Source organism: Eschrichtius robustus, chromosome 2 (genome assembly GCF_028021215.1).
Source record: "Eschrichtius robustus isolate mEscRob2 chromosome 2, mEscRob2.pri, whole genome shotgun sequence".
Taxonomy (NCBI): domain Eukaryota; kingdom Metazoa; phylum Chordata; class Mammalia; order Artiodactyla; family Eschrichtiidae; genus Eschrichtius; species Eschrichtius robustus.
The window spans coordinates 150,335,411-150,452,391 of record NC_090825.1 but is presented as its reverse complement, the minus strand read 5'-3'; the positions used below and the strand labels follow the sequence as shown (position 1 = coordinate 150,452,391).

Genomic DNA, 116,981 nt, shown 5'->3' with positions numbered 1-116,981 from the left:
CCAAGGTCCTTGAGGCATGGAAATTAAGGGACGGTTAGTGGTTTGGTTTGAATGGAGAGTAAGGCTGGTGTAAGGGATGAGAGATGGGAAATGAGTCTGGAATTCAGTTTGGACTTGGCTGTATGCCTTTATCCTACAGGCAGTGGAGAACAACTGAAAGGCAAGAGCTCTGCTTTAACAACATCACCTTGATCATCTCACAAGAGCAACACTGGATAAGTCCTTTACAATTTGCAAAGTGCTTTCTACTAACAGAAATATGGCTCTAGAGTGATGTGAACCTGACGCTCCGTGAGGGCACCGTATTTTTGGGCTTTTCTTACTGTTCCCTAGCACCTAGCAGAGAAGCTGGTACAATGTAGGAGCTCAGTAAGTATGTGTTGAAGAGGAAGAAATTGGAGGAATCTAGTTTAGAGGTTGCTGCAATAATTCAAGTAAAAGAGAAGTGATGAGAAGCATCACTTAATCCAAGACTGCAGAACTCTTTGAACTACTGACTCTGGAAAGTAAAAACCTATGGCCCCCTACCCCTGAGCACCTTCAAAAGGCTGGACTTTAGTTATCCAAAATGGTTGCTGAAATAATTGCAACAATTTCCCTCTCCAACATACAGAAAAGCACACTGGCATCTAGGCGACCAGCACACAGCCAAGCCAGGATTTCCTCTGTTGTATGCACTTTATGTCTTTTGGCTCCTGAATTTTGGTCCTGATGGTCTCTATTATGTGGCAATAACATTACGTGCCATCATTGGTTTCAGTGTTTTAAAGGGCAATCACCATGCTAATGAAAGTCAGTCTTGGCTCAAGAACTAAAATCTATTTACCTTCTGTTTCTCCACCCCTCTGGGAAGTCCACATGGACCCTGATAATGGCTAACTTACAGACCACTGACATATATTAGGTCCCTTTATAGCCCTTGACATATATTAACCCTGTGAGGTAGGTATGACTCATCCCCACTTTACAGATGAAGAAAAAAGAAGTCAAGGGTTTTGCCTGACAGAGGCAGACTTCAAACCCTGGCTGTTTGGCTTGAGTCTGCAGGCTCCAACATTATACCTGACTGCCTCCCATTCTGTTTCCTCCCAGACCTGTGTAAGCCTGGCAAATAATTTTAATCTCTGAGACCCCCAGTTTCCTCTTCTGTAAATTGGGGCTAAAAATAGCTACTAAGGAAGGTTGGTGGGGAAATAAATGAGGTAATATATGACGACATCTAAATGGTGCTGTTTCCTCTCCTGGTCTTCCTCATCTGGACCAGGGGTTCCACACCTGCCCAGCTGCTTGGGTCACTGGCCATTGTTGAATTCTTCCTTTTCCTCAGCATCCAATTCATCAGCAAATGATTTAAGCTCTGCCACCAAAATACATCCTAAATTAGTCTACTTCTTTCCCTCTCCACCACATCGCATCTCATCCACACCATCATCATCTTCTGCCTGGGCTACTACAACAGCCTCTTAACTGATCTCCCTGGTTCCACTCTTGCTCCCCAAAGTGATTTTGAAAACATATATCCCATACAGAAAAGAACACAAATGATGAAAGCAGTTTGATTAATTACCACAAAGTGATCACAACCCTGCAGCCAGCGCCCAGATAGTGAAATGGAACGTTATAAGTCCCCTTCATGGCATCCCAGTTATTTCTCCTTACTCTGCCTCATAGGTAACCACAATTCTGACTTCTGACACTACAGATGAGTGTTGCTGACTTATAAAAAAATCATACGCCATGTGTTTTGTGTTTGGCGTCTTTTGCTCAATATCATGTTTGTGAAATTCATTCACGTCGTTGCCTTTGTCAGCAACGTGCTGCTTTTCGTCACTGTGTAGTATTCCACTATGTGACTATATCTCAATTTGTTGATGGATTTTTGAGTGGTTTTCAAATTTTGTGTAGATCTTTTGATACATATAAGTTTTTTTTTTAATAGTCCCATGAATGAAATAAATGGGTGAGGTGTGTATATATTCAACTTTAGTAGATATTGCCATACAGTTCTCCAAAGTTGGGATACAAATTTATACCTTATAAGCTGTGTATGAGAGTTCTGGTTGGTCCACATCTTCACCAACCCTTGGCATTGTCAATCTACTTTTGCTTTTATCCATTCTATGTACGTAATGAGTATGTATTGGTTTTAGTTTGAATTTATCTGATGGCTAATGAAGTACTTATCCCCATGTTTAATGACTACTTAGAAAACTTCTTTTGTGAAGTGCTTGTTCATATCTTTTATCGATTTTTCTATCGTGATATCTGTTTTTTCCTTATTGATTTGTAGGAATTCTTTATATATTCTGGGTAAGAATCCTTTAAGGCTAGATATATTGCCAATATCTTCTCCCAGCCTGTGGCTTGCCCTTTTCCTCTCTTGATGGTATCTTTCGGCAAACAAAAGTTGCTAACTTTATTGTAGTTCAATTTATCAGTTATTCCTTTACAGTTAGTGCTTTTTGTGTTCTGTTTAAGAAATTTTTGTCTATCCGAGGTCATGAAAACATTCTCCTTGTTATCTTTTAGAATCTTTATTGCTTTAGCTTTTATATTTAGATTTACAATCCACATAGGATTGATTTTAGTGCATGGTAGGAAGTAGGGTTTAAGATTAATTTTTTTTTTTTTTTGACTGTATGGCTACCCTATTGACACAACACCATTTATTGAAAGAAAGATCATTTTCCCTTGCACTGCTCTGCATGCTGTCTTTGTTATAAATCAAGTGTTCATATTTGTTTGGGCCCAACGTGGCTTTTAAAAGTATGAAACAGATCAAGTTATTAGCCTCCTACACGTCTAATACATCTTTCCTGTTGAACTCAGAATAAAACCCAAACTTCCTATCATAGGCTTTAAGGTTTCACATTGTCTGGCCCCACTTATCTTTCAGATCCTGTTATTCCACCACTTATCCTCTTGCCCTTGAGTATTCCTCAATATTCAGGCATTTGTACAAATGTCTTCTCTGGGAAGTTTTAGCTGCCTACATTCTCTAAAATAGCCCCTCTTATCCCAAGTTACACTCTATATGATTATCTTGTTTTGCTTTTGATAACACTTATTGCTCTTAGAAACATTTATTTTTTTTCTGTTTCTCTCACCAGAATGTAATCTCCATGAGAGCAAGTCAATTACTTTTATCTCTGAGCCCACAGTGCTGGAGAAACTGGCTCAATGGATGTCTGTTGATTCCGTGAGAATGACACCTTCTCCACTCTGTTTCTCATGTCATCCAACTCTTGTGTCAGTGCGGTGCACAACATCTCAAAAGTTGTAGCATTGAGTGACACACTGAATAGATAGGCTGAAAATGTCCAACATTATCAATTTTACACCTTACTTATTTTCCTATTTTTATTGATGTTCTTAAAATCCCAGGCGTCATTATTTCATCAAGTCAATTTATATTAATTTTTGAGGGGAAAAGAAGGAACATTGATATTTCTTGAACACTTATTATATCTCATTCAATCCAAAACAGCCATTTGAAGGGAAGTGTTATCACCCCCACTTTACAGATGAAGAAACAGGGACTCAGAGAGGCAAGTATAGTTAAGTGCTCATAAAAATAGTTTAATCAGATTGCATAAAAGTTACTCTAATGAAGCCACTTCAAGCGCATATCAGAATATTCCACAGACTTCATGGCACATGCAAATGAGGCATTTAGCAGAGGATTTAAATTTGGTTTTGGGGAACAGAACTTGGGTTCTAGGCCTGGTCTTACCCCTCACCAAATTTGTGACATTGGACAAGCCACATAAACCAAATTTCCTCATATGTAAAGAGACAATAAAATAGAATCTATTTTTTAGGATTATTGAGAGGATTAAATGGTAATATGCCTGTAAAGTGCTTGCATATAAAACAGCTCAGTAAATGTTGGCTGCTATTATTATTGTTGTTTTGAATAGTAATTCAGTTTGCTCTTTCAAGATGTTGCTGAGGAGTTGCAACAGGAGGTAAGATGCTTAGAAGTAATTCATGTAGAATTAAAATGTATGTAAAATCCTTCAAACCAGAACTTTGAGAGTAATCTTCCTCTGGTGGGGAAGAACATTCCGAGCATGTCTCCGCTTGCTCCTACAGAGAAAGGTAATAGGCTCAGAGAGGTGAATTGACTTGTCCAAGGTCACAGAGCTTGGATCCAAACCCAAACCCATTTGACCCTCAAGCTTTGGTACAATTCAAGTCACAAAGGTACTTGGTCCCCTCCCCTGGCTTCTGAAATCACAGCCCCTCCCCTCTCCATTGTGTCTGCCGTAAGGATAGAGAAAATCCAGAGATAACCCCAAGCCTCATTTGAGCTAATAATCACATCCATTTATCTCCCCACCAAGCTACTTATTGCAGCGGTAGACAACGGTCCAGCTGATCAGGGTCAGCGACTTCTCTGGCACTGCCTGGTTGGGGGTAGAGAATGTTCTAATGACTGGGTGGGAGTCAGAGTCCTACAGAGAAAACAGCAGATAATCAGACCCCGACTCACTGGATAGGGGTGGCATCCAGGGGCTGAGGACAGCATTATCCATAGCTCTCTGGGGCAACTGAGAGACTACTTCATGAGCATTTACTCAGTCTCAGAGACCAGAGAGGGAGGACTCTCGGAGCTTCATTTTCCCTATCTGCAAAATGGAGATAAAGTCATCTATGTTGCAGGGTCCTTGTGAAAATTCAATGATATATTGTATGTGTTAAAATGGCCTGTTTCCAGCTCAACGTCAGCTGAGGCTACAAAGTCCAGAAATAAAATATAGGTGACAAGCACCTCCAGGCGACGTGAGGTCCCAGTCCACCCACGAAAGATATACTAATCGATTCTGAAGCAAGTTTGGCCATTCTTACGGGCATAAAAAGGTTGAAGTTAAAAGGGAGGAAGAGAGAGGGTTTCTTCAGAGTTAGTGGTGTCCTGGGTACTACCCCATCCTCCCACTGCCATGGGGGAGAAAGAGGAGCACCTTAAGAGTAAGAAGGGCTCTGCGGAGATTCCCCTGGAGAGTCTCATCTGGGTCTTCTGACAGCGGAAGGCACGTAGGCTGGTATCATCCATGTCTGGAAAACCCTAAAGGCAAAAGAGTATGGCTAGATGGCTGTACTGATGGCATTCATTATTTCAACAAATATTTACTGAGCACCGACCATGTGCCAAGAATAGTTCCAGCTTCTTAAAACTCATCAGTGAACAAAACAGATATAATCCCTGCCTTTGAAGTGCTCACCTTCTCAAGGGCAGGGAGATACACAATAAACATATAAATGAGTAAGACATTTGTTGTGAACATTGTTATGGAAACATTTTAAGCAGAGATGGAACTGGGGAGAGCTGGGGATGTTAATATTTTTTCTGGTGGGTCAGAGAAGGCCTCACTGGTAAGATGCTATTTAAGCAACAGCTTGAAGAAAGCAAGGGAACAAGCCACGTGGGCATAGAACAGGGACTGCAAAGGCCCTGGGGTGGGAGCGTGCCTGGCATATCTGAGGAATCGGAATCCAGTTGGAGATCCAGTTGGCTAGATTGTGGTGAGCAAGGGGAAAGTGGTTGGAGGGGAGGTAAGAGTAATAGAGGTGGGGGAGCTTGATTGTTATGGTGAGGACTTTGGGTTTAAGTAGACATTTGATAAACATTGGATGAAGAAAGGCAAGAACAGAAGAAAGGACTTGGAGTCCAATGGAGTATCCAAAGAAGCAGGGAATCTGAAACAGTAATGCTGTCAGGGAGCCTTAGGGCGGGACACATCATCCCCTAGACTCACAGATGGTGGAATTCAGAGTTTTCAGAATCATGAACATAAAACTGGCTGTCCTAGTGGATATATTTGTGTACTGAGTGGGGGACCAAAAACTTAGGCCTGGACCATGTTTTGCCATTTTGGGGGCAGGTTTGAATTTGGTTTTCTAGAAACTTATCTTGTAAGAAGTCAGTGGCATTATCATGAAAAAATATAATTTAAGAGTCCAAGTCACATCTCCACTGCTGACCTGTCATGTGTTCTTGGCCTGAATGTCAGTTTGCGCACATGGACAACAGGGTTACTAGTATTTACCTTTCAGAGGAAGAGGAAGTGTGAGTCTCCAAGGAGGTAACGGATGAAATGTGAAAAGGTGTGCAGACACAAATTGTTATCACCGCCTTGGGGGCAGTTAAGTACCTTTAACACACCCTCCATCCGGGAAGTATGTGGGACTTGTGGTCTGGAGTCAATTTTAAGCCTTCCAACATCCATTTCCCCCTTCATAAGAGTAGCTTTCATTTCTCATCTCTTCTCTCATCAGTGTCTTTCATCTCCCTGGTCACAGAAATTACACAAGGGTCAGCCAGTGAAATAATCGAAGTCAGCCAACCAGGGCCAATAAGACTCAATATTTTTTCTCTTGTTCAGCAAACTCTACCCCCCTGCCCACCCCACCTCCACCCCCCCCCCCCACCACCTTTTATTTATTCCTGGAATATTTTAAACAAGTCCTAGAATCTTATCATTTGACTTAGTATGCACCTCTTACCAATAAGAATTTTTTCTTCCTTTTAAGTATAACCATAATGCCATTATCAAGACTAATAAAATTAACAATAATTTTATAAAGTTTTTTGACAAAAGCAGACTGAGGCATTGGCTAGGGATTCCAAATAAAAACACTGGTGGGTAGGAAGCCTGTAAAGAAGTGCTGATACAAGGGACGGAATTAGATGGTACCCTTAGAAATTATATTGTAAAAGAATATTAATATGAGGAAAAGTTCAAAATGAGTATATATAGTAAACATTTTGTTAAGTATAAACTATGTATAACATTTTTGTTGTGTACAAACATATATGTGTGTATATATATATATATATATATATATATATATATAAAATCTATATCTCTTTCTACCTAGCATATATATATATATTTTTTTTTTTAAAGGTGAAAAAGCATACACTAATATGTCCAGGATTCTCTGAGAGGTGGGAAAAGTGTTTATTTTTTGCTTTACATCCCTTTATGCTTTTCATTGTGTGTGTGTGTACATGTATGTATTGGGGACCGGGGGCAGGAAGGATGTTGGGGGAAGGATTATGGTCTCTCCCATGGGGCTGAATTAATATAATAATAAAGACTCATTTCTGAGACTTGTATAGAGCTGTTGGTGAGTGAATTAAGTAATGTTTGGAGATACTGACAGATGTCCTCTGACAAGAGAGGAGCCAGATTTAGGATGAAGATACTGTTGCAGAAGGCAGAGAGGAGAGATGGAATGAAATTAGATTCTTTGTGGCGTCACCTGAGAGTCTGAACCAAGCCTTACCTGAAGCTAGGCCAACCTCTGCCCTTTTTGGTTATGTGAGACAAAAAATTTTCTTTATGGTTTAAACCAGTTTGAGTTGGATGTTCTGATAGTTTCAACATAAGGAATTCTAACCACTGTGTAGTGGGTTATGAGCCCCCAGTGTCTGATGAAAAAAGGTTGGTTTTGGAATTTCCTAATGTGAAGTCCCATTCACAAGATTCCTGTCCCAAGATGTAGCCCCAAGGCAGAGTCGTTTGTCAATCTCAATTTTCCTTGAGAACGCATGGTTAACTGCTACCTCTTTCTCTTGGTGATAAGTGGGGCCAATCTGGCAGAAACGTCAGCATTGTGAACTGGCACTGGGGACTGGATGGAATTGGTCTGGGTTATTCCCTGGAAGAGGCTGGTATAATCCAAGTAGACACCTGGAATGAAGAGGAGAGCTTAGGACAGAACAGAGAAGAGGGTGAAGAAAGACAAAGAACTAAAGAGGTGGAGACAAATGGAAAAGCAGAGTGGGAGGCAGGGTATGAGATAGTGCAGGGCATGGTGGGGTTGTGGAAAGAGACAGCTGTCCCTGATGTCCTTTCTCAGTGGGTACAAGGAGGTGGGCATATACTGAAGGGTGGGCAGGCTGGAAGCGGGAGGACATCCTGGAAGATTGGGGTCTTCTGGTGCTAAGGAAAATGCAAGTCTGGTAGCCAAAGGGCACAACAATAACATGGTATGGTCAAGGCAGTTGAAGAGGATCTTGCTTTCCCAAGAATAATTGGGGACCGGAAAAAAAATATCCCATTCAACATGAACCACTTCAAGGAGGGACTACCATTTTGTAGTAAATACAGGTTAATAGGTTTGATTTGGAATTTGTCAAGAGTTTAAAAATGAAATAAAATTAACAAGAGCTTATATTTAGAAAAACACAGGTCATAATGGAAGCTATGTGTTGATTTTAAGGACAAACAAGCATTGAATCAAGTGTTGAATTTAAGGGTGTTTTTTTTTCAGTAAAACTGGACAGCTCATTACAACCTTCTTTATTTTTCACTTGACTTTTGCAGTACATTTATCAAGAGGCTTATTTTTGAACAAATATTCATGGATTAAAAAAATATTCCCAAGGGTGTCTCTTAATACTTTGATATCAAAATTATTCTCTTTTGAGGTGCCTTTGCATCCATTTGCATGGTGTTCCAGTTACTTTTGCTACATAATAAACCACTTCAAAACTTAGTGGTTTGATAGGAAACAATCATCTATTTAGGTCACTAATCTGCAATTTGGGCAGGGTTTGTGGGGAAGGCTGGTCTCTGCTCCATGTGGCATCAGCTGGGGATACTTGACTGGGGCTGGTGACTTCACCCCCGGGATTGCTCACTCACATGGCTGGCAAGTTGGTGCTGATGGTCAGTTGGGAGCTCAGCTGGGATTGAGAACTCTTGGTGCCCCAATATCTCTCTACTTGACCCTGCCACAGGCTGGTCAGCCTTCCTCTGGTCTAGATTCCAAAAGTGAGCATCTCAAGAGAACCAGGCAGAAGCTGCATGCCTTTTCTAATCTAGCTTCAAATGTCAAATATTGTCACTTTTGCCGTACTCTCTTGGTCAACCAATTACTAAGTTTGGCCTTGATTCAAGGGGACTGGACATAGACCCAACTCTTGATGGGAGGAATGTCAGAGAATTTTGGGGCCATGTTTTAAAACCACCTGGTCTGCTCCCTAATCAAAAGCTATTTATGTTTTTCCCATATGCCAATTACATTCATTCCTACTAGTACTTTCCCTAAATCTCATCAATTATGTTGTCAGGTACAGGCTCAAGGTTTAGAATCATGTCATCTAAATCAGGTTCAGGTGTGGATGAGCTCCAGTGGCATCACTTGAGAATGGGGCTGGGGTTCTTTCAAACTTCCTGATTCGTCCAGAATTGGAACAGAACTGGGTCCGTAGAGTGGTGGTCAGTGGGCCTCAGCTATGAGGATATGAGGAGAGTAAAAGCTGGTATCTGATGCTGGGTGAGAGCAGAGACCACATCCGGGGCAGATCCATCTCAGAACACGGAGAAAGATGAAGGCAGGGGCTGGACAGTTTCAGGGGGCAGGCAAGCAGGGGAGTCTTGCGTTCTCAGAAACCCTGTCTGAGTGCCAAGAGCCTTCTTCTAGGTACAGAATAGTTGTAGAAGGGGCTACATGGGGAGCAGTGGCTCACAGGAACACACAGGTATGATTTATTATGTGCCTGTGAGGATGACAGTGATGACAAAAATGTTAATAATGACAGTGATAATGATGATGATGTTGATGAGGATGAAAATTAACCCCATTTGGTGAAAATTAACGAAGCCTACACATGTTTATTGGTCTGTTGTTTTGACATGTCCAGTATCATTCCACCTTTTATCTATAGTAGCATCTTGATTTTCCTTTGGATACTTTTTTTTTCTCCATGATCAGTCCTTGTTAACTGGGTGGCGTTGAGCCAACCTGGAACCCAGGGTTTCAAACCTGGACACACTGCTTAAACTTGGCTGATGGGAATATGGTATTTCCCTGGCTACAGTGATTGGTTGAGGAGTAGACATTTAACCTAAAATGTGCCAAGCAAAGCCCAAAGAGGCCAATCTTAAGACTATTGGTAAAGAAACACTCTCTTTCTGCTGGTAGAATATAAGTCTAGAGCTGCTTCAAGAGAAAGTTTATCTGAAAATAAAGCAATCGTGGAGGACAGTAGACGAGAGGGACAGAGACAGAGAGACAGAGAGGGATAGAAACATGAGAGAGACAGAGACAGAGACAGAGAGAGATTTCTGATGATGTCATTTGAGAACCTGGCTTCTCAAGTTAGATGTACTCTTAAACTTTTCAGTTACACCTTGAACCAATAAATGCCTCCTTGTTTTTTCCCCTTAAGTTGGAATTCAATGAATGTCTGTCATTTCCAATCAAGAGTTCTAATCGTGTATCTCCTACACAGTCTGTACAATAACTCTATGAGGTAGATATATTAATATATGTGAGACATAATATTGTCCCTTTTACAGATAAGGAAATAAGCTCAAAGTGAAAAGTGTCTGCCTCCACCTGCAGAGCTTGTAGAGGGCCAAGTTCACTGAAAATCAAACGTTTTTCTGGCTCCAGGTTTAGTGAGATGCACATTCCATGCCCTGGATGATTTCCACGTTCCTTCCCAGCTCTCAGATTCTATTTCTCTGTCCTCACTGCCTCAGAGTTGGACAGGTGCCTGGTCAGGGGCAGCAGGTAGTGGACCAGCTGCTGCCTGGGTCAGGAGCCCAGCATGTTCTCAAGGACACAGATGGGCTGGAAGCCTTGTGCATGGGCAGGGAGCCTGAGGCGGGGGTGGACACGGGTTCCTGGAGAAGAAGCTCATTCAAGACTCACTGATGCCCAGCATTGGGCTCTAAGCCCGCAGGGTACCGGCTTGGTACGACTATTCTCTACGTGCCCAGTGCCCAGCGTGCAATGTCTGTTTAACTCAGCCCTTGAGAGCTCTTATGCAACTGGGGGGAGACCTCCTTGGTGATCGTGACTGTCTCCTTGGATGTGTGTGTGTAGCAGGGAGAAACATGGCAAACTCTGGAAGCTCATCCTAAATTTTTAGCACGCAGGGGAGCCCTGGAAAATCTTGTTGAACTGAGATGAATAAATACCTTAAACTCCTTGGAGTCACTAGACCCACCACTCTAGAATTACAACTCTTTGATTTCTATAGGATTAATAAAATAATGGATGCCATTTTCTAGATTACAATTAAAATACCACTACTAATTACTAGTTAGCACCATTTATTGAACAACTACTATGTGCTAGGTACTAGCTTGGGGCTTTACGTTCGTGATCTCATTTGATTCTCGATATAGTCCATGAAGATGTATTTTTATTTATTTCCACTTGATAGATGAAGAAATAGAGGCTCAGAGACAGGAAATCACACATATGCAGAGCCTCATGGAATGCATATCAACAGAGCTAGGAATTTCTACCCAGATCAGGATGATCTCACAACCATGGCCTTCCCACTGTGCCTGTTCTGCTACCAGTTATTGAACTGAGCCAGAGCAATCAAATATCCTCAAGGAAGAGCGTGGCTTTCACCTGATTTAAGCAGCTAGAACAGATCCGTTTCTAAGATGCCATCTCTCCCGTAGGCCTGAATGTCTCTGGAAATCTTCTGGCTGCCTCTCAAGCTTATTAAATGGTCAGCACAGAAGCGTTCATCTTTCTGACTGCAACCCTGCTCCTGCTCCTGTCTTCCTCATCTTACTGGGGGCAGGGTGGTGACAGCTGGTCAAGACAGAAACCTGGATATCATCAGAGACTTTTTCTGTTTCATTCCTCATGTCTAATCCATTGTTAGGTCTGGTATGGTCCCCCCATCCCCACCTTCCTCCCCGTGTTAGTTTAAGCCTCATCATCTCTTGCCCAGGTGACTGCAGCAGCCTCTTCCGTGGTCTCCCTGCCTCCTTTCTTCTCCGATTCCCCGTTCTCCATGTCAACTGCTCAAGTGACCATCCTTTAGCACAGATTCAACCTCAATCAATCCTCATTGCCTGGAAGATAAAGTCCAAATGCCTTAGCCTGGTATCCAAGACCTTCACAGACTGACGCCTGCCCACTTCCCAGACTCCTCTTCTACCAGGTCCTCTTCTCTCTCCATCCTCTCACAACATATGCTCTTACAACTTCCCGTCACCAGTGTGAGACAGGAGACAAGAGAGGAGAGCCCTGAAAGTGAGAGAAGAAGAGATGGCTGTGACAACGAGCTGTCTATTTCTGGCACAGTGGCCCTACCCAGTAGTAAAAATAGGCTGTTCAGTGTTTGTAGGGTCTTGCTAGTTCTTTCCTTCCTTTTGGGAGGAGAAGGGGGACGAGGAGCAGGCCAGAGCATGGGCAGGTCCCCACCCTACATGGACACTGTGGGAAGGGGCTCAGAAGTATAAAATAGTCTCCATCTGGCCTCCACTTAACCGTCTGCCTCGATAAATGACTCTTCCCTATTCCTTGAAGCTGGTGGCGGGCGAAAGCCAAGGCCAATAGCTTACTCTCCAGTTGAGTTGACACAAGTCTTTATGCTCTGCCAGTTGAGCTGCAGTGTAGCGGGAATCATTTGTATTTGCTACCTTGAAATGACTCATTTTTATAGAGTGTTTCCAAAGCATTCAACTTCGCTTTCATAGGAATGACCACTTTCTCTTTTGTGCACTCATACTTTGTCAGTTCACATCATATTTTAACTAAATAACATAGTTCCAATAAGGACTTCAATACAAGTAAAATATAGGGAAGAAAGTTCTATTTCTATGAGAAGTAAGTTGAATGAAGTTGAATAACTCCATAAAGGTCAGTTGCTAAAAAAATTTTTTGTCCAGTTATGTGCGGGTGAGAGACCTGTAAAGTATCAAGAAAATAGGCAGAAAAATCCAGAAGGTTTCAGCACTCGGGTTGCTTTTTCTTCTTTCATTTTGAGGGTGCCTGAAGTATAAATGTTAGACATATTATGGCTATGGTTTATGGAGAAAGAGATGCAGAATTCCGTCAACAGACTATTCTTAAAGGCCTCAGGCTTCCATCTAAATATGTTCAGATACCTGTACATTTATATGCTTTAGGTTAGAATAAGATGTTTAGGCAGTAGTATGGGTCTGAGTATTTGAGTCCTGAGCCCCTCCATTCATATGTTGAAATTCTAAGGCCCAGTGTGATGGTATTAGAAAGTGGGGTCTTTCGACGGTGATTAGGTCATGAGGGTGGAGCCCTCATGAATGGAATTAGTGTTCTTGTAAAAGAGATGCCAGAGAGCTCCCAGCCCCTTCTACCATGTAAGGAAACACGCTGCTGTGATCCAGGAAAGGAGCCTTCACCAGAACATGGCTATGCTGACACCATGATCTCGGACTTCCCAGCCTCCAGAACTGTGAGAGATAAACTTCTGTTGTTTATAAGCTATCCGATGAGGTATTGTGTTATACCAACCTGAACACACTAAGACAGGCAGCAGCTATTTTGTTGTTTAAATTATTTCCTGCTTTAATGGGCTTTTTTGATTAACCAGTCAACTCCCAGCCCCAGCTGTGTGAATTCAGTTATAATCACCATACACAGTGCAGGGAGCTTAGAAGTTGGGAGACCAGATAATAGATAGACATAGATACAGAGATAGAAAAGTAGAAATATAGACACAGATATAGAGCGATACATACACAATCACCATTCTTCCATACCCAGCTCGTGAGAATGCTCTGTGTGGTGCTTCCTGCCCCCTCCCCAGGCAAAGTCATTCACTGTGTCATTTGTGCTCTGTTTCACTTTCCGCATTGCATGGCAACTATTTCTTTTGTGTTTTGGATAGTCAGAGATAAACTTGATGAAGTAGAAGGAGCCCAAGTTTTGAGACCAGACAGAGCTTGGGTTTGAATTTCCATTCTATCCCTTCCTGGCTGTGTGACCTGGGGCAATACTCACAACCCCTCTGAACCTGAGCTGTGACCTTCAACAGGGGCACATATAAAGAGCCGAATAAATAAATGGCCATCGTTGTAATTCTTATTTGTTATGGGACAGCCTCCTGTTTTGTACACTTCCGTTGATGCATCATTTTTCTCTGGAGCTCCCCAAGCGCATGACAGTGTCCTATTCAACTTTGTATTCTTAGTGTCCCTCGATCAGAGTAAGAATCCACAGAGTTTGTAGAATTAAATCATCTTATACTTCTTTGATGTTAATAATTTTTGAATCATCATCAGAGGCCTTAGGGTGCTTCCTTGAAAGTTTCAAGGGGGATGAGGGGAAGGAAAGAGGAGTCAGAGTTGGGAGGAAGACAGAGGGAGAGAAAGAGAGATGCAGGACCTGGGGGGTCTGGACTGGCCTCTCCCACCCCCACCCCCCCCCTTGTGGCCTTATTAGCTGCCAGTGACCAGGTGGAAGGACACTGCTGTGGCAGGTTCCTGGGATGCTGGAGCAGGCTGATGGAGATAAAGCTGCTCTGTCAGCCAGAATATCAGGTTCTGTCAGTCACTCAGGTCCCTCTGGCTGGGAATGAAGCTGGTGCCAGGAGCCCCAGGGGAGGCAATAACAGATGCACTGATGGGGGCAGGGAGGGAATGATGGCATTTTCTGAGGCCTCGCTGTGTCTTTGGCACGGTGCTGGGCACTTTTACACCCATCCTCATTTCCTGCTCATGTTGACCCCAAGGAGTGAGGCACTAATTATATTGCCAAGTTAAAAAAGAAAAAAATGAAGCCCAGAGAAGCTAAGTGTACCAGCCACGGTCACACAGCTATGAAGAGGGTTTGAAACCAGATCAGCCTGAAGCTGGGTACTAGGCATTTTTTTTCTTTTTTTTAAACAAGGTGACCTCCAGTCCATTCTGCTTGGGCTGAGTTGACCAAGAACACAGGATCCTGTGGACTAAACAACCTTAGGGTTCTTGTCAGGATCTCACTGACGTAGAGTCAGGACCCCAATGCAGAGGTCCCAGCCCTGCCATTTCACGGCTTATTGACCTGGTCAAGCTTTTTCACCTCCCTGAGCCGCACTTCCATCACCTGCAAAAAGGGCCAATAATACATATCCTGACTACCAAGTGGACATGTTGGGAAGATGGAAAATATGAATGACAGTTATGGTGTACTTGTCCTGTGTCAGGTACCGTGACAAGCCCCTGCATGTGTTATCGCATTTAAACTTTTTGCAGGCCTAGGCGTAGAGGTTACTGTTAGCCGCATCTAAAGAACGTGGAAAATGAGACTTTGAAATGTTCTATAACCTCCCCAATCATGCAGTTAGAGTTGGAGCCAGGCTGCATTGCGGACCGCCTGCTGCAGAGCCTGAATGCTTGCCCTTCCCTAAAATGTGTGTAAAATAGCTTTTTAGAATGTAAAAGAAGAACAGAAATCTATTACTTATTAAAGCTATAATGTAGCAGGTCTTCTGCTCATGGCTTCACCTACGTCTTTTCACATACTCCCCAACTGCCCTGGAAATCAAGGCCCAGCACACTGTGGCTCAGAGAGGCTAATTCACCTGTCCAAGGTCACACAGCCAAAACAGGGATGAAAACCAGGTGTGCCTGACCCCAAAACTCTAGGGATGAGGCTACTGCTGTACATGATGATGGCGGTTGACCTGGTGCTGGGGTGACTGGAATCCAGAAGGAGGACCCAAGGTGAAGCCTTCAGCTCCTTGAGCGCCTGGGATGAGGTCATGTCCTCAGCGGCACTCCTGTGCTTCCGCCCGGAGACATCCCTGTTGATGCTGCTGTTTTGTTTTCCTTTTAATAGTTTCACTCATGTTTCAGCTCGGCTTTTCTGTCGCTAGGCGCTTTAATCACCAAGGGCCCTGTTCCAAACGTGCCGTGCATAACTAATGAAGGAAATAAAGAAGGCCTGCTGCTTCCACAACAGAGCTGAGCCGGGGCCAGGTGCAGTGGGGGATGCAGGGTGCTGGGAAGTTGCAGAGATCTCTGGGGTTAGAGCCCGGCTCTGCCTCTGTCCTGCTGCGTGACCTCTGACAGGCCTCTTAAGCTCTCTGTATTTCAATTTCCTAATTTGCCGAATGGGGAGGAAGGCTTCTTGGCAATCCTCACAGAGATGGCCACATCAAACAGTTCTGCAGAAACGTTTGGGGAAATGTGAGCAGGTGAACAAGGCAGGCTGAGGGAGTGATGATGATGGCTCTTTACTACCTGTGCAGTTTAGCTGGATCACCTTCCATCTGTTCCTCACCGTAGTCCAGCCAGAAAGCACCAGGAGTCCTGGTTTACCGAGGCTCAGAGGGGAAGGTCCAGCGCAACACCCCAGAGCTGGGATCACCGAGCACACCTCGTGTCTCCTAAGCCGGTGCTTTTTACCTCTAGGATGAAACTCACCTCTAGCATGAGCAGGTGCCCCAGGCTGTTCTTCATAAGCCCAGCAATTCCCCGGCGAGGAGGTTTTTCCTTTGAGCAGAAACCCAAAGACCTGTAAAGCTCCTGCCTGCTCAAGGGATAAACAAGGGCTTGCCAGCTGGAGTGGAAGGGACCTGGTGCCTCTCTGGGCTCCACACGTGCAAACCAGACATCCTCAGAGACACTCAGGGTAGACGGAAGTAGGGAGTGGTCTTGGAGGGAAGCGTGCTGAAGCTAGGCCCACTGTGAAAAGAGCAAGGGCCACCCAGGGCCTGGAGGTGGGGGGACAGGCGTGGGGGGTCCTTCAGTCACCCAGCAACATCCCCATGTTGTCAGGATTGCAGGCTCTGGTGGCTGGCGGGATTGAATCCTAGTCTTGTCACTTCCCAGCTTGGTCACTTCTTGAGCAAGTGACCTAACCCTTCCTAGCTTCTCTTTCCTCATGATGATACTCTTGCCTCATAGGCTGGTCATAGAGGTAGAGTGAACATATATAAAAGGCTTGGTGCCATGCCTGACAAGCTGTGAGCACTCAAGGAATTTCAGCTGATATTAATGTTTGCAAAAGTAGAGTCTGAATGTCCTCCCATCCATACACTGGTCCATCTACTCATTTGTCCTTCCATCCATCGGTAAGTCCATCCATCCATCTATTCTTCATTCTTTCATCCATTTATTCAGTGAGCTTTCACTGAGCCCTGCCCATGTTCTAGGTCTTATCGCTGCCAACCACTGGGGTTCTGAGATTAAAAACAAAATCAAACAGAATGAAATCACACAGTTCTTGTGTCCCGGGAGCTCATAGTTGAGTTTCGGGGATGCATATGTGTGTCAGATCAGGGCCTCGTCAGGAACATTTCGAGAACTGTTGAGGGCTCCGTGAAGGGAGGATTCACAGGGTGGGGACCAGGTTAAGGTGCTAACAAGAGATGGTGTAGAACCAGGGAAGTCGTTACCACCCTCAGGGGACAGAGGATGAGAGGAAGGAGTGGTTACTGGAGCCCTTGCAGAGCTGTGTCCCTAGGAAAAGAAACTCAGGCACTGCCAAGGCGGGGGGCGGGGGGGGGGGGGGGGAGGCCAGCAGGGAGGAAGCCGGAGACTCCACACCCACCTCACTCTCCTCCCTACTCCATCCTTAGCTGGTGCCTCATATTTGCTGAACCAACCAGACTCAGAGGGCGAAGGAACCCAGCTGAGAGCAAGGTGGAAAGGGGTGGATGGGGAGGGGCAGTCAATTTGGAATATCCACCATGCTCTGTAAACAGCCAGGTATGGTGTGTGCGTCTTGCATGGAGGGATGGTTCTGTGGCGTCACAGCAGAGAGCCCTTTAAATGCTGGTGGGAGGTGATGAGGGCTTCCTGGAGGACAGGACACTGGAGTTTAGGTATAAGTAAGAGTTTTCCAGGCAGAGGAGAGGCAGATGGCATCCTGATAGAGAGCTGCCTGAGCATGGAGGTTTGGACGCAAAGCATGGAGAATGGAGGGCACGGTGAAAAGGGTCAGCATGGGGGTGCGTGTGCAAGAGGAGAGGGGGGGAAAACAGAGGCTCTCTGGGGACAGGGGGTGCTTGCTGGTGGTCCTAGAGCAGGGAGGGGAAGGGCTGGGATTAGATCCAAATCCCAAGGGCTGCCCAGGTCTCTTCTCCTCTCTAGGACTGCATTTCCCAGCCGGAGCAATTTTTGAAAAATTAATTTTTAATGACACAAGTAAGCCCTGAATATATTCTCTTGGTCAAAAATGAAAGCACTAAGGATCCCTCACTACTGCTGCACTGTGTGCCCCACGGCCAGGGTTTGATCTGTGACTTCCAGTCCTTTGTCTAGTAGTTCTCAACCGGGGGCAATTTTGCCTTCCAGGGACATTTGGCAACGTCTGGAGACATTCTTGATTGTCACAACTGGGTGTTGGTGCTACTGGCATCTAGTGGGTAGAGGCCAGGGATGCCACTAAACATCCTACAATGACAGGACAGCCTTACACAGTGAAGAGTTATCTAGCACAAAATGTCAGTAGTGCTGAGGTTGAGAAATGCTGGTCTAGGCTAGTTCTTAACTTGTTCTTTCACTATTGTCCCCCTAAAGAGTTTCTCTCTCTCTTTTTTTTCCCTAAACATTAAAAAAAATATTAAACACATCTCCCCTCCCCCATGAAGTATTTTAATACTGTAGATATATTGTTTATCTGCTATGTACTCTATGCATATCTGTGCTTTATATACAAGAAGGGTAAAATTTCTTAGCCTCCCCCAAATTAATTTTCGACCCCTCCTTGGTAATATTACCATCATTGAGAATGCAGGGTGCGGGTATTTACACAGCAACCACACTCTTTGTGTGTGTGCATATTATTTCATCTTATATTATTTTATTTGTGTGTGTGTGCATTTTAATATAAATGGTACCGTGCTATATAAAGAGTTCTGCAACATAGCTTTTCAGGTCAGAGAGAATTTTTTTCTTTTTCCTTTAAGTTCTGCATAATATTCCATTTTATGGAGCTGACATTATAGACAACCATCCCCCTTCTTAAGAACATGAAGGCTGTTTCCAGTTTTTCCCCGAGAATACAAGCAATGCAATGCTGCAAACAATTATTTTTAAATTAAACTGTTTATCTTGAGAGAATTGTGGATTGACATACACTTGTAAGAAATGATACAGAGAGATCCCATGTACCCTTTATCCAGTTTCCCCCATGGGAACATCTTGCAAAATTATAGTACAATATCAAAACCAGTTTATTAATGATGATACAACTGAGATACAGAACATTCCATTACCATAGGGTGATGTGTATGTATATTATATTATATTAAATGGTATATATAATGGTGTTATATATAATTTACATACTCTCAGAACTTCTCAAATATATATATATATAATATATGTGTGTATATATATAATACGTATGTACTTTTCTTCGCTAGATACTAGTCCTTATTGGATACATAGTTTACAATATTTTATCCTAGTGTGTAGCTTGTCTTTCATCCTATTGACAGGGTCTTCCACAGAGAAACATTTTTTTTTAAATTTTAATAAGATCCATCCAATTTATCAATCTTTTCTTTTATGGATTAGATTTTTGGCATCAAATCTAAGAACCCTTTGCTGGGCTCTAGACCCTGAAGATTTTCTCCTATTTTTTTTTTCAAAAAGTTTTACATTTAGTATTTAAATCCATGATCTGTTTTGAGCTAATTTTTATATAAGATGTGACATTTAGGCTGAGTTTTTTTCCCTATGGATGTCCAATTGCTTTAGTATCATTTGTTGAAATCAACTGAAGTGCTTTTGCACCTCTGTCAAAAATCAATTGACTGGGGCTTCCACGGTGGCGCAGTGGCTGAGAATCTGCCTGCCAATGCAGGGGACACGGGTTCGAGCCCTGGTCTGGGAAGATCCCACATGCTGCGGAGCAACTAGGCCCGTGAGCCACAACTACTGAGCCTGCGCGTCTGGAGCCTGTGCTCCTCAACAAGAGAGGCCGTGATAGTGAGGGGCCCGCGCACCGCGATGAAGAGTGGCCCCCGCTTGCCGCAACTAGAGAAAGCCCTCGCACAGAAACAAAGACCCAACACAGCCAAAAATAAATAAATTGATTAATTAATTTTAAAAAAAAGTTATCCCCTTGCTACTTTATTAAAAAAAAAAAAAATCAATTGACTATATTTGTGTGGGTCTATTTCTGGGTTCTCTATTCTGCTCCGTTGATCTATGTGTCTATACCTCCACCAATACCATATGGTCTTGATTACTGTAGTTATATAATAAGTCTTCAAATCAGGTAGAATGATTTCTCCCACTTTATTCTCCTTTTAAAAAATTGCATTAGCTACTTCAATTCCTTTGCTTTTACACATAAATTTAAAATAATCTAATCTATAGCCACAAGAAACATTGCTTGGATTTTTATAGTAATTTTGTTAAACCTGTATATTAATTTGGGGGAAAATTGACCTATTATGTTAAGTCTTCCAATCCATGAACAGAGTATGTCTTTCCATTTATTTAGATCTTTTATTTATTTCATCAACATCTTATAGTTTTCAGCATACATTTTATAGTTTTCCCATACATGTTTTGTTAGATTTATACCTAAATATTTCTCTGTTTTGAGTGTTTCTAAATGGCACTGTTTTTAACTTTTGCTTCCATGTGTGCATTGCTAGTATATAAAAATACAACTGATTTTTGTATGTTTACCTTGTATCCTGTGATCTTGCTGAATTCACTTCTACTTACTAAGGTTTAGGTTTGATTTTTGAGGTTTTTTTGTTTGTTTGTTTGTTAGTATGTTTTAGATTCCTTGGAATTTTTTTAAATATAAAATCACAATCATGTCATCTGCAAATACTGACAGTATTATATATTACTTTCTGGACTGTATGTCTTTTATTTCCTTATCTTGCCTTACCACACTGGCTAAAACTTCCAGCACAGTGCTGAATAAAAGGGAAGAGATCAGACATCCTTGTCTTGTTTTTAATCTTAGGGGGAAAACATACACTGGGCTTTCACCTTTAAGTATAGTGTTAGCTGTTGATTACGTGTAGATCCTTTTATCAAGTTGAGGGTGTTCTCCCCTTTCCTATTTTTCTGGGAGTTCTCAACATGAATGGGTGTTGAATTTTGTCAAACACCTTTTTTGCATCAATTGGTATATCCTGTGATTTTTCTTCTTTGGGCTGTTAAAATAGGTTTCAATAATTGTTTTTCAAATATTGACCAATATTTGGTTATGGTGAATAATTCTTTTCATATACCACAAATTCTATTTGCTAATATTTTGTTAAGCTTTTTGTGTCTATATTTTTAAAACTTTTTGGTACTATCTTTATCTGATTTTGGTGTAAGGGTAATAGCAGATTCATAAAATGAGTTCAGGACTTTTTCCTCCTTTTCTATTTTCCGGAAGAGATTGTGGAGAATTGATGTTAATTCTTTAAACGTTTGGTAGAATTCTCCAGTGATCCAGGCCTGTAGATTCCATTTTTGGACATTCTAAAATTAGATTATGAATTTAATAACCTTAGTAGTTTTAGGACTATTCAAATGATCTATTTAATATTTGGTGAGTTGGGGGTAGTGTGTGCTTTTCAAGGAATTAATCCATTTTATGGGAGTTGTCAATTTATGTGTGTAGAGTTGTTGTGGTATTCTCTTATTATCCTTTTGATGTCTGCAAGGTCTGTAGTGATATCCCTGGCTTCATTCCTCATTCTCTCTTCTTCCCTTTGTTAGTTGTGCCAGAAGTTGGTCAATTTTATTGATCTTTTCAAGGAGCCAGCTCTTTCTTTCATTGATTTTTCTCCATTGTTTTACTGTTTTCAATTATAGTTATTTCTCCTCTTCGCTTTATTATTTCCTTCTATCTACACGCTTTGGATTTATTTTGCTCTCCTTTTTCTAAGTTCTTGAGGTGGGAGCTTTGATTATTGATCTGAGACTTTTCTTCTTTTCCAATGTATGCATTTAGTGCTATAAATTCCTGTCTTAGCACTGCCTTAGTTTTGCCACAAATTTTGATATACCCTATTTCCATTTTCACTTAGCTCAATGTACTTTTTGATACCACTTGAGACTATCTCTTTGACTCATGAATTATTTGGAAGCATGTTTTTTAGTTTCCAAATATTTAGAGATTTTTCTGTTATCTTTCTGTTATTGATCTCTAGTTTTACTTCGTTGTGTTTGACGAACATACTCTGTGTGATTTCAGTTGTTTTAAATCTGTTGAGATTGGTTTTATTGTCTGTTTGCTTTTTTTTTTTTTTTGGTCTTTAATGGCCCAGAATGTGGTTTATCTGTGTATATCCTGTGGGCACTTGAAAAGAATGTGTATTCTGCTGTTGTTGAGTAGAGTGTTCTATAAATGTCAATTAGATCCAGTTTGTTGTTTTTGTTAAGCTCTTTAATATTCTTGCTGATTTTCTGTCTAATTGTTATGTCTAATAGCTTTCTCAATTATTGAAAGAGGGTGTTAAAGTCTCCAAATATATATTTGGATTTTTTTTTTTTTTTCCTTTCAGTTCTATCAGGTTTTGCTTCATCTATTTTGCAGCTGTGTTTTTTGGTGCATGCACATTTAAAATTGCTATCTTCTTGGTGGACTGACTTTTTTATCACTATATAATGTCCTTCTCTGTTTCTGGTAATTTTCTTTGTTCTGAAGCCACTTTATCTGATATTACTATCACCACTCCCAATTAATTTAGAAAACTTTTTTCTGGGACTCCAGTGATGTAAATGTTAGATATTTGTTATAGTCCCATATGTCCCCAAGTTTCCTTTAATTATATTTTCAATCTATTTTCTCTCCGTTGTTCACATTGGGTAATTTCTATTGCCCTATATTCAGGTTCTCTGATTGTTTCTTTTGTTCTCTAATTCTACTGCTGAACACATTCACAGGCTTTTTTAATTTTAATTTTAGTTATTGTATTTTTCAGTTCTGAAATTTCCATTTGATTCTTTTTTCATGCTTATCTACCCTTTGCTGAGCCTCTCTATTTCTCTTCTCAACTTTCTATTTTTTAATTTGCTTCAAGCATATTCATGATTCCTTGTTGAAGCATATTTAGGATGGCTGTTTTAAGATCCTTGTCATACATCTCTAACATCTTTGTCATGTCAGTGTTAGCATCTGTTGACGCCTTTTCTTGTTCAGTTTGAGATCTTCCTAGTTCTTGGTATGATAAATGATTTGATTGAAACCTAGACATTTTGGGTATTATGTTACGAGACTCTGCATCTTATTTAAGCCTTCTATTTTAGCTGGCTTCTTTTGAGACTTCTCTGGCAAGGGAAGGTGGGTGCTATTCTGTTGTTGCCAGATGGGGATGGAAGTCCAGATTTCCCATCTGGCCCCCTTTGATACCCAAGGTGGTGGGAACTCCTCATTACTGCTGGCTGGGTATAGGAGTTCCAGCTCCCCATGTGGCCTCCACTGACACCTCCCTGGTTGGGAGGGGTAGGAGTGCCTTATTACCACTCCCAGTGTGGCCTCCATGACACCATGGGTGGAGGGTGGGCTCATTTCTGCTCTCTGCTTGGCTTTCTTAGACATCAACTGGGGTTGATGGGGTGGGGGATTAGGGCACATTCTTAGAGCCTGATGAGGATGTAGTTCTAGGCTCCCTGACTGGTCTTTGCTGGTACGGGTGAGGGTGGGACGATGGTGTTTCTGGAATAGAGTGGTTATTGTCTAAAAGTTTTGTGTCTTTCTTGGTTGCCCCTTTCCCAGTCCATTGGCTAGAGAAAGCAGGCTTTTGTTGAGAGTTTTTGTCTATGCCTGTTGGCATTTCTTGGTTGCTGGCTTCTTCGGCTCTAATTCTGGGATGAATGAGGCAAACAACAGCAACTACAACAACAAAACCCCAAACCAAACCAAAACAAAGCCAAAAACCCCAGGGAACTCACCATTGTGTTGTTCCTTGGATTCTGAGGTCCCCAGCTATTTGCCTTCTCTCACCTTTCGGATTCTTTTAATATTTGTTTTATATATTACATCCAGGGTTTTTAGTTGTACTTAGCAGGAGGAATAGGGAAAGTACATCTACTCCATCTTCCTAGAAGCAGGGGTCCTCTTTTGTTGATTTATTTCTTAACATTCCTCTTTATGCAGACATAAGGATTTTTTTGTGTGTGTATGTGTGGGTAGCTACTAAGGAGTGAAATTGCTTGGTCAGGGGTTGTGTGTGTTTTAAGTTTAGAATCATCCTCTAAGATGCTGTGCTCATTCACATTCCCACTAGCAGGGTATGTGGGTACCCCTTTCCTCCCATACCCTTGCAATATATACCATTGTCAAACTTTAGAAATTTTACCAACTTGGGTGAAAAAATAACATCTCACTACTTTACTCTGCAATTTCTTTGATTACTAATGAGGGTAAATATCCTTTTCATAGACTTATTGACTGATTGACAGTGGATTTTACATTCTAAGAAGGGAGAGAGACAAAAAGCAAGCAAGCAAAGTAACCAGGTAATTTCAGAGAGTGATAAGTATTACAAAGAAAATAAAACAGGGTAGTGGATAAGAGTATAGGAGGTTCAAGAAACTTGGGCCTCTCAAGGAAAAAGATGTGACCCTGAGAGGTAGTAACATGGTGCTTGGACAGGGCTGCATACTGGGGGGGTCTCTCATAGCAGGAGTCTATCCAGAGGCTTATGGCAAGGAGGCCACATCCAGAAGGGGACTCCTGGGGGGCCAGAGATGAGGTTTTATGTCTAGGTGGTGTCACTCAGCATCATGGTGGGGAGCCCCTGGGTCAGAGGCCTCTGAAGAACAATAGTAGCTTAGGGTTTTTTGTTTGTGTTTTGTTTTTGGCCGCACCATGCTGACATGCGGGATCTCAGTTCCCCGACCAGGGCTGGAACCCGCGCCCCCTTCTGTGGAAGCGTCCCCTTCCGTGGAAGCGCGGAGTTTTAACCACTGGACCGCCAGGGAAGTCCCACCAGCTTATGTCTTAGTAAACACAAGCTCTATCTTGTCAATGGCCAGCAGATGTTGGGTGTAGTTTTGTGGAGTAGGCAAAGCAGGAAGGCTCTAAATGACTAAAAATCCGCTTGTCGGTATTTAAAAATAAGTAGATGTATGAAAATTTGAGTTTGGTGGGCTTTCAAGCTAACAGGGGTCTCGAAGAAATAACGTAGGAGCCAGTAATACAGTAGCCATCTTTGGCTCATTTAAATAACACAGAGTTATGGGGGTCAGAGGACTACTTTAGATGGGGCAGTCAGGGGAAGCTTTTCTGAAGAGGGGACATTTGAGCTGACACCTGAGGAAGGAGAAGGAGGCAGCTGTAAGAAGATACAAAGGCCTTGGAAGTAGGAAAAAGCTTAGCATCTGTGTTCAGAAGACAGGACAAAGCCAGAGGGGCTGGAGCTGCGTGAACAAAGATGGGCCCATGATCAATGAGACGAGGTGGGAGGACAGAACAGGGGATCGGAGACTCTGGTATGAGTGGATTTCTATTTTAAGCCTAGTACAAAGCCTTTGGCGGACTTTGATTAATATTTTAAACATTCTGGTTTATATTTGGAAAAAAACTCAGGCTGTCATGTGGAGGGAGGAAGGGGCGGGGGCGGGGGCAAGGGCAGCAGGGAGACCAATGAGGAAGCTCTAGACAATAGAAGATGGCGGCCTGAATTGGGAGGTGGTGTGGAAATGGAGCGAAGTGAGCAGATGTCGGGGGGCGGGATGAAGCCAGAAGCCTTGGGGATAGGTGGGATGAGGAGATGTGAGGAATGGAGATAACCAAGGATGATTGGGGGTGCGGGGATAGGGTTCCATTTCCTGAGATGGAGTAGTCCAGGAGAGGAGCGAGTTTGGAGGAAATCAAGAGTTGTCAGTGTGAGTTCCATCCTCCTTGCTGTGTGGATGCTGGAGGGCAAGATGATTCTTAACTGGGCTGTCGGCTCTATAGATGACCTATTTTTGTGTGTGGATTTAACTGGGGCCTCCTCACTGTGTGCAGAAAACTCCAGAGGGCTCTGTGTAGCCAACCAAGAAAATGAGATACCAGACTTTAAACTGTTATTTAATCAAGGAGCAAAAAGAAATTCTGAATTAGCCTCTGGTGACTGCATATGAATTACAGTTCCATTTAAATGGCTTCTTCCTAAATGCAGGGTGGTGGAGGGGTGGGTGGGATGGGGGAGAGAGAAGGCAGTGGCAAGTGTCTCGCACCATGCAGGGCATCCCCTCATCTTCCTCCTCCCAGCAAGCCCATCATGTTTGTTCTGTCGTCCCCATCTTTTTTTTTTTTTCTTTTTTTAAAATTATTTATTTATTTATTTTTGGCTGTGTTGGGTCTTCATTTCTGTGCGAGGGCTTTCTCTAGTTGTGGCAAGCGGGGGCCACTCTTCATCGCAGTGCACGGGCCTCTTACTATCGCGGCTTCTCTTGTTGCGGAGCACAGGCTCCAGTTGCGCAGACTCAGTAGTTGTGGCTCACGGGCCTAGTTGCTCCGCGGCATGTGGGATCCTCCCAGACCAGGGCTCGAACCCGTGTCCCCTGCACTGGCAGGTGGATTCTCAACCACTGCGCCAGCAGGGAAGCCCCTGTCGTCCCCATCTTACAGGTGGAAAATCTGAGTCTCGGATGGGGAAGTGACTTGTCCAGGGTCTCATAGCCTGTAAGCAGCAGAACCAGATCAGAATCCTGCTGTGTGGTCTCCAGAGCCTCTTGCTTTATTTTGCCGTCCCTATCATGTACCCACCATTCTATATTCCTCATTTTCTTTACATTGGCTTAAATTAGAATCCAAACCCCCAACCCATTTGACAGACCAGAAGGTCAGTGTCAGCCATTAGGGGAGCAGCCTGCCCCCGGTTTAAGGCAAAGGCCATACATTCTTAGGCCTTGCCAAATCTTCCAAGGGGTATCCTCTGTCACTGGGCATCAGCGGTACCCATCAGTCACCATGGAGATGTTCCCAGTCCCGGCTCCAGCAGAACTGGTGGTTCTGTGGTTTCTATGCTGCCCTTGGGACTCAAGGAGCTTTGTCAAGGTGGGACCCTGTCCAGGCTGGGGAAGCGTCTCCCACTCCTCTCTTGCCAACTTCAATAAAATTCTCCCTTCTCTTCACTGAAGACCTAAGCAGCCTTGCCTTCCTGCCCTGCCTCGGCCTCCCTGTGTGTCAAGGAGCACAAAGTCACCAACTTGTTTGAGATGCAGGAAGAGAAAAACCACAATAATAGAAAAGCTCAAATGATTGTCTCCATCTGTTATCCTGGAACACTTCTTTTCACCTCCCTTGGGCTGGGTCCTGTCCTAGGATCTGGGTGGAGCATGTTGAAACATGTCAGAACAGCCCACACTGATAGCAGGCTAGGAGGCATATTTTTATTTTTTAACATTTCATCATGGACATTTCAAACTTATCCAGGAGTAAAGAAATAGCATAATGAACACTTACGTATCCATCACACCAGTTTCAACAGCTCCTGGCCATTCTTGTTTAGATTAAACAAGAGGTATAGATTATACCTCTACCCATGCTCTCTCTTCCGTATGATCTTGAAGCAAATCCCAGACATTGTATCATTTCACCTGTAAATATTTTATTTCATGTCTTTGAGAGGTAATTATATATATTTATATTTTTTTATACTAAAGTATAATTGATTTACAATATTATATTAGTTTTAGGTGTATAAAATAAGTAAGCAACAAGGGCAGATTTTTTTAAGGAAGAAAAACTTTCCAGCTGAAAACCTTTGCTTATATGAAAATGGAAGACCATGATTTCCAGAGGGATGAGAGATTCTAAGATCTTCACTCCACTGTGCAGGTCAATCAAGTCCTGTCCCCTCACTGTTTCCCTTTCCTCATCAGCAAAATGCAAATGAGAGTCCCCACTTTACAGATGAGAAAACTGAGGCCCAGAGAGGAAATAGGATTTTTCCAAAGTTACCAGATTTTATAGTATTTGGGCTAGCTAGAGACAAGGGGTCACTTAAGCAGGCTAATACTTTTGGTTTCTTCAAATTAGTATTTTCTAAATACTTGGTCAACATTTATTTAGAGGTGAGGCTGGGAGCTGCACAGAGAAGGATGAAGAAAGGGGACCCTGGGGTTGCCTCAGCCTGTCCTTCACTCTAGCAATTCCATTCTGGTCCCAACTTGCATAATCCACCCAGCAGAACCAAAATCCTGCAGTTACCCTGCCCACTCTCCTTTGAAGGCAGTTTAGCAACCATCTGTTATTCAGTTTGCCCTGGGTCTCACTCTTGCCCCAGCTTCTTCAGTGATTCCTTCCAATCCCACAGGGTTTTCTCACTGAGATGAGTAGGGGTGATGCAAATGGCAGAAAACCCAACTCAGTTATCTCAGCAAAAGGGGAAATGTATTGGTCGATATAAGTCCAATAGAGTCTCCTTCAGGATTGGTTGGCCCCAGGGGAAATCTGTCATCCTCCCCTTTCTGGCTTGCTTTCCCTGATATTGGCTCCCTTCTCAGGCAGGATCTGCCCTCTGGTGCAGCATGGTGGCCTACTTCTGGCTTACATCAGGTCCTTTCCTCAGCCCAGCAGAAGGGAGAGATTCTCTTTCCTGGCTCTCATTGGCTCATTTTGGGTCACGTGCCTATGCCTGAGCCAATCACCATGGCCTGGAGTTGAGATATCCTTGTTGGATTAGATCCAGATCATCTGGCAGTGGGTCAGCCTCTTCCAAACCCCAGTGGAGTGAGACTAGAGGAGTTTTGGTTCCCAGAGGAGAATCAGTAGTTGACTGAGGAAGAGGGATGGATGCCGAGCAGCAAGTAATGGATTTCCACTCTCCAGTTATATTTCTAGGGATATTAAATGTCTCTTAGTTGAGCCCTGGGCAACCACCAGCTGCTCTGTCTTTTACTGCAGCATCAGTTGTGTCAGAGCTGTAATTAGAGGCCAGGACTCCCGGCTCTCAGACCATGCTTGTCATGTCATTTCCCTCCCACTTTCTGCAGGTGTGGTCAGCAGGCAAACCCCCCCACCCCGGGCATCCCTGGGCAGTGCCACCTGGGGCAGGCCTGCCTCTCATCTTAGCCAAAAGCAACTCTCAGCCTCTTAGTCCGAGAATCAGGGAGTTGTTTCCTGTTGGCCCTGCCATCTGATCTGCTATGACCTTGAGCACACTCTTCACATCTCTGAGCCTCAGTGGTATATTTTAAAACACCTGTAAAATGGAGCTAATGGTGATACTCACCTCCCAGGGCTGTGAGAGGCCAAAATGAGCTTGTGATTTGTAAATGAGTGTAAAAATGGAAAGAATAATACTAACCATTACTATTGCTACCTGTTTCTTCCTCTGGGGAAATATTTTTTTCTTCAGCCTACCCCTTTTTCCTCCGTTCCCCCCAGGGAAGCAGCAACTTGCTCATGGCTTTGATTGAGATGAGTTTTGATGGCTTGGAAGCTTTCAGAGCCACCCACTCTTCCTCCTCCCATCCTGCTGAGCTGACAATTTCGTATGACATCAATTCCTCTGACAGCCGTGTAAACAGATGGTGGTCCCCGCTGCCCGGGGTGCTGGGGAGCGATACCATGGTAACCTGCTAAACTGTGACAGGTGCCAGGACGGTGGGAAATCCAGCACCTTCAGACACACACGCACACGGCTCCGGCAGTGGGCCCTGGGTTGTGGGTGTATCTCAGACACACGGAGTCAGGGCTGGCCCATGTGGCAGCAAGGTCGCGGGCTCGAGTGCGGACCTTGCCCCTTCCTAGCCGTATGATCATGGCTGAATTGCTTCCTCTCTCCTGGCCCATGTGGGATAATTAGCCTCATCGCAGAGTAGCAAGCGTATGGATCTGAACGTGCCTAACTCTGGGATGGGTACATTGGTGGTGCCCAATAAACGTTTGTTGAATGAATAAACAAATGGGTGAAAGAGACCCAGAGGATCAACTCCCTAGAAGCTGGTTGGAAACGGTGCCCCTTGCAGGTCCTGGTTGGAAGAGGGCAAAGTGTGTGACTATCTGGGGTCTGGCCACCCCAACTCCTTCTCTGAATGGTTGGGACCCAGTACTTTGCAAGGGGTGGGATCTCCATTCCCAAGTGTCCCCAGGGCAGGGAGGGTAAGTTAGCACTCCCAGCTCCCAGCTGGCAAACTGATGAGTGGGCCTGGGAGGGTCTGAGTTTATGGATTCCTAGCTTTGCGTAACTCTGCCTAATTGCCTCGGTTTCCCAAATTGTCCTCTCATCCCTGCTGGGCTTGGAGCTCTGCTTTAAACTGTGGGCTATTCCAAGCTCAGAGAGGGGCAGTGACTTGACTAAGGCTACACAGCTAGCCATACCAATCACCAGAGCCTGGGGAACCTCTCTCATTCTGCAGCCAGGCTTTGTGTGGAAGGGTCCTTCCCAGCCTCCCATCGGCCCTATGAGCCCTGTTCTTTCACATGGCTTCCCCATACCATCCCCATTCCCTCCTCTTTCTCATCGTCCTCCTCTTATTCCACATGTCTCGTGGCTGGGTTGCCCCCTGTCTGAAAGGTAAGTTTCAAAACGAAGCAGAGCTCAAGCTCAGTCAGGCTCAGTCTGCCACTGACCAGCTAGATGTGGCCTTGGGTAAGTGACTTCAACTTTGGAAGTCAGTTCCTTCATATGTCAATGGAGAAAGATGATTTAATAGATGGATTAAATTAGATAATATCTGCAAAATGCATGGAAGAGTGCCTGGCATGTAGCAAATTTTCAATAAATAGTAGTGATTTTCGATATTATGAAGACAAGATCTCTCTTCCCTGTGGAAAGGTTGCTTTCCACCAATGGGATTGACTTCAAGCAGGATGAAGAGTGGCAGAAGCACAGGTGTGGGAGACAGCAGGATGTGGGTCAAGCTGTGTGACCTTGGACAAACATTTACCTTCTCTGAGCTTCTGTAAAATGGGGCCAATGATCCCTACCTACAGAGCTGTTGGGACTGGATGGGTACCTGGAGCAGAGCCTGGCAGAGCAGGTGCTCAGTCCATGCTAACATGATGCTGATTGTGATACATTCTCCTGGGACAAGGGTTATTTTGATGCCATTGAGTGCCGAGATCATCCAAGGCCGGGATTCTTCATACTGCATTCCTGGAAGGTGGCAGCATGACCTCCGCTTGCATACCTCTAGTGACAGGCAACTCATTCCTGTCTAGTTGGACGGTTCTGCTAGAAGCTGAACTTCTATGGAGTTCAAATTTGCCTTCGTGTGGGCTTATTCTCTGCGGTCTCTAGTTCTGCCCTTGGGGCCACCAAGACCAGCTTTCCCTCCACTCTCTTGGGGCTCAGCAGCTCGCTCCTCTAAGCCAACAAGAACCAGAATGGAGGAGATAGATGGCCAAACAGATGCCCCACGGCATCCCCTTCTCTTCCCTCCCCCACCCCCCGAAAAGCTTTCTGACCTTGTTGGCCAGGCTGGAAAGTTTGAGAGCTGGCAGGCAAGTATGAGAGATTGTCCTTGGGCAGGCTAAATGGGCTGAATCCCAGGGTGGCCCCGTGGTGGAGGACCAAACACGGCAGGGCCCAGGATGGAGACCAGAGTGTGCACTGCCATCTCACGGGCCCAGGTGTGGGTCCAGCTCCCTTAGTTACGACTGTGTTGGCGGGTGTGTGACAACAATTCCTGCCTCATAGGGTTTTTTTTTAAGAATTAAGTGGTTAGAGATATTTTAATGTCTAACATGGTTTTCGGAATCTGCTAATAATCATTTTTTTTGGACCCCTAATCAGTGAATGGGTTAATCTGCTCCAGAGGAAAGCTTCAAATGAGCCAAGCTTTTAAACATTCATTACTCTTTCAGCTTCAAAGTTTTTTTAAAAAAATTATTTTATGCTTCTTTTAAAATTCATCAGCTTGGGGCAAGCTGGCTGCCTTAATAACAGCGCTAAGGAAATGTTGATAAAGTTGCGCCAGTAACAGTCCCAGGAGGGAGGCAGCATCCAAACAGTCTCTGGGGTCTTCCAGTCTTCCCTTTAGGGCTTCAAGTGAGGCTGGACGCCTCTAGACCCTCTTGTATGGCTGTGTTAGCCACCCTGATGTCATATGGCTCCCGTCTTCCCTACAGGAGACAGGGCAATTAAAAGGAGGGCAAGCTAAGACCCCAAAGAAAGGAGGAAGTAGGTCATAACCCACCGTACTTGTGTTCCAGGTTTTGGTAAAATTCAAGGCTCAGACTATTTACTTTTCCCACTTTTGTTCTCATTTCCATCACACGTTATTACACTCACTCACAGGCATAATGGAAGCAGAGACGGGGGAGCACACAGATGGGAGAGGAAAGGACTCTCAATCCTTCCTTTTCATTCTGGTCCTGAACAAGTTATGGAATCCTGAACTTGGAAGAAAACTAAAAGGTTCTTCAACTGAGCTGGCTGCCTAGGAGAGGGATGCGATGGTTTGAATGTTTGTGTCCCCTGCCCCAAATTTGTGTGTTTAAATCCTGATCCCCAAGGTGATAGAATTGGGAGGGGGAAGTGATTAGATCATGAGGGTGGAGTCCTCATGATTGGGATCAGTGCCCTTATAAAAGAAGCCCCAGAGCGCTCCCTAGCCCTGTCTGCCGGGTGAAGACACAATGAGAAGTCTGTGACCTGGAAGAGGGCCCTCCCTTGACCATGCTGGCACCCTGATCTCAGACTTTCAGCCTCAAGAACTGTGAGAAATAAATTTCTGCTGTTTATAAGCCACTCAGTCTGTGGTATGTTGTTATAGCGATTTTAATGGACTAAGGTAACTGCAAGAAGGATCCCTGGAAAGATGTGGGCATCCAAGGCCCCTTGCACACTTCCTTCGTGGTGAGCTCATTACCTTGCAAAAAGGCTCAGGAGAGGGGAAAGACCTCTGAAGCAAGAGTGAAGAAATATGAATTCTAGACTTGCCTGCACTGCTGAGTGGCTACATTATTTGGACAAGGTGCTTCCTCTCTCTGGGTCTCCATTTCCTCACATGTCAAATCAGAGGCTTGGACTAGCTGACAACAATAATAATCTAGAAGTCATCACTGTTTGGGTGCTTCATGTGCACTAGATTCTGAGTTAAGTGTATGATATAAATGATCCATTTTCACTCTCCCAACAACTCTAAGTTTCTTTGGAGAATCTGAGTGTCAGTAAAGATCATATTAAATCTTAGGTCTTTTGTGTATCTGAAAATTATTCCAACAATGCTTTTATATATTTGCAGACATCAGCCTCTTGATAAAGAACAAGGAATTTCCAATTAGATATGTATCAGGATTAGGTGCTCCTGCATGTAACAGAAATCCCAAAAGTAACAGGGGCTTAAACACACAAGGGTTTAATTTACTGCAAGTAAGGTTAGAGTGCAGGGTTGGTATGGAAGTTCCAGAAACTCACCAGGCACCCAGCTTCCTTCTATCTTTGTGCTCTGTCGTACAAAACTTCCATCCTCAAGGATATCAGGTGATCCAAGAAGACTCCTGGAGCTCCAACCATCGCAGCTCCCCTGGAGGCAGCAGGAAGAGGAAGAGAGGAAGGGCAGAAAAGTGTGCACTTTGGCTGAATCAGCTCCCTTGGGTCAGCCTTCCTGGAATGCTCAAAATTCACTTTCATTTTCACATCATTGGCCAGAACTTAGTCATGTGGCCACACCTACCTGCATGGGGAGGGTAGGAAATGTAGTCTTTTAACTGGGCATGTTGCTACCCTGAATAAAATCTTTGCTTGTAAGGAAGAAGAGAGGAAGGGACACTGGCTGACAAATGGAAGTCTCTGTTACAGATGCTTATGTGCAAAGGACTGTCCGAATAATCACAGACCAAGTGGACCATTTGGTAGATGTATTGATGTAGCAGTTTGAACCTGGAACATAAAATACCAATGTTGGTACCAGTTAGGAATCGCTTGGTTGTGAGAGAAACCCCATCTCCAACTGACTTAAACAAGGCCATTTGTAAGGGCACATATTTTACAAACATTTATAAGGCCACATATTTTACTTCCAGAGGTAGGGTTAGCTTCAGGGTTGGTTGATTCAGCAACTCAACAACATCATCAAGCCTGGGGTCTGTCCACTCATCTCTTCTCTTGTACAGGTGTTGGCTTTATCAGAGGCAACTGGCTACAGTGGTTCCAGGGATCACATCGAGACCCAATAATAGCCAAGCAAAGACAAGAGAACGTCATTTCCAGTGACTTTCTCTTAGGAGCTACAAAATGTTCTCAAAAGCCTCTCATGCCTCATCTAAGCAATGATGACTTCTAGATTATTATTTTTATCAGTTAGTCCAACCCTCTGAACAAATCACTGGCAAGGGGAAGGGGCAATTAAACCATGTCTGGAGCTGGGGTCAGCTTTCCTGAAGCTTGTGGTTACTTGGGGGAGTAGTAGATACCTTAACAAAATTGGGGTTCTGTACACAGGGGCCAAAGGGGGAAGCATGCTAGTAGGCAGTGAACAGTGTTCACTGCAGTTTGGATACAGGTACTATCGTCTCCATCTTGCAAAAATGGGATAGAGGCTCAGAGAGGTAAAGTGACTTGTTTGAAGTTAAACAGCCAATGAGCAGCAGAGATAGAGCCTGAATCAGGGAGGGTCATCCCAGATTTAACATGCTTAGTATACTGCTCTGCAACCAGAGAATGGGGGGGGGGGGTTCCTCAGAAATCAACTGTATCCATGCTTCCCAAACTTCAGCCATTCGTCCACCACCTCTGTGATGTTTTTCTCATATTTACTTATATCTGCACAATGATTTACTCAATATTTTTATTTAAATAATACCACCTTTATAATTTCTCTTCACGTAAACTCACAATTTTTACAATTGCACTTAAAAAGGAAACTAACACACTGACATAAATAGAAAACTAGTACTGCTTGCTAGAAATAGAAGGTAAATTAGAAAAAGAAACACAGTTGAAAATAACACTCGTATCTATTCTAGAGAGATGCCTTACCTGATAGAGATACTGAGCTCAAGGTCTGCTCTGTTTCTGTTAGGAAGAATGATGACCAGGAGTGAGGAAAGCATTAAAGACTTAACCAGCACCAAGTTGAGGCTTCCTCCTTGACGAAATGACTTAAAGAGAATGGAAAACAACAGTGCTTTCCTATGATGCAATTCAATGCCATGCAAGTCTCCTCCATACGCTTGGGAAGTCATCCCACATACCATTCTTTGAGAAACCTCAACTTAGATTGCAGCCTGATGGGTTAGCGACTGCCACATTACACTCGACAACAAGATCTCAGGGGGCACACAACAATAACACTCATTCTCAGAGATCTGTGGTTTAGCTGGTCCTCAGCCAAACCAGGCAGGAATTGATTAAGTGACTCTTCTGACTAGCTGGGAACAGCGTTGGCAAAATTTTTCTGTAACAACAAGTCAGAAAGTAAACATGTTAGACTTTGTGGACCACACAGTCTCTCTTGCAATGAGTCAGCACTGCTGTAATGGTGTGAAAGCAGCACAGACACGACATAAATAAATATTCAGGAGTGTGTTTCAATAAAGTTTTATTTATGAACACAGACATTTGAATGTTACATAACTTTCACATGCCACATAATAGTATTCTTCTTTTGATTTTTTTCAACCGTTGAAAAATGTAAAAACATCCTTAGCTCTAGGGCCAAATCAAAACAGGTGATGGACAGGATTTGACCTGAAGACCGTAGTTGGTTCATCCCTGGTCTACAACAAAAGCTGTCACTGCTTCTGCCATGGCTGGCTTCCTGGGTGTATGACCTGTAAAACTGCACAGGGCCATGCGCGTAGAAATTATTGATCTTGAAATTATTTTTACTTTTTGAATAAGAGACCCTGCATTTTCATTTTACAGTGGGACCTGCAAAATTATGTAGCCAGTCGTGACTCTGCTCACATGTGGGACATGGAGAATTATCCCCCAGCAGTGGCCTCACTGATGCAAACTCGCCTTGTGGTGATGGCAGAACTGCAAGAAGCTTAGTGGAAATGCCTGGGTCTGTTAATGTCTAAGCTTGGAACAGTCTCATTGTCACTTCTGTCCACATGTTTTGGCCAAAGCAAGTCATATGGTCAAGCCCACAATCAAAGAAAGGGGAAATATACCTTGTTCTTTTAATGAGAAGGACTAATCATATGAAAAAGAACTTGGATGCAAGGAGAACTGAAGAACTGGGGCCAATAATCTGCCACCAACCCTAGACAAGTACGTTAATCATTCTGGTTGTTTGCACACTTCAGTATCAAAGAACTCCTTACCCAGTCCTTATGTCTGTAAGTTTTATTAGTCCCCTGCTCCATCAGCCCAGGCAGAGGCAAGGACAAAAGATCTGTGTGTGTCCTGAGGTTGATTTCAGGGAGCAGCCGTACACAAATAGACTTTCTTCCCTGTCTATGGGAGCAGGGAGACAAACAGCACAGACCTGATTCAAGTTGTGTAGAAACAAGGGACTAAAACGAGCTGGCATTTTGAATGTATGAGCCAGCATGCCAATCTCCTCCCACAAGACTTAGCAAGCTCCCTTTCCTGGAAGAGTCCTCTTGGGGATCTCTGTACCTTGGATAGCACGTTTGTGCTGAAAAACCGGAGAAGAAAAATGACTGGCTCGCATGCTACTTGGGGAATTCTTTCTAGGTTTTAAACACGTTTGAATAAACAGAGTGAGTCCACAAATATATATCTGATTATACCACTCCCCTGTTTAAAGTCCTTTCCTGGTTCCCACTGCCCATGCTTGGTTTTACATCATGGCCCTCTGTGACCTGGCCACCACCCGCCTACACACCTGCATTTCCTTCCACAACCTGCTGAGTGCGAACATCTGGACATACTGGCCATCTTCCACCTATAGGTCTTTGCACCCATTGTCACAACCCTGGAGGTCACCAGTGTGATAAACCATCTCAAATACCTTTAAAAAGGAAAGGAAAAATTATTGGCTTGTGTAATTGAATATCTCATGGTGGAGGGAGCTTCAGTCATGCAGAGGTGCTTAAATAATGCCTTTAAGAATATGCTTTCCTCTGTGTTGCCTTCCCTCAGGCAGGCACTCCCTTCACAGTGATCAGTAGCAGCTCCAGGGGAAAATAAAAGTCTCTTTTCTAGACATTCCAGCAGAAGTCCCAGGACTGACTCTCATTGGCTGATAGGATCATGTGTCCATTATTGAGCCAATGACATGGGGAGCTGGAGTGTACTAATTAATTGACCAGTTTCAGAGCCTGTGCCTGTTCACACCTTCCCTGATTTCTGCATGCCCCTGGCTTTCTTCCCACATGGCCTTCAACTGCTGCACCTGTGCATGTCCCCTCAGATCAGCTACTGGTGTGCACACCTCGCTACATACTCCATCTCCACGAAAAACCCATTACACTTGTGATTTTATGAGTTTAATAGCTTGACCAAAGACCTGAGGGTTATGGAGGCATCATATGGCTCATAGCAGACCTTCTGCCTTTAGACAGGCTCCCCTTCCAAGAACACCTTTCTCTCCAGTGTGGCACTCCCCTGGGCCCAGCCTTGACTCCTCCTGTCCCCCTGCAAGGCACAGCCCTGCCAGTCCAGTCTGCACTTACCTGCCTGCCCTCTCCCCCACCCCCCCCCCACCCCGCCCCCGCTGACTCCTTTTCCTAATTCTGGTAAATAATTTACATGGTGGCAGTTCTAATAGTCTGTTGAGTCTCTCTTTCTCCTCTCTGCAGGGTCTGAGCTCCCTGAGGGCAGGGCTGTGTCCAGGTCATCTCTTGGTCTCCACCGCTTAAGACAGGGCATGGCACTGAGTAGGTGCTCAGTGGAGGCTGAATTCAAAAACTGCTTTCAACAAAAGGTTGCATTTTAAAAAATCAGAAGGAATTTCTTTGGCTCTGTCGGAAGCACAGAGAGTGTGGGTGAGTGATGATTTCAGCAGAAATGCCACGGGACGCGCTGGTTCTCAATTATTTATGGGGCTAAGGAGATGTGTTCCCAGAGCACCGCGTTATATTCCGAGGATGTCCGGGCAGAATGTGAGTGACTTTGTCCCTTAGTGTCCCTGCAACCGTATTCTGCAGATGCCAGGGAGGGGGGCTTCTAGCTTCTTCTTGCAGCAAAAAAGAACTATCTCTTTTGGAGCTGAGTTCTGCTCCTGCCTTGTTACTGCTTCTCAGTGTGCTGGCAAGGGTGGTGAGGTGAGAGTTGGACAGTCTCTGGAGGCAGACAGATCTGGGTTCAAGTCCTGCTCTGCCCTGGGTCACTCTTCGCTTCCCCCTCTTTGGGCTGCCATTTTCTCATCTGTGCAATGGAGACCAGCACTACTTCCCTGCTAGAGGACTGGGGCATCAGGAAAACTCACAGCCCAACACTGGGTGCAACAGTAGATGCCCATTCGATGGTAGTCCCATGCTCTGTGCTGGCTAAGCTGGGTCCAGCTTGACCCTGTGTGGCTCTGAGTTCTTTGAGTCTCCCATCGGTTCAGTTTCTGGATGGAATTTTTAAAGAGATTTACAGATTTGCCTTTCATTTGAACCAGTGGGTAGAGGTTGTATAATGATCTGCAAGGGATTTCTCCTTGTTTATGGAAGGAAGAGGCAAAGCGTTTTCAGGCAAGACTGTTAGTGCTTTTCTCAAGAGCAGAGAGTATGTCAGTTCCAAAGACAGGAGTTGTGCTGGTCCTGGGCCAGAGGATGTGCTGGTCCTAGAGGACATACACAGGCTCTGCAGTCAGACAGTCTTGAACCTTTACCTTGTCCTTTGGAGACCCCGGAAGTGGCTGGGGCTGGAGGCCTGGAGTCCTGTCCCCATTGGTGCTGGCCTGGATTTTCACCATGCATTTCCACTTTTGGGTACTTTCTATGGTGTTCATATGATGAGCAGCAGAGCCTGTGACCACAGAGCCATCCTGGGGTCCTGTGCCCCATAGTTTCTTAATAAGTTATTGTTGAATGCTTTACTTGATGAGGAAATAGCCTTGCACTTGGCAAGAAATGGAGCTTGGTGCAAATTTTATGTGTGCTTGGCTCAGTGTCTATTCCCTCTGAACATCAATTTCTTCATTTGTGAAAGTGGGTATATAACCACCGACTGTGCTGGGTGTTTGAAGTTGAAATACAGTCACAGTTGGAGAAGCACCTAACACATAGTTAGCACTCAATCCGTGATGGCTTCTCCCTCTGAGTGCCCTGCTGCCTTCTTCAGAATTTCAGAAGTCTCCATTTTTCCCTTTATGCTTCCCTAAATAAATAATTTTCTCCTTAAGTACTGCCTTCTAGATAAATAAAACTCTCTTATTTAATTTGATTGTTTTCCTGTTTGTTTGTTTAATTACTACCATTAAGACGTTGGTGCTCTCTTGTATTCTCTCATGGCAAATGTGATATTTTAGCTCCTCTTCGGGATACTGTATTTGTCAAGTTTCTGCTGTTGCTAGCATCAGAAACTTGATTCAACGTGGTTCAAGGAAAAGAGGACATTTATTGGTTTCTGTAATTAAATATTCTAGAGAGTTGCTTAAGCCAAATACAAGGTTGCATTCAATCAGACAATGGACCAGGATGCAGGGTCTGTTGCTTGGCTCTGCTCCCTGCGTTGCCCTCACTCTTGGGTAGACCAGCATTTTGCTTCCGTCCTCTTCTCTCAACAGCTCCATTGAAAGAGGTTTCCTTTCCCATTAGAGACACCAAGAGTCTTGGGTCTGGGTCCGAACCCTGCAGCTGGGGAACTGTGACATGCCGGCCAGCCCTGCTGGGTTCCGTGCCTGCAGCTGGGGGTGACGGCTCAGCCCCGTCCTAACCTCATGGGCTGTGAGAGGCATGGGGTGAGTCCCAGAGGTAAATCAGGACGGGGTTCTGCTATCTGAGGCCGGAGGAAGAGCAAGCAGTGGGATTCTTTTCATTTCTATTTCACAAGTGAAGAAACATCCTGTGTCTGTGAGCAGCTAGTTCAACCCACTCTGATAAGCTTACTTCCTCTGAAAGATGGGACCTGGGTATAAAATAGTCAACGCTTTTTTGGGAACCAGCTTGCCTGTGTTGACTTCTGCCTCTGTCCAGGGCTCTATTTGGGGTCAGGCGCTCTGATGGGAGTGGGCAAGGTGTTGTCACGACCTTGTCAAGAGGGGTTCTTGATGATCTCATGCAAGACCACCGTCCTGGGTCTTTGTTCCCTCATCTGTGATACAGAAGCCATCACTTCGTCCTCCCAGAGATGTTTACGGGATTTGCCAAGGTGATGAGCTCTTCGTAAGTGCTCTGTGAACACAGGGTGGACTCTGAACCCGTGTGACCTTAGGCAAGTCGCTTCGGCTCGCTGAGCATCTTTGCCTGAGAAGGAGATCATAGCCCTGCATCCGGGATCAGACATGCAGGAGGCACTCAGTAAGCATTTGTAGACTGAAAGGAGATAGAACTTTGTAAATGACAAATACCTACCAGGTGCCAGATAGGTATTTTCATCGGTACAGTCTCACAGTTACTAAGCTATTTAGATGAGGAAACTGAGGCTCAGAGAGGCAAACTGACTTCTCTAAGATCACATAGCTGAGGGGCAGAGCCAGGCTTTGAGCTCATGTTCTTACCACTGTTGTAGTTTGCTTCCCATATATAGATCTCACCCTCTGGACCTGGCTAAGAGAGGTCACCTCTCATGCAATCCCCCCAGGGCTCCCCAGCTGGGTTAGGACCTCTCCTTCGTTTCCCACCCCCTGCCTCCCTGCTCCCTAGGCCTTCCATCACAGCCCTTACTCCCTGGAGTTGTAACTATTTATGTGTCCGTCTTCCCCCACTGGACCAGGGATCAGGCCTGATGTGCCTGATAGCCCCTGGTCCCTGATATGCTGCTGGGAGTGAAGATGGAGCTGGTAAGAAAAGAGTGTCTGGTATCACCCCCAGGTCTCCCTGTTGGACCTTGAGCAGAGTCCTGAACCTCGCTGAGCCTCAGTTTTCTATTCTGGGAAATGGGAATAACAGGACATTCTTAGCTGTGTTGTCGTCAGGATAGAAGTAGTATAACAGTAGTAACAAACATTATTTGAGGGCTTACTCATTCTGTTTATTTATTCCAACAATCTTTTAAGGCAGACAGTAAAACAATGCATATTTTATAGATAAGGAACAGACCGAGAGAGGAGAACTGATTTGCCCGGAGTTGCACTGCTGGAACCTATAACACGCACGGTGGGAGCTCAGTAAGTGGGATCTATAATAATGATAAATGTTCATGGAGTAACTGAACAAAGGCGCTCCACACTTCCTCCCTTGCCACCGTGGGTCCCTTGGCTCTTGTTAAATACCAGAGTCACCCGGGGTAGGTTACTGGGCTGTGACTGGCTAGGGAGGAGGGCATGGCTCCTTACACCAGGGCTGCGGTGGCTTCTGGAAGGAGGGTGGTTTGGGGCAGAACAGAGGCCTTGCCCAGCCAGCCCCGAGAAGCTACGGGGCTCACGAAATCTGATGTTCTTATCTGGAGAAATCACTGCGCCCCCTCCTCCATCCCAAATTTTCATTGCATCTTCCTCTTAGCCGCACCCTCCTCCTGCGGGAAGAGCGGCAGCAGACATACACGTTCTTCCAGGAGTAGCCTCTGACATTGCTGGAGCATTGATGGAGCCTGCGCGCCCCTTAAGGAAGGAAGGGCAGAGAGAGACACAGCATAGGGTGGCTCGGCATTGAGCAGGCTGGGCTCAAATCCCCGCTCTGACATTCACTGGCTGTGTGACCTTGGCCTCGTCCCATTTCCTCCTTGAAGGTGGGAGCAGTCACCACCCGGTCTCAATGGGTAAAGTGAATGAGGTGCCAGAAAAATGCCCTCAGAGCCTAGGTGCTCAGAGATGCTTTTTCCTTCTTCCTCCTCCTCCCCTTCCTTCCTGAGACATTTACTGAGAGCCTGCCAGGTACCAGATGTAGCAGAGGGTGGGGACTGTTTGCTAATCTCCCTCCTGGCTGGGCTAAGGTCCTGCACTTAGCTGGGTGAGGCTGGGAACTCTGGAGGTTCTGGAACCTTGTTTCCTGCCCTCAGAGCTGCATGATATGTCAGGGATGCCTCAGGGAAGAGCTGGAGATATTTGGAGTAAGAGGGAGGGAACTATGGAAATATGGGGGTGGGGCAGGAGTGGTGGGGAACTTGAGAGACTGTCCCAGTGCACAGCCAACGAGTGCTGAGGCTGGGACCATCACTGGGAGTGGAGGGGCAGTGGGGAGACGGGTCCAGTCAGGTTTTCCCAGAGGACTGGGGGAAAAGTAAGTTTAGGGGGCAGACTTGGAGCCACTGTCCAGCAAGAAGATGATTTTCCAGAGAAGTGATAAGCTCACTGTCTCTGAAGGCATTCAAATAGATACCCATGACTGTTGGGCAGAGACATGGAAGGGCTAGGACACCAGGAACCTCAAGGACCCTTCCTGATTCTCTCTCTAGGGGATGCCAGATGATCTGACTGCTCTTCTGTTGGGTGACCTTGGCCTTACCGAGAAGACCCCAGGGTGAGAAGCCTTGAGCTGGCTTTTGGGGCCCTGTCAAGGACGAGACACAGCAACCCTTGGCAAGGGGCCAATAACTCTTCCCTTTCCCTGATCTCAGGATGGCAGCTGTTGACTCTCCCCCAGCTTAGCATCTGGTTCTGGCAGATTCATGTTCCAGGAGCTGAGAGTAGCCAGAGAACAGATGGGCAGCTCATTACCTAATGGTGAAAGGACAGGGAAGGTCACGGGGGCTCTGGGAAGGCACTTGGGTGAGGTGCCCACCTGGAAGAGGTCGGGATCCTATGGGAAGCATTCCAACCAGGACCAGGCGAGCTGGGAGTGTGGAGAATCAGGGACAGCTTCCTTGGAAATGTGGCATGAAACAGAGTCTTGAAGGATGGGGAAGACTGAGGAGAAGGGGAGAGACATTGCCTGTAGCCCCGAGACCTGAAACCAGTGCCAGAGGCTGGCTTTGTCAGCATCCATTTTTCGTTGCCACTGCTAGAAATAGGATTAAGCCCAAATGGGATTCTGCTGTTGTTGTTATTGTTCACATAATTGAGAAACTGGCTTCAGGCATAGCTAGATCCAGATTCTCAAACAATGTTATGGTCTCTTTCCATTACTTACGTCTTCTTTCTCCATGTACTTTCTCAGAGGAGTTGGCCAAAGATGGCCCCAAGCAGCAGTTTATTCCCTAGTCACTCCAGAATAACTTACAAGAAAGTTCTCATTGTTCTGGCTTGGGGCACTCCTGCCCCTGAACCAGGCATGAAAGGCTCTGGTTGGCTTCAGCTGGGTCATGGCCCAACCCCCAGGTTAAGAATGTGCAGAAGTATTTCCATAAGGAAAGTTGGGGTGCAGTTACCAGAAGAGGGAGAGTGGATGTAGGACAAGGCAAAAACAAATGTCCATGGACAGGGCCTGATCCTGCCAATGGGCTTCCTGCTGGGATGGCTGCCACCCTTCCTTCTGACTTCTGAATACGCTTGGCTTCCTCGGCACTGCTCTTTGGCCCCCTGCACGGATGTTCCTTTTCTTGTTTGAGCATCCTCTTGGTGACCATAATAACCCCCCTAGATGTCTACATCCTAATCCCTGGAACTTGTGACCTTATATAGCAAAAGGGACTTGGCAGATATGATTAAGTTAAGGATCTTGAAATGAGGAGATGGTCCTGGATTATCTGATTGGGGTCCATGTAATCCCCTAATTATGTAAGTTTGCTTATAAGTGAAAGAAGGAAGCAGGAGAGGCCAAGGAGGGGATATGAAGGCAGAAGCAGAGACGGGAGGGATGCAACTGTAGGCTGGGGGCCGTGAGCCAGGGAATGTGGGCTGCCTCTAGAAGCAGGAAAGGCAGGGAACTAGATCCTGCCCTGGAGCTTCCTTGAGACCCATTTTGGACGTCTGACCCCCAGAATGGTCCAATAATCCATTTGTGTTGTTTGAAGTCATTAAGCTTGTGGTAATTTGTTACAGCAGCCATAGGAAACTAATACACCCCTTAGAACCTGGTATCTCACCTTCTGAATCTCTTACTCCACTCTGGTTTCCCTCCCTCCCCCAAAGATAGAACCATCTCCCAGGGACTCACCGTGGAAGGAAAGTTAGGATTCCGGTCTGTTCTTCTCAACCGGCCCCACCCCACCTGCCAGGCTGGGCCATGCTCTGGACTGTCATCCTCCGTTGGGACAATGGCCACACATCCTGCAGGTCTCAGCTTAAACGTCATCTCCATGGAGTCCTTCAACATGTTTTCGGCCTCCTTCCTTGCACACGCCCCGTCAGCTTGGTCACATTGGGGTATAACTACACATTTTTGTAAGTCTCTCCATTAAGCTTTGAGCTCATTGAGGACACTGATGGTGTCTGATTCACCAGTGTATTGCTGATTTCCGTCACAGGGACGGCACATAGTAGGTGCAAAGTAAATATTTGTTGAATGAATGAAGGACAAGAGACGCACCACTAGGCAAGTGAGGTAGGTCAGAGAGAAACCTCCCAAAGATGGGGTTGGACTTGACTGCTGCTTATTTGCAGAAAAATCCACGTTCTTCCTGGTTCTTGCCTCCCTTGTAGTTAGCTGTGGCTATGCGTTAATTTCTGAGTTCTGGCCCATGAAATGCGTTGGGCTCCCTTTTGGGCCTGAGGCTTTTAAGGAGCAGGTGTGTCCCTCCTCATTTTCTCCCCCTCCTAAAGCTGAAGGAGATGGAGACAAGGCTCTTGTTTTCAAGGGGACATGGCTACAAGTGGAGCCTTCTCCCTTATCACGATGAAGAAGAAACCCTTACTGACTAGGAATACAGGCTCAGGACTGTCATGCAAATTCTGATGTGTTGAGACCTTCTTTACTTGGATCTATGTTTCAGCAGCTTGTATTACTCTAATTAATATGTAAATTGGTACCTTGAAGTGAGGGTGTTGCCATAACAACAAACCTAAAGTATGTGGCACAGCCCAGGGCTGGGCAGTGGGTAGGGAGGATGTAGAGACCACAGGCAGGAAGGCTGGGGACTCGTGGCCTGCAGTTGAGAACATCTAATGATGCATTGCTTAAAATGGGCCATGGACATGGTCATTTTGGGAGAAGGGGTAAAGAGCCTGAAAGCGAGTGGGCACTCATTTCTTTCTGCTGCCCATAGCAAGGTATTACAAGAAAGACACAAGCTCAGATGAGAACCGTCCAGTCTGTGAGCTGAAATGAAAGGAAATAGAGTTCAGGAATGCGGGACCACTCTGGGTTGGTTGGATTTTTCTGACTTGGACATTGTGTGAACAAAAAATAAACTTCTGCTGTGTCTGAGCCTTCTTATACCCCTGGGTCTATTTTTGCATTACCTACCTATACAGGTGGGATTGGTGAGTACCACCTTTGGGTATAAACGGGACCCTTGACATACATACATACACACCCATCCATCCATTCATCCGTCCATCCATCCATCCATCCATACACTGGCTCAGACACCCAGCATGGCAAGGACGAGACTTCTCCCAGGATGGCTCCCCAGGAATCGGTGGCATGCGTCTGCAAGAAGAAGGCTGGACTCAGACGGTTGCAGGATTCCCAGTAAGCCAGTTGCAAAGTCCAGAGAGAGACGAAAAGGGCTCTGTTCACCCCCAAATAAAAGGCCCTGGGCTTTTCCCACTGAAAACAAGAACCAGTTCCTGCGCAATCAAACGCAAAGGCAAAAGTAAGAACTTGGAAATAAACGATTTGGAAAGTATCTTGTATTTGCTCAGTTCTACAATTAACAAAGTTCTCCCACATCTGTAATCTCATTTGATGCTTCCACCAAACCTATAAGGAAGGTCTTATTCACATTTTTCAGATGAAGAAAACTGAAGCTTCTTCAGACATAGAAAATAAACTTATGGTTACCAAAGGGGGAAGGGGGGAGGGATAAATTAGGAGTTTGGGATTAATAGATACATACTACTATATATAAAATAAATAAACAACAAGGACCTACTAGATAGCACAGGGAATAATATCTTATAATAACATAATGGAAAAGAATCTGAAAAAGAAAAAAATATATATATATATATATATGTGTGTGACTGAATCACTTTGCTGTACACCTGAAACTAACACATTGTAAATCAACTATACTGCAATAAAAAAAAAGGAAGCTTAAAGATTAGTGACAGCTAATGAGCAAGGGGGCTAACTCAAGGCCAGCTTCCCATCTCTAGGAGTTTGCTGTTTAAGGATTGAGATGTGGAAGGGCTTCTATTTCACTGGGGCGGGGTGAGTGTGCGAGTGTGTGTGAGTGGAGGTGGTAAATGACACTGGAATCCTGGCATCTCTGTAGGCCTTAGTGACCCCATGAATCAGGATTCTGCTGGACAGAGGGGCCATGGCAGGCAGGTCTGCTTGCCCAGAAAGATCTTTACCGATGATACCACTGAGGTTCAGAGAAGCCAGGGGCCTGTGTGAGGTTGCACAGCAAATGGCAGGCAAGCTGCGATGAACACCCTGGACTGTCTGCACCGAGGGCCTCTCTCTCTCTTTCTGCCCTGCCCTCCGTGGGCCTCGCCCCCTCAGCCGGCTCTCAGACACTCGGAAGGGGGAATCTTGCCTGCTCCCCCAGCACCCCAACTTTCCATGTTCCACGCTGCAGGGCTGGGCACAGGGACAGGAGAGGGAGTTTGGGATTGTGGCGGACTCAGGGGGGCAGACTGGTGGACTTGCCTCTCCTGAGCTCTGTGTGGGGTTGTTCTGGGGCTGCCCATCAAGATGCATGTGTTCTCCAGGCCAGGCCAGGCCGGGGAGAGAGCATTACCCCAGGGGGTTCAACACACCGGGAGAGACCACCAGAGGTCATTCATCTCGGTGGTGGCAGCCTGGCAAACAGTAGATGAGCTCTCTCCATCTGGGGCCCCCAGAGCTGCTCCGGCATTTGCTCATCTCGATCCTCCAGAGTTCCCTTCATTTTTGTGAGCTGACATCCTCCCAATAGATTCAGTTCCCTCAAGTCAGGGTTTAGGGCTTGCAGCCAAGCACTCCTGATGATGCAGACAGAAACCCTAACGGACAGTGGGAGAGAAAGTATTTCCCAAAGCCTTACCCAGAGCAATGCAGTGCACACTGACTGAGCGCTGACTGTGTGCTAGCTCCTGTGCTGAGCACTGGGGGTCTCCTTCTCCTTTGCAGCCCCGAGAGCTCACAGTCCGTGGGCAGGGGAAGAAGACAGTGGAGGGACAGGGCCAGTGTCAGTGCTCTGCGGTGCCTGCCATCTCCAGGGTAATAAACTCCCAACTGTTAATTCAATCGGCACCCCGAAGGGTTTGCTTCTGTTTCCTCTCATTTCCCTTAAAAAAAATCAATAAACTGTTCATGATGTCCTTAATGGAGACTAAATCGGAGCTTTTTATAACCTTGTTATGGGTTGGCATTTCCAACATTTTGTCCATAAAGCTAAAGTCCGGTTAATGTGCCATCATTTGGGAATCAGACAGTGGACTGAGACTCCTGGTGAATGATGAATTAACCAATCATCAGTCTGTGTTTGGTGGTTTACCGTTTCCGGGGACTCCCAAGGACATAGCAACAACCCCGAAGTTTAGAAGACGGAGGCTCAGAGAAGGGAAGGAACTTGCCTAAATTCACACAGCCAGGATGAAAATGGTAGCGCTTGGGTTTGATCCTAGATCTGCTTGACTCTGCTTTTCTTGTTAAACTGTGCAGATGAGTAGCTGAAACTCAGAGCTGCAGGATGACGGCGCTGGGCGGAAATGCTTTCTTCAGGGAGAAAGAAGCCTTAGGGAACGGCACTCGCAGGGGCTGCTGGATGAACATCTATGTTCCCGCACTGCCCCCTGGTGGCCTCCCCATGCCTGGCCTCCGGAGTCTGGGAGTATTGAGCTTGGGAATTTCAGGCTGGTTGCAGCTGTGTGTGGGTTCCAGGAGACCTTCCTGGTGGAGCAGCCCCTGCTTTTGGACAGCTGAATGTATAAGTCCTCTAGAACAGATTAGAGATGTTCATGTATTTACGTATTTGTGGGAAAAGTTTTCATCCATTAAATCATTCAACAGGTCTCCAGAGACACCTGGCTTCCCCAAGCCAAGATGCTGATGGACTTGGCCCAGCCCTTGCCTTCAGGGAGCCCCCAGCCTCGTGGGAGGGTAGAACCCTCTGAGAGACACCCACGATGCAGGGAGATGTGGGCACTGTGAAGTCACACCCAAGAGCATCCTGGGAGCCCTAAACTGGGCAGGAATGGGGAATGGAGGGAGGGGCCAGGGAAAGGCTGGTCAAAGAAGGTAGCAGGTGGGGTGAGTGTCAGAGGGGAGCTGGGGTCAGACGGGTCCAGAAGAGACAGACAAGTCAGCTGTGATGCAATGGCCCAAAGCTTCGGCGGTCCTCCCTTTCCAGGGAATTCATGTTGCATTCATCATTTTGTGTTCTTTACTTTTAGGAGACTCCCGTCCCCCCAGATTGAGTAAGCTTCAGGAGCTCCACCAAAGCTGGAGGAGCCAAGGCGGCAGCGGGGGCGGCAGCAGAGGATAAAGAGGACAGAGTGACAGAGGCAGAGAGCCGCAGGTTGGCCAGCCGGGAAGTGTGGATTCTGTCCTAAGGGCAATGGGGTCCCATTAAAAGGCTGGAACAGGAGAATGGTCGGGCCACTCCTGAGTCTGAAAGTTTTCTGCAGAACAAGGAGCTCTCCCAGTGCAACCCCCAGACCCAGGCAAGAGGGACCCCTGCCGTGGTCCCCATGCTTTGAAAGACCCTGTCCTGGCCCTCCAGCTGGGCCGCTCCCCATGGACGAGGAGTCCATGGGCCCTGGAGGATGTGCCACCTGGAGCCCACTGCCAACCCCTCTTCCAGATTGCATCCTGGGGACCTGGGACCTGCTTCCAGGATCTGTGCAGGCTTTGCCCCAGCTCCAGCCTCCCAAGGGTGGACCATACCGATGGTATGTGCATGGCTAGGCCCAAGGGTGGCTATTTTGGGGGTGTGGAGGGGTAGTTGGAGGGGGCCTAATGTAGAGCAGCAGGCAGCTGGAGCTGCTGTCAGGTAGGGGAGGAGGCCACCTCTGTGACCTCTCTTCATTGACCTTCATCCTCTCCACAGTGATCTATGAGCTCCTGCACTGTGCCCTATGCTGGGCTCACCCAGGGCCGGGCCAGGCTGGGCTTCCCAGGTGGGATGTGCTCTGCAGGCCTGGGTGCTGCTGGCAGGAAGTGCTAAGAATGGGTCCTGCAGGTGGATTGTGGAAGCCGGAGGCCGGGAGCTGCACACAAGCAGGAGGGGTATTCCAAGAGGAGCCAGGCTGGGAACAGACTCTAGGCCAGACAGGGGAGACAGAGCCCCAGGGCTGACTGCGCCTAGTGTTCAGACCCATGGGGAGGGAAGGGCAAGGGAGAGGGCCAAGACCCAGATGCCAGCACAGAGAACCCTCTGCTCATATTTGGTGCTTGTGTGTAGCACAGGAGTAGGTCAAGTGGCTTAAGAGCCCAGGGCTGGGGCAGAAACCCATGGGGAGAGGCCACTCTCGGCTGCGGAGCCTTATCTGGGGGTGGCCTATCTCTGGCCATCTGGTCTCTGGGACACAGGCCAGAAATCCCGTTTCTCCAGGAATGGGATTTCCACGGTGTCTGTAGCCCCCAAGAGGCAGCAGGAATCTCCCCAAAGGTGGGGAGGAGGTGCTTCTCTGGCCCAGCCTGGTAATTAGATCCTTCAATTGCAATTACTTTTGCAATTAGCTCAGCTGGTAATTGGAACTGGAGGTGATAATTTCTGCCCTTCATGGAAGCTCCCTCTGAATTGGGCTTTGCTTATCTGTCCAGGGTACAGGGTGGTGCTCTGGGAGCCCTGGGCTCTGTGGCGGGAGCCATACACACTCAGCCCAGGGCTTTTGGGTTCTGCTGGAGCCCCTGGGGTGGGACATTTTGGGCACGGCAAGGGGGTGCTTTGTGTTCTCCCCTTGAGTGCAGGAGAACACTCTGGCTTAGTGACTTGCTTCTAATCAACAGACTATGACAAAGGTGATGGGTGCCACTTCCATAATAGTTTACAAAACTATCCATGATGGTTTCATGGCTTGCTAGCAGACTCTCTTTCTTGCCTCTGGCTTGCACGCTTTGATGAAGTCAGCTGCCATGTGGGGGAGGCCCACGTGGCAAGGAACTGATCCAAGGTCTGTGAGGAACAGAATGCTACCCACAACCACCGAGTGAACCTAGTCAGACCTTCAGATGAGACCATAGCCCCTGGGCCAACACACCTTAGTTGCAGCCTCCTGAGACTGTGAAGCAGAAAAGTCAACTTAGCAGGTCCCAGATTCCTGATGCTAGACACTGTGAGAGAACAAATGTGTGCTGTTTTAAGTTGCTAAGTTTGGGGGTAATTTGTTATACAGCAATAGGTAACCAGTACACAGACAAACTATTAAAATTACATACATTCTATCCTTTGACCTTGACGAAGTATACTTTAAAAACTACCTGGAAGGTCAGGTTCAAATCTAGAATCTTTAGACTCCTTGGAGATCTTTACCAGAACATGGTGGGAGAGACATTGGCATGAGGCCACCCCTCCTCTCTTCCACCTTGGCTCCATCCCCTATATCCCAGGTCTTGTAACATACTCAAGGGTTAAAACCCCCTACATCTCCCCCTGAAATAGCCCCCCGGGGCCCAACCATGCATATAGTGCATAGTCTGCCCTCTCGAGATTAGATCTGGCGCAAGGGCTGCACAGGACCTAGAACTGGGCTTTAGCACCATGTGGCTGAGGAAATCCAGGGATCTAATTCCTCCAAGTGTGCTTTACAAGGGAGGAGCGGGTTCCTGTGAGCACATCCTCTTGGCCTGACAGACCCATGACCCCGGGAGGTGCAGCTGGAGGGCCAAAGAAGGATTTTCCAAAGCACAGGAACCACAGTGGGGGCCCTCTTGCTTGGCATCCATGGGTGATCTTGGGAGAGACCCTCATTCCAACCTTCTCAGATGGGTGAGGTACCCCCAGGGATACACCTGAGCAAAAGCCACCCCAGAGAGACAGGAATGAAAGGGAGGATAGAGGTCATGAAAAAATACCAACCCAGGGTCAGAGCTGGTGCCACACATCTGCTCCCTCCTCCCTGATTCAATATTCATCGGGATCCACTCTGTGCCAAGCTCTTGCCAGGCCCAGGCAACCAAGGATTTGAAGGGCACAGCCCCTGCCTTCTCAGTGAACCAGGGAAGACATAACTCGAAGCAGATACAGTCCTTCTCCCCCAAGCATGCATACGGGTTCTTGAAAAGCTGTGCCCAGCAGAGGTTTTGGTTCGACAGACCCTCATTCAGTGAGAATTCACTGAGTACCTATTACATGCCAGGAGCTGGGTATTAGGCAGGAAAGGATTTATCAGCAGAGGGGTTATTAGAAAGCTCACAGATTTGTGGCAGAACTGGCTGGCTGGAGCTGTGACTGCGTCCCGCCCACCAGTTTGATGCACTGCTGCCTGAACCCACCACTTTTTGCACAGAGCTTCTTTTTATTTTATTTTATTTTATTTTATTTATTTATTTTAACATCTTTATTAGAGTATAATTGCTTTACAATGGTGTGTTAGTTTCTGCTTTATAACAAAGTGAATCAGTTATACATATGTCCCCATATCTCTTCCCTCTTGCGTCTCCCTCCCGCCCTCCCTAACCCACCCCTCTAGGTGGTCACAAAGCACTGAGCTGATCTCCCTGTGCTATGCGGCTGCTTCCCACTAGCTATCTATTTTACATTGGTAGTGTGTATATGTCCATGCCACTCTCTCACTTCGTCCCAGCTTACCCTTCCCCCTCCCCGTATCCTCAAGTCCATTCTCTAGTAGGTCTGTGTCTTTATTCCCGACAGAGCTTCCTTTTAAATCAAAGGCTCTTACTGCCTTTGATTGGGAAATTCTAAGTCACATGTCTGCATCCTAGGCAAAGGCAGATGTTTGCATTCTCCATTGGGCAGGAGAAATTCACAACAGAGGATACTACAAAAAAAGGGAGGGGGTGCTCACAGGTTTGGGCAGCCATGACTGATAGCTGCCTGCCAGGGCAAGAAATAGACTAAATAGACGGAAGAACAAGTTTAGCAGGAGCGAACCCAGCAGCCTTAACTCAGCAATGTGCAAAAGTGAAACATTTACATTTTCTCCTAATAGCATGTCACTTTTGTTTTTGGAGACCACTGGTTGGAAGGAGGAGGATTGATCTGATCTTGCCAAATAAAGGATTTCAATCCTTTCCAATTCTTTGCAAGTCACATTCTATTTCAGCGTTGGTTAAATATTTAAACAACTCCATGAGTGCTCCTACGGCAGTTGCTGCAGTTTATAACCTTCAGCTCAGCGCTTCCTGCCCTTCTCACTTGTTCGTCACCCTCCCCCGTGTAGCTTCTGCCTCATATTATTCCAGAATATAAAAATAAGACTGCAAAATCAAAACTAATCAATGTTTATATTTAAACGTATTCTGCAAGCAGTAATATTATGCCAGCTGGTGAACTGCAATTGAATTCAACACTAATAGAGTCATTTAGGATGGGGTCTGGAAACATCTTCATATGTTGATAAGATGTGGAGTAAGTCTCCCAGGTTAGTATATCTTCATCACTCATCAAACTACAGAATTATTTTAAACCTAGAAACCTTTACTACCTTCAATTGGTGACATGTGAAATAGTTATTTACTTTAAAATTGTGGGACTTATAAAGCAAATATTTACTAGGTACTAAATAGGTGCTGGGTAGTGTGTAGACATTGTCTCATTCAATCATGACCTGATCCTTACACTAATGGCCACTCCCATTTTACAGATGGGGAAACTGAGGTACAAATGAGTAAGTGACAAGCCCCAAAGTTTCCTTAGGACTTGAACTGGAACAGGAATTCAGATCTTAAGGTTTTGAGGCTGAGAGAGGAGTGGGGTTCTTCTTAGTAAAAACCTTGAAACCCATGGCTTGCGTATTTGCTTTCTCCCCCTATCTTGGGTCAAAATAGAATTTGGCTTTGTCAACAGTGATATGGTGGGCCAGACCACAATTTCAGAGAAGTGAGAATGGGAGCCTTAACCTCCACTCCATGGCTGTTAAGAGTGATTTTGGGGCTTCCCTGGTGGCGCAGTGGTTGAGAATCCACCTGCTAATGCAGGGCACACGGGTTCGAGCCCTGGTCTGGGAAGATCCCACACGCCGCGGAGCAACTAGGCCCCGTGAGCCACAACTACTGAGCCTGCGCGTCTGGAGCCTGTGCTCTGTAACAAAAGAGGCCACGATAGTGAGAGGCCCGTGCGCCGCAATGAAGAGTGGTCCCCGCTTGCCGCAACTAGAGAAAGCCCTAGCACAGAAACGAAGACCCAACACAGCCAAAAATAAATAAATAAATAAATAAATACATTAATTAAAAAAAAAAAAAAGAGTGATTTTGGCGTGGTTCAGTTTCTTGTGCTTGAAACAGATGGTAATGCTATTTTATAATGTTACTTTCTGTCCATGGCTGATCAAAATCGATACTTCTAGATTATCAAACATTGAAATGAGGATCTTTAAAAAAATTAGTTGATGACCCGACCTTTTGGACGTGAGGACATGAAATCCCTGTTGAGACCTCTTCTTTGCCCCTAAGGGTTACCATGGTTACCAGCGGTGAATGGATTACCCAGAAGACAGCTCAAAACCAGAATATTCTGAGTATTTCTTAGTGCCAGGTCCTCACGGCCTGCAGCAAAGATTCTATGAAACCAAATCAGTTGGATGGCTGTTGTCACCAGGTAGTAGAAGGATCCTCCTATTAGAATGCTTTCCCATGAAGTTTGGTGGGTTATGCGGAGGGGGAGGTGGGTTTTGTTGCCAGGATGGACAGCTGACGTGCATCATGACCCCAGCCTCACCCAGAGGCCCTGAAGCATGGCAACTGACAGAGAGAGACGACATAGTGGCCTGGAGACGTAGGAAGTCACAGGAGGGCATAAATTGTGCCCACCCTCTCCCACCAGATCCTGGGGAATCCCAGGTGGGTTTGGCATGAGGACCTGGGTTTCTGTAGCCTAGAATCAATCTCATCTTAGAAATAAGGCAGGTGGGAACAGCTGTCCCTCTAAGAGATTGTCTCCAAGTACATAGCTATTTTTATTTCCATTTTACAGTTGGTGAAACCGGCACACAGAATATGCCTTCCTCTTTTGTCTTGAGGGATTCCCGACAACAGAAGCTGTGACCACGGAGAATATCCCATATTAAAAATAATTTCTATATAATCATGAGTTGAGGTGATCTATGATGATAAGCTATACTTTATATAGACATTTAAAATATTGTATTTTGTAGGTATTTAACTAAGCATTTATTGATTCTTTAATTTACATTTTTCTTTTCATATTTTGGAGGCTCTGAATTTTTTTCAGGTCCCAAATATCTTTGTACATCTTGGAAGTGCTTGTGCTCAGGGTGTCCAGTGGATAGAATGACACTTCAGCAGCATTAATTCTCACTGGCTGTGGTTAGAAACCTAACATTTTGTCAAAGTATAACTTCCGAAAGATTAAAAACATGACACACAAATGTATAGTCAACATGTGACAGATTAATTTAACCCATTAATGAGGGAACAAGAAGGAAGTTAGAACCAGCTCAAAGAAGTACCTGAGAAGCAGCTATATATCCAGAAAGGAAGAATCTTGAAATTTTTAAATCAGACGCAAAACTGGCTGGTGTCCCACAGAACAATAAACCATAACCTTTGGCCTTATCTTTTCTACTGTACAGAAATCCTTTGCATTTCTCCTGGTCCAAAAGAAAATTATTTGCAACTTAGCACTCTTAAACAAGTTATGTAACTTTTCAGAGTCTGGTCCCTAATCAATAGTAAATAGTAAATCAAACAAAGGGACGTTCCCCTAGAGAATCAAGTAATCCCAGTCAGGCCTGCTAGGTACACTCCCATATGACATTCAAAGGACATGTTGTCACCCTTTAGCTTTATTCCCATGTTTTGAATGAATTTTCTTAACAGTTGAAAAGGGGTTTCCTGAACAAGTCTTTGCCACGGTCAGGGCTGGACCTAGATGAGGGGGTACCCAGGCAGGTCAATAGTTTGGCACCCCTTCAAATCTATGTCCTTCAATCTCTATTCCACGTTTATGCAGATGGGTCAGCGGAAAACTGATTTTTCTGTTAGTAAACACTACATACAGAAAAAAAGTCATTTACTCCTTCCTGTTCATCATCCCAGCAGAGTCAGTTCTGAAAGTATTCAGCTAAACATTTCCTTTTTTTTTTTTTTTTTTTTTTTTTTTGTGATCATGTTTCCTTCCTCAGGTTCCTTTGGGGAGTATCTAAATCAAATAACTTAGTGGGAGGTAGAGCAAAGAGTTTTAATTTTAGGTAATACATTTTTTTTTTAATTGGTAAGTAGTGTGATTTTTATTGGTAAGCAGCAGAAATGACTGAGCTTCTAAATTTCAGCAGATATCACTGTGGGCACCAAGTGCTCTCCAACTGCACGCGTATACTGCAAAATGTCCAAAATAGGCGAATCCATAGAGAACAGAAAGGAGATGAGTGGTTGTCAGAACTGGGGGAGTGACTGCCAGTGGGCATGGGATTTCTTTTGGGCTGATGAAAATGTTCTGGAATTAGACAGTGGTGATGGTTGCACAGCTTTGTGAATATACTAAAAAGGACTGAATTGTATGTTTTAAAAGGGTGGATTTTATAGTATGTGAATTATATCTCAATTTAAAAAATTGAAAACCCAGAGAAGGATCAGCACAGCAAGAGATTTTTTTTTTTAATTCCAAAAGAGGGTGACATTTACTTTGTTGCAAGTGTAGGGGTCAATGCACATTTTGCCATCTAAGAGAAAAGAATGGTCTGGATATCAGAGTGAACATATTTCAGGCTTATTTCCATGGTGTTTCAGAGCTCCCTACCCTGCCTGCCTGGCTCAAACCATAGTTCAGCTTGGGCTGAGACTGTCTTTAGTGACCTGTTTCAGTGGAGACAGGCTCCAAGAACTGAGAAGACCCTCTCATCTCCTCTTCCCACGTGTAATATGAGTCTAAACTTTTTCAGACCATTTGAAACACCTGCTTAGATCCACCTGGTGCTTTAGCATTTTATGCTTGTGAGGCCTGCTCTTCAAATTAGAAATTTCATCATGTTGTGTCTAGCATTATGAGGCAGCCATTTTTTGGAGGGTGTAACCATGAGAAAAATCCACTTCAGATCATTGTCTCAGTGTATTCATCAATGCTTTTATTCATCATATCTCTTAAACCTACAAGGTAGATTTTATGAACACTGTGTAACCAAAATGACATCTGAGGCCTCCCGATCCCTTGAGATCTGGACAAGGTTGGTTTGATCCCGCTCATTCACTACCCTCTAAGAAGTCCACAGCCCTCCCCAAGACTCTGGTGACTTCCCAAAGGGCTCAGGCTCTCAGATTCTTACAGTCTCCTCTGCCTCTGGGTACCTACCTCCTCTAGGGTCCCTTCTGTTATGTTCTACATGGACCCAGGTGTGAAACTCCACTCCCTTCCCAGATTCCCCCCAAAAGCCACTCATACGAAATATGCACAAGGACAGTGGACTCTTCTGGAGATCTTTTTGGAGGAGGAGATGTGGAGAAGGGTTTACATCACATTAATGCTCCCAAAAATAACATGAACACTAGGCATTCCCTTTTCCTTGAAGTGTCATTTTGGGAATGTGCATGATTCCCATCTTGGTGGCTCTTGTCTCTTTCCTCTTTTCCCATCCCTCCTCCTCACCATCTGCCACCCCAGACTGTGCCTCAGGAACTCCAAATTCTTCTCCCAAATAAATGTGTTTTCAGATTCATCCAGATGCTAAACAGAAAAAAGGGGACTCAGTTAACAATAAAGGGGCCTTCTCTTAAAAAGGCCATTTAGGTTAGAAACAGCATAAAGGAAAATGTATGCAGCACCACCATTTCATGGATGAGGAAATGAGGGTCAGAAAGGACTGCATCTGTCACTCTCATTGTCCTGTCTGGCTCAGCCCACTAGATCAGAGGCACACTGGATCCCAGGGAGAAGGGCTTGAAGTAAACTCAGAATGATCTTCATCCCTAAATCTCTATGAGATATTGGGTACCCAGGGAAGCCCTGACCTGGTCTCACATCCTGGACTGAACTCCAAGTGTGGTGGGGGATTTCCCCAACTTTGGGGAAGGGGTGGCTTGCCAGGTCTCAGCACTTGGAAGGCTCAGAACTGACAAAGCAAGAATGCACAGCCATTCAAGGTAGGGTGTGTACATCTCATGGCTGGAACCTACATCCAGATGGGAGCACCAAGGGACAGCATGGCTAGATCAGGCAGTGTTGTGAATGCCAAGCCAAGTAGCCTGGTCTGTATCCACAGGTGATGAAAGCCACACAGGTGCTTAAGCACAAGAGTGCCGAGAATGATTTGCCTTTTAGCGGTAACAATGGTTGACGTTTATTGAGCATGTATTAATATCTAAGTTCTTTTACTGCATTTTTCTAAGCACCTTGCAAGCATGATCTCCAGCAACCCTGGTGTGCAAGGAGGTAAAGTAACTTGTTCACACAACCAGATTTCAAAGCCAGACTGAGACCATGATCTACTCACCCTTTGTGGGTGCAACAAGGTGGCCGGACATATTAGAGGAGGAGAGAAGTGAGACTGCAAAGCTAGTTGGAACCCAAGAAAGCACAGCTAGGCCTGATCCAGGCTGCTGGTCATGGAGATAGGAGGAGAGAGCACGTCGAAGACCCTTTTGGAGGACCAGGAGGCTCTTTGGATCTCTCAAGCACTGCAGAGAAACGTTTTTCAAGACAGAAGCAATTCACGTCCTCTCCATGATTTTTCTCCTCTGCTCTCTCCCCACCCTCACCACCTCACCCAGAGGGAGAAGGGAAGCAGGAAGGGCTGGGAGTGTGGGTGATGGGGACATCCTCAGTGATGTCTGCTCTGAGTGGGAAGCTACATGCCATATCCCTGCTCTTTCCTCCAAGGTTTCCTGCAGAGAAACAGGGCACTTCTCCTGTATCTGAGGCCAAGTACTGGGCCTTCTGGTCAAATGTGTCCTGTGAAAAGTCTTGGTTTTGCCTGTACAGTGTTTTTAAAAATTTTTGCGATCTTTTCAAAGATCTCTCTAAGGTCTATTTCAAAGATAGATATGCCTATCTATCTATTTATCTATCTATCATCTATCTATCTATCTATCTATCTATCTATCTATCTATCATCTATCTGTCTCTCTATCTTATTTATCTATCTTTCTATTATCTATCCATCTATCTATTCATTCATTTATTCTAACACTTCTGCGATATTTATTATGTGCCCAGCACTTTTCTGAGATCTTTACAAATATTAATTCATTGAAAATTACTAATAGAAATCCAGATTTATGGCTTCTCTTAAAAAATAGAATCAGGCCCCACATCCCCAAAAAGTAACATCACTGTGCACGGAGTTGCTGCAGCCCCTTTTAGCTGGGGTGTTACTCAGAATATATATAATTAGTATGGCAGGGGCATAGACCAACTGCAGGAATGTTGGTCAAAAACCACCAGTGTGCCCTTTTCTGTTGTCTTACACCAGTGAACTTAGGTGGCCCCACTGGGCATCCGAGTCTGGGAACCCCTGGGATGAGTGAGATGTGTCCTGTGACAGAGGCGTGCACCAGGAAGAAAGTGATAAGCTATTTTAAGAAGGGGCAGGGATAGTTTTGAAATGGAGGTGATACCGAAGCTGAAATTTGAAGTATGGCTAAGGGAAATTCTTCAGGTTGGGAAGGGAACTCTGCAGGGGACATAGTCATAGAGTGAGACTGTGCAAGAGGCTAGGGCCTTGGGCTGGATGGGGAGGGTGGAGCATAGGGAGAGAGGTACGAGATGAGCCTGGACCACTAGGCAGAGCCAGACCATGGTGTGGCCCTGAATGCCCTGCTCAAGTGATGATAATTTGAGGGAGCAGTAGAAATGGTGGTGGTGGAGCACTGAAGGGTTTTCAGCCAGGCAATACCAAGGCCCAGGTTTGAGTCTTAAAGATCTTGCTGTAGGCCAGGGTAAAGAACGAGCATAAGGTATGTAGGAGGCTGGAAGCAAATGTAATATTGAGGAGTAGGAGATTTAGGGAGCTCCAGGGAATTTCCCATCACTTGAGAGACCCAGGTCTCCTCCATCCTGAGGACGTCGATATTTGGAGTCAGGCAGACTTCAGTTCCCACCCAGGCTCTGCCACTGTAGTGCATTAGATGGTCATCCAGTAACATTCATCCCTCACTCCACCTCAATTCCGTGGGAGGGGTAGATATACTCACTCCGTCCTTGACTTGTCCATGAGACTTACTTTGGTTAATGGTATGTTTGCAGGCAAGATGCTCAGGAGTCTGAAATGCACTTGTGTTCTTGGGCTTGCTCTCTTGTGTCCCTGCCATTTTTGTGAGAAGAACGTGCCTGGGTCGGCCTGATGGTCCCAAGAGAAGAAGAGAGACTTATGGGGCAAAGATGAACAACCCCAGCAGAGCCCATCCTTGTTAGCCAGCCTACAGCTTCATGAGTTATATAAATGTTACTGTCATATGCTGAGAGTGTTTGTGGATGTTTGTTACGCAGCACTACCGTGGCTCTTGTGAACTGATACAACCTCTCTCCAGTGGTGTGGCTTCAGCAAGGCTGCCCTCCGCTAAAGAGACCCCAAGGCGGAAGGCAAGGCTTGGTAGAGCTCATGGGAAACCTGGGGCAAACCCAAGGGGGTCTCTGAAAATTTCTTCTACCTAAATGACCTGCCTGCACTGACTGGAGGTAGGGCATCTCTAGGAGGAATATTCTAATTTCTCAGAGATGAAAGAAGCCAGAGGGCGTGGTAGAAAAGGCACAAGTGGATGGTGGGGCTTTGGGGAGCCAGGCCCCGCCTAGTGTTATTGGTGGGAGCTTGAACGAGCTGTGCCTCTCTGGAGGGCTATTCAGCAACACATATGCTCCATATCCACAGTTACACTTGTAGGTATGCTGAACACACGTGCACAGACAGACGGACACACACACGCACCACCCCCAATAACAACAGAACCCACTTGCAGGTGTACACAAGGAAACATTGTTTCAGATGGTCAGCATATTATTATTTTTTAAATTGAAGTATAGTTGATTTACAATGTTGTGTTAGCTTCAGGTGTACAGCAAAGTGATCCAAGTGAACTTACTTACAAAACAGAAACACCACTCACAGACATAGAAAACAAATTTATGGGTTACCAAATGGGAAAGGGTCAGGCAAGGGATAAATTAGGAGTTTGGGATTAACAGATACAAGCTACCATATATAAAATCGATAAACAACAAGGATCTCTTGTATAGCACAGAGAGCTGTATTCAATATCTTGTAATAACCTATAATGGAAAAGCATATTATTATTTAAATAGCTAGAAATTAGAAGCAATTCAGATGTCCATGGCTAGGGGAAACAGCTAAATGAACTGTGGGTACCGATACCATGGGACAAAATAAGGAAGGAGCCCTTTATGTGCTAATATGGTTGAACCTTGAAGACAGATTACTGAGTTCAGTTCCTGAGGTGCAGTATAACTTTTATGTTGAAAACCAAGCAAAACTGAACCAAACACCATACAGCAAACCTGTTAGCAGTGGTTGCCTTGGAAATCACTAGAGGAAAAGGATGGGCAGGGGTGGTCCAAGGAACTCTGGCTTTCTCTGTAGTCACAATTTTGAAAAGAGGCTGTGTCTGATTATTGCTTAATCCTTACAAATTAATTTCATAATATGAATGATTAAAAAAATGTCTGGACTTTGGAGACAAGCAGGTCTGGGCTGGAAACCATGTCACTTGGATTTTTAACTTGGGGTGAGCCCTGCCCCTGTTCAGGGCCCAGGCGGTGGGGATGTTAACCTCTGCCTGTGCCCAGTGGAAAAACCGGACCAGTGCCTGTGGAGGGGCTGACGTAACGTCTAGATGCGTGAAAGGGCTGGTAATTGTCAGTTGAAAGTGAAGGACAGGTTTATCCGGGAATAGCACAGCCCAGAGGGCATGTCCCTCTGGGGCTCTATTTCCTTGGGAATGCTGCCAGGCCCACCGGGCACATGAGAGCCTTCGCAAAGCCCCAGGGAGTGAGAGCCGAGGTCCAGCCAGGCCGGTGCTCTGACTCACATGGTGGCATCTCAGGGTGTGAGAAACATGTTGTTCTGCGTGACCCTGAATGGGGAGGTTGGAGTCATGGTGCAATGGCCTCCAAAATCACAAAATTATGAGCCCCGTAGGGCTGCTGGCAAGGTGAAGGAGCCTTTTCCCAGTCACCCTGTGGGCTGTTGGTGACCATTGAGGGCTCCTGAATTATCACTGGAATGCTTGGAATTCTGGTGGGATTTGGGAATTGGGGTGGGAGAAGTGTGTCCTAGGCTGTCATTCCTTGCTTGAGTGACCTGGAAAGAGCCCCCTAAAATGGACAACGAAGACGATAAACTCTCCCCCAAAGCTCCAGATGGCGTCTGATCAGCCAAGTGTTGACTGTCAGTGGTTTAGCTGAGATGAGATGCCAAGTGGATTCCCTCCATCCTGGCTCCGAGCATTCCCACCACCTGCCACACTTCTACCCTGCGTTTAAACACAGCCCGATGTGCACCAGGAATGTTTCCTCTTAGAAGTTCATGCTGCTTTGGTCCACATCCTTCCACACTCCACACACACACACACACACACACACACACACACACACACACACACACACACAACTCCCACACTTTCCACCCCGAGCGACCCCAGCACTGGTCCCCATGTCCCATTCCTTCTCTCATTCCCTGATAATGCCTGTCTCTCTGGAGGGCATGGAGGGTCTGATTCCTTTGGGTTCCCAGCCTGTAGCCTGAAGTCTGCTGTAGGGTCTGGAGTAGATCCTAATAAGATGCAGCTGTCAACCCACCCCTGCAATGGAGCTGCCTGCACTCACTCCGCCTCTACCCGCTGCCCCCTCAGTGGATTTCCCCAGACTGGACTCTGAAAGATCTTTTTATAGTACAGACCTCATCATTTTAGTCCCCTCTTGATGACGGCCTTTCAAAGCCTTCCCATTACTCACAGGATGAGACAACGTTCCCTAGTGCAGCTCCCTCTAGAACTTCTCTACTCCAAGACTCCTGCGGTAGCCCCTTGTACCCACCTGGGCCTACTTCCCCTCCTCATGTCCCTCCCCCCTTGGCCTACTTGGCAACAATGGTTTTGCTTCTCCTCTGCTTCCCACTGCTGGAAGCTGAACCTGTTGGAACAGGATTCTGGAAATTGTGGTTCCCAGGCTTCCAGCCCTGGCTGGGTGCCCCGATATTCACTGCACGCACAGTGATCATTCCGGGGACACTTCCCCATCCTTTTTATACCACCTACATAGAACTGCTTGACATCATCTAATGACTCCATCGGTCTACTACTTTCATCTTCCCCAAGGACCTCTTAACACGCTTTGTCTTCTCTGCCCTGAAATATATCAAAATCCATTTCTGGCAGATCAGCTCCTGTAAGCTTTGATTGTGATGACTCACGATCTCTTCTCTGCCTCCTATGGAAATTCATCAAGGTGTGTCTTGGTGCCTCCTTCTGCAAGGCCCGAAGTTCAGGATTTCACAGCCTCCTACAGCCTCCTCCTTCCACCCCAGGGGACACTGCTCACCGCCGACACTGCAGTTATCAAATGGTGACCTTGACACTGGTCAACTCCCTCCATTTTCCAAACCCTTTCATGGGTGCCTTTGGGAATCATTCCTTGCACAGAATCGATGAATTTTTTCCTTGACCTGGTTTTTTACTTACACTTCACCCACCTACTCGTGACTGTGGAAGACTTCCCCGATTGACCAGTTTTCCATTTTAAAGATGTCTTTTTCTCCCACCTACCAAAAGCATCTCTGCATCGGACAATTTCTGAAATATTCCATTCCACAAACACTTACTGAGTGCCTACCATGTACCTGGCTCACTAGGTGAGCAGGAAGAAGAGCTGATGTTTATGATCAGCCCGTCCCTCATTTCTAACAGGGCATTTCAAGATGAGACCTAATTACCTGAAAACTCTTTTACCTTTTAAGGCAATTTCCCAGTTGGCCTTTACCCCAACATTTTATGATAATTCTTTTTCTAAATCAAGACACACCATATGATGAAGTTTGGGAAGTATTTCCTCACCAGGAAGTTAAAAAATAAAACCGCAAGGCAGCATCTGTTTTGATAGCTTTATTGGAACATGATGGTAACACAAAACATGGATTTGGGGGGCCACCACAGATGGTTCTCCTCTAGGGAGCATGCGCCTCACTTCTGCAGCCAGCAGGGGCTCCAGGAGGCCCCCAGGAGGGCAGGGGCAGCTAGAGACAGACCTGCAGTGGCAAGTGGCATGTGAGCACCTTGACCTCAGCCCTGATCAGCTGAGTCTGTGATCAGCCAGACCAGTCTTATGCTCTATCTACTTGGCCATGACTTAGAGATTCACCTGTCTCAGACTCCCGGGGAAATTTCCAAGAAGGGGATTCTGGGGTTTCCAGAAGGAATCCAGCCAAGAGACTGAGCATCTCTGGGGGCCACTGGGGCAAATCGTGCCTTCAGGTGTATTGGCAGATAAACTGCTTAAAGCTCCTACTATATAGGCCAAACAGTCTTCTAAGGGCTAGACATAAAATGGTCAACAGAAACAGGCAGGACTCATGACCTCCTGAGTAGGGGAGACGGACAGGGGTCAGGGAACCACATAGATGACTGCAAATGACAACCATGCCCATGGCTTCCAAGGACAGTTCTGGGGGTATGGGTGGGAGGACTGACCCAATAGGGAGGGTCAAAGAAGACTCCCTCAAGAAGTGACGTTTTGGCTGAGATCCTATGGCTGAAAGGGCAAGAGGAGCTTTTCAAGTCATGGAAGCAGCTCTGTGTGTGGCCTGGTAGCTGGAAGGAGTAGTGAGATAAATAAACCCAAAGGAGAAGGCCGGTAGGGTTGGGATGAAGAGATGGAAGGGAGTGTGGGGCAAGAGGAGGCTGGAAGGCACGTCGGAGCCCACCATGCGGGGCCTGAGGGCTGTGGGAAAGATGGTCTTCTGTATGGGTTTGCATTTTGCACAGCCCAGTGTGGCCGTGGGGTGGAGGGTGGGCTGGGGGGAGGCCAGTGGGGAATACGGGAAGCTGTTTCAATTGTCCTGATGGAGGGGATGGCAGTGGGACTGAGTGATGACAAGGCAGTTGGAGAGAACCAGGTAAACGGTGGATACAAGTGGGAGCTAGGATACAAGAGGATGGACCATGCGGAGCCAGGAGAAAGTTGATGCCAAGGTTGACCTTTGAAGCCAATGGCAGGGCTTCTGTCCGAGAAGGGGGACCCTGGGAGAGGAGCAGGTGGAGGGAGATGGTCAAGGTGCAGTTGTGGACATGCTCAGGGTGAGGTTGACAGTCGGTCAAAGGCTCCCAGAAGGAGCCTGGGCTCCAGGTACACATGTGTGAGTAATCTCCTTAGAGATAAGTCTCCTGGTACCTTCAGAGGGTGGAGACGAGGCCACAGAGGGCGAGAAATCGCAGTGAGAGGAGAAGACTCAGGACTGAGCCTTGGGGAACAGCACATGTGGTGGCTGGGGAGAGAACGGTGGGCTGAAAGAGGGACTGAAAAGGCATGGGTGGATGGGGAGGAGGACCACAACAGGGGTTCTTGGAACCAAGGGAAGAGTGGGCTCAGGGAGGGGCAGCGGTCAGCGAGGAGAGCCCAGGAACACCCTTTTCTCTCTGGGGCTCCACCTCCTTGGGCCTCTTCAACAACCCTGAAAATAGGAAAGGGGAGCGTAGCCCCTGGGGCAGAGGAGTAAAGAGCTGCTCCAAGGTGTCCGCCGCCATGCCCACGGTCCCGCATCCAGCAGAGAGTGCAGCGGGGCCAACTTCCCCACCCCCGCCTGTCATGTCCTCACCACCCCACCTCTCCCTGTCCCTCCCTGTGGCCCCGCACACTTTCCCCAGCAAGTCTGCTCCATGCCACTCCTTGTGGATGGAAAGCACCAGGGAGGGTCAGAACTGCAGCATGAAGGGACCCCCCAGGCTCCGGGTCTGAGCCTCGCTAGCAGGAGGGTCGGCTGAGTCAAGGAAATATCGTGGCCTCTCCTGAGAGGCAGTGTAGTGTTGTGTCAAGAGCTTCTACCCATCCTCTCATTTGTCTATTCGTCTGTTTGCTCCTTCCTTTAACAACTATTCTCAAGTGCCTCCTATGTGCCAGGCACACTTTCTAGCTGAGTGGCCCCTTACTTCTCTGAGCCTCAGTCTCCATTCCTGTAAAGACAGGTCGACCATCCCTGCCACATGTAACGAGGATGACGTGAGCTCATGCGGCATGAGCTCATGTGTACTCGGCACACAGTAGGTGTTCATTAAAGGCTAACGTCCTTCCTTTCCCTTCCCTTCCCTCCCTTCATCCCGCAGGACCCACGAGGGAGTGAGAGGCCAATGCTTCATGGCAACAACCCTCCGCCGTGCTCAGAGGGCAGGCGTGTGTCTGCACATACACCTCCGTGTACGCGCCTGTGTGCACATCCCCGAAAGTCCCACCGTCTCTGCCCGTGACTCAGGGCCAGCACCAACGTGAGCTCTGAACCCATGGGATTCAGCAGACCCAGACCCAGGGGAGTCTGAGCGCAGAGCAGTCTGCTCCATCCGAGGCCAGAGGACCCCAGCACCCACCATGTGCCCTGGGAGTCCCCAGACTCAGGCTAGGGTGTGTCCTCGGTGGTTTGGGGGGGGGGCTGCTGGGTCCTTAGTGGCTCCAGGAGTCAAATTTTGGTGACCAGAAGCAGGATCTTCAGCGTTCTGGGGCTGGGTCTAGACAGCCTCGGAGGGCAGCGTCCTCAGCGATTCCTGGGCCAGTGTCCTTAGCAGCTCCTCAGACAGTGGCTTTCCCGGCTGCTCCTCCAAGGGGCCTCCCACGTGTCTCTGGAGGAATCTAAGCGCCCACAGGCTCTTGCAGCAGCTCAGAAGATTGCTGGAGCACAGGGTGCAGGACATCGCTGGCTTCCTGGGGAGACACAAGCATAGGTTAGGGCTGAGGTGACCACCGAGCAAGGCCAGCAGGGCCAGACCTAGCCTCTGGCCTTTGCTTCTTCTAAGCCGGGAGCTGGGAAGGGTGGGGTGCTATGGGGCGGGGAACCTCCCACGTGCAACAGGGACTTGTTCCCTCAACCCGCAATGGGGAGCATTCAGGAGACTTGCTTTCAAACCCCAAATCAGCTTCTAACATGCTGTGTACCCTTGGTCAAGTTACTTAACCTCTCTGAACCTTAAGTGGAGGTAAAAATAACCACCTTTCCAATTCTTGAAAGGATTAAGTGTTATAAAATATGTTTAAAAGTATCCCACACATTGCCTGCCTCATGGTAGGAGACCAATGAATGTTTGCTATTTCTGTGCCTGAATAAAATGATTCCTGAACACCTACATCACGTTTTGCATGAGTTGGGGGAAGGCTGGGAGAAGAAGACACAAAGATTTAGTCAGCCTTGCATTAAAATCAGTTGTGAATGCGTCTGTCTCTCCATAAGAATGTGCGGTCCCTGAAGGCAAGGCCCTTGCCTTTCAAACCCCTACTAAGTGGCCACCGGCACATAGTAGGTCCTCAGTTGTGTCCATTGAGTCAAGCTGATTGAAGGTCACTGAAGGTAAGTTAGCCAAACACTTGGGAGGAAAGTTTTTAACAAAGTATTTGACATACATTTTCAGAAAGATGAAGACTTCCCCCATATCTGGTTATACAAAATTCCTTTGCCCTGTTGCCTGCTAAGATGTAGACAGCTGACCTGCTTTTTCCTTCTGATACTTTCAGTGAGTAAGAATTCCTTCATTGTTTTTATTTCAAGCCTTCTGAGGTCAAGAGAAAAGGCCTCAGTGTGGAGGGCCTGTGTTTTTAGTACTCAACACGCAGGTGTCCCTTTATAACCTGGAGTGGGGACAGGCTCAGAGCTTTAATCAGGCAATGGGATCTGGCCAAACTTGGGTGGCATTGTTTTGTGTCATTGTTTCTATGATCACAAGTACTTTCTGTTTTCCACAAGCGATACTGCATTTCCATTTATGGTGATGATATAAAGTCTTATAAATATATTTCAGTGAAAACAGCCAGGTGGTGTAGAGATTTAAGTGAATATAATGCAGTTGGGAGAGGATTATGGGCTGCACAGGGAAGGGGATTTGCAAGCAAGTGTGGTTTGAGGAGTGTCCTTGCAAGTCCTGACCCATCCTGGCTCACGCTTGGCCCCAGTGCAGGAGAAGCTAAGTATTGCTTGGTGTCCCTAGACACTCTGCCTGGGGTCTCTGCAGCTCCAGGGCAGGACAAAATCCGGCTTTAGCTCTGTCTAAGGCAATGGATGCCACCTAGTTTCTTGCTTCCCTGCCTAGGCTGGAGCAGTAGTTTTCTTCGTCCAGTTTCAGGCTGGAAGCTAGCCCTTGCTTGGTCCTGAGACTCACTGTGGGTCCTCTGGATGTCCCATGAAACTTGTGCCTGGCCTCAGCTCTAGCCATCATCTGTTAAGGTATTCTGGCCGCCAGAGGAATCGAACTCACTCCCTTCCACATGGAGAGAGAGAAAAGCATCATGCTTCCCCTTAGAGTCCATCAGAGGGGAGGTGTAGATTTGGATGCCTGCCTTTGTAAAGGCTTTGTGAACAATGACACAGCCAGCACCCACAGCCAACACCCAAGCTTCCTTCAGTGCATGGTATGTTCTGGCTTAGCCAGTGCTGGAGGCCTTGCATGGCCCAAGCTCTCTCGTGGGTTTGGCCAGCCCCACCGTCCCCAGAACACCTGCCCTCACCTGGACCTCCAGGTCACACCCCTGCACTTCAGAGGCTCCGGTTCTTCTCCGCGCCAGCAGTGTACATATTTGACCAAGTAGGCAGGTATCTACCCTTGGATTAACATTCCAGATGGAGCCTGAAGTGTGATAAAGTGACTTTCACGTAGATTAGTGAAATTATCAAAGACAAGCTAGCTCGAGGCTAGGAAATTACCTCCCTTCTTCTAAAAGGCTGTAAAATCATTTAAAATAATATTATTATGGAAGTATCACGTGTTCATAGTAAAAAATACAGAACATAGAGACTAACAAAAAGAAGAAAATAAACATCTCAAATAACTCCTCTACTCAGACATATCTTTCTGCTACATGGAGATTGTGTCATTAAATATCTTTCAATGAAATACATCAAAGAGGCTATATAAAAAACACATATGTGTGGCTTAAAATATTAAAGAATATTAAAATGAATACAAGTGTAACCACCTCTCAGGTTAAGAAACAGAATTTACCAGCCCCTGACTTGTTTCAGCAAATATGTATGTACCCCTGAATAATATACTGTGTTGTTCTGCCAGCATTTTACTTTTATATAAATGGAACCATGTTTTAGGATTTTTTTCTGTAGCTTCCTTTTTTTAGTTGTTGTTTAACATTATACTTTTGAGATTAAACTCTGTCAATGCGTGAACCTGTAGTTCATTTTCACAGTCATAAAGTATTCCATCATGGGAAGATACTCCAATTTATTTATCCATTCACCTGCTGGTGGACATCTGGGTTGTTTCTCATTTTTATCTTCTCCCTTCTCATACTTGTTTTCGAATCTACACTCTACTGGCCTCATCAAATAAACAGCAGAGTTTCCCTTTTTCTCTCCTCTGAAGAGTTTGAGCAGGGCTGGAACAATCTGTTCCTTGAGTGTTTGGTAGAAATCCTTGGCAAAACCAAGTACTACTGGTGTTTCATTCACTTTCTTTATTTTTTAATGGTTATAGGACCATTTGGGTTTTCTATTTCTTCCCAAGTCAGTTTTGGCAAGTTCTGTTGCTAGGAATTCGTGCACTGCGTCTGAATTTTCCCTTGTTTTGGGCATAAAATCGACCACGATGTTCTTATCATCTTTCTTAATCTCTGCAAAATCTATAATAATATCTCCCTTTTAGTCTTAATATTGTTTGCTTATGATGTTAATGATTAATTTCTCTTTGTAGTTTTGTCAATGTTACTTTGTCAGTTTTACTTTTTGAAGCTGGTTTATTTGGTACATACAAGTTTAGAATTCTTATCCTTCTAGGGAATTGAATCTTTTTTCAAAAGATGGTGACCCTCTTTATCTTTAGTAATACTTTTTGCTTACAGTTCACTTTGTCTGCTGTTAATATAGCTACCCAGATTTCTTTTGGCTATTATTTGCCTAGTATACCTTATTTTTCCTTCCTTATACTTTCAACTTTTTTGTTTCCTTGAGTCTATCTCTTGTAAAAATATTTGTTTGGGTTTAAAAAAAATCAAGTCTGACAACCTCCATTTTTTTAATTGGTCCAGGTTATTCCATTTATATGTCCTGTGATTACTGATATATTTTGACTAATTTCTTCTATATGATTTTGTGTTCTACATTTGTCCCATCTTTTCTAAAATTTCCGGTCTTTTTTTTTTTTTTTTTTGCTTTGTTTTAAACTGCCTTTTTTCTCCTTCTCTTTCCTCCTTACCATATGGAATTTCCATCCTCTTATTAAAATTTTTTGCCATGCGTATTTAACTTAATAATGTCTAGTGGTATGGAGCCCTTCCTCCTTTACTTAGCTTCCCATTCATGCCAAATGTAAGTTGGGATGAGACACTAAGCTGGATTCCCACACTGTGTAGACTTCATTACATTACACACGTCTAGAGATACTTGTATGTTTAATATTCCTGGACTCCTTTATGGCCCATCTTTGCCCTGAGCTCTGACACTTGAGGCTCGGAGATGTTAATGGGGTTCTAGGAGAGCACATAATAGGTTGTCTGCCATTCGGTAAGTGCTTATGGTAAACATCTTATTTCTACCTTCCCATCATCAATCCCCCTTCTCTTGGTAATAACACCTTGATTCTTCTTTGGGATCCAAACTTCCCTACTCTTTGTCCATGTGGGTGAGGTGAGATTTACCTTATTCATTGCATTGGCTCCAGGTCTGGGTACAGAGGTAGAGACAGGACCCCATCCAGCCAATGAAACTTAAGCCTAAAACTTTCTGTTGGAACGGGAGGAAAGGGGCATGTTTTCCATTGGGGCTACTAAGATGGTAAGATGTAAGCTTGGAGCTCCTGGTGGCACCATGGGGAGACTCTAACTGAAAATGAAGGCAACACAGGGTGAAACTGAGTTGAAAGCTGGAGAAAGACAAATTTATGATGATATTTGAGCTCCTGAATCCAACTTGAAGCTACTCTTGATTTCTTCAGTTCTATAAGCTAGTTCCCTACCTCCACCAATCCCAGCCTCTTTTAACTGGGTTTCTGCTACTGGCAGTTAATAGTGTCCTAATAGCTTTCTTAAATAAATGTTCTTTGAATATCTTTTCACATGAGGGTGCTATAATATGTTAAGCCACCAGGGGTCAGGACCCAGTTTCAATGAGAAGCCTTGCTCAGTCTCGCCCTGAACCTCGGTTTTCTCGTCTGTGAAATATGTTAATAATATCAAGCTCACAGGACAATTGTAAGGACTCAGATAATGACTGTCAGTGACCTTTTCCATTACCATCTACTACTGCTTATAGTACAAATTATCACACAGAACCACCTCATGCACACATTACTCTGCTCTGTCTTGTACTTGCACCTACACACGTGTCATCCCCATTGCTTGAAATTCCTTTACCTTCTTTGCTGTGCACTTCGAAGTGTTTCAAGGTTCTGTTCAGGCATCACCTCCTCTGGGAAGGTGTCTCTGAGGTCTCTCAGGATTACTGATTCCCTCCTGGCTCCTACAGCCCCTCCGCTGAGACACTTAACCTCCTTGGGTTAACCATCAGTTTACCTGTCTATCTCCCAGACTAAAGGCAGGTGTTGGATCTTTCATCATGTACCTCACTGTCCAAGTTTATAGCAGGTGTTCAATCGTGTGTGTGAACTAATGAATGAAAAACCCAGCCAATCTCATTTTCGATAGTGATTCTCCCATTTTCTGACTTCCCAAGTTCACAGGTCAGCAGAAACAGAAGCACTTCCCCTGGCTGCGGGGCAGCCCTTACCCCTCTGTGTGGTGTCTCATGCTGGCTTTATTTCTATATCTACCTTCCCACTACTACCAGCCCAGAAGAGCACTGTGAGCCAGGACCTTGGGACAGACAGTGAGGCATGGTGACCATTTCAGCAAATACCTGCTGAGCACCAGCCCTGCGTTGGGATGATTGGGACAAAATGTGAGATTTAGAACCAGGAGTCATGCATTCAGTTTGAGGCTTCCTCACTCCCCTGCTGTCGGGTCTCAGACAGCTCCACCTCCCTGTCGGAATCCCATCTCCTCATCTGTAAAATGGGCATAATCCCAGGGGAAGTGCTGTAGAAGCCAGGAGAAGTGATGGGAGAAGAGAAACGTTTAGAAATTCCAGAAGATTCTCCCTTTCTCCCTCCTCCTTTGTTTCCCGCGATGGGTACAGCCATTAGCTGCTTTTCCCTGAGGGTCACCAAGAACTGGCACTTGAGGGACTGCGTGTTGAAGGCTGGGCTGATCCCTGAACCCAGACCCTTGCTTATCCCGCACCCAAGCATCTGGGGGAACTGCCACACCCAGAAGGGCAGTTTCACATATATCCTGCGAACTGGGTCAGTGCAAAGTCCCCTCTCCTTTTTGAGGAAAGGGAAGTGGAGGAACTTAGAAAGGGGAAGTGGCCCTCTAGTGCCCTGGGAGCCAGCCACAACCCACCAAGTGTCTGTCCCCTTGCCTTATGCTTTTGCCAAAATCAGGGGTGACCCTCTTCTCCAAGCAGACCTAATTTCTGGTTGTCCTAAAATAAGCTATGAGGTGGAAATTTCAGGATGCCAAGTTACCCAGAGCCCACTCATATGAGTGTTATCTTCAAATAACTTTGTTTTCTACCACAAACCAGTACTACCCAGTATTTGGCCGAAATGACCAAACTTCAGCCCTCCGCTCATGAAAGAAATGATTTTTTTCAGGTCCTTCTCATACTTTTCTGGAAGTAAACACAGAGGGTTTGCCTGCATCAGCGTCTGCTTTGAAGGGTGGGGGGCTGGGGCAGGATGATGGGCGCCCATGGCCAAGTCCATAGATGGAGCTCTCTTTCTGTCCTTCAAGCTGGGCAAAGGCTACCTGCAGGAGTTTTGCAAAAACAGTGTTCATTTTCATGACAAATAAGGTGGGAGAAGCATGCACCCACCACTGGGAGAGCCAAGGCCTCAGGGCATGGGTCTGGCAGTTTCCATGGGGTCCTCTTTAAGGCCCTCAGTCAATAGTCACGTTGAGTGCTTACTGTATGTTTGGGGTGCCTTGGGGGCCCCACCACCCACTTCTTTACAGATGAGGGAACTGGCTCTTCGTGGGATTAAGTGATCTGCCTGACCAAGGTCACACCAGTGCGTGGAGGAACAGGGCTCTGTGCTACGTCTGCTAGGTCCAAAGCCTGTGCTCTGAGCCCTAAGAGCAACCAGATGACAGCCGCTATGCATGGAGCTCCTGCTGCACGCCAGGCCTGGTTCTGGGCGTTTTGTAAATATGAGCTCAACCTCAAGGGGTAGGTACCGTTAGTCCCCCTATTTGATGGAGGAGGAAACTAAGGCACAGAGAGGTTAGGAAACTTGCCCGAGGTCACACAGCCGGTAAGGAGTGTTGGGCATGTTATAGCACGCTGGGCTTGCTGCTTGAAGGAGCAGTGAAGGCGTGGTGTGGCTTACTTCCACTCAACCCTTCCTTTGCCTCCGTGTCACCCACTTTTTGCTGATGAATGAGACGGCAGAATAATAAAACGTTGAGAGTGATCATGGGTCAGGCACTTAACGTTGAACTCTCACAATATCCATGTGATACATATGATAGAGTTACGATATTCTTATCTCCAACAGATGAGGAAGTCTGAGCCCAAAGAACTTTAGTTCACTTGCACAGCCAATAAATGGTGGAGGATTGAAAGAGCCCAGCTTGGCCCACCTGCAAAGCTGGAGATTCCCTGCCCCCACCTCCCCTCCCTGTCCAATGCATGTGGACTCTGGGCCATGATCAGATCTCCCCAGTCCCAAGGGAGATCTTGTGTTCACCCTGCCCGGCTGCTCCAACCCTAAGTAACCTCTCTTTGAGACTGGCTGGCTTGCCCAATCCTCTCCCTGAAACTCTGGAATGTTTTTTAAAACCGAAGGAAACCCCCAAAACCCTGCCCACTCACGCCAGTGGGTGCTCACGGAAAAAGAACCCACAGTGCCCGAGGCAACTCTCAAAGTCATGTCCTATCACTCACTCCATCCCACCCCGCTGAGGCAGGCGAAAGGTCACGCCCATTTCATAGATGGGAAATTGAGGCTCAGAGAGGCTGCCATTTGCCCAAGGTCATCCAGGTGGGTCAGGCGCTGCATCCCGGGCTCAGCTCCTGGCATCACTATGCCAGTTCTTTTGACTGAAGACTTATTTGCTCTGTAGTCTCTGAACGGCTCAGGCCCTGGGCGTGGGCTCACCTCTCTGATGGTTCCTCCTTAGCCCCTTCTTCTCCCTCTTCCCTGCCCCTCTGTCCATCCTTAAATGCCAGAGACCCCTTCTCCTTGCCAGCTGTACCTCTGCCCTACTCAGCCCCCCTCACAGCCCTTCTAGGACCCTCCCCCTGCGTGGCACCCAGGAAGTGATGCCTTCAGAGGTGGCTGGTGGGCCCCCGTACAGCCAGTCTAGAAAACAATTAAGCAAAGTGTAACAAAAGGCCTCAAATATCCCTCTCCTTTCACCAGTAATTCCGGTTCCAGAAATTCAGTTTCTGGGGAAATAATTTGAAAGAAACAGAATATTCTCGGCATGGAGATGTTCATCAGAGGATTGCTTATAAGAGCAAAAATAACGTCGAGACAAGGGCAAAATACAACGATTGGAGAACACTTTAGTCAATCTCGAGGCTCCTCATGGAGCCCCATGCCTGCCAGTGAACTGCTGTGGACGATACTGTTCTCGGGCTTGTATATCTATTCTCTCCTCGAACCCTTACAACGACCTTTTGAAGTGGGTACTAGCAACATCCCCATTTACAGATGAAGAAATGGAGGCACGGAGAGGTAACGTGCCCAGGGTCAATCAGCTCCCAGGCAGTCTGACTCTACCAGGCTCAGCCATTCCCAGGGCAGTGGTGGTTACTAGTCACCATCACCGGCTAGTTAGGTGTTGAACGTGGGCCAGTGTGTCAGGTGTGTGGTGCGTCGCTGGTGGGGTAGGACAGGATACTAATTTGAGATGTAGTGGGCTTGTCCCCATTGCCAGTGCCACCCCCCCGCCATTCAGGCAGTGACTCGGAACAGAAACAGAAACAATGGTGAGAGAGTTCAAGGGCATTTGGCTTTCAGGAGCCTGTGAGAGCAGTTCCCCAGCACCCAGAGAGGAAGCTGGGGCAGGAGGTTGAGTTGGCTGCTAGAGTGGGCCCTGCCCCCAGCCTCTCCTTTGGGGTCAGAATGCTCGTTGGAGGCAAGATGAGGGGGTCACTGGAGGATGAGTGTGAGCGTCTGAAAGTAGAGGGGCTTGTGTCCGACTTCCTAGGACAAGGGGGGGTGGGCCTGCAGACATGGCCGTGAGGAGGCTTCACGGAGCTCTGTACCCCAGTTCCTCTGCTCTCACATGGGGTACAAGAGGCCCCTAAAATCTCCCAGACCTACAGTGAGCCCTAGCATGTGGCTGGGCCTTGGGGCCTGCCTGCTGGGGGATTCCTGGGGGCCTGGGGGCCTGTAGCAGAGGCCGAGGCCCTTGGGAGGGTGTGGCTCTTCCTCAGCAACCCAGGGGAGGCCTGGAGCAGGCCAGCTGTGTCCCCAGGGCCCAGGCATGGCATGGGCACCATGGAGGGAGAAGGAAGCCATGGGGGCCAGACAGCCTCTGGGAGCTTAGCTTGCCCTGGAGGGAAGGAGGGGGCAGTGGAGAGACTCTTGTATTGACTGGGTTCAACTTCCAAAGTCACCGTGTTTACAGCTGGAAGTGCCTGAGAGCCCCTGACCTGGAAAATGTACGTTTTTCCACCATCCGTGAAGTGGTGGCCTGTGGGCGTCCAGAGCAGAATGAAGCAAAGAATCTTACACCTGAGCGGACTCAGCGCTCTGCCCTAAGCTTCCGTCCCAGGCCAAGCATTAACGCCCTTGGTCCCTTTTCCAGCCCTGGGAGGGAGGGGCTAGGATGATCAGCCCTACTTTTCAGATGGGGACAAAGTTTTAGAAAAGGAAGTACCTGCCCATCAGTCGCCTTCCCATCGTCTGTGAATCCCCGGTAGCTCCGTCCCCTCCCCGTCCCTCCTTTCCTCCCCCACTTCCAGCCTCCTCTGCCTAGGATGGCACCTCTAACCTCTGCCCTTCAGCTTAGAAAACTCCTGCTTGTCCCTCAGGAGTCAGCTGAGCCATCACCCCTTCCAGGAGGCTTTGCCCGATTCCTGGGCCACCCCGGGGCCCCCTGGGCCCCCACACCTGCCAGGTCCAAGCACTTATCCCACAGCTCATCTCACAGATCCATTAGTCGCCCCCTTTACCCCCCACCCCCCACACCCTACGGGGAAGGGGCACTAAAGGGCGACTGAGTGAATGAATCAGTAAGGCTCAGCAGCCCCTAACGCAGAGACCCCCTTAGGATCTCCACATGTGGATCCTCTTGTCGCCATGATATTAGGACCACATCTCTCATGAGTGACAGAAAGGGAGTACGGAGCGTGACTTCAGGGCTTGTGTGAGATGGCAACAGGAATGGGGTTTCTCTTTGACTTTCAATTTTAACGTTCCATTGCAATGATGATGAAGTATTTGTAAATATTCTGTGTTTCCCAAGTCAGTGTGGAAAGGGGAAGTTCCCCCAAATCCTCTGGGTGCTGGGGAATGCCCTGCTGCCCACCGAGAGCGTCCGTCCCTGGGTGACATTGGCATGTGCTCAGTCCTGGAATGAGGAAGCCCTGAGTCTCATCCACCCGCCCGTGGGTCCCAAAGCCTGTGGCCCTCCCTGCAAGCTGCAGCCTTCTGCACGGTCAGATGTGGACAAGCGGAGCCACATGCCACTTTGGGGAGCTGGGACAAACTCCCCTGCCCCCCACCTCCCTGCCCAGAGATGGGCAGCGAGGGAATGGTCCTCACTTCTCAGGGGATCCTCAGGGGCTGTGGACGCCCTAAAATACCCACTGGGTCTCAGGCACACCCCGTCCCTGTCCCCTGACACGACCACAAACAGCTGCTGTAGGTTTAATGAACACAGCATCACCCGAAAACAGAGAGCCCTGTGGCTCACTGCTGTTGCTTTAAGAGCAGCGACATCTGCTAGAAGTCTTAGCTCTCCTTGACAGATGAGGAAACTGGGGCTCAGAGAGGGATGTGATCTTCTAAAGGCCATACAGCCTGTCAGTGGCGGAGGCAGTGAGAAACCCCGGTCCCCTGTCTGCCAGGCTGCGTCTCTCTAGGAGCTCTGTCCTGCACCCAATCTGCATCCCTACCTGCCTGTGACCCCTGCACTCAAGGCTCAGGTTGCGACAAGGACATGTTTTACTGCATTTGCCTGCATACTCAGGGTGACTCATTAGTATGAAAAACAGGTTCCTCCTCGCCCTCGCCAGAAGATTTTTGACACAAACACAGTTGGGGGTTTGGCATAATTTCTCTCTCTTGTTAAGCATTTATATATAATTAGTGTTGGAATGGTCCCCTGAGATGGATCCAAGCCCCCCATTTTCAGAGGAGGGACACGAGCCTCAGGGTCAGGGTTCCAACTGAGCGATTCAGTGGCACAGCTGAGACACAAGTCCACAGAGCCTGCCATGGACTTTTCAGCTGCTCCTTTACAGAGGGGCCACGGGAGGGAAGGAAGGAAGGAAGGGAGGGAGGGAGGGAGGGAGGGAGGGAGGGAGGGAAGGAGGGAGGGGGGAAGGAAGAAATAAAGGGAAAAGAAAGGAAGAAAGAAAAATTACCCCTTACAAGCATCTACCCTGTGTCGGGAGCTTTGCACAGATCGGTGCTAAGCCTCATCACAATCCTCACAGGGAGGTATTTTTATCCCCATTTTGCAGATGGGCAAGCTGAGGCTCAGAGAGGGCAAGCCACCTGCCTACAGTCCAGGAGCCAGCAAGTGCTGGGGCTGGAACTGGCACCCTTTTCTTTCCCCTACACCAGCGGTTGGCAGACGATAGCCTGTGGGCCAAATTCAGCCCACCGCCTATTTTGTTGAAATGGTTGAAAAAAAAAGTGAATAGAAGAATAACATTTTGTGACCGGTGAAAATGATATGGAACTCCAATTTTGGTGCCCATAAATAAAGTTTTATTGGAAGACAGCCACCCCCATTCATTTAAGGATCGTCTGGGGCTGCTTTTGTGCCATACCACCAGGGTTGAGTAGTGGTGACGGAGAACATAGGCGCCGCAAAGCTAACTTATTTACTATCTGGCCCTTTGCAGAAGAGGCTGGCAGAGCCCTGCCCTCCACCCTGCCGTCTCCCAGGGGTGTGGAAGGTCTGCAGGGCCTCCCTGTAGTTGCGCAGGCTGTTCTCTGCACAAGAGGATCGGGGCTGAAATCCAGACCTCTTTCTGCTTGCCAAGCTGTGTGGCCTGGGGCTGGGTCCCCTGGAGAAAGGGCTTTCTCTTAATTTGTTCACCTAGAGTGTTCACCTTTTTCTCATGGGTACGAACCTACTAGCAGCGGCCCCGAAGGCATGGTTCCCCTTCCCTCCCCTTCACAGCCCCTGGGAAGGCAGCTCCATAGCAGTCCTGTCAGATCTGCGGCACAAGGAGCCAGAAGGGAAGGTGGGGAGAGGGCAGGAGCAGGGGTCTGTGCAAAGCCAGGGAGGGAGGGAGGATGGTGGGGCACAGACGGGGCCTCCAGCTTGCTTCAAAGGCACAATCACCAGGGAGGTAAAGGAGGGGTTCTCTACCTTTCAAGTGACCCCTGGGGGGGCCACCATTTATTCTCCTTGACTTTTGAGGTTGTAAAAGGCTTCCCACCTCCTCTCCCTCTGCTCTTCCCCTGACTTCCTCTCCAGGGCTGGGAAGGGGGTCTCACTCCCCAAACTCTCTGAAGAGACAGAAGATGAAAAGGGTTAATACCTTGCTGCAGTCCGCTGCTCTGCCCACAGCTGTGTAGAAGTGCGGGCCCCGCAGGCCTGAGAACGGCCTTTCCGAGCCCACCCAGGCGGGAGGTAGGGACGTGGGCCACCTGCGGGTCCAGGATGCAGCCTCCCGCCCCCCTCCCCAAGGGCCTACCAACCGCCGAGAGCTGCCATAAAGCCCGAGCGCTTGGTGACCATGGACACAGAAGGGAATGGGGGAAGGGAGGGAAAGAAAACACAAAACAGAACGGAAAAAGGAAAGGAAGGAAGAACAGACAGAAAATAACGAAAGAATCTCAACAGCATTATGCTAAGTGACACAGCCAGGCACAAAAGCACACGGATTATCTGAAATGTCCAGAATAGGCACATCTATAGAGATAGAAAGTAGATTGGTGGTTGTCTGGGGAATGCAGGGATCGGGAGGTTGATAGTTGAAGGCTACAGGGTTTCTTTGGGGTGATGAAAATGTTCTAAAATTGATTGTGGTGATGGCTGCACAGCTCTGTGAACAGACCAAAACCCGGTGAACTGTACACTTGAAATGAGTGAATCATACAGCATGTGAAGTATATCTCAATAAAACTGTTATAAAAAGAAAGACAGAAAATGACAGAAAAGAAACAAAATGAAAAGAAAGAAAAAGAGAAAGAGATGGATGGCAAAGAAGGAAAATTCATGTCTGTTAAGTCTGTTAAAGCACCTGCCACCTGCCAGGAACTGTGCTAAGTGCCTGTATCCCTGACTCCATTATACTCTCACAATTCTGCGAAGTAGGTCTGATAATTATCATAGTTTTATAGGTAAGGAAACTTCAGCTCAGACTGTCAACGACTTGTCTAACATCACCCAACCCCTAACTAGTGTGGGACCAGGGCTCATACCGGGCTCCCTAACTTCCACACGGAGGCAGGAAGACACCCCAGTAGCCTTGTGGTGTGACCGCCAGGCACAGAGGGCAGAGGTGACAAAGCAGCAGCCAGCAGGATACCAGTGTGCCGGGGGCAGCCAGGCCCCTTAGCCGGGGGTAGGGCGGGGGCTGGGAGGTTGGCGGGGAGAAGGGAGGGGGACCAGCTGCTCTGGGCGCCTCTACAAAGAGTGCTCAGAAAGGCCCCTTAAGAGATGCTGGAATCAATGTGCCAAAAAGTTAGACTATTTCAGGACCCAAATGATACAAATAAACAAGTCTGGGCTCTTGAAGCGGTAAATTATGCAAAACTTCCTTTCTGAGCAAAGTTCCTTCTTAAGAAGTGTGTGTACATCAGTCATGTAAACTTTTTACTGCTAAGGGAATTGCAGCCTCCTCCGCCAGACCAGACTGGACTTTGAGCAGAAGATAAAGCCACCTCCGCCCTCCCCCAGCCCCCAAACTCTGGCCAAATGGGGACATGGCGTGGAGACGCAATGGACCGCATCCAGCTTGTCCGAACTCTGGATTCCCATCCCGACTCCTGGATCCCTTCACCTCTCCAGGGAGGCAGGGTGAGGGGTGTGACTCTTTCCACCCGCAGACTCTATGATTTAGAGCAGCTGGTGGATTCCTCTGTGAGGCCCGCTGCTGACACCAGTACTTGGAGGGAGGCCCACGGTGATGTCAAAGTTAGAAAAGGAAACCAGGAATTTCTGAGTTCCCACTGTGTTCCTGGAACTTAGCGTTTCGAGACTTGGTTCCCTGATCTCTAAAGCGACTGGTGGTATTAGTCACTTCTCAGGGCTCTTGGGGACCTAGAATGAGATATTCATGCATTCATTCATTCACTTATTCATTCAACAAATATTACTGGGCGTCCTGTGCCAGGTACTGTGCTAGGTGTTAGACAGGGACCAACAGAGACGTGAGCCTGCCCTCAGGGAGCTTGCGGTCTTGGGGAGCAGACACAGAACAGATAGGATGTCCCAAGAGGGGTAAGAAGACTGCCTTGGGCTGAGGGGAGGGTGCGTGGGATGGGACTAGGCATGGCCTGGGGACAGGACCACGGGCCCCAGAGGAGGAGTTAGGGCAGCGGAAAGAGTCGGGCAGGGCAGGGCCTTGTTGGTCAGGATAAGAACTCTGTATCAGAGTCCAAGAGCACCAGAAGGGCAGAGCAGAGACCCATTCCCAGCTGGAGGAAATGCTCTCTCACTGGCAGCAGAAGGAGGGTGGGCCCTGGCAGTGCTGGCAAGAGGCCTGTGAGGGGAGAGAGCTGGCAGCAGGGGGGCACCCGTGGCTCCTGGCCTCCCTTTGCGCCTCTTCTTCCTGAGCCCTGACTCCAAACTCCAGCCCCCGGGAGGGTGACAGCCGCAAGCACAGGGCCTCTGCAGAGAGGAGGAAGTGCCCGCCCGCCCCGGAGAGACGGCTGGCGCTCAGGAGTCTTATCTCCCTGCCTGGGGAGATTACGCAGGGCAAGGGAGTGTATGGGGAAAGACCCAAGAGCCCTGGGCAGGGGTCCAGAGATACAGGGTCTACTCCCTGCCCCTCCCCAGCTTGCTCTGGGCCTCAGGTCACTTGCCTCCCTGGGCCTTAGTTGCCCCATCTGCTGTCTATGGGAGTAGCACTCAGAGCCTGGGCTAAATTCAAGTCCATTCAGCATTTCCTCATGGAAAGAGCCTGGCTTTGGGGTCAGACGGGCTTGGGCTGGAATCCTAGCTCTGCCACGGATGGATGAGGCTGTGTGGCCCGACGTCAGCTACTTTGCTCCCAGAAGCATGCTGCTGGCTGGGGGCCCACATTTTGAGAACCACTGCCCTAGAATAACATCCCTCTGGGAGGAGGGCCTCTGCTTGGCTCACTGCTACACCCCCAACAGTGCTGGCGTGTAGCAAATTCTTGGTGAGAGCTTGTGAATGAATGAACTCTGAGTGGTTTGTTTTGGTGGGGGCAGAAGGGGCTGGAGGGTGGGTGTGGCCTGGGGATGGTGTCAGGAGGTGGTCAGGGACCAAATCATGAAGGGTCTCTAATGCTAAGCCAGGGAGCTGGGACTTGTGGTAGCTGAATGTGGACCCCAGACGTCTACATCCTCATCGCTGGAACCTGAGAAAGTTATCTTATATGGCAAAAAGGACTTTGCAGATGTGATTAAGTTAAGGACTTTGGGATGGGGAGGTTATCCAGGATTATCCCAGTGGGCCCTAAATGTAATCACAAGTGCCCTTATTAAAAGAAGGAGGCAGAGGGAGATTTGGCTACCGAAGATGGGAAGGAGATGTGACCATGGAGGCGAGAGGTCAGAGTGATGTGAGGAAGGGGCCACAAGCCAAGGAGAGCGGGTGGCCCCCAGAAGCCAGAAAAGGCAAGGAAACGGATTCTCCTCTGAAGCCTCCAGAAGGAACCAGCCCTACCAACATCTTGATCTCAGTCTCTTGATCTCCCAAACTGTAAGAAAAGAAATCCGTCTCGTTTCCAGTCACCAAGTTCACCGTCATTTGTTACAGCAGCCCTACCTTGGAAACGAAAGCAGGCCTGTATTCAGTAGAAGCAGTGGAGGTTACTGAGCAGGGTCAGTGGAGCAGAAGGGGTGAGGTTGGGGACCTGGGATCAGAGAAGGGCAGAGGTGATGAGGGGCGGGGTAAGGGTGGACAATGGGATCAGGAAGGGGCAGACAGAGCATCCTGCTGGGGAGATGGCTGCTGGTTGGCCTCGGGGCAGGGAGGACTAGCCAGCTGTCACTGTCTCCTGGAGTCTCCCCTTGGGTGACTGTGCCGCCCCCCCCCCCGCCCCCCCCTGCAACCTCCGCCATCACCAACCAAGGGCAGACACCTGGCCCCTTGGCAGGGATAAGGGCTCTCTGTCAGGTCAATGCTGGGTTTTGTTCCCAGATGGGGAGCAGGAAGGACACACTATCGGTCATCAGGGAAGCTGGGAGCCAACCTTATGGAAGGCCACACAAGTCCCCAGTCGCCCTGGCAGCCTCTACTGGAAAATCAAACTCTGGCTGTTCCTGGCTTCCTGGATCCCCATCCCCCCAACCATAGGATGAGGCCCTCCAACTGGTTCCCCATCCTCCTCTGCCGGACCCCTCTACTCTGCGGCTGCTGTGTGTGACCCAGGCAGGCACGGCCTCTCAGCTGGCCCTGGTGGCCAGGGTGGCTGTGATGGTCAGAAGAGGAGGTGGACGCTCCCTGCCCCAGCGTGCCCGGCACCCAGAAGACAGGTGGTAATGGGGCTGCTCTTTCCGTTTTTGCTCAGCTCTTGGCTTTGGCTACATCACTAGCTTGTGTCCCTTGAACAATTTACTTAAGTTCTCTGAGCCTCAGTTTCCCCATCTGTAAAGTGGAAACTAAACAAGCATCAACTGCACAGGGTTGTGTGGAGAATGAAATGAGGCCCCGGGTCTAAAGGGTCCAGCACCACCCTGGAGGAACGGGTCTTTCCCCTCCGCATTTGAGGCTCAGCTCAGAGGTCTGCTCCCGGGGACGGGCTCTTTGGACCAGGCGCTGCCTCCTTTGGCTGCCCTGCGCACTGGGTTTCAAGCCTGGGCACGTGCTGCTCTGAACCGTGGCCAGTCTGTTCCTCAACCAGACAGGTGGTGAAGGTGGTGGCATGAGATGGGGGGCTGGCTTTACTTCCCTTTGCACCCTAGCACCTGGTACAGGGGTGGGGATAAGATGCTGTCACAGAAAGATTAATACATAGAAATAGTGGCAAACCTAAACCTGGTACCTAGTGGGTGTTCAGTGAGGGCTGGCCATTGCTGGTGAGTGCCTGCTGAGTGTCTCCCTAAGGACTGGGGGTAGAGGCAGCCTATTAACCCGGGCCCCACAGGTAAGAGCAGTAGGAAGTGGGATGGCAACGAGAATGAACAGTGCCAGCGGCCTCCTCTAGAGTCCACACCCCGTGCTTTGTCCTTTGTTTGTTTTGTGAACTAAATCTGCTTTGTACCAGAGGCTGCTTCCTGAATGAGGCAGTGTGGAAGGACAGGGTCATCTTATCTATCAAGGCCAGACGTGGAAGCCTCCCCATCTGCATTTTGGAGAGATGCCTTTGGGTGGCTTGGAGGATGGATTTGAGAGGGAGAGTCTGGAGGCAGGGAGGCCTGGAGGAGGCTGGTTGCAGGAGCAATGAAGCTTATTCCAGAAGGATAGCAGCGGACAGGTGGAGGGTCCAGGACCCAAGTCTATGCGGGGACACTCCACACCTGGCTCCAGCAAGGACCAGAGGGACACAAGGCCGAGGGGTCCAGCTGGGCAGTTTCACCCCCACAATGCTCCACAGGGACCAGCACCCAGAGGGGGTGAGTGTGCAGAGTCCATCCAAGCTTTTCTCAAGTCTGATGCTCAAAGGTCGAGAGAGAACAAGTATCCTACAGGGGGTCATAGAGCCTGTTGGCGCCCCTTAGCACATGTGTGCTTCAGGTGGCTCTGGGAGGTGACCAGGGCAGGCTGCTTGAAGACAGACCCCACATTCTACTAGATGAGGAAACTGAGGCGCAAGAGGGGCAGAGACTCGCTCAAGCCACAGAGCTGAGATTGAGGCTGTACAGTTGACTTGCCATACCCGTCCATCAAAACAGATGCCAAAATGTCACTTCTACATCCCTGGCGCTCAGCACTGTTCCTGGCATGTGATAGGAAGTTGACAAATGTTTGTGAATGAATGAATAAATGAATGAAGGAATGAATGGATGGATGGATGAGTCCGTCACACAGACCAGCATTCTGGGGGGCAAAGGCATGGTCTGTGGGAAGACAAAGGAGAGTGACATTTATTGAGCATTTGTATGTCTCAGATGTTCCACCAGCATCCTTTCATTTTTTCCTCTCAACAGCTAGATGGAGCTTGCTCAGACCTATAAACCTTCTCTCCATGTGTGAGCTTCCTCAGGCCACTCATGTCTTTGGTGAGGTACCCCTTAATACCTTGCATGGGCTTTGTCAGCAGTGAGTTGATCTCAATGTCATTCTGATCCTGTTTATCTTTTCAGCCTGGGTACCTCTCAGGGGTGGAGTCCTGGGACATCCTCTCTCTTGCATCTCCTGCATCCCAGACATCCAATGGTCTACAAGACTATTTTTTAATAGCCTCCCAGATTTTGCTCTGTTCTCTTCTCTCTCATGGACCAGTACCACATCCCCCTTCACCGCTGTCCTCATCTCATTCTTCTGGTCCATGTCTTAGGGGACAACCAGAGCCCTCTTTCCAAAGTACAGAGATGCTTGAGTTATACCCATCCTTGCTTCTAATCCTCCCATCTTCCCCTAAGACCTACAGTACAATGTCCAAGCCTGGCTTTCTAGGCTTTGCCTTCCCAACTTGGCCAGTCCTCTTTCTCCTCCCACTTGAGCACCCCCAAAGTAAGAGCTGATGCATAAAAGGTGCTCAGTGACGGTGGGCTGAGTTGGGTCTCTGATTTAACCCCCAGGCAGCAGCATTATTACATGGCCATTTGAGGGCTGTCCTGGCAGATTTAGGTGAACACTTATGACCATTAACTAAGTGGCCGAGCTGGACCTCAAACTTAGGACTCCTGATTGTAAGGACAAGGTAGCTAGAAAAAAAGTCCACCAGTTCTGAGTCAGGGGAGCTCTATCCAGATCCCAGCTGTGTGGCCCTGGCCAAGTTCTCTGCAATTTGACTTGCTCCTTTTAAAAATGGAGGTAAAAAGTTCTACCTCAGGGGGTGTTTGGGAGGACGGAATAACACGAGGTTTGCAAGGTGCTCATGAAGAATTCCCAGCACATAACATCCAAAGCAGCACCTCGTGAACAGCTGTTACCACGAGTGGGACCCTGTCCCTGTGCCCCGTCCCACACACAAACTGCCAGGGAAGTTACCTGTCTGTGGCTCCCTGGGGGGCCGTGACCTCTGTCCCACTCCACACCTGGAGCCTCAGGGGCCTCTCTTCCCGCCACCTGGGTCCTTGGCTTGGAATCCTCATCAGCCGAGAGCTGTTGGACTTCAGAGAGGTTCTGTGGGTGTCGTGGTCGGTGGGGCTGCAGCAGAAGAGCTGCTGGTATGCCGTACGGAAGTCTCTATTCAGTGCAGCGTACAGGATGGGGTTCAGGGCTGAGTTGGCATAGCCCAGCCACAGAACCACGGCTTCGAAGGTCTCGTTGATGGCATTATCCCCTTTTAGCCCACGGTAAACAAACACGGTGAAGTAGGGGAACCAGCAGATGATGAAGGCCCCCATCACGGCTGCCAGGGTCACTGTGGCTTTGTGTTCCCTGATGGTGGCAGTCCTCCGGGAGCCGACGTTATGGATCCTCTTGGCCTGGTCCCACGCGATCTTGAAGATGCGGTAGTAGGTGATGCACATGACCAGCAGAGGCAGGTAGAAGGTGACCAGCCCGTCCACCAGGCCATACACCAAGTTGACCTGGACCTTGCACTTTGGGATGGTGTGATTGGCACTGCTGGTCTCAGTCCTGCTGTTCCATCCCAGGTGGATACACAGGAAGGATAGGGTGACGGAGATGACCCAAATTAAGACCAGGGAGATGGTGACACGGACAGGGGTGACCAGCATGGGGTAGCGCAGGGGATCTGTGACGGCGCAGTACCGGTCGAGGCTGATCATGAAGAGGTTGAGGATGGAGGCCGTGCAGAGCATGACGTCTAGGCTGGTATAGATATTGCAGAAGACCTTGCCGAAGTTCCACCTGCAGGACAGCTGGTGGAAGGCCGAAAAGGGCAGCACCAGGAGGCCGAGGAGCAGGTCAGTGATGGCCAAGGACACGATGAAGCAGTTGGTCAGACTGCGGAGCCGGCGGTTCAAGCCCACGGCCAGGCAGACGACTACATTGCCGGCGATGGTGATGAGGATGAGGAGGGTGAGGACCACGCTGACGGTGATCTTCAATGCAGCAGGGTCCAGACAAAAGGAAGAGGTCGTGCCATTGGATGCCATCCTGGGACCCTACGGCTCCTTCCCCTGCCTCCGGCCCCTGCTTGCTTCTCTTCCAGCTCCCCAAAGGGTCAATTATGTCAACCACTGGGTTCCAAGCTGCCCAACAGAGCCAAGAGAAGTGTCCAAATGTGGAGAGGCTGCAATGACCGATCCAGTGCTGTTTTTCTAGAAATAAATAAAGCTGTCTCTTAGGAGGTGTTGGGCATGAGTATGAAGGAAGATGAGGGAAAGCTAGTCCTTGAAGCGAGGTTCCTGGTTCAAACCCCAGTCCTCAAATGACCCCTTGGCAGAGCTGGCTTCCTCCTGGGACTGAACAGATCTCCACTCTCCAGGTTTTGCATAGAGACGGATGCACCGGGGCGTGAGTCTGGAGGTGGCTTTGGTTTTATTTGGGAGACATCATGTGGAGACATGGCTGCAGCCTTCTCCATAGCGGGCGGCTGCTCCCATCCACGTGACGGACGGGGGTCTAGCACTGTTGCCTCTCCCTCTGGGGTCCACTGGAGTGCGTGAGCTAGAAATGCAAAGATTGAGTGTTGAGCATGTTGAAACCAGACTGAGAGTGTGACCTGATTCAAGGCGAACCCTTCTAGACCTTGACCTCCCTTCGAGACACCAGGAGGCATGGGACCAGTCCGGCACCACTCCTTAGAAGGGACAGAAGCAATCAAGATACATAGCGGGAGGAGGACGGGAGACAGGAAGCAAGGGGCTGGACCACCAAGTCATCATGTGAGATACAGCTGGAGGGGCTAGGGTTGTTTATACTAGACAAAGAAAGATCTAGACACAGACTCTAAGCTCCACGAAAACAGGGGCTGTATCTGTTTGTTCACTGCTAGTTCCCAGTGCCTGGCCCCACCAGTAGGCATTAAGCCTATGATGAATAAATGACAAAATGAATGAAAAATAAGCAAATGGAATACATTTACTCTGATAAAGCGCCGAAAACAGTGTTCCACACTCTCGTTTTACAAAATGTCACCATACTCTAAATGCAGAGCCAAAAAACTTTTTCAGGAAAGGGCCAGGTAGCGAATATTTTCTGTTTGCATTCTCCAAGGTCTCTGCTGCAATTACTCAACTCTTGTTTAGTGTGAAAGCACCTCCACAGACAATGTGCAGATGAGTGATCATGGCTGTGCTCCAAGAAGACTTTACTACGGACACTGAAATTTGAATTTTACATCATTTTCTCGTGTTGCAAAATATTCTTCTTCTTTTGATTTTTTTTCTCAAACTCTTTAAGACAATTTCCAAGCTAAAAATGTAAATGCTATTCTTAGATCATGGGCTGCACAAAACCAGGAAGAGGACCAGATCTAGCTTGCTGTTGTAGTCTGCCAACTGCAGCCCCTCTCCACACCCGCTCTTAACATCTCTCTAAACCTCACTTTCCAGGTCAGCTGGTACAGAACTCACTCAGTCTTTCTAATGGCTGCATAACAGTCCCCAGGTTGGCTGGCTGTGGTTTATTTATCATCACTCTATCACAGGTATTTCGGTTGTTTCTAGTTCCTTCCTTCCTCCTTCCTTCTTACCTCCTGTCTCACGGCAAACATCACTTCAACAGAATGGCTGCATATGCAATGCTTCTTGGTTAAATCTCAGGTTAAATTCCTTCCTACTGGTGATTCCAATTGATGCAAAACAAGCAAAGGGCCCGTTTGATTCCTGGACCCTTTATCTCAAGCTGATCCTGGTTTTCCAGAGAGCAGCCAGCAGGCAATCTCCTGGGATCCGGGAGTGTGCAGAAAATCAAGCTGACAGCGGAACCCCTCTCAGAAACAAGCTCATTACCATCTGACATAAATTAAGCCTCTCCTAGGCTCTTGCCTGGAGCGGTTTTGCAACCTGAATACGAGAGACATCATTTAGTCATAACCACTGTGTTGGTGCAGGGATCACACAGCTCCTGGTCACCTTCTGCCGCTCTAGCAGGCTGGGCTAGAGTGGTGGTTCCTTTTTTCTTGGAGTTTCAGATAAGAACCACCCCTGTCATGTTTCTGTCTTACAGCCTAAGTCCCAGAAGTTTCCAGTGACCTTTGTGAAGGCAGGAGCTTTTGCCAATCTGTGGGTAGAATGACAGCCCTAGAGGGTCAAGGCACCCCAAGATCACCGTCATCATGATCGCCGTCATTGTCACTATCACAGTTAATATAAAAAACGCTTTCTTGAACTTTCCTTTCAAATGTTAAAAGCAATGACATGCTTATTGAAGTAAACCAAGGGTCCTGAGGTATACAGGAAGGGCCAACTATTTGGGCCATCACATACCCAAGCCCTCACGCCAGGGAGGTGACCGTTGCTCACCATTTGGTGTGATGGAGACCATACATTCTTCCTCTGAGGCTCTGCATGTACCAGACACATGTAGGACACTGTTTTATACACACTGTACACATTACACTGCTACTTCTTTTCCTCGTTTCTTTTAAAATGCCTATTATATAACGGACACCCCTCTGGATCACTTAGATCTAACTCATTCTTTTGGGAACCTAGGCTGTGGCAATACAACCACCACCATGAGAAGAGCCATGAAGAAGGACGTCTGCATCAGCAGGTGTGCAAGTGGCAAACAATGGGAGGCAACCTGAGTGTCCATCAGCAGGGGAATGGTTCAACCAAGGATGGCACATCTGTACCGTAGAAGAGTCCTGGGCAAGGTGATATCATACATATTAAATGAAATATCATCTCATCCTCACAATGACCCCCAAGTGAGGGGAATCACTGTCTCTATTTAACAGTTGAGGAGAGCAAGGCTTGGAGAGGCCAAGTGACATCTTACCCTTAGTAAGTGTCCAGAGAGCCTGGATTCAAACTCAGCTCACACCCTTCCAGCCTGCCTTCATGCCCCTTCTTGCACCAGACTTCAACTTGTCCTTCTAAGTGGATCTCACCAAACAGCCCTGTAATTGTCCCCCTGACTCTGCCGTTCAGGCAACCAGGACTTTGCCCAAATGCAGCATGTCTCTTCCCTCCTGCCTTTGCCTTTGCTGTCTCCTTCACCTGGAGTCCCGTTCTTCCCTGTCTTCAGTCAGCTACTCCCTTTTCAAGGCCTGGCTCAAACACGTTTCCCCACCACCACCCCATCTGAAAGTACAGCATTCTTTTGAAACCTTTAGAAAGCTGAAATGGCGTAAAGCAAAGAAGTTATCTTAGGACACATCTTGTCAACGGATGCACAAAATAAATCGAGATAAAGCACAGATGCTCAGACACAGTTCACAGCTACGGTGACTTGTTGCTGAGATGCTGAATGTGGTTCCTGGGGAAGGAGCTCTGGGGGCGCCACCCTATGCTCGGGGTGCAGGCTGCCTCTATGATGGCTTACCGCAAGACAAACCTGAACGCTATTTTTGCTTTTCACATTTTTTCGTAAAAGCAAAAATCCTCCTTGGGTTTCTTTCAGTTAGCAAAAACAGGTACTAATGTAGGTCTTTGGTAAAAGAGAAGTGGGGTAAAGTGAACTTTCAAAAAGCAGGGGCAGGGGCTTCCCTGGTGGCGCAGTGGTTGAGAGTCTACCCGCCAATGCGGGGGACACGGGTTCGAGCCCTGGTCTGGGAGGATCCCACATGCCGCGGAGCAGCTGGGCCCGTGAGCCACAACTACTGAGCCTGCGCGTCTGGAGCCTGTGCTCCGCAACAAGAGAGGCCGCGATAGTGAGAGGCCCGCGCACCGCGATGAAGAGTGGCCCCCACTTGCTGCAACTAGAGAAAGCCCTCGCACAGAAACGAAGACCCAACACAGCCATAAATAAATAAATAAATTAAAAAAAAAAAAAAGAAAAGCAGGGGCACCCTGAACCCATCCTGAACGCCTGCAGGCAGGGGCACCCTCTCCTGCACTTTGTACTGAGTTATACTGCTGGCACCTTGCATTGTTAATATGGCTCTGCGTCTGTCCGCAAGCAGGTCCTGGATCTGGACCACCTCTCTCCACCTTCCATCCACCTATCCATCTGTCCTGTCCATCCATCCATCCAGCAAACATTTCTTGTTGTCTAAGGGAGAGGTCCAGGGTACACAGAGTGTGTGTGTATGTATATACGTGTGTGTGTGAAAATGATATGGAATTCATTAAAACCGGCTTCAGCCACTTCCTCTCCCCATCTCGCAGGTTGGCCACAGATGCTGCAGTTGTATGTGTCACACTGCTTCCTCTCACATCATCTCATCTTTGTCTTAAGGGCCTCTGAAAAGGCACTTTCTGGAGAATTTGCTCATGGGTTGCTGTGCCCCTCACTGCTCCCTGGGGAGGCTTCTGACCTTCACCTACAATCATCACCTGGCAAATGTGGCCGTAACAAAAGGCAGGGCCCCGCTCAGTCTGACTCATCTCATCAAGTGCCTCTGGGAGGCCACGGTGGCCAATTAGCCCTGAAGAGCAGCCACAGCTGAGTATGTTAAATGCACTCAATGTGCTCATAGGTGTGTATTAAACCCACTGTGCTGGGCTCTGCCTGGGGAAGTCTGCTTTGATCACTTCCCATTACCAGCCTTGGTTGTCTCTAAGTATAGATAGATCTTTGATGTGACATTTAAGGTTCTTCGTGACCTGGTTCTGCCTTCTCTCTTTAGCCTTAGCTCCTGCTGCCGAGTGCCCTTTAGTTGGACAACACTCTGAGAAACAGCTCTGGTGGCATTTAATTCCTCCTGGTTTTGAAAGTCCTAGGCCCATTCTGACTCTGTTCCTTTGCACATGCTATTCCCACTGCCTGGAGTGCCCTTCCTCCCTTCCATGCCTGGGGAACTCTCACTCTTCCTTCAAGACTTGGCTTCCACTGTCACCTCCTCCAGGAAGTCTTCCAGAGGTACCTGCTCCATCCCGTCTCACTATTACCTCCCACTTATACCCACCTCTGGCAGAGGCTTGTGATTTCTGGGGTGCACAGGAAGGAGGGGTTCTTTAACGCCAGTGGGTAGAATTCTGAGTTTCCAGGGCCCTAGGAAAATTCTCCTCTGAGTGTGGTCCTTGGTGATTCCCCATCAGAATGTGTCTCCCTAGGAATGAGTTGTGGTGGGTGGAATCCAGAATATCATTACCCTCCTCAATCCTCCCCTGTGGCAGCAAAGAAAATGGGGGCTTGAAGGGTTGAAGTTCACCCCACCAGCAGAGGTATAGCCCAAAGGCCAACCGGGTCTGCCTGATGCCCCAACTCCCCTCTCACTGCTCCTCACCCACAAAATCCCAGAAGAGATGCCACTGGTGGTATGTTCTGTTTGCCAACAGAGGGGCGAGGTCATCTAGAAGATTAACTAGTCTGGGGGCTGGAGTCTCCTCCCATCAAATTTTATCAAACCAAGTCCAACACTTTTCTCTTTTCATTAGGAAGTAAAATGAAGCTCTCCTTTTCTGTTACCCCAGGCACAGCCACTGGGGGAGTAGCCAGCAATTTGGGGGAATCAGTTAAGGCTCCTATGGGTTTCTCACTTGACCTTGAAGATGAATCTGATTTTCCAGGCAATCATTTACAATTGTTTTCTTTAAACGATATTCAGCAGGCAACCACTGTGTGCCAGGCACCTTCTGGGGGAGCCGGTGGGCAAGTCTGCGGAGTAGGTCGTTTGATCCTTATTCTGCAAAAACTGACACTCAGAGAAGTGAAGGGAGCCCCAGGGGCTGAAAGGCAAGGACTTTGACATTGGACAGATCTGGGTTTTAATCCCAGTGGTGTCATTTAATAACTTTGTGACCTCAGGCACAAGACTGCAACTTCTCCGAGCCTTAGTTTTCTCATTTGTAAAATGGGGATAATAATATGTCCTTGTTTACTTGGTGAATGTGAAGATGCAGAGAGTAAAGGTCTGTAAAACACTTAGTACCTGGCGCATAGCAGATTACATTATACATAATAATAGTATAAGATTATTATTTCATAATAATAAATATTATTTTTTATTATTGTCTAAAGCGGCACAACCAGGAAATAGCATTCACATATGCTCCATATATTTATGGAGTACTTTTCAGGGGCAGACACTGTGCTGGGTGCTGGGGTACAGCGGTGAGCCCGGCAGACACGTCTTGGAGCTTCTACAACAGCTTGGCGTGGGGCAAACGTGAAGTAACTCACGGCAGAGCTGCTGATTTAACTGCAGTGTGTTGACAGTTATATAAAGGGGCAGCATAGGGAGACACAGGAATATGTAGTGTGGAGACCTGACTTGGTCTGGGGATATGTGAGTTGAGATCGGTACAGACAGGAAAAAGGTTAACTCAGTGAAAATGGGGAACAAGCAGATTCCACAGAGAACAGCCCCTATAAAAACTTGGAGGCAGAGAGATGGTGGATTTTAACCACAGAACCATGGGAAGCCGCGGGGGTGGAGGGGGGAGTGTGAGCGGAGGGTGACTTGAGTGGAAGGCAGAAGACGGCTCCACGTCCGGCTGTCCTGCGGGGACATCAGGCGCTGGGGGAGCGGCAGCGGGGGCAGGCCCAGCTGGGCCCTGCTGGCCGCTCCCAGTTACCACCACAGGTAATGAGATGCTGGTGTCACTGGGCCCCTGGCAGTTCCTCAGCTTTATGAGCCGTAATGTCTCAGAAGGCTCCCCCTGTCATTGGCCGTCTTGAATGTCCTGGGTACCTGGTGCCGAGGGCATCAGCGAGTGGCTGCAGCATCAGACCCTCGGGAGCTCTGCCCCTGGCAGAAGTCCCAAAGGGGCCTGAGAGGCGGGAGTTACGTCAGCGGGGTGACTTTCATTCTTTAAGGAGGGAAGACGAGCCTTCCAAGCCCCACAGTGGCCGCCGCACATGGGGTGCTGACCCACGTGACTGAGGCCCAGCCACTGGCTGCAGCTCCACTTCCGAAAGGCTGACAGCGTTTTGGGGCTCCCTCTTACCTTCACACAGGAGCCCGAGGCAAGATGCGGGCCCAGGGCCGGGAGACTAACCTAAAGGACGAGGGGGGTCCCAGCCCCCGGCGGTTCAGACACAGCCTAGCTGTGAGTAGCAGGGGCCGTGATGGGGGCAGCAAGAGGCTGTGCGAACTGGGAGGAATGAGGATTGATGCTGTGGGTGGTGGCCGGTGACAGCTGTGTGCATGTGTGTGTGTGTGTGTGTGTGTGTGCGCGCGCACATATGTGTGCAGAAAGCAACGTTTTATCGGGCCTGGAAAACCCCATGAATATTAAAAACAGACTACTGGGGCTTCCCTGGTGGCGCAGTGGTTGAGAATCTGCCTGCCAATGCAGGGGACACGGGTTCGAGCCCTGGTCTGGGAAGATCCCACATGCCGTGGAGCAACTAGGCCCGTGAGCCACAACTACTGAGCCTGCGCGTCTGGAGCCTGTGCTCCGCAACAAGAGAGGCCGCGATAGTGAGAAGCCCGCGCACCGCGATGAAGAGTGGCCCCCGCTTGCCACAACTAGAGAAAGCCCTCGCACAGAAACGAAGACCCAACACAGCCATAAAAATAAATAAATAAATAAATTTAAAAGAAACAAAAAAACAAAAACAGACTACTGACCCAGCAGTTGCACTTCTAGGAATTTGTCATGTGACCTGGAAATGGTGTAAAAGTGCCTGTGGTGACAGTATGCAGTGCAGTCATCAAAAGGACTGTTGCACTGGTTTGTTGTAGTTTTTGGATTCCACGTATAAGTGATATCATACAGTATTTGTCTTTCTCTGTCTGACTTATTTCACGTAGCATAATACCCTCCAAGTCCATCCACGTTGCTGCAAATGGCAATATTTCGTTCTTTGCTATGGCTGAGTACTATTCCATTGTATACATATACCACATCTTCTTTATCCATTCACCTGTTGATGGGCACTTAGGTTGCTTCCATACCTTGGCTATTGTAAATAGAGCTGCTATGAACATTGGGGTGCATGTGTCTTTTCAAATTAGTATTTTTGTTGTTTTCAGATATATACCCAAGAGTGGAATTGCTGGGTCATATGGTAGTTCTTTTTACAGTTTTTTGAGAAACCTCCATACTATTTTCCACAAAAAGAAGCAGACTCAGATATAGAGAACAAACTAGTGGTTACCAGTAGGGAGAGGGAAGGGGGGAGGGGTGATGTAGGGGTAGGGGATTAAGAGGTACAAACTGTTATGTATAAAATAAGCTACAAGGATATATTGTACAACACAGGGAATATAGTCAATATTTTATAATAACTATAAATGGAGTTTAATCAAAAAATTGTGAATTACTATATTGTATACCTGTAACTTACATCATATTGTACATCAACTATACGTCAATAAAAAATAAGTAAAAATTAAAATTAAAAAAAAGGACTGTCGCAGGCTTTCGGGCTGACGTGGGATGGGTTCCACATGTGTGGAGTGTGACATGCGAAAGGGGGAACGTGTGTGCACACTTGTGCATTGACACACAGACTGGCCCAGGAAGGGCACATGTGAAAAGGGACTGACTGCTTCCAGGGAGGGATATGGGGGCTGGGCAAAGAGTGGGGGGAAGACTTCTTTCACCATATGTCCTTTGGGACCTTTTGAATCTTTTTACCTGGGGTAGATGTTACCTATTGCCAAACTAACATCCAGGCCACACGGTTTGGCGGGTGGAGAAGGGAAGAGGGAGGGCACATGGGGTAGAGGGAACAACAGCAAAGGAAAGGCAGCTGTGTGCTCAGGTGATGCTTAGCAGGGGGACCTGGTTGATCAGGGCTCCAGGCCAGAGCTGGCGCTCGGTCTGCTCAGTCAGGAGCCCCTTAACAGTAAGTCCACCGCTCCAAGCTCATCACCCTCAGGGACCTCTCTCCCCGCAGTCACTGCGCAGGCCTTGGGCTGGTCAGGCCAGGCCCCTCCAATGCTTCCCCTGTTGTTTGCATAAAGATGCCAGTGCCTGCCAAGCCCTGGCCCTGCATGATCTGGCCCCTGCCAACCTCTCCAGCTGATTCTCAGGGTGGGGGTGGAAATGTAGCAGTGGATGGCGTGCTAAGGAGTTTGGATTCAGTTTTGAAGGCAATAGGCAGCCCTGAAGGTTCAATCAACAGGCCCGAGGTTGCCCAGGGAACTGGTAGCATCTGGGACCCCAGATCTCTGGATCCCAGTCAGCCATCAGTCAATGAGGCCTCTCTCACTCATTAACATCTGTAGGATGCTTACTTCACGACACGCCGGGGGCTCTCTGCTCTCTGAACACCCTCTCACTTATGCTTTATTGCAACATCCTGTGGCAAGAGATCTTTTCCTCTTTTTACAAATGCAGAAACCCAGGCTCAGAAAAGTTAAGTTGCCCAAAGTCTCAACATCACCAAGTGGAAAAGTCAGGATTTGAACCCCAGTCTGTCTGACTCCAGAATCCCTGTTCTCAGTTGTTACTATTTCACTTTTCCTATAGAGAAAGAAACTACCCTTAGGGCTTTTCAAAGAGACAGCACAAGTCCCCTGGCATTTGCAGCAGAAAATACTTCCACCTTTGCAATACCATTCCAGGGTGTCTTTGATCTTTGTGGTTGCAGATTTCTAACTCTTTCCCCACAGTGGGCTGGACGTTTGGTAAAAGCCTCTTAAGGCAGTAACAGATTTCTGGTTGAGGCTGTTCTTTAGAGAGAAAGGCTCTGGGCTCCTGGTGGTCTGAGTTTTGGTCCCACTCTTTCATTTCTTCTGAGCCACGAGGGGCCAGAAGCCAGGATTGTTTTCACTTCTGTTCTCAAGCTCATCTTGTCCCAAGCACTGCAGCCCCCCGGGGGGTCCCCTCTGCACAGCCTGAGAGGTGAACGGACCCAAATATTTCTGGAATTTGGGGCAGGTTCTGTAACCATGGCTGAAGAGCCCCACCCACCCCTTCGAGGTGTGTAGCAGCCCAGAAAGGGATGATGGCATCAAAGTGGACATTTTCTTATGATGAATGTTATCACTCGAGCATCACGGTGAGGGGGAAGGTGACCTGGACCAGAGGCCAGGACACTGACCTTTTCCATTTACTGAGAACCCACAGATAATTTAATATCTTTGTGAGGCAGAGATTATTATTATTCCCATTTGACAGATGGTGAAACTCAGGTTCAGAGAGGTTAAGTCACTTGTCCAAGGGCACACAGCTGGTAAAGAGGCAGGCAGGGCTTTGACTGACTCCATAGTCTCTGAGTGTCCAAGCCAACCACCCCTCCAAGACATGCATCTAATCCAGTTCATTCGCTGACTATTTGTGTGGCCAGTTCTTTTTGTGGTGTTTTCTTTTCAGTGAAAGACCCCAGGCCATTTACCTGGCTTCTGCCAATGGCTGATGTGGGAACCTGAAGCCACATCTGGTGACAACAAATTCCCTTGGTCACTGCTTGTTTAAGAGAGTCTTTATTTCTCCTTTATTTTTTTTTTTTCAATTTAGGTGAAAGGCACATAACGTAAAATCAGAGTGTACAATTCAGTAGCATTCAGTCCATTCACAATGTTGTGTAACTACCATCTCTATTTGGTTTTAAAACATTTTCATCACCCCAAAAGGAAAAACTCCATGGCCATTAAGCAATCACTCCCTCTCCCTGGTCCCTGGCAACCACCAACCTGCTTTCTGGCTCCATAGATTTGACTATTCTGGACATTGTGGGCACAAAGTGCATGTAACTTGGGACTGAGGGAGGATCCCTGAGTCTCTTATCTAGCCTCTGCCTCCCCTTCATCCACCTAGGGGATCAGGCTACATATTCAAGCATCATCCTGGACTCCTGTCTTTCCTTCATCCCCGGCATCCAACCCATCAGCAAGCCCAGTGGATCCTGCCTCTGAAATACCTACATCTTGGATACGGCTACTTTCCTTGGTTGCTGCCATCCTGGTCCTAGTCCAAGCCAGCACCATCTCTTGCCTGGACTTTTGCTCCCGACAGACATCCTGCAACTCCCTTCAGCCCCCAGCACCACCCTCTTGCTTCTGTCACACCCACACTGTCCCTTTACACACTCCCATTGGCTCACAAGGCCCCATGGGATCTGTGCCCCACCTCTCTGACCTCCTACCTTACCCTCAGGGCTCAGTGGCTACCTGGCCACAGTGCCCCTGCCCCAGTGCCTTGGACATGCTGCACTCTCCTCCTTGGGGCTCTGCCTGTGATCTGCTGCCGATGTGGACGTTGGCACCTTGGAGCAAATATCAGTTCTGTGGAGGGGGTCCTCCTCGACCCCCAAAGCAGCTCCCTTGACCTTCCATCACATCCCTGACATTTGGCTTTCTGCAGAGCACAATTTTTCTTGGCTTTTTTTCTTGCTTCCCTATTTGTTCACTATATCTCTCTCCCAAGTGGAATGTAGGCATCGTGAGGACCAGGATCAATTTTTTGTTCCTGGACAGGCACTTAATGGGGGCTCTTAATTTATTAAATAAATTAATATTTATTGGATTGACTGATGCATACTGAAAACAACCATCATAATATAATATCCTATTTATGGGGCGCTTGGAAAGTGTAGGCAATGTTCTAAGTATTTTATATTATCCAATTTAATCTCTCTGCAACAACCCTCTTACATGGACACCATTACTTATCTCCATTTTATAGATGAGGAAATTGAGGTTTATGGTGTTTTGTAACTTGGCCAAAGCCCACGGCCAGCAGTGGGCTGGCAAGTGTGGGAAAGACCTGGGGTGGACTTTTCAGGGCAGGGGTTGGACAGGGCCAAATGAAAATTCTACCTTGGTTCTTCTGGGGGAGGTGAGACCCTGGATCGCCAATGTTTGCAGGGGGGGGGTCTGAATCTCTGCCACCCAGGGGCAAAACTCCCCAGCGGGGAGGGGAGGGGTGGAGAGGGCACTGGGCTGGGAATTTGGACCCTGAGTTTGAGTCCCTGTTATGACTCTGACTTGCCATGTTACCTCCCACTAGTTTAGTGCCCCCAGTTTCCTCAGCAAAAAAGTGGGGAGATGGGCTTAGAATATTTCAAAGGTTTCCTCCAGCAACTTGATGTGTGTGTGTGTCTGGAGGGGGTGGGAGGGAAGGAATCAGGAGCCCCCAAAATAATAAAATAGGAGGGCTCTGGGTAGAAACAAAACTCAGTGGTCATATGGTGTTCAGGAACCCCTTCTATAGCATCCCAGAGAGGCAGTCATCCCTGATTGCCTTGCATACTTCCAACGATGGGGGGCTTACTATCTTACAAGTTATTTGCCAATCAGTCATGGCCATTTAAAAACCTTATAGAGCCCTATGTATTCTTTTTCCTGGAGGCATACCCCATACTGCATAATAAATGCATTGTAATATCCATAGAACACATTCCATAGAAAATAGGATTCATATTTAGCTGTTTAGTTTAATGAGCTGCCACTGACTAGCTGTCATAAGTTTCCAATTAAACAATTATTACCTGAAATTTTGTGGGGTCTTTTTTGTATTTTAGATCTGGTATTTGTGTGTGTGTGTGTGTGTGTGTGTGTGTGTGAGTTTGCAGACATTTTTGTAGGCTCCTGAAAAGCTCTGAAGCCCCAGAGAACAAATCTAAGTCCCTCCGGGCAGCCCCGCAGAGCTCCTGAGTTGTTGCTTCTCTATGGATACAAAAGCCCTCAGGCCCTCCAACTGGTCACATCACTGCCATTGTCACTGCCAGTATTGCCTTCACCAAAATCACTACCATTATCACCACCACCACCTCTATCACCACCAGCGGCGGCAGCAGAGCTGGGCACCAGAACCACCCCCGCCAACATCATAGCTTCCTTTCTCTCTGTTCTTCTTTCCCCCAAACTCACTCCAGAAAGATGTTGCCCTTCCAGCAGGGTACAGCTTGCTCTTACAAGGCGAAAGTCCTGAAGCCGGCTGGGTCACCTTAAAGATATCCACAGCAAACAGCTAACGCTTGCCAGGAACATTCACACACACTGGTTATCTTATGTAATCTTCTTTGCCCTCCCCCACTTTCCATGGTCCCTCCACATGCTCATTACCTCATCCTGAGTCCTGCCGGAGAGCTCTGTGGAGCCGCCAGGGCAGAGTCACTATTACTCCACTTGGCAAAAATGCCACAGAGAGGCCGAATGCCTGGGCCGAGGCCACACAGCTGGTCAGAGGTGGGAAGAGCCCTCTCGGTTTCCAATTGCCAACAGTGTACCCTGTCCTAAGCCTCCTGTGTTTCCCAAACCTCATGCGTTCAGGTACCAACTCCATGATTTTTGCCAAACCCACAAAATACCAGTTCTATTTTGTACTTAACATTTTTCTTTAAAGTGATAGAATTAATTGCAAAAGGAACTGTTTTATCATTACAGTAACCACCAGGATCACTTTCCCTCAAATAGATTACCCTGAAAATAAAGGCAGTGGAAACACAGATGGTGCAGTTAAATTCCGTGTAGCTACTGCTGCCTGAAAAGCCAGCCTAACCCTCTCTTAATTAGAAAGGCTGTGCTATAAGGTATTAAAGACAGATTAGCACCTAACTGATAACTTTCTTTGACACAAAGAGGAAAGCCTGAAGGAGAATCGAAAGCAAAACCCGCTCACTGTATGATTGGATGGTTGTGGTTATCTGTGCCACTGACCACCCAAGTCCACTTCAGGACCCCCAGGACTGCCTGCCCCACATTTAAGGGAGTATTTTGCTCATGCCAGGAAGCTAACACCGTGTAGTGGAAAGGAACCCGGAACCAGTCGGAGGCTCAGTTTTCCCACCTGTAAATGGGCATAAAACCACAGCACATGATGCTGGGAAGATGAAATGTGAAGGTAAGGGGATGGTGCTAGAGGCGTGATGCCTCCTCAGTAAACGTCCCTCCCCTCCCCATGGCCATTCTCTCGTCTTCTTGTCCTCCTCTCCCGCGAGAGAAGGCACCCAAGTAAACACGTCTTCATCTGGAAGAGTCTGAGTACAGGGGCGGCTCCCGGAGTCTGAGTTTGGGGCAGAAGGCTTCTCCTCCCAGCGCACCCCTCACCCCACCCCCATCTCAGCCTCCAGGACCCTGATGAAAATCAGGTCTTTTCCAGCAGCTGCTATGGGTTCAAATCCCAGCTCTGCTGCTTGCCAGGGAGGCACTGTTAGCTGGGTGGCTCTGATTTGAGCCTCAGTTTTTCTTCCTGAGAAGTGGGGATAATAATCCCAACTACACAAGGGTGCCGAGAGGCTTGTGGGGGTTAAGAGCAAGGTGCTCCTAGGACCAGCTACCTGGGTCCAATTCTGGCCGCACTGCTTCTCTCTGTGACCGTAGGGAACAACGGCTTGCATTCTTCCCACCTCAGGTTCCTCACCTGGCAGAATGGAAATAACAATAATCCTCACATTATCTGACTGTTGTGAGGAGTAACTGGGCAAATGTGTGTGAAGCCCCAGCGCTTACCAAGCCCTCAGCAGGTGTGAACGCTCTACGGATGCACAAGCACTCAGCACAATGCTGGGCCCAGAGCCCGCCTTCCTGCAGCTGCCCACTGGCCTCCTGGTCCCTTCTTCCAGGACCTCACCCACATCCCCTCCCTCAGCTATGCTCTCCCAGCCCCCCAGCCACCAGCCCTGGGGGACCAACTCATGGCTACTCAGCTTCTGCTCTAGATGCCAGGCTTTCTGAAGGAGCTCACTCAACACAACTCCAAAGACATACAGAACTGTAGGTTTCACTATTATTTACGATAGGTGAATACTGCAAATGCCTTTTACACGGTCAAAACTAGAAGAACAGTTGAGTAAATGATGCCGTAATGGAATTACTAGAGCTGTTGCTATCACATTTTGGAAACTATGAAATAAGGGAAAATGCTTATATTTAAGTAATAAAACAGCAGGATTCAGATTGTATATAGAGGGTGACTAACTACGCCTACCCTGTTAACCTGCAGGGGAGAAACACAACAAATAAAATTTATGTGTAGAAGGGTAGGCTGAATGGTAATAGTGGTTTTCTTTGGATGGTAGTACAATGATTTGTCACTGTTTTCTTCTACATCTCCTTATTCAAAATCTTCTACACTAAGAATTAATTCTACAGGGACTAAAAATCAACATGAAGATGCAAAACTGTGTATAATATGCTCCCCTTGTGTCAAAGGTGAGAATACATATGTACATAGACATGTGTTTGTATATGAAGTGTATATGTTTTTGGATAAAGAAAATCTGAAAAGATACATCACAACAAAATAACAAAATTGACCCCCCCTTTGGGCAGGGCAGACAGGGCCAGGGTGGAGGGGGCCTTTGTATATTGTACACCACGTGCCTTTGTATGTTGCACTTCTGAACCATATCAGTGTTTTATTTAATCAAAAAGTGAAAAGAAAAAGCCCTAACTATCTAATAAACCTTTCGAAAAAGGCAGTATTTCCCCAAATGGGGACAGGGTGCTACTTAAACAACGGAATCTGTGCTGGGAATGAATCAGGGGCAAATCAAGTCAGCTGGGGCCTTACTGTGGACTTGACTGAGCTCACGGGCATGTGCTGTGACTGACAGGGGCTATGGATTGCAGGGCTTCCAAAAAGTCAAATAAGGTCCTAGAACCCGCTCTCCGCCGCCCCCCCACCCAGCCCTGTTTTTACCATGGAGCCTCCCTTGAGAATGAGGTTCCTAGGACCCGTTTAGGGAATGCAGGGCAAGGGAAAGGCACCGGGGAAGAGAAAGTTAGGAGGTTGGTTCTGCCTCCCAGATCCAAAGCCCTCCTGACTCAGGCAGGCTGTGTGTGAACTGTCTGCACCCTCTGTGGGACTGTGTGGGTGCGGGCATGGTGACCCAGAGAGCGGATGCGTGCCTGGGCCAGAGGGGTGGCCACTGTGGTCACTATGGGCCCGGTGCCCCCCAATCACCACATTCTGCAAGAGACGCTGGAAATCTGGCTTTTACGTGAATTCTTCTGGCTTTAAAATAAAATATCCAAACTTTTCAATGAAACCTCATTTTTAAACGTTGGCTCTTTTTTTTAAAAAAATATCTTAGAGTTCCCTGCGCATGTCCTCCACCAGCTACCGTCTATGATCTTGGCACGCTCCCGGTATTCTCGGAGGGCAAGTTCAGCCCCCAGGATTTCCCTGCTTCTCTAACCACCCTCCCACCTTTCATTATGCCTTTGAGAATTCTGCCCTAGACCAAATGCATTGGTCAGTTGTTCGGGGGGAGTCTGCCTTCTTCCTGGTTGAAGATCAGGCTGACATTTACCCATCTCTGCCCTGGAAGTCTGGTAAGGAGTCCAGGAGAGGGGTGACTAACCCTAGCGATGGGCTTTCTCGGGGGTAGTGAGCGCTCTGCGTCTGGAAGTGATGGTTTAATAGCGCTGTAGCCGGGACTTCTGCTCCGGCATCTAACAGCCTCCCGATGCCAGAGCCTCTGCCCCTTCTGCCCTCCCCTGCCTCAGTTTCCCCTCCCCTCCTATCATGCCCTCTGTGCTCCAGTCAACCAGAAAGGCTCACCCTTTCCTTAACTCTCGACATTCTCACACCTCCGTGCCTTTGTACATCCTGACCCTTGGGTCTGGATCACCCTCTCCCGAGGCCTCTATCCTGTCTCTCAGCCACCCGGAAAATGCCACACTCCTACGCCAGCTCCCGCAGCTCCCGTGCCTCCTTCGTCATGGCTGGGACCCTGGGAGGCTGGCATCAGCTCTTCCCGTGTCGTTCATTATTTAGACTCTCCCACCTCCTTCACGTGCTTTTACCTCCCAAACAGCTTTTGAATCTGTTGTCTTCTCTCCAGCTGCAGCATTTCAACCTTCATCCCTGCTCACCTGGACAAGAGCAAGGGCATCCCGATTAGGTGCCTGGCCTCCCGCTCTCTCCTCAGCCCCACCTGCCTCCGTGCTGTCTGGAGAAAGGGCATTTTCAAAAGTGCAACCTAATCGCCTCTATCCTCAGCCTAAAGTCTCTGCGTGACTCCTGCAGCCTACAGGGCAAAGTCCAAACTCCTCAGCTTGGCATTGCAGGCTTTTCATGATCAGGGCCCTGGCAAATCGAATCCTCCGTTACCTCCTTCCACTGTCCCTGGCGCCTCAGGCAAAACCTAATTGTTCTGAATGCCCTGAGCACACCTGGAAGTTTCGCAGCTATGTCTCTGCACACCTCTTTCTCCACCTTTAATACCCAGACACTCTCTGTCTACCTGCTGCACTCCATTTCACCCGCACACCCAGCTCTGCAAATCCTCCCCTGATTCCCCCAGGGCAGTGGGTAATGGAGTCTCTGAGGTTTGCTCATGGCTCTTCAGGGTTGCATCTGTCCCACTGTGGGTTACACGTCTGCCTTCCCCACTACACCGGAATCTTTTGGCAGGTGTCCCATTCATCCATCCCTGTGTCTTCGGCACACTGCCCAAGACTATGGCACAAGCAGACCCCCGGGACCGAATGGCTCTAGCGCTCAGAGAGGGTTTGGAAGTTAGAAGATTATTCTCATGGGAAAAGTGGGTGACTCCAGAGCTGAAAGTGGCCAAGGTGGAGACCTTGTTGGAGCTGTTGACAATTCTTCCTGCTGTTCCTGGAGGCTGGGCACCAGGTCCAGGCTGCCACACGCTCCTAGAGACTGTCCCCACGGGGCTGGCGATAATCAGCCATGCCACCTGCTCCATTCCGATCCGTGACCAACTTGGCTCCAGCCATCTCTCTCTCACTGCCACGGCGCCAAGCCTGCGCCCTCCTGGCAGCACTGTCACGGGGAAGCCGGCATCAAAGAAGGGCAGAGCTGAGAAGGCCCTATGAGATCAGTCAATAAGGCCCCCTCTGGTTTTCAGATGGGGCAGCTGGGACCCAGAGAGGGACAGCCGCTTGCCCAGGGTCACACAGGAGGCCAGTTCCCCTGGATCTTATCAGATAGTAAAAATAATGATCAAAAGAAACCTTGAGATGTGCTAGAAAGGGCCTAGGGGTGGAGGGAACCCCTTGAGACTGAGAGAACAGTGAAGCCCTTTCTGAGGCTGACCCCAGAGCTGCTATGCAAATGATGACCTGGGCAGAGGAAACGACCAGCGTTTCGACCAACCGTGCAAAGATCTTGCATGGGGACCAGCTTGCTGCTTTGAGGCCAGCGTGGCCAGAGCAGCGTGAGTCAGGGGAGGTGCAGTAGAAGGTGGGGACAAGGCCCAGTCCTGTAGGGCTTGTACACCTTAATGGGGTTTGCATTTCGGTCTATGTAAGGGAAGGACGCAACCAAGTTTCAAAAGATGATTCTGATCTGAATAGACAGTGCTGCAAACAAGATACACAAATGGCCAATAAGCACCCAAAAAGATGTTCAAATTCATTAGCCATCCAGGGAATGCAAATCAAAACCACAGTGATATCGCTTCACACCCACTAGGATGGCTAGAATCCAAAAGTCAGATCGTAAACATTGGTGAGGGTGTGGAGAAGCTGGAAACCTCAGACACTGCTGGTGGGAATGTAAAATGGTAACACTGCTTTGGAAAACACTCTGACGGTTCCTCAAAGGATTAAACATAGCGTTATCATATGACCTAATAATTCTACTTTTAGGTATATACCCCAAAGAAATGAAAATTTATGTCCTGACAAAACCTGTACACAAATGTTCAGAGCAACATTATTCATAATAGCCAAAAAAGTGGAAACAACCCAAATGGCCATCAACTGATGAATGGATAAACAAAATGCTGCATATCTATACAATGGAGTATTATTCTGGCCATAAAAAAACAATGAAGTACTGACACACGCTACAACATGGATGAACCTTGAGGACATTATGCTAAGCGAAATAAGCCAGACACAAAAGGCCACACACTGTATGATTCCGTTGGCATGAAATGTCCAGAATAGGCACATCTACAAAGAGAGAAAGTAGATCAGTGGTTGGGTGGGAGCGGGGGTGGATAGGGAGTGACAGCCAATGTTTACAAAGTTTCTTTTTGGGGTGATGAAAATGTTCTGGAATTAGATAGCAGTAATGGTTGTACAATTCTGTGAATATACCCAAAGCAACTGACTTGTATAATTTAAGGGGGTGGATTTTATGGCATGTGATTTATATCTCTAAACAGCTTTTATGTTTTAAAAAAAGAGACCACTCTGGTGGGTGGTGGGGGCAGAGTGGCAGCAGGGAGGCCAGACAGCCAGCAATGCAATCACAGGCTCAAAGGAGGCACTCAGTAAATATGCATGGAGGCTGAACCCTGTTCAGGAAGGCCCTTCTCTTCTGAGCCAGGGTTCCTCAACTCAGCACTGTTGACATTTTGGACAGGTTAATTCTTTGTTATGGGGGCATTGTGGAATGTTTAGCAGCATACCTGCCCTCTACCCACTAGATGTCAGCACACACCCCCACCCCAGTTGTAACAATCAAAAATAGCTCTAGACATTGACAAATGTCCCTGGGGACCAAACTGTGCCCCGTTGAGAACCACTGTTCTAACCTCTCTTACTCACCTGGTGGATTCCTGCTTATCCTTCCAGAAGCATTTCAGATATCATCTTGTCTGGGGAGCCTTCACCCTTCGTCCTCTGAGGTCCCACAGTTTCCTAAACAACCCCACCTGCATGAAAGCCCTGGGGACACTGTTTACACACCACTCTTCCCCACATCTGTGTAGGGAGGGCACCTTATGTACCTTTGGGTCCCCAGCATCCAGCATAAGGCCTGGCACTTTGGAGGTCACTGCTGTGCCATTTGTTTTCTTTTTTAAAAAGAAATTTAACTTAATTATTTTTTTCTTTATTTTGGCCATGCCATGCGGCTTGTGGGATCTTTTTTTTTTTTTTTTGACATTTACAATAATTTTTTTTATTGAAGTTTTGTTGATTTACAATGTTGTGTTAATTTCTACTGTACAGCAAAGTGATTCAGTTATACATACACATACATTCTTTTTCATATTCTTTTCCATTATGGTTTATCACAAGATATTGAATATAGTTCCCTGTGCTATACGGTAGGACCTTGTTGTTTATCCATTCTATATACAATAGTTTGCATCTACTCACCCCAAACTCCCACTCCATCCTCTCCCCACCCCCCCAGCAACCACAAGTCTGTTCCCTATGTCTGTGAGTCTGTTTCTTTTTCGTAGGTACATTCATTTGTGACATATTTTAGATTCCACATATAAGTGATATCATGTGGTATTTGTCTTTCTCTGTCTGCCTTACTTCACTTAGTATGATAACCTCTAGTTGCATCCATGTTGCTGCAAATGGCATTATTTTGTTCTTTTTTATGGCTGGTAATATTCCATTGTATATATGTACCACATCTTCTTTATCCATTCATCTGTCGATGGACATTTAGGTTGGCTAATTATAAATAGTGCAATGAACATTGGGGTGAATGTATCTTTTCAAATTATAGTTTCCTCCAGGTATATGCCCAGAAATGGGATTGCAGGATCATATGGCAACTTTATTTTTAGTTTTTTGAGGAACCTCCATACTGTTTCCCATAGTGGCTGCACCAATTTACAGTCCCACCAACAGTGTAGGAGGGTTCCCTTTTCTCCACACCCTCTCCAGCATTTGTTATTTGTGGACTTTTTAATGATGGCCATTCTGAGTGGTGAGAGGTGGTACCTCACTGTAGTTTTGATTTGCATTTCTCTAGTAATTAGCGGTGTTGAGCATCTTTTCATATGCCTATTGGCCATCTGTATGTCTTCTTTGTAGAAATGTCTATTTAGGTCTTCTGCCCATTTATTGACTGGATTTTTTTAAAAAATAAATTTATTATTTATTTTTGGCTGCGTTGGGTCTTCGTTGCTGCACGTGGGCTTTCTCTAGTTGCGGCGAGCGGGGGCTACTCTTCGTTGCAGTGTGCGGGCTTCTCATTGTGGTGGCTTCTCTTGTTGCAGAGTACGGGCTCTAGGCGTGCAGGCTTCAGTAGTTGTGGCTCGCGGGCTCTAGACCGCAGGCTCAGTAGTTGTGGTGCACGGGCTTAGTTGCTCCATGGCATGTGGGATGTTTCCAGACCAGATCAAACCCACGTCCCCTGCATTGGCAGGCGGATTCTTAACCACTGAGCCACCAGGGAAGTCCAGGTTGATTTTTTGTTATTGAGTTGTATGAGTTGTTTGTATATTTTGGAAATTAAGTCCTTGTCGGTTGCATCATTTGCAAATATTTCCTCCCAGGCTGTAAGTTTGGACATATTTTTAAGATAAAGCCAATGGTATTTGATGATGGATTGCATGTGATACATGAGAAAAAGAGAACTTTTAAGGATGGCTCCAGGAACCATACTCAACATCCCGTACCAACCCACAATGGAAAAGAATCCGAAAAAGAACACATGTACATAGAGGTATATGAATCACTTTGCTGCACACCCGAAACCAACACAACACTGAAAATCGACGATACTTCAACTTAAAAAATTGATTAAAATTTTTTTTAAATAAATAAAATAAAAAAGAAAAGGATGGTTCCGGGATTTTCAGTCTGGGCAACCAAAAGGATGGAGTTGCCAATGAATTGAGATGAATAAGAGAGCAGGTAGGTCAGACTTTGGGGAAGGACAGGAGTTCCATTTCTGACATGCTAAGTATCAGTCAGAGTTCTTCAGAGAAGAGAAACAGAACCATTAGGATATATATATATATATATATATATATATATATATATATATATATATATATATATATATGTTATTTATATATATAATATATATTTTTTCATGGCTGAGTAGTATTCCACTGTATGTATGTACCACATCTTCTTTATCCATTCATCTGTTGATGGACATTTAGGTTGCTTCCATGTCTTGGCTATTGTAAATAGTGCCGTTATGAACATTGGTGTTGATGCTGCCATCTTTATTTATTTATTATTTTAGTTCCATGACCAGGGATCGAACCCGGGCCGCCACAGTGAAAGTGCCGAGTCCTAACCACTGGACCACCGGGGAATTCCCTGAGCCATTTCTTTACCTGTAAAGTGCAGAGATGCATTGCTTCCCCCGGGGTTTCTGTGATAGGTACTAAAATGTCAGCCAATGGAGTCTGTTGACACTTCCGGACTCTGGCTAGGAGTGTAGACTCTGAATTTAGATGGCCTGGGCTTGAATCCTGTGTGACACTAGGCAAGTGGCTGAAGGTATCTGACTCTTGGTTTCTTCTCTGTAAAATGGGCTACAGATAGTACCTGCCTCATAGGGTTATCACGAGCACACAGTAAGAACATAACCAATGCCAGATATTAGTGGTCTTAAAATTTTAGTATTCCTTCTTCCTTCTAAGGTGCCTGCCAGACCTCAGCACAGAGGTGTCCTTATTACTGACAAGCATCCATGCGCCAGCCCTGTCCTGGGTGCTGACCAGGAGGAGGTGGGAGAGGGTGGGGTATATTGTCACTAGAAGCCAGACAATTCTATGTCTGCTAATTATTATAGTATAAAATGCTATATTTGCATAAAATCTGGAAAGTTCAAAAATTATAAAGAAAGAATAAATCTCCCACTGGCAAACACTGTTAACACCATTTGACTTATCTCCTTCCAGTCTTTTTTACGTGCTTGTCACCAATTTGTGACTATGCCATATATACGCATATGCATAAGCATAAGCATGTCCCCATCCATTAAGAACTGTCCATTTTTCATAGAGAAGAGACTGGTGGTGGCCAAGGGGGAGAGGGTTGGGGGAGGGATGGAGTGGGAGTTTGGGGTTAGCAGATGTAAGCTGTTATATATAGAATGGAAAAGCAACAGGGTCTTATTGTATAGCACAGAGAACTATATTCAATAGCCTATGATAAACCATAATGGAAAAGAATATTAAAAAAAGAATGTGTATATATATGTATATGTATAACTGAATCACTTTGCTGTACAGCAGAAATTAACACAACATTGTAAATCAACTATAATTTAAAAAAAAAGAATTTAGGCTTTTAGTCTGAGATGGGTGACCATTCAAGTTTGTTTTTTATTTTAATATTGTGGTAAAATAGACATAACATAAAATTTATCATTAAAAAAAAGAACTGTCCATTTTTAGTAGCCACATGGCTGTCCCATAGTTTACTTAACTGATCTCCTACTGTCAGACATTTAGGTGCTCTCTGATTGTTGATGAATATCTTTCCAATTGAAAGAGCCTTTGTCCATATTTCCATCCTTTTGTTTGGATGTCCTCCTCTTCTCTTAAAACATTTTTGGCAAAGGAACCTCTCCAGCCTGCTGGGACACCCATTTTCCCATAGCAAGGAGTCCATTTTCCCATCACCAGAGACTTTCTCCCTAAGCTGAGCTAAATCCTTGGGATTGGGACGTAATCCTGTTTCCCTTTCTCTGGGGGCCTTAGTGGAGATGACAACAGCTGGCCTTCTTTTCTCGTTGGACACATCAGCTGGTAGGGTCAGTTGCATTAGTCATCAGGGGAGGATGCAGAAATCGTTCTTGCAGCCCAGAGAAGTCTAGGCTGAGGTTAATGGAGGTGAGGTGAACTGGGACAAGGTGGTAGAGGAAGGAAGAGAAGTTGGTGGGCTGGAATGAGTCAGCCTGGTGTCTGCTTCCTATGTGGTGTTGAGTCTTGACCTTCCTTGCTTCCAGACCCCTAGAGAAATCACCTGGCAAAGGCACCCGCCCACCCCACCGCCAGCCTTCAGACTCACTTCCTCCAGTGATTATGTAGCAGCTCTTCCTATTACATGTTTAACAAGAAACCAGCCAACAAGAAACCAACTAACCAGGTGCCAGGAATACCATTCGCAGACATATTTTGGGGGTGGTTTGGTCCTATGAGAAGCACTCTACAGTCAGGCAGAACTGGGGCCAATCCCAGGGCAGGCACATCCCACCAGTGTGACCCTGTGGAAATCACAGACCCTGTGAGCCTTGATTTTCTTACTGTAAATTGGGGTTTAATGGCGCTGGCTTCCATGATTATTGTGATGATTACAGCCAATACCGTATACATAATGCTTTGAGTACCAGGTCTTCACGGGGCAGGTGCAAGAGAAGTGTTCTTTTCTCGTTCTATTCAATCTCCTCATATCTCAAGCTAGAGATGTCAATAAATCTAATTTACTAATTGCCTTTCATAACCTCCAGCAACAGGAATCTCATGAATAGAGAGGAATTCATAACTTTCTGTCACAAATAAGGAAACTGAGGCTCGGAGAGATTCAGCCAGGAGTCTACTGGACATAAGCTGTCATCTCAAAGATTTCATGTCTAAAAGAACCACCAGGATGTATGTCTGGGTCGGGGAGTGGGACCCCTGACACCCCCGCCCCCCATTCTCTGGGCCCTGCTTCATGCCCAGCTGGACCACTAACCACCTCTGGCAAAGGAGACCAGAGAGGACCTGGCACGTACAAATGAGTTCCCAGGAGGCAACCAGCACCAGGACTCTGGCCACGCGAGTTAGGATATGACAGCTGCCACTGGGGAATACCACAACCCGCAGGTACTTTCCTACCCCCACCTCCTTAGGCTCACAACCACCTCAAAGGCGGCGGTAGCACGGCCCTTTTCATGGGGGAGGAAACTGAGGCTCCCACGCTCAAGGTCAGCTGTACTACTCAAGCGGCACAACTGGATTTCCAAGCCTCTAAGCCGAGGCCACTTGCCTGGCTCATCCTGGAAGCTCCCGCTCCCGGGCATCGGGCATCCGGGGGGCCGAAGGTTGCCTGAGGAGCTAGGAGCCTCCTCCCCGCCCACCCCCTGCCCTCTACCTGCTTTCCTTAAGCAGAAAGTCGTGCCCTGTGCCCACAGACACATGGTCCTGAGAAAACGCCAGCGCCCAGACCCGGGAACAAAACAGGGGCTATTTCGGCGAAAGTGGATTTTCCAAATCCACCCCCAAGGGGGTTTGAGCGGACCTCCACCCGACTCCGCGCCCAGAGCACTGCCGCCGACCGACCGGGGTTGCATCCCGCGCTCGCAAGGCGTCCCAGGGCGCCACCCCCCGCCCCCGCCCCCGCCCCCGCGAGTCACAGAGGGTAACTGAAGCTCGCCAGCGCAGCGACGTTCCCAAGGTCAGGCACAGTCAGCGCGCGGAGGGGCCGGGGTTCGAACCCGGGGTCAGAGTCAAGACGGCGGCGGGGAACCGGGAGCAGCCGCCCGAGGCGGCTCCTCTACTCACCAGCGCCCGCCAGGGGACCCCACCCCGAGCTCAGGCCCCGCGGGGAGGCGGCGGCGGCGCTACCTGGAGCTGCTGCCGCTGCGGTGGCTCCGCTCCGGCTCGCCTCCGTCCAGCGCCCGCGCCGGCTGCGCTCCGGCCGGGGATGGAGCTGGCGGTGCGCCCCGCCCGCGCCCTGCGCCTCGCACCCACTTCCTCGTCTCCGCCTCCAACTCGCTCCTCCTGGCTTCCAAGCGCTCCTTCCCTTCCTTCCCTCTCCAAGTCTCTTTCTCTCCCCCTCTCTCTCCTCTCTTTCTCCCACTCCGTGCGCGAGGCGCGCACACACTCACATTCTCTCTTCCTTGGCTTTTCTCCCTCTCCACACGCTCTCCCACATTCTATCTTTTCCTTTCTCCTGGACCTTCTTTCCTTCTCTCTCTGGCTCTGACACTTTCCCTTTCGTCTTTCTTTCTGTCAGGCGGCCCCCTCTTTCTCTCGCTTTTCTCCCCCCCCACCCACTCCCCGCACTCCCCGCACTGCCTGGCCTGGGAGCCAGCTTCCAGCCGTGCAGTAACCGGCTGAGTGCAAGGGGACTTCCCTCTGCGGCCCAGCGCTGGCTTCTGCCCATCGCTGGAGGGCCTGCCCTGGGAGGGCTAGACCCACGGGATCAGGTGGCACCCCTTCCCTTGGGTGCCCGGCTCCTAGCTGCCTGGAATCAAGCTAGAAGAGGGAGAAAGAACTAGTTTCAAGGGAAAAGTCTGGATAATTCTGGGATCCGAAGTCTGGAAAGACAGAGGGCCCGAGGCTTAAGGCACAGAGAAATCAGTTCAGGGGTTATTAATTTAAAAAAAGAAAAAAAAAAAAAATCAGTGGAGCTTCAGAAACCCCCAGAGTGGATTTGCTCTAGTTGAAGGGATAGATGGAGAGAGAGAAGAGGTAGGGAGGAGGGTCTTGGGAAAAGGGGCTCTTGGGGTAGGGAAAATGATACCCACCTTCCAGATGAAAACATGGAGGCTCAATGGGAGAAACTCTCTCTTAAATATCAAGATGTCCAGGCTGTTGTGCTAACCACGCAGACCTCGGTGGAGCGGAGCCTGGGTGGGCAGGATGGCGAGGGTTGTGCCAGGCCTGGCTTGCTAACCCAGAGTAAGCGAGGCAGGTGGTCAGATGGGCTGCCCCATATGACACCTGGAGGGGAGTTTCAGCAGAAGCTTGACAAAGGAGAGGGAAAGGGAGCTGGTTCTGCTGAGTGTAAGTTTCAGGCATGTGCTACTGATGATTGACACGCCATCCTAAGTCATTCTGTCCCTGTGGGCCCACCCTGTGCTATGTGTGTGCTGAGATGCAGAGACTAAGGTCACAGTTCCCTGGACCTCTGAGGTCACAGCTTCTGGGAGGCTGTTGAAGGCTGTGCATCCAGGTCACCAGCATCTTGGAATGACAGCAAGAGCCTCCAAGCTGGTCTCGCAGCCTCTGCTCTTGTTCACCAGCAATTCACAAAGCAATATAGGTCATCTCAAAAAAGTATAAACCAGATCACGCCTCTCTACTCCCCTGATGAAAACCCTTCCGGGACTTCTGGTTGTAGTTAGAATTAAATCCAAGCTTCTTCTCACCATCAACGTGATCTGGCCACGGCCCACCTCTCTGAGCTCATGTCTCACCATTCTCCTCCTCCCTCTGTGTGCCTCAGCGGCAGTTGGTTCCTCCTTGTGCCCAGAACAGGCCAAGCTGGACCACACGACAGGCCATCTGCACTGGCTGTTCCCTCTGCCGGGAATGCTCTTCCCCACATCTTCCCACGGCTGCCCAAATATCAGAGAGGCCACGAAGCCTGATCATCTTACCTAAAGCAGTCACCTCCATGCCACTGGGTTTTTCCTATCATCCCTTTTTTATTGTAATGAAAACACGTATCACTGTCTAAAATTATTTTTTTTATTCATTTGTTTATGTGCTTATTGCCTGCTTTAACGCACCAGAATGGAACGAGTGAAGGAGCAAGAACCTTGTTTGTATTATTCCTTGTGTCTCCTCAGAGCCTGGAGCAGTCATAAATGATCAAAAGTTGTTGGTCAAACGAGTGAATGAATAGGTGCTATAATGAAGAGGTTTAGAAAAAGGAAAAGTTGGTTGACCCTGCCAAAGGAAACAAAAGTTGTCTTCAGAGAGGAGTGGTTTTCGAGGCAGATCTTAAAAGGAAAACAACACTTCACAGTGGAAGGGCCACAGAGGCAGAGGAAAACAGCATGGAGACCCGCAAAAGGCATCAAACAGCCTGGGACATTCATGGAGTGCAGGCTGGCAGGCCGGCAGGAATCAGACCATGGGAGACTTATAAGGACACAGGTAGGACTTTGGAGTAATGGGAGGCTATGGCAGGTTATTGCACTGGGTGGCTGGAAGGGCCGGGATGTGCATCCTGGAGAAGAGACGGCTCCAATGACCTTCGTCTCTCTGCTCTGTGGGCAGAGGGAGCTGATGAGACAGAAGCACTTGGACCAACAGTAGGAATAGAACGAGACAGATTTTGGCTCTGTGAAAGATATATTTTTTAAAGGATCTGAAGAGGAAAATGGGCTCCATGTGGATGAGATTATTGTCCACCCATATTCAGTGTCCCTCCCAGGAGAGGAGGAAATGTCTGTGACCTGATTGGCCAATGATGTATTGGTGGATGTGATTTGTGTCACTTCTGTGCAGAGGCTCTGGGCCAGTGAGTCCTTGTCATTTCCCTTTCCAGTGTGTCACGAGACTGGCTCTGTTCAGGAGACATGCCAGGAAGAGGTTGCTCCCTTACTGTGGGTCCCAGAGTGAAGTCTCAGAAGCCCAGCCAGCCCCTGGTGGACACGTAATGTGAGTGAGAGATAAATTTGATTCAGGCCATTTAGATTTGCAGAGTCACAGGTAATCATGGTCCCTTGGTCTTCCTTGCTGAGTCAGAGCTTCAGTCAAGCTGGTTCCAGCGCTTACTATCTGTGACAGATTTTCAAAGATGGCCACAACATGGCCCTGGCTCCTCTGCAATGTGACAGCACCTCCCACTGAGAGTGGAGTCTATGTCCTTTCCCCTAGTTTGGGCCTGCCTTTGATGGCTAGAACCCAGAGCAAGTAATGCTGTGCTGTTTCTGAGGCTAGGCCTTAAGAGGCCTTGATGCTTCGGATTTTACTCTCTTGGGATAATGCCCTGAGGCCACCAGGCTGTGAAGACATCTGAAGGACCACATGGAGGAAGAGGGTCAGCTGTCCGCGCTCTTATAGCCATATGGGTGAACTCAGGCAAGCCCAGCAGAAGACCCACTCAGCCAACCCACAGAACTGAGGGAAATGACATATTCTTGTTGTTTTACACCAGTAAGCTCTGGGGTGGTTTATTACAAAGCAATGAATAACTAGATAAGGGGCCTTGGGAATCAGTTTGCATCTCTAAGCCCACTTAGGAAATAGGCTTTTTTTAAAAAAAAAAAATTAAAAAACATTCAATTTTATTAGTTAACATGTGTCAATTTCATACATAGTCTAAATAAAACCTTTCAAAATCCGCTGTAGGATCCTTAATCAAAATACAGATTACAAGCATTCAGAAACATTCTTGTTCTTCTGATATAATGGTCTGAGAATGACAGTTTTCATGGTTTACAAAACTGAGGTTAATCATTTAGAAAACATGGATGGACATTAACTTTATGACCTTTTACTGAAGGGTTACCTATACGTTTCTTGGATATCTGTAAAGATGTCTTTATTTCAACCATGTCAACTCACCATTAAATAAGCATAACAGTAACTTCTGCTTCAAAGGGTTTGGATGAGGCTCACATGAAAAAAGAAATGAATATTAAATTCATTCATTCTTTCAACACAGGATACTGGACCTACAATGTGTCAGGCACTGAGTTAACTCTGGGATACAGTGATGAACAAGATAGACAAAGATCTGACATGCTAGAAGGCATAAAAAGACAATAAACAAGCCGGATAATTTTAGCTAAAGAGAATTGCTATGAGAAAAGCAAAGCAGGGTAGTGTAGTTGAGCGTGACTGGGGGCGGTACTTTGTTTAAGACAGTTGGAGAAAGTTTTTCTGAGCTTGTGACATTTGAGCTGAGCCAGGATTATGAAGATAAGGGGGAGAAGTGTCCCGTGTAGAAGGAACAGTAGGTGCAAACGCCGCAAGGTAGGGACACGCTTGGCCTCGGCAAGGAACACGAAGAAGTTCATCATGGCTGAGCGTAGGAAGGGGAGGGACCATGGCTGGAAATGGTATTGGTGCAAGGTCATGATGAGGCATGTGGACTTCATCCTAAATGAAATGGAGTCACTGGAGGGTTTTAATAGAGAACTGACACCCTTCATACACTGTAAAGTGAGGCAATCCATGGTTGGCCACCCAACAGATTGGGATGACATTTGCAAACTCTTCCAGCTCTGAAAGTTTCCAGTTCTGTACTAAAAATCTGAAGCCCTTTGGAAGCTAAGCACTTTGATCATAGAAGACATCATCATTATTACTGGCGGGCTGCTTACCATGCAAGAGGGCTTTGGGATCTGATGACCTCAAATTCCTCCTTGCTCTGAATAGGTAAGAACCATCTATCAAAGGAAGCCGGAAGAACCTTCTCATTCTGAGGAAACCCAAATCACTATTTGACCAAAATAGAAAAAAAAAAAAAAGAGAGAGAGAGAGATTACTCATCTTTGGATGAGTAATCTCTGCCGAGTCTGACAGCTTAAAATTGAAAAAAAAAAAAAAAAAAGTTTGCGACAATTAACGTAACGAATGACATGGTATAGCGATAATATTTACTGAAGTGGTCTGCAGAAAATTCCAATGAAACCCACTGGTTTTGTCATCAGTTATTTCTTGTCTCCGTCCTGCGCTCTGAGGGGCTCTGGGTTTGTGGTAGGGCACCTTAGACTGTGGTTGGGATGCGTGGGGTGCATTTCCTGGCCATGATGTGCTCTGAGTCTTGAGAGAAGCATCAGAAAGGTCTCAGGGCTGGAGTCCCCAGACAGATGCAGCAGCTTCTCACCCTACTGGGGCTACTCCAAGGAGCCCAACTTGGCTATTTTCCCAGTGACTTTAAGATTGCATGATGCCCCAGTTCTGGCTCACAAGATAGGAGGTAACACAATTTGTTGAGCAGCTACCATCTTCTGTATACTATGCTGTGTTCTTTGTATAACACATCAACTCAAATAATTCTCACCACAGCCCTGTGAGGTAAATACTATTATTTCCCCCAGGTTGCAGATGAGGAAACTGAGGCTCAGAAAATCAGAGTTTTCTCCAAGGTCCTGCAGTTAGCTGGGGGATTCACTTGACTACCTCCAAAGCCCCTGCTTGTAAATAGTCTGCTCTCCCAGCCCACTGCACTAGAAAATACACTGTTCCATGGAAATCCAAAGGAGGAGATGATGCATTCATCCTGGGTCTCTAACCAGCCAGCCCACCCTGTGGATTTTGGACTTGTCAGCCTCCTTAATGGCATGAGCCAATTCCTTAAAATAATTCTCTTTCTCTCTCTATCCACATTCTGTTGGTTCTGTTCTCTGAAGAACCCTGACTAATGCACAGAATAGGAGCTATTAGCCATGTCTTAAAGCAAGGATGGGACACAATATTTAGAGCAGCTGGAGGATGTGTTGGTGGACACAGGCAGCCCAGAACTGAGGACTCCTGGAATAAAGGAAAAGCCAGGTCTGGGAATCGTGCTAGGCTGATCCTCTGGGAGCCTGGCTGGGTCATTAAGCAGAGTCCTGGGAGGCAAGGGGTTTGGAGGTGAGACTGGGGCCCAGCTTAAGAAGTCTTAGGCAGCTTGTCCCTGGTCCAGGCAGGGGCAGAGAGCAGAGAGCTGTTGTCTACTACACTGATTTCCACCCCTGCTTTGTCCTTGCTTTACCTACCTTAAAGGCTGGAAAGTCCGAGACTTGCTTTGCCAGCCTCCATTATAGATAGAGACTATCATGTGACCCAGTTTGGCCAATGAGACAAAGGGAAAATCTTTGGGGCAGGGGTGGGAAATTTCCCACCTATAACAGGAAAGAGGGATGGAAGGCACACCTTCTCCTGCTGCCCTGCCTGCTTGTTCTGCTACTTCCTTCTTTGGATCGTGCAGCTGAGGCAGCCATGTTGTGACCGTGAGGGAAAAACCATGGAAGAAATGGACTCAGAACCCACACGCTGTAGGGCTCCTGCACCAGCCCCGGAAACACCGACCTGCCAACTTTTTCCCTTGTGGAGTAATGAAACACCCACTGTGATTCAGGGTTTTTACAATTTACAGCTGAACACATCTTGCTTCAAGGAGGAAATATACACATGTGCAGAAAATGTGATCCCATCCTCAATCCTCAATTTGCTGCTCTTTGAGAATATGGTGACTCAATTTTCCTCTGTTGGGGCATTCTTTTTTTTTTTTTAGTTTTTTAAAATGTATTTTATTGGGGCTTCCCTGGTGGCGCAGTGGTTAAGAATCCGCCTGCCAACGCAGGGGACACGGGTTCGAGCCCTGGTCCGGGAAGATCCCACATGCCGCGGAGCAACTAAGCCCGTGCGCCACAACTACTGGGCCTGCGCTCTAGAGCCCGCAAGCCACAACTACTGAAGCCCGTGTGCCACAACTACTGAAGCCTGCGTGCTTAGAGCCTGTGCTCTGCAACAAGAGAAGCCACCA

General features: G+C 47.5%; 1 protein-coding gene and 1 long non-coding RNA gene across 5 annotated transcripts; both read right to left on the bottom strand.

Moving 5' to 3' along the window:
- Positions 1 to 25,807: 25,807 nt before the first annotated feature.
- LOC137758613 (uncharacterized) lies at positions 25,808 to 34,679 on the bottom strand. 2 transcript variants are annotated; one of them, XR_011073025.1, is made up of 4 exons: positions 34,577 to 34,679; positions 33,014 to 33,122; positions 27,109 to 27,242; positions 25,808 to 26,323 (listed from the first exon to the last, which is right to left on the bottom strand). It is a non-coding gene; the product is annotated as an uncharacterized lncRNA (long non-coding RNA). The 2 variants fall into 2 exon arrangements; XR_011073024.1 differs by lacking the exon at positions 27,109 to 27,242.
- Positions 34,680 to 65,367: 30,688 nt separating this feature from the next.
- Positions 65,368 to 85,413, bottom strand: HRH2 (histamine receptor H2). Of its 3 annotated transcripts, none has more exons than XM_068534637.1 (2): positions 84,338 to 85,413; positions 65,368 to 65,560 (listed from the first exon to the last, which is right to left on the bottom strand). In XM_068534637.1, exons 1-2 carry the CDS (start codon positions 85,411 to 85,413, stop codon positions 65,368 to 65,370), a joined length of 1,269 nt encoding a protein of 422 aa, XP_068390738.1. The 3 variants fall into 3 exon arrangements, with proteins under 3 accessions (XP_068390738.1, XP_068390740.1, XP_068390739.1); XM_068534639.1 differs by lacking the exon at positions 65,368 to 65,560 and adding an exon at positions 77,494 to 77,553; XM_068534638.1 differs by lacking the exon at positions 65,368 to 65,560 and adding an exon at positions 83,205 to 83,241.
- Between the last annotated feature and the right edge of the window lie 31,568 nt (positions 85,414 to 116,981).

What these genes read in the sequence shown, in the direction of transcription:
- HRH2 (XM_068534637.1), bottom strand. Translation starts at nt 85,413, where the DNA reads ATGGCATCCAATGGCACGACCTCTTCCTTTTGTCTGGACCCTGCTGCA. An exon ending in CCCCAGGGAGCCACAGACAG is followed by an intron (nt 65,561 to 84,337) that starts GTAACTTCCCTG and finishes GTGTCTCCCCAG; the next exon opens with GAAGCCAGCGATGTCCTGCA.